The sequence below is a fragment of the Takifugu flavidus genome, chromosome 12 (genome assembly GCF_003711565.1).
Source record: "Takifugu flavidus isolate HTHZ2018 chromosome 12, ASM371156v2, whole genome shotgun sequence".
Lineage (NCBI taxonomy): Eukaryota > Metazoa > Chordata > Actinopteri > Tetraodontiformes > Tetraodontidae > Takifugu > Takifugu flavidus.
Window position 1 is genome coordinate 10,253,628 of NC_079531.1, and position 115,684 is coordinate 10,369,311.

Below are 115,684 nucleotides of genomic sequence, written 5' to 3' on the forward strand. Positions count from 1 at the left end.
CCAGGACGACGCTAAGTAGATGAAGAACGCCTTTTTTTACCAGACCAAAGAATTCAGATGCCCAGCCGTCAAGCTGGTCAGCACCGTTACATACAGCCCCGGGGAGATCCGATGCGTCGTCGGGCAAAGGCAGATCAGGGGTTGTTGAGCGTGAAAGACTCTCCACACCGCTCACAGAGATTGGAGAACCTGGACGTGAAGAAGCCGGAGACGGCGCAGGATCTCTGCCTTGGAGAAGAGACTCGGACAGCTCTGGAAGTGATGCTGAGTCTCTGACGGGTGGTGTCAGTGAGGGTGAGTGAGCACTGGACACCCCAGGATCCGATGCCGAGCGTCCGAGGGGTGGGGTTGGTGGAGGGCTTAGCCAAGGAGTGAGAGACTCCTTAGAATCCGTGGGATCCGAGCGTTGGATGAGTGAGTCAAAGTCCAGCCTGCGAGGCCGAAGCCGACGTTGAGGGCGTTCCGCTTGTGTCTCATCCTCATCCCACAGATAGGAATTGCTCGTGTCAGATCCGCTCTTGACGCTTCTGTTGGTAGACATGCTCTCCTTAGTGTTTCACTCCGTAGTGGGTAACGTATGGTTCAGACGAACGTCTTTTATACATTTGAGATATGGGTGTGGGCTTACACGAGGGTGGACTCTTTTTTTCGTCACCACAGTGTTGTTCCAAAGACGACAATGGTGAAAAAATTTTGTGATTTTATCATCCATTTCATGCATCTTTTCGATCCATGCTGCAAGAGGTAGAGTCAACACGTTGCTGAAAACCCCACAGTCTGAGCTAAAAAGATCCAAGACAAAATACTGTCTCGGTTCCCTGACATCTCTTCCATCTGCATCTTGTAGCTAGCACGATAGAACCATCTTCCCGTACCCGAGGTTTTCGTCAACCAAATGCTCACAAATGTTTGTTCTGTGGAAGGTTTCTGTTCTGTGTTGTTTCTTTCTTCACAGCCTTCTTCAGTCACACACACCATTCTCGGTTTGATCAGTTCAACACACCCCAGTCATTGGAAGACATCGTAGCCGACAACATAGGCCCCTCACTGGAAGATTCTTCCCGCTGATAGAGAATCAGCTCCCCCGTCTTGTAACGGAACACATACCCAAAACTCCCTGTTTGACTATAAGGCTCCAAAGACCATTCTTGCTGCAAAGGCTCACAAGGTGACGTCTGAGAACGCTGTACAAACACCGTGGATTTTTCAACTACTTTTCCACACAATTCTCTTATAACGGTCACAGCCGTCTCACCAATCAAGGATGTAGAACTACTCATGTTGTCCACGGATGGCTATGCCAGGACTATGGCAAAATTGTTTTGTCACTGTGTTGTAACTATTGCCCTTATTAAAAACAGATGAGCAAGCGAGAAAGGCGGGGGGGGGGGGATCCACCCTCCTCGGGAGGAGGGTGGAGGTGGGGGCGGGTGGGGGATCCACCCTTTTAAAAAATGGCGGGAGGCGGGGAGGAGGGAGGTGGGGGGGGGGGGGGGGGGATAGATGTGGGCGGGTTCAGGGAAAGGTCAACCTGTCACTTTGACAAGAAGTGGTCCATTTCTTCTCTCTGATGGCACTGAACGCCAAGCTGCTCCAGAGCAGATTGGACAGCTGTTGACATGCCGTCCTCCGTAGATCTGTTGGCTGTTTAAGCGGGTGGGGGTCAAGTCCTGCTGAGAGATTTGAAAGAATTTGTGTCCTGACCATCTTCTCAACTCACTTGGTAGTCGTACAGGTAGTTACTCACCAGTCAGAGTTGCCTTTTCCAGGATAGAAAGGTAATAGTCAGGGCCTCTGAGCATTTAAAGGTTTGGTGCCTTGCTGAACAGTACCTTAGCAGTGCTTTAAAATCTCCTAACTCCTCTCCTGCTACCAGCCCAGTTTTCAAGTATGGTTTGTTTTGAAACCAGGTCTCAAAGCCTCTAACTCCCAGGCTAGTCCATTCTAGACTAACTACTACAGCCCTACGTGCTCCAAGATGGGTACAACATGAAGGAATTTGCTGTAAAAGTACATTGTAAAAAATGCTTCCATGTTGACAGGTTTCCACCATGTAGTGATAGTAGTGATCAGTTTTCTCTCAAAATGAGAAAAAAAACATTTTATAGACAAATCTAGCAGAAGAGTGACATGCATATTTTATGAGTTTAATCTGGAATTTATGGAATAAAGTTTTTTAATCTTCAAATATAGAACAAAAAGTCAAGTTTATGACATTAGTAATTTGAGTGATTTACTTTAAAAGAACATAGTGAGTCTATTTGTTCAAAACTGAGAGGCAGACTTTAAGAGTTTGAATTATTCAGAAATCTGTGTACAATTGAAAAACCTTTTTATTTTACCAACTCCAACAGTCAGAACTGCTTATATTTGTTATTTATTCATATTTAAATTTTCGTTTAACTTCAAAGTAAAAGAGCAATTAGATCGAAGCACAATAATTAGCCAAGACAAAAAATCCAGGATAACTCCAGACCTTTCACAGCCCAATCTCATTATTATAGGATGCTTTGATTTCTGGCCAGGATGACAAATGTCTGACTCCGAAAAGATGGCAAAGACAACAGAACAAACAAATTAGGGAAAGGAAATCTTTATGCCATGTTGCAAGGTTTATCCATTCAGTGGTACCTACCATACTGTGTACACCTCCAAACATCAAAAAGCTTCTGTACAAGATGTGTAGAAAAATACTTTACAACCGTCTTTTGGACACCAAGACTTTGAGTTAAAGTTAAGCTACTGTGTTAGATCTGAAAACTAGGAAAGAAAAACAAGCTTGAGAAGAAAGAAAGCTTGAATTTTCTACAGCTGAATTTAACAGTCTGTGATTCAAACAAAAAACAAACATTCATTCTTAACTTTTTTATCAAAGTCCCATAAATCAGTACATCAACAACAAAAGACTGCGATCCTGCAACATGTTTATCTTTGAAGCCCTTAGTGCTAGTTAGAACATGAGGACCATGATAGTTTGATCAAAGGTTAGCCGGAGGAAGAAATCGCAGTAGTGATGCAGAGGGAGCAAGATGGGAGTAGAAATGAAGCTCCCAGGAGAGGAATCAGGGAATGGCGAACTGGACCACCAGTTCTTCCTTCGCATCCACTTTAATTTGAGAAATTGCACTGTAAGCATAAGCAGCTATCTTGGACACCTGTGAAGATAACGAGTAAAAATGTATAAGATTTGTAGAAAAAAGTGAAAACACTCACTATTTAAAGACATCCCCACCACACAAATAACGAAACAGACTTGACCTAAATATAGCCAACAATGCCAATGCGTACCTGCTGAATATCTGAATATGGCACCAGGTCACTAGCAAGCACTTGATGGGGCTGGGTGGTGAGGGATGGAAGAGTCATGGCCTTCTTATGGGGAAGACTGTTGCTCAGTACAGCCAACTTTGTACTGAAATTAAAACCACAGTGCTTCCTAATATGCAATTTTAAGAATTAAAAAGCTTCCACAACAAATGCTATGCAATGTTGGCCACATATACCTGTACTGCCGAGCTTTGTCCATATATTCATGCTGCTCCATCATGACTGAGTCAGCTGCTGACACATCAATAATAATTCTGATTGAGAAGAAAAAAATAATCAGTTTAGTAAAAGCCCAAAAGCCTTGTACAGCGGGAGGTCCATGCTGAGCTGGCCACATCTATGGACGTGTGAAGAGGTGCCTTACTGGGCAGTCTTAGTAAGAATGGATGTGAGGAGTGCCTGTTCATCAGTCCGTGCTGACGGGACACTTGTGTTTATCCAGTCAGCCCCACTTGGGGGTTTGCTGATGGGGTTGGGATGGGGAAGCAGTGGCTTACGTTCATCAGAACCCTGGAACAGATGAGAACACACCAGCTCAAAACTAGTCAGAACTTTAAGTTCTGATGAACGCCTGACTGAATGTCTTTTGTAATGGAAAATTAGTTTCATGCCTAGGACAATGACTACATACAAGAATTCATAAGAAACACCTTTAAAGTTCATAATTCACCTATTGCTAATCTGACTCATCAAATTTAAAAATACATATTTAACAGCCTTAATTGCAATAGAATTAATCAGGGTTTCAGTCACACAAACAGCTGGAAAAACACAAACCTCATCATGTATTTAGGTACTAACCTTTTAATACATGAACGGATTCTTATGGTCAATTACATTTAGTTTTTCTTATCTAACACAATTAACATGTATTTCTACAACCAACTGAGCAAATGATTTATTTGATCTTAGAAATAAAAAAATTGCAACAACTCCACCAAATCTATTACACTGTAGATGTATGTATGTATGTATGTAAAATATATGTATACCCGACATATTACTTCAAACTAACTAACTGAGCAATTATATCTTAAAACTAGGTAACTGGACGATTAATCATGTGACACCATCTTAAATCTATATAGATCAATAATCAGTCGCACTGATGAACATTTTAAGTAGCTAATGACATTACATTGAATATACATGTATTTGTAATCTTTTTTGGAGTCTGAAATATACAAAAAATGATTAAATTACTTAATTTTGTTGTCTCGAAAACTCCTGGATCGGGCCTATTGTGGTAGCTAAAGGTGCCCTTTTCTCTGCTCTATTCAAATTAATTAGTGACTTATCCACACATGCGCACTACGTGTAAGACGGATAAAGATGAATCAACAACCCCTAATTATTTTACACAAGTCAAAAACAGCTTGAACCTTAGGAACCGTTAGCCTTTAGCCGCTAACTACCTGCTCTGTGGTCTCGTTGTCGCTGCTGTAACAGCAACCCATGACGCCGTCGGAGGGGTGAAACTACACAACCCCGATCTCCCTTTTGTCGGTCAGAATATAGCCACGGTTCTTTTCTTTCAATAAGCATTAAATGTATCGCCACTGTCTCGAAATGAGCTTCGGAAAAATGGAAACAAGTGTCAACAATGATCGATCACATGACAGCAAGCTAGCGCTTCACACTTCCGCTGTGACAGGAAGCGACTGTGTGAGGGGGGGCACGTGACGGGAGAAGTTTCCTCATCTAACAGACTGACAGATTCACACAAAGAGAGATATTCTCTCATGTCCATGCAGAGACCGTCTGTTAGACGATTATCAACTATCTGTTACAAGAGTGTACACACTAACGTCACAGAATAAAGGTGCCTCAAAGGCGTACGAATGTGTCCACATTGCGACACCTTCTGGTCATTTCGGAACTACATTTTCACCTGTGTGTTTCGGCTAGAAATGAAACTTCGGTAAAGGTGGTTTGCCAGTCAAATCAAATCAAATGAGCAGTTTTGTGGATCATCCATACAGAATGAAAACATATTTTGTTTGCAAGCCACCACTTCATTACACATATATGAAGAGATTTTGAAAGGTCATCGGTGGGATTTTATTTTGAATGAGTGTTTTGCAGAAAAAAAGTAATGCTGCTTTCTGTAAAGTTTCCTTTGTTTGAATAATTTTAATGTATTGTATAATTTTATGTAATGTATGTATAATGTATAATCTCTTGTTCTGATATTTATTGTTTTTCTAAGTCTCATACAATGTCAATCACAAGAATCTCAGAAAAGAGGAGTAAATTAGAACTGGGGAATTCTCTCCCCAACAGTCCAGTTGACTCCACTACATGTCAAAAAAGATTACATAAGAGCATTGAAGCGATAGAACTGCATCAGTGTGTGGCAGCAGCATGCTAATGTCAGCTGATCTGATGAACAGACACAATATGCAAATCAAAGAAATTTGACTCCACATTGATTCACACCCATTGAGGTTAACTGAAGGTGTCAAATGTCTTTCTATGCAATTATTGTTTCTATGAAATCTTTTAATATATTACTTTACACCCCACAGCAAGCAATGACAAAAACCTCAACTCTATTTTTTAGTTATCCCCATGAAAATAATTTCAGGACAATAGTTGCTGTGCATGTGATGAATAAATTATTCATCACCTTGATTCTGTTACACACATTGTCCACATGTATACACAGAGAGACACACATTCAGCTCGGCTGTTGTGCAGCTTCCATTGCTTCTCAACCCATTGTGTGTGTGTTGTTGTTTTTTTAAAAAAAACAGGTAAGCTCATTTTTGCATCAATATCTTTGTGTAATTTTATGTTAACATTTCCCATCAATAGCGATATTAGAAGAGAATCTATAAAGTCTGTAGCAAGTTTGTTGCTACAAATTGTATGCTTGTGAAGTTTCTTTCTTGCTGCAAATAGAAAAATATTTTCAGCCCTCAGGCCCATCTGCCAGTAATGAGTAAATATACTGTTGTTCCAACATACCTGTGTGTTTAATGTTTGTCAGTTACTCAAATGATCGTCATTGTTTCAGTGGTATTTGGACTCGGCAAATGTACTTTTTCGTATATAGTTTCGATGCATTATATGAATGTGGCAGATCAGTTGAACAAATACATGTGGTCACTAAAGAGCAATGGAAATGATGACAACTGATTATTATTTTCATGTTTTTACTTTTTCCCTTTTGAGGTAAATGCTTACCTAAACATTGAACGTCATCACTTCTTACACATTATCAGTAATTCTATATTTGTGAGTGCATTGAAGTATACATTTTTGATTTTCCACATTAGGATGGTATCTCCTGCTGTTGCCCTGGCTTTCCTTCCCCTGCTGCTGACGCTACTTATCAAGTACCGCTTCTTCTTTATGTTGTTCTATCGGGCGGTCCTGGTCAGAATATGGAAGGACTTGGTGAGTGGTCTGAGTCGAGAGCAACGCGCCTACCAGTATGTTCTCACGCACGCTATCCCCGGTGATCCTGACAGCATTCTGGATGCCTTTGATATCTGGTGCAGCAAGATTGAGTTCATCAGTAATATAGGGCCCAAAAAAGGTGAGAAGATCTGTTGTTTTACAACAGTTTGTCATTTGCATGTGGAAATAACTATTATAGGTGCAGGATTGCTGTGTGCAGGGAAGATCCTTGACCGGCTATTGCTAGAACACAGCCCCCTGACTGTGCTGGAGCTGGGTGCCCATTGTGGGTACAGCACAGTGAGGATTGCGCGGGCTCTGCCGCTGGGTGCCAGACTCTACAGCATTGAAATGGACCAGAATAATGCTGCCATTGCTGAAAAAATCATCCGCCTGGCAGGATTTGATGACAACACTGTAAGAAGGCAGGAAGAGCAGTGTACTCACATGCTGTTGAGCTTCAGTTACATCTGACAGCATTATATTTGTTCTGCAGGTAGAGCTTATTGTGAATCCATCAGATGAAGTTATCCCTAAACTGCACTCAGAATATGGTTTGGAAAGGCTGGATTTTGTCTTTATGGACCACTGGAAGAAATGTTATGCCCCCGATTTGCAGGTGACAATAGTTTAAAAAAAAGTTTATGTTACATTCTGAATAAAACCCTCACCTTGCTCAGAAGCCTAATTTATAGTTGAAAAAATATATCTGGGCTCATTGTCCATGCTCTTTTATAGATGCTGGAGGGTTCTGGTATGCTGTGTAAAGGATCCATGATCGTGGCTGACAACGTGTTGTTCCCTGGAGCTCCTAGGTTTCTCAGACATGTTCGAAAAAGCGGTTTGTACGACTGGAAGGTCCATAGAGCAACCTTGGAGTACAGTAAAGGCATCAGGGATGGGATGGCTGAGCTGGTGTACAAGGGACACAACTGATTTACGCTGCCTGGGAAATTCAAAGAATCATAAAATGAATCAAATAAGTAATAAAGTATACTGAAACTGAATTCTTTCAGTTTTAATCAAAATTGTTTAATAAAACAACACTTTCAGGCAAAGATGAGAGTCAACTGAAGATGGTTTTAAAAAAACATGCGACAAATCTATGCTTTTACAGCTAACAGGATAGTTTAATTTAAGAAAGATAAGCGGCACAAATGCTGCTATAAAATGTCATTATTTTTTCCGTTTCCTTTATAGGAAACGAATTGTTTGTGCAAAGTCAGTAGTTTCACAACTGTGGTGTCAGAAAATGAAGCCAGAGTTCACACAAGTCCTTACGAGGAAGATAGCTACAGCTCTCACCATGGGAGGGCCTATAAAACAGAAGGATCATGTGTTTGTGACATAGCCACACATCAGTACTACCAGAAACCAGTCAAGACACCTAAAAGGGGTTTAAAATACAAGCTGACCAATGTTTTATGTGATGCGTGAAAGATAAGAAGCCTTTCAGGTCTCACTCACTCAACTCTCCAGAGTCCAGAGTCAATGTACGACAACCTAACGCAAACTAACACTTTATTTTTCTCTTAAATCATCCATTGATCTTGATCTTGATCAGGACCCTCCATGTCCACCTGTCAGAGACAAACACAAACTGTTTATGTAAAGAGGAATTTAAGATTTAATTTTTTATAATTTCAATAGTTTTGATTTGCTGTCATGGCACAGATGAGATTTTTGCATGCAGATTCTACAATAAAGCACCTCATTAATCTCCCCATCATCAGGCGACTCATTGTAATCATTCATCTCATCCATGTCCTGCATGTCTTCTTCATCTTCTGAGTCTTCTTCACTGTCCTCTTCATCCTCATCATCTTCCTCTTCCTCTTCTTCATATCCTGGCTAGAAGCCAGTTAGGAAACATAAAGTGAACTGAGGCAACACACAGGCTTTCTAATTTTGAAAAGGCCATCACAAATGCAGCATTCTATAAATAGTGGCCCCCAGCAGGTCATCTACAGTAAAGGTGAGTTCACAACAGCATAGTTCGAGAGACTGGGTGTGATTGGGCAGAGACATGAGATAAGACGTGGGAACAGTGGACTATGAAAGGAATGAGACATTATTTTACCTGTAATACAAGCACTGTTAGTGAAGGTTCACAGAGCTAAGCAAATATCCAGAAAAGAACACCTCATTTTGAAAACAGCCATAAAGTGACCATTTAAATAGGAAACCTACATAATATAAGGGCTGATGGGAAACATACAGAAGGAAGATTTACTACTATGTTGTGAAGGCTGTTTTATTTATCAGATGGTGGTAGGCTACACTGGTAAATTTGGAAGGATTCAAAGGCCCAGACAGTAATTCATACCTATTTATGACCAACAATGTGGAAATCAAATCATTATCCCATTCGGAACAGGGACATGATCATGGTCAAAGGGAAAAGGAAAAAAATGGGATCACAGGCTGATCCAATTTCTGTGAATTGTTAACTCTGAATGAGGCTAAGTATAATTTGTGGCACTGAGTGACTACAGGCCAAGAGCACTGACCTCCCACATTATGAAGGTCATGGAGCGGCTGGTGCTGTCACACCTCAGACCCCTGGTGAGCCCCTTTCAAGACCCTCTGCAGTTTGCCTATCAGCCTAAGGTGGGGGTTGATGATGCAGTGATATACTTGCTATACTATACTTGCCCAAGGAACTGTGCTCTCCCCCCCTTTCTGTTCACCACCTACACAGCTGACTTCCAGTACCACTCTGAGACATGTCATCTCCAGAAGTACTCTGATGACACAGTCATAGTCGGTTGTGTGGAGAATGGACAAGAGGATGAATACAGGGACCTTGTGGAGAGTTTTGTTAGCTGGAGCAGGGAGAACCTTCTGCAGCTCAATGTGACCAAGACGAAGGAGATGGTGGTGGATTTCAGTAAAAGCAAGTCCCCACCCTCCCCAGTCTGCATTAGTGGGAAAGAAGTGGAAATAGTCACATCTTACAGGTTCCTGGGTGTTCAGCTGGACAATAAACTGGAGTGGTCCATAAACACCGATGCTGTTTACAAGAAGGCCATGAGCAGACTCTATTTCCTCAGGAGACTCAGGTCCTTCAGTGTTTGCAGCAGGATGCTCCACATGTTCTACCAGTGTGTCATGGCTAGCACCATCTTCTTTGCTGTAGTGTGCTGGGGAGCAGGCATTACAGCAAAGGATGCCAACAGACTTAACAAACTCATTAAAAAGGCAGGGTCTGTTGTTGGCTGTAGACTTGCAAACTTAGACGAGGTGGTGAGGGACAGGATGGTGTTGAAATTGCGGACAATCATGGACAATCCCTCCCACCCCCTCCATAACACAGTGGACAAACTGAGAAGCAGCTTCAGCAGCAGACTCCTGCAGCCTCGCTGCTCTAAGGAACGGTACAGGAAGTCATTCCTGCCATCCGCCATCAGACTCTATAATTCATCCAAACCCAGCCAATAACAATAATTGTGTAATGTTTATGTTGTAATTTTATTTCTATTTTATTCTATATTTATGTATATATGCTTATAATGCTTATAATATGTATATATTATATTACGTACATATTATATATATGCTTATAATATATGCTGTATATATGCTTATAACATTCTAATCTTATCTGTATTTATTTATTCTGTTTCTATACTTTGTATAGGTTGCTACTACAATTCAATTTCCCTACGGGAATGAATAAAGTACATCTTAATCTTCTTAATTTCTACATGTCCAAGCTCCTAACACCATGCTGGAAGACACAGCCAGTCTTCTGGCCATCATGAAGAAGCTGCAGTACTTGAAAATCCTCTACAGCTTTGTGCAGGTGTACCCACAGAAAATAATAGAAGAAATAACAAAGGAGACTTGTCTTCGGAAACTACCTGTAAGCACCATTCCATGAGGTGTCTTGATAATTGATTTTCTTTCCTACCTTACTGGCTATCCCATTTCTTTACACCAGCAGGTGAAATTGATTACCTCAAAAATGGCCTTCCCGATTGGTATGAGGTTGTTGTCTTTCTCTGCAATGCTCTGAAGCTGGGGTACAGAAAGCACAATGTTAGTTGGGCACATGAAACCGGACAGGACTTTATTTCGAAGAGCTGCTTACCCAGGATTGGTGTTGTTGTTCCTGCTGATGCAGTTCAGTCTCATCCACGCAGGGTCGATCCAAGTTGAACCACAGGGACTCCGTTATCCGAGGAAAGAGAGAGGGAAAAAGTGTGGACATGACTGCATGACGAGGGGACAACAGAATCAGTCTTATGCCAACTCTGACGGGTAAAAGGGTCGGCGGGGGAGGGGGAATATATATATTTTGAAGTGTGTGTGTATATATATACATACATACATACAACATTCAATTGTATCACAAGATGTTGTACCTGAAAAATATGTCAGATATCCAAGTTCTCGTTGATTTCTAATTAAAACTACCGGAACTATCTTGTGTTCATCTGGAAATTGTACGGAGAACTTCCGGGAGAAATTCCGTACACAAAGGTTCCGCGTCTCCGAGTTTTAATGTTTATGTCATCCGGACAGTTGTTAAGAGATTTAACTATCCTAATTAATCAAAACACCCATTAACTATATTACGCAACAGTGGAAGCGTATGGGAATGGACCGTTAAGTGACATGCGTCTCTTTCTGAGCTGCGCAGTATGGCAGACAGTAACGCAGTCGGAGCACGTCTTCTTCTTCCTTCCTGTTTAATGGCGGTTGGCAAATGTTCGAGTGCATTACCGCTACCGACTGATTAGAATAGCCACCCTGGATGAATACACATCTGAACAATGTACTCGTTAAAAAAAGACCCACAAACCCTATATTCTGAAAGACAAAGACCCACAAACCCTATATTCTCTTTATCAACTTAGTCATAAACTTCACAAATTTAACGCCCTCAATCTCTGACCTGCTCCGCAGAATATCTCTCACATCCAACTGTACTCTAGAGTGTGCTAAGACATGCTCCACTGATTCTTCCCGACCACACCCACCCCTTGTATTTCCCTATTTTATATGTGCGTTATTTAATCCTGTGTGTCCAAATCTGAGTCGTGTCATCCCACCTTCCTCTGGTGGTTGAGCTACTCCCATTAAATGAAACGAGAAAAACACAGGGTGTGTTTTAGACGGCTAAATAGATATGTCAAGAATTTAGTTCAAGCACTGTGCAGTAAAATGTCACGTGACCAAACAACATTTCTTGTGACTGTTTTATGTAGCATAATAAAAGTATACACTTTGTAACAGTCGCAGTGTATGGGATGGGCCTTTGGGCGACCTGCGTTGCTGTCTTGTGATGTCACCTACCTGCCCGCTACTCTCCGGTTCCCAGCAGCGCACGTCCTACAGCAGAATATGCTGATACTCCTTTTCTTTTGCTCAAGTTAATTAGTGACAATTTTCGTGTTGTGTGCTTGTATATGAATGAAAGACTGCGTTCCATAGTCCATGGTTGAGTTACTCCCATTAAACGGAACTTAAGAAGACCCCAGCATAATTGTGGGTGTGTTTTTGGATCTTTTTGACCCATCCATATACACGACTAAGAACTGTTACTGTTAAGGATTGGGTTTTTACAGGACCCGAAAGCAGGCAAGAACGCAGTGATTAAAAAGTCCAAAAATAGGTTTTATTTAATAAACTCTAAACGGCAGTCCTCCTGGACTGCAGGGAAGCACTCGTCTGGTCTTCCGGGGCACACCGAGAGCTCCAGAGCGGAGCAAACACGGTAGTCAAGTCCTGCGCGTTCTCTAGACCAGCAAAGCGGCGTGGAGACCTTGAATGAGCAAGGGAACACACCAAAAACACTCCGACACTGGTAGGCAGGCGCTCCCTCCTTAAAGAAGTGGCCTGATGGAAATTGCCGACAGGTGCGCCTGCCTGCAGCGCCAGCTGTTGCCAATATTGACCCCTTCACGTTCCCTGCAGGAAAAACCAAACACAACCCGGAACCCTGGACCCCAAAAGTTACAACTTGTTTTAAATTGCCGAGTCATTATAAAAACTGAGTCCTGTGACAGGGAGCAAAAGACAGAGTAATTTATATCTCTAGATAAGATAGAAAAAAGCCTACCCTGCAACAATAAATTCATCACACCGCACACTACCCACACTCGCGCACACACACTACAGGGGTTAACCTTGGACTGAGGAGACACTTAATTACATTACAGTCACATTTAGGTAGTGCTGTGCTGTGTCTTCCCAGAGTTGCTTGTGCTGAGAGAGTGGTACAGTCATTTCTCAAAGAAATATTTGCAGAACTGTCAGAAAGGTAAATCTTTTTGTTTTCTATAGATATTTTCATTTAACTTTACCTGTATTTACATTGTCATTGCTTTATTGCATGATATAATTTTAAATGATCTGGCATAAAGTCAAAGGGCAGAAGGAAGGAGTAAATCATGGTAGCTGTAAATCATCAGGATTTTAAAGAGTGTATTTGGTCAAATTATTATTGCTGTATTCTGTCAGTAGGGGTGGTGGTCACTTAGTCTGTTGAGGACTGGGCTAAGAAGTGGAGGGTTCTCGGTTCAAGACCTGGTGAGACCAAAACACGGAGGGTGTTCTGGTAGTAGGGGAAGGTGCCAGAACACCTTCAGAGCAATTCCGAGGTGCTCTTGACCAAGGCACCGGACTCATAATTGCTCACAAGGGCCCTGCGATGAACTGGCGACTCATCCAGGGGTGGACCTCCTTTCAGCCATATGCAGCTGGGATAGGCTGGAGCACCCTCCACATGACCCCGAAAGGGACGAATTGGTCTAGAAAATGAAATGAAATAAAATATTCTATCTTTAATCCAAGGGCCAGTAGGCACTAGCTCAGAAATTGAAAAACTCTGGCATAAAAGGTAAAGCTCACTGAACTAGTCTAACACCAGCATTTATAATGTCTGTGTTACTTTTTTAATTATGTATTTGCTTCTGGATAATTAAAAAGGGAAAGTAAAAAGTAGAAAACCTGAACACATGAATACAAACACAAAACGCCACCAATTTCAACTCACTTATGTGGAAATAGAGATAGGGTATTCTGTTAAAATGTTCCGTTATCTCCTCTTTTTTTTTAAAAAAAAAAAAATCCCTTTTCACTTGCTGAAAACACATTTTCTGTGTAAAGAAACAGCTGGAATGGAACAGAACTGTACCATTTCTCACTCAAAGCCTCGGTCTTTGTGCATAGGTCTCAGTCAAACTGGCACACCTTGACACTGCACATTTCTTCTATTCTTCCTTGCACAGCTCACCAACAGCTCAATCTCTGTCAGCTTACTTGGGGAACCAGCGAAAGCTGCTCTTTTCAACCATGAATTCTGAACTGGACTAAGATCTGGGCTTTGACTTTGCCACTCAGGAACCTTCACTTTGCTGTCCTTAAACAGCTTTTGTGTAGCTTCAGCTGTATGCTTGGTCTTGTTCGTCTCTCATGGTTCTCTTGCAGACTGACACGTTACCCCCAGAATTTAATCATTTCTTTTCCCATTTATGTTCTCTTACAGAAGGATGTGGGATATGATGATATTGCTGTTAGCCCTCTCCAGTAGCTCCTTCTCTGAGGACAAACTCAATATGTGTATGGATGCCAAGCACCACAAAAAAGTGCCTGGCCCAGAAGGACAACTTTACCTTCAGGTAAGGAATGCAGTTGTCTACAACATATAACAAAGGTATAATAATTTGTTTACAGCTTCATGAAAAAGTCATGTTAAAAATTGTAAGGTGACATAATTGCTTATAATTTACTGCTTGCAGTGTGCTCCATGGCGGGACAATGCATGTTGCACAGCCAACACAAGTACTGAAGCCCATGAGGATAACTCTTATCTGTATAACTTCAACTGGAATCACTGCGGTGCTATGAGTGATGAGTGCAAGAAACATTTTATCCAAGACACTTGCTTCTATGAGTGCTCACCACACCTAGGGCCCTGGATACAAGAAGTGTGTAATGGCTTAAAAAAAAGTATAATATGCAATATGAGCCCGTAACATAAGAATGAAAACAGTAGAAATAAACCCCCAAATACTTTAAACATAACTTTTATTGAGACCTTGCAAAGGGTTAAATGTGTATAAGCCTTTGTAACTCTGCTGTGAGCCCATGGCATTGAAAGGTCAGAATTTTATAAAGAAATCACTTTCTACTGATCCTATAAGATGTTTGATTAGCTATATAAGCTAGTAGATATGTTGCCTGTGTGTAGGTGGATCAGAGCTGGAGGAAGGAACGAATCTTTAATGTACCTCTGTGTAAAGAAGATTGCCATGAGTGGTGGGAAGACTGCAAGAATGAATTCACCTGCAAGAGTAACTGGCACACGGGATGGGATTGGAGTTCAGGCATGTACTCAAGCACACAGATATCCATGTGAACCACTGGTACAAGATGTACTAAGTGCACGTGTGCACTTATTTTCATTTAGATGCATCTCTGCAATGCACTTCCAATGAGATTTGTCTTACCCCACAGAGCATTTAGACATATCTGTTCAAGAACATATTCACACTCATTAACATGAACTTTCTTATTACATTAATATTTAACAATGTCTCTGCTATCCCACAGGCATCAACAAATGTCCTGCTGACAGGAAGTGTAGAAAGTGGACAGAGGTTTACCCCACCCCCAAATATATGTGTGAACAAATCTGGTCTAACTCCTACCTTTATACCACCTACTCAAAAACATCAGGTCGCTGCATGCAGCTCTGGTTCAATGGGTTGAACCCAAACAAGAAGGTAGCTGAGTACTATATTAACAGCGCACAGCAAGACCAAAGCTTTGCCTTCATCATGCTAGTTTTCTTGGCATTTGTACAAGTTGTTGTATAATGTACTGACAAAAATGTAAAAAAGCATCCTGTTTTCCTGTAGTAGTATGAATAAAATAGATCTTGTAACAGACTGCTCTACTTTTACACCCCATGTTTGAAACGTTTGACAAAAAGAAAAAACAGATTAAAGCACCATCTTAGTGGAAATATGATGCTTCAGGATTTGGTGTAATGCACGACATGAACGCATAAACTGCCTGGCCAACAATGGAACCTTCGTGCTGTGAGGCAACAGTGCAAAATGGTAACAGCCTCTGAATGAGAGTCAGCTCATTGATCTTTTAATTTTTAAATATATTTACACTAAATAAACTCGAAAATGATTAAAACCCAGAAATTGTAGGATAGCCATCATATATTGTTGACTTGATAGTTTGGAGAACAATTCTGTTTTCAGTGATCATTATTATTATTATTACAACACTGGAATCATACATATATATGACTGTGTAGTATTATTATTAAGTTTTATGTAATTTAAAAACAACATTCTAAAGGGCTTTTCACTGCTTATTAATATTTAGACAATCAAAAGTGAACTGTAAAATGCATCTTCCTGAGTTTTCATGTAGTTCACACAATTGAAGCAGTGAAACAGAAATGAGGCCTCAGTCTGACTCGTCAGCACAGATTAGTTTGAGCGCAGCACAGTCGCCTAAAGCAACTTTATCGTGGCCACTGCACTGGGAAGAGGATAAATAGGTTACGTACTTAACAGTTTGGCCTCTTTTGTTGCCACTGTTAATTCATGCTTTTTTTTAGATTGATGAAAATACAGCGTGTTGTGGAATGTGTTAAATTCAAAATAATACAGACATTTAAGATTAATACACTGAAATATATTAATGCACTAGAAAAAAATGGTGGCATTTTATGGTTACAAGAAATTTTAGGACACTTGATTCATCTCTGTACTGTTGGGCCTACATTAAGATGGACAAACACAGATATGTATGAACCAGAAATAGCGCTGTATTGTTCATCCCTGTGGCTATTAATATTTTACTACTAATACTTTTGTGAGGTCATTGCAATTCAAAGTGCAAAATGTCATGCCTCATTGCACCATTTCTTTGTCTATGGCTCTGTGAATGGGAGTAACCATAAAATATTTCAGGTGTGAAGATGCAATATTTCATTTCTGAATTGTCAAAGGAGCACTAGATTGAGATAGAGTAGGTTGAGATGAGTAATATTTAAATTTAATAGTGGCAGATGACTGTCAAAAAATGTGTTCTTGTAAAATGTAAAGTGATTATATAATTATATATATATTTACATATAATTATATAATCACTTTACATTTTACATTGTGTGTACATTTTATTTGCAGTGAGCCCATGAAATGTAATTTTTGTTGCAAATAATTAATCCGAAGCTTGAATTCAAACTGAATATGCAATTTAATACATTTAATGTGAAAACGAGATAAATGTGCAACTGTAAAAGTAGTTTGTATTTTTTTCAAACGCAGCTAGGCAACGTCGAAGTATGCAATGACACGAAATTTCACTACCGCTTTCATCCGTGCGAACACAGTTCTCTCGGCAACTCTTCTCTAATTTACTGACTTCACTTCGTTTATCCTTGTTTTTGTTCATCACACACACACACACACACACACACACACACACACACACACACACACACACACACACACACACACACACACACACACACACACACACAACACACACACACACACATATAGACAGGCAACGGTCTTGCTTTGAAAATGTCAAACGGAAGTAAGTTGTAGCTGCACAGTCGTGCTTGACATATTTTGTGTGTTTGCCCACCCCCACAGTTCCCTGAGTGGATTAACGTACCCTGATTTCCGTGGGACGGGGAAGCGAAAGGAAGGCGGTTAGCCTTCCAGGAGAAACGAATTTGAACTAATCTACATCTTGAGCTCCGTCGCAATCATCAACTGCCTGCTTAAGAATACGTTTTACGCTTCTTTGTACTTTTGGATCTATTTTTAGGGGGTGTTCTTCAGCAACGCTGTGAGTTTTTCGGAAAAGTCTGGAGGAAGTTGGAAGCTGGTTGTAAGGGCTGTGGCTATGGCCGGGGGAGGTTATGTAGTTGGGGTTTCACCACTGGGCCCCGCTCCGCCGCTGTGGTATCACCGGGACCTGAGTCGCGCAGCAGCGGAGGAGCTGCTAGCGCGGGCCGGCAGAGATGGCAGTTTTCTGGTGCGCGATAGCGAGAGCGTCAACGGGGCTTACGCTTTGTGTGTCTTGTAAGTACATTTACATCTGCATTTGTTAGAACACCGGTCAAATGATCTGGACACTCTTTCTCATTCACTGTTGCCCCCTTCTCTCTAATGCTGGATGGAAGAAAGGCACCAGTCAGAGGACCCCACCCCCTCCCCAATTTCCCCACTGCTTTAATGTCCATTTCTTGTGTTTTTTTTGGCCAAACCTTTCTCCTCTTGTTCTCCTCCCTCAGTACTGGCTTCCTTGCTGCACTTTGTGGCCTGATTTACAGTGTCCTCTCCACAGTTGATTTTGAAGTGTCTCTCCTTCTTGACCTCTGGTACCTTCATCTGCGCTCTAATCTGTAATCTCTGTGTTGTAAATGTGCCTTTTGGGAGGCTGCTAACTTGTCTCCTGTAGCAGAGGTAGTCTTCCTCTCCTCAGTGCCACTTTTTTTCCACACATTTCATGTTTTTGTAACTATGCTTGAGGATACAGTTGACCTGAAAGTTTCCAGACTCGTTGACATTCCTGTCTTCAACTAAAGATGACAGTTTGTCTGCTTAATTGTTTCTTGCATTATAGGGATAATATATGCCAACCCTTCCTCTGCATAATGTAGCTAAGGGACCTTTTAAGAAAACAAACACACACACACATCCACATCCACATCCACTGTTAACACGCATCTGTTAACTTCTGTTCCCTACATAATTTTAGCACTTTTATGTCATCGGTATTAATATAAAATGTTGGGATCAATAGGTATAAAAAGCACTGAATGAGAAGGTGTGTCCAAAGTTTCAACTTGCTTTGTCTATTGATCCTGTTGGACTTTTACATTTCTAGTTGAGAGAGAGAGACAGAGAGAGACAGAGAGACCTTGTCCTTTCCCAGACTGGGCATCACAGTCACCAGTGGCACCACTATCTTCTGTCTTCACATCTCGGCCAGCTCTTCAGGTGTTTTTCTCTTTGTTGTTGCTGTTGCCTGGGATGGTCACATTTATTTCTGAAACCTTCTATCCAATACACCATCATGCCTGGCTGAATAGGTTCCATGGTTTTCTGTAGTTCTGGAATACTGCTAATTTATTTTCCACACTTTTGTCAGAGTCAAAAGGAATGTTGACCTGGGGGCTTCTTGTCTCTGCCTGTGACAGATATGAATGTACACAAAGTCAGCTAAGTGGTTTATTCAGCAGGTCCACAGCTGGTTTGAGATTTTTGACTGTCACAATGACAACTCTCACATGCTCTCTTGTGACATTAGTTATTATACCTGCTGAGTATCTGTTGGGTGGTGAACTCAGGTGTTAGCGCTGGTGACATCTGAGCTGGCAGGTTGCTGCTGTGTGCACTGACAAAAGAATACCAATAGGAGAAATGCTGAGACTTAAGTCAATTCGATCACCTAATGTGCTGCATTGGCTCCCCCAAATACATTTTATATGCAGGAAAATGTTTTCATTCTGCTATTGTTATAGAATAGACTAGTCGGGTGATTTTACAGAAGCTCCAGTAGTCATGACCTGTCCAGGAAACTGTTTGTTTATTTTAACACTTCCTCCTTGTCTGCATATTTTGTTTTGTGCTGCATACGATCTGCATGCTATCAAGATTTTGTTCAGTGAGTTCAAATAAGCTAACGTAAGTAATGCAGCGTTTAACTCGGGGCTGTTAACTGATTAAACATTTAAGCCAGGTTAATCACAGGCCTAATTCACCTAAATCAATTGTAATTCATTTCCATTCATTGTGCAGTCGCAAAAAATAATGATAGAAGATGATACACGTTAAACATGTTTGAATTTCTCTATAAACCTGAAGAAAATACTATTTAAAATCATTTATTGTCTTTTCCTACTGTGAGTCTCCTTTGTAATTGTTAGAAGACATCAAGTAAGACAAATAAAGATTAGCATTACAATTCCCAACAAATGATTGTTGCACATATATAAAGATTTGTGGCCATCTCCTAATAATAAAGAGTTGCTAAAGAGCCAATACTATGAAGTAGACAGATCCACACTGAGTCTCATAATTACACACATACACACCATGATGGGCATTTGTGCCTCTTTATCTACAACACAGTTTAATAACAAATTTAGTGTAATAATTTAATAGTGTAATAATAAAGTTAAATTTGGAAGAATGAAACTACTGTCTTACTTAATCATTTTTTAATGATTATGGGGCCAACTATTGAAGAGATCTGAAACAAACTGAAAAATACAAGTGACCTCAAGAAAGACACTCTAATGATTAATTTCCAGCAACATTAGATGCACAGCTCAAGAGCACTGTGAGGTGCTGCTGATGCCTTTGTATTTGTGTGCTTTTGATGGACACTATAAGCTCTTTTCCACATTTCAAGGAACTTTTATGACCAGGAATTTATTTCTAACATATCCTGGTAAACTGAGTGATCTGCATTTCCATCACACCTCCAAGTCCTAGAAAGTGTATCAAATAAGTGTGATGGCGTTTAGGAGAGCTGTTATGGTGTGTGCCCTTCGTTTTGCTCACCTTAATTAAACTTGGTCATCTCGAGTCATTGACTGAGAGTCCTGCTGAAGTTCTTTCCTGGCAGTTACACTCAAAGTAGCAATAGAAGTAGCAGCCTGGACGTCTAGCCCATCCAGCTCTCATTTCTTATCATCTTTTACTCTATGCCCCAAGTGATGAAAACACAACCATATCTGGTGCGCAGTCATGGTGGAACAGAACGGGGCCATCCCTGAGCGGGTCCCACAAAATTGGTTTTATGAAATTGTCCAAAATGTCTATGCATACTGAAGGAAGAGTTTCTTTTATTAGAATTAAGGGCCCAAAGCCAACCCATGAAAAATAACCCAGAATAGAATTCCCCCTCAGTCAAATGTTGACAGTGGCAGTTGATCTTAAAGCTACATCCAACTTGGATGTCTATAGAAAGTGACTTTTCAGAGATTTGGTTATTTCTGCACACTGTCCATCTCCGTACCTGTTGACCCCACTAAATGGTCATTTTGAACAGATCATGACCCTGTTGCTGTTGGAGCCTATTACTTTATCTTTGTTATAATACTATTTTTGTTATTAGAATTACAATAAATCACAAATGGATTAATACCACACCTGGCTTCCGATCACAGATGTGAGAGTGCTGTATGAGTGCGGCAACGTGTGCTGTAGGTACTGTATAAGGATCAGCTCAGAGCCCCTCGTTTGATATAACAGTGAACAAACTGACAGATAAGCTAGGACAGGCTTTCTTGTCCTTTGTGTTCCTTTGCGCTCTCGTGTTTCCCAAAAGTGCACTTGTTCCAGTCATTTTGTCAAGTATACTTCAGATGTGACTTGTGTGGACTTGGTACAGCTAAATATCCCACAATGAACTTCACCTCGACCAGCAGGAGCAGTAGCAATGGTGGCAAGTGTGTACGTCAAAGAATGGACATCCATGTATGACACCTTTGCACTGTGGATTAAGAAGCAGCCTCTGTCTTGGCAAGTTCATTAATGCAACTTCATAGATTGCAATTTTATTGTGTTTAAACACTCTGAAGAATAATTACTGTGAGTTACGAGGAAAGTTGTAGTATTTTACACAGTATAAACAGTATATATACTAACAATCTGTAGTAATTTTAAAAGTACAGGATATCAACAGTTGCAGTATACAAAAACAATTAAACCATAATGAATCCAACCTATGTATACAGCATATATATAGTGTTTGTATGGTGTATGTATATGACAATATAAATAATAGAAAAAGCATAAAAAGCACTCGAGGATGCAGACATTTTTTTTTTTCGAACCCTGAGCTAAAAGTCAGTGAGGATGTGGGGTTTCAAAGTACCCTCCTACATCCTCTGCATTTACCCTCTCTCGCTGGGGTTACTCCCGTAGTAACACTCCATCAGTACCACGTTCTCTGCCCTGCTCCATGAATGCCTTGTTCCAGTAGCCAATTTGACATCAGGGGGCCCTGGTTCCCTGACCCCTGACGCGGACCTTGTTGACCCGGGCGTCGTCCGAGCCAGTATGACTCTATCAGTTAACGTTCCGCTCATACCACTGACCTATCCAGTCACATAAGAGGCTCTACTCATGGCTGCACAAGAACAGGCCCTGAGCACCAGAGCAATAGAGGCCAGGGTCTACCATTCCAGACAAGACCCCAGGTACAGACTGTATGGAGATGCCCCTGAGACAGACCAGCACATCACAGCAGATTGCAAGATGCTAGCAGGCAAGGCATACATAGAGCGGCATAACCAGTTGGCTGGCATAGTGTACAGGAACATCTGCACTATGGACTGGAGTATGGACTGGAGGTCCCAGGGTCCAGGTGGGAGACACCCCTGAAAGTGCTGGAGAACAAGCAGGCCAAGATCCTGTGGGACTTCCAGATCCAGACTGACAAGATGGTGGTGGCCAACCAGCCTGACATAGTGGTGGTGGATAAACACCGGAAGACAGTGGTGGTGATAGATGTAGCAATCCCGAGTGATAGAAACATCAGGAAGAAGGAACACGAGAAGCTGGAGAAGTACCAAGGGCTGAAGGAGGAGATAGAGAGAATGTGGGGCATGAAGGCAACAGTGGGCCCAGTAGTGATTGGGACACTAGGGGCAGTAACACCCAACCTGAGTAGATGGCTCCAACAGATACCAGGAACCACATCAGAGATCTCTGTCCAGAAGAGCGCAGTCCTAGGAACAGCTAAGATCCTGCGCAGAACACTCAGACTCCCAGGCCTCTAGTAGAGGACCCGAGCCTGAAGGAAGGAGGCACCGCCCAGGAGGGCGAGGAAGGGATTTTTTATATATATACAAACAAAACTAGTCTGCTGGTTTCAAACAAAAAAAGCTATGCAGCTGAAGAACTGGGTTTACCTAAAATCTTTAAAATCCACTAAAATGAATGAGCCACTACAGCTCACGCCAGCTCACGGAGACCATGCAACTCCCAGGCAGCAGTACAGTGGACCCCCTCACTGGCTCCCTGATCACATGTAGGAGACAGCTGCTGGGTGATCACCAAGAGGAGGAGAAAAGACCCCCTCCAACAAATGACCCATTGGCAATAAGGCAATTACATGACACTGGAAAAAACAAATAGGTGCCTTGTCCTAACTCTAACTGGAGCACTAAAGTGCTAAAATCAGATTAAGACATCGAGATAATCTGATTGGAAATTGAAGGTGCACCACCACATGCTCCACAGCCCCCATGCGAGCATATGACCCCAGAACAAAAACACTCAAGAAAATGTTACCTCCAGTAAATAAAACCACCATTATGCACGAGATGAACAAAGCTGTCCGATTTTCCATCTTCCTACTGGTCGAAATGCCACTGTGCCACCTGACTCCAGTTGTTTGTTTTGTGGCGTAGGGGCCGTATTAACCTGCAGAAAAGAAACGATTCATATCTCCAACAATTGTTGAGGACACATTCCTGTGAGTTATTTAATCTAGTTATTAGTGGTTCAGTGAGGACAGACTCAGAGGATTTTAATCATACTTTTGCTTAGTCTTCATGTTTGATCCACTTTATCGCATCAGTCATGTTTTAATGCACAATTGGCATTAAATATAACATCCTTTTGATGGTACCCAATGACTCAATACCCAATACTGATCCCCAATGACTGTTACTACATTGACCCTGCAAAAAGCAGAGCCCAGTTGTTGTTGTTGTTGTTGTTGTTGTTGTTGTTGTTGTTGTTGTTGTTGTTGTTGTTGTTGTTGTTGTTGTTGTTGTTGTTGTTGTTGTTGTTGTTTGTTTTGTTGTTTGTGTTGTGTTGTTGTTGTTGTTGTTGTGTTGTTGTTGTTGTTGTTGATGATGATGATGATGATGATGATAATAACAACAATAATACATCCAAGGTAGTTTTCTCTGTCAACTGGACTGGGTTCTTCTCTTGAAGACGTTTCGCCTTCTATCCAGAAGGCTTCTTCAGTTCTGAAATCGCTTGGGAGAGAGCTTGAAAATATATAGCCCCTGTGGACCATTTGCATGCTAATGATCCGGGTGGTCACCTGAGAGTCGTTAGCAGGGTCGTTGGTCGGGTCGTTCACCTAGTTTCTGTTGAGGTGTCTCCCCTTTGTCTGCTGGGTCACATGGTGATGAGTCACTGGGTCTCCTGGAATGGTGTGAATGTTTGTTTTGCTGTTGGAAGGAGTGGAGGACTGCATTGTATGTGGGTGATAGGAAGTGCCTCAGGCCACCACCTCTGTTCAAGGATGGTTTCTCCAATTTAACATGGATAGCTTCCTTAACCCCCCTTTCAAACCAGCGGTCTTCTCTGGCCAGTATCCTTACTTGGCTGTCCTCGAAGGAGTGCCCACTCTCCTTTAAGTGTAAGTGGACTGCTGAATCCTGACCCGAAGAGGTGGCACGTCTGTGTTGTGCCATTCTTCTGTGGAGAGGTTGTTTGGTTTCCCCAATGTACAGTTCCTTGCATTCCTCCTGGCACTGTACAGCATAGACAACATTACTTTGTTTGGGTCTTGGTCTTGTCCTTTGGGTGTACTAACCTCTGTCTGAGAGTGTTGCTGGGTTTGAAATGAACCGGTATGTCGTGTTTCTGGAGGATCCTCCTAAACTTCTCCGAGACTCCAGACAGGTAGGGGATGGAAACGCTGCGACGTTTGTTTCTCTCCTCCTCTCCTTCGCTGAGGTCTCGCTTTCTTGAGGTCCTGGTGAAGGCCCAGTCTGGGTAGCCACATGTTTTGAGAGCTGTCTTAATGTGGTCCTGTTCCTTCTTTCTGCCTTGGGATGTGGTGGGTATTTCTCTGGCCCGGTGTTGGAGGTTCTGATCACTCCCAACTTGTGTTCCAGTGGATGGTGAGAGTCAAACTGGAGGTACTGGTCAGTATGTGTAGGTTTTCTGTAGACTTCGATGGTGAGATTTCTGTCCTCAGTGATCTTGACCGCGCAGTCCAGAAAGGCCAGACTGTTTCCTTTTACATCTTCCCGGGTGAATTTTACATGTTCGTCTGTTTCGTTGAGGTGATCGGAGAAAGCTTCCAATTCTTGTGTTTTTGACCGCGCAGTCCAGAAAGGCCAGACTGTTTCCTTTTACATCTTCCCAGGAATTTTACATGTTCGTCTGTTTCGTTGAGGTGATCGGAGAAAGCTTCAATTCTCTTGTGTTGAATTTTGACCCAGGTGTCATCAACATACCTGAACCAGTGGCTTGGCGCAGTTCCTGTGAAGGATGTCAGGGCCTGGGATTCCACCTTCTCCATGTATAGGTTGGCAACTATAGGGGATACTGGTGAGCCCATGGCACAGCCATGTTTCTGCCTGTAGAAGCCTTCTCTGTACTGGAAATAAGTGGTGTTCAAACACAGGTCCAGCATGGTGCAGATTTGGGCCGGTGTTAAGGTGGTTCTTTCTGTAAGGTTCTTGTCCAATAGAAGGTGCTTGTGGATGGTGTCTATGGCGTCATTGCTGGTGTCTTCTTCACTGAAGAAGCCTTCTGGATAGAAGGCGAAACGTCTTCAAGAGAAGAAACCCAGTCCAGTTGACAGAGAAAACTACCTTGGATACAATGACCTGGATGACTGAGAATTTACACAGACAACAATAATACATCAATTTATTGAAAAGTTCTCCCAACTTTTCTCTTTCTTTTCTTCAGGTTTCAGAAGCATGTTCATACATACAGAATCCTCCCAGATGAAGAAGGATTTTTGGCTGTACAGGTAAAAGTCAACTTAAGTAATATAGCAAACAGGGAATAGTTGCAGGGAAAACTCCCTTTTGAAACCTTGAACATAACCAGGCTCATATGGGGGGGCTCCTGCTGTTGGCTGGCTGTGTGAAGAAGGGAGATAAGGCAGTTGGGGGGGGAACAGATGCGTCATACATTCAACTCATTTGTTAGAATGGAAAGATACCGAGCTAAAACGTGTTGGTTGACAGTGCCACCAGCAGAACACAGAATGAAAGAGAAGGGGGGGCAGAGAGTGAGAGAAAAGACAATAAGATAGAGACAAATAACCACCATCATGAATGAATAAACATTGTTCCTTGTAGCTAAGGAATTTTATGTAGAAAATGGCTCTGCTTCTTTTTTCAAGACATCTCAGGGTGTGCAGCCAAAGCGGTTTAAAAAACTCCCAGAGTTGGTGTCATTGTACCTGCAGCCCAACCAAGGTCTGGTCACCACCCTGCTCTATGCTGTCGACAGAGAAGAAGCAGCTGTCACAGATGAGAGGGACTATTCAGGTATAAATCAAGCTTAAACCAACACATTCTCAACAAACTCTTTTTGTCTCATGTTGGCTTTCGTTTTTTTGACATGTTTAGATGGGGAGGATGAAAAACCACCCCTCCCCCCTCGTTCAGTCTCCACTTCAACGCCTCCTGCATCAGAATCACCCACAGACAGGTACAAAGTCAGTGGATCTCATTCATGAAACATCATTAAATTTGTGAACAGATTTACACATAAAAGCCTACCCCACTCAAAGCTTACTCTGGATTCAGGAACACTTGAAACTATGTTCAGGAAACTCAAATCTGATCGTAAACACATGCGTAGACCATGAATGCCAAACAATCGTAAATTGACAGCGTTCTCCCGATAATTGACTATTTGCATAAATCTCCACCCATGAATTGGCAATGAGCACCATAAAAGGAGGTGTTCATTGACGCATCCGGGTTACCTGTCAAAAGAAAGTGGTTTAATATAAAAACGGAGGTTAAAAACATATTTGTGCACACAGAAAAAATATATCTGCCACAGGAGGAGGAGGAAGCTAACTGACTAAATTGTCAAATACTGAAATAGCAGTAATTATTGGGGCTTTGTCAGGAATCATCCCTGACGGAGACAGCGACCCCAGCTGGTAAGGTAATAAATGTTGTAGTGTACTGACAAAAATCACAGATACCTTGGTATCTGTGATTTTTCAGAATGTAGACTACTGTGACCCTGCGATTTAGTTTAATTTTTTAATTTTAATTTAGTCTAGGTCATACAGTGCCAAACATTTTGACAATTTTCTCTCCAGATTGACGTAGAAATGTGAAACCAGCAATGTTAAATTGTAAGTAATTGATATAGCCTAACCTAAATCTGTGATAGCTGTTGGAATGTAGAGCCATCTAACATTTTTAAAAAGTGATAAGGATAACAGCCCCCAGCAGTTTTATATGAAGAATTCACATTCATCAACCTAATCTGTCTAATCACTTGTCATGTTTAGGATATGCCTATATCACATTTTTCAAATGCATCTGCTTATTATTTATATAACAGAGCACAATATGAATTAAAATTGTAATTTACAATAGTGACAAGCATTATTTATGCGCTTATACATTTACACAAACGCTACACACAGTCAAAAGCATTTGTAGGTTTTGCTCGTAGCTACGAACAGATCTGAGCTGCTAAAATGTTGATGAATTTCCGTCTACGAATAGTTTATACAAAAATTCGCTCTGCTCACGTTTCATGAATGAGACCCAGTGTGTTTTCATTATATGATAAGCTGTACAGACTTTCTACAGGGCTCAATGATCATGACTTTCACCCACAAAATAAAGATGTCGGTCAGTAAATACGACACAAATGAGTCCTGTTCAATAGTACAACAGCAGCGTCAGTATTTGATATACAGTGAGGGCTAATTAGTCTTTTCTTTGGATTTGTGCAAGTGCTCCAGCAACGAACGGGCTGAGCACAATCTCTCACGACTACCTGAAGGGCAGCTATGCCTTGGATCTTGAGGCAGTCAAACAGGGGGCCTGTTCCTTGCCTCACCTCAACAAAACTCTGGTGACCTCCTGCAAACGCCTCAATGGGTAGGAAAGAGCTCAAAGCTCGTCTATTTACACACCTATGACACATAAATGAGTTAGAAAATAAACCTGTGTTCTCCCCAATGACTCTTACTGGTGACTCTCTCTTCATTTCACAATAAAGGGAAGTTGATAAAGTACTGTCTGGACTGGAGGTTCTGTCAAAAGTCTTTGATCAACAGAGTGCCTTTATGGTCTCAAAGATGATCCAACAGGTATAAATAAATGTTTTTTTAAGGTTATTTTATTAAAGATGCATCAGCCTGTGTCATGAGGGAGAACCCTTTTTAGTTTTTCTGGGGTTTATTTACAGTCCACACATTTTCCTAACTCCAAACAGTGAGTTGAATCCAGAGTCTACTAAAACGGATGTGTTAGTTAAAATAAGATGATGTTTGTCCAATAACTTTTTCATTGTTTTTTATTTTTTAATTTTGATTTTTTTTTATTAGAGTGTAAATCAGGGTGGAGACCAGGAGTTGGAGAACCTTGTGACCAAGTTGGCAATCCTTAAAGATCTGCTGTCCTCGATAGAGAAGAAGGTTCTCTCTCTCTCTCTATCACTCACTCACTCTCACTCTCACTCTCTCACTCACTCACTCTCACACTCACTCACTCACTCTCACACTCATTAATTCTCTGTTCAGGATCAATTATTCTGACAATTACAGTAGGCCAAAACAACTAATCGAACTCCATCCGAGAAATCTAAACAACAACAACAAAGAAATCTTTTATGGAGCGACATCGTACAGGTGTCCAGTTAATCGCTGCCGAACACAAAGAAGTAAAAACAAGATGCAGAACATCTGTGTAGATTCTCAGTCATCCAGGTCATAGTTTTCCAAGGTAGTTTTTTGTGTCAACTGGACTGTTTTTCTTCTCTTTTGAAGAAGATGCAGAACAAAAGAAACACCTCTAGACAGCAAGCTGTTGGCAGATTTAAAAACCCAATTTGCAGCCCTCCATCACGCCCTCTCCATTTCCTGGGAGGTGCGAGCAGACTCCAATATGGCTCCAGGACCACGTCTGGTACAGTTAAGGTTCCATGTACTCTTCGGGGGCCATGAGACCAGATCAAAACTGTTTTGGGGTCCTTCAGCACTTCTTGCGTGGATGGAACTTTTCTGTTCCTGCTCATTCTTTGTATCATAGCCTTTAATCCACCTGAGAGCTCTGCAGCTTCAGGATGGCTAATGGGGACATATGTCTCAATCATTCTTCTCTCAAATATTTGAGAACCAAAAAAATTGGTTATCTGCATGTCCTCCTGCTTAAAAAGACATTAGAGCCATTCCTTTTAACCTACTATATTTAGACACAAATGCATGCTGTGTCTGCTAATATTTCTAATCTGCCTTCTCCTCCCAGTGTTTAGCTCAGAAACACACCAAATTCCATATTCACTAAGGCCAAGCTGCTAAATGATGTCACCTGTCTGCTCACCACTCAGTGGACATGTTAGTAGATCAGCTTGCACCATTTTTTTTTGGGGGGGGGGGTGACTTCAAGTTTGCACATGTTCTAGTAGTACAAGCAAGTCTTTAGTAAATCAGGCCCTTAGACTCTTAAAGTCTGATGAGACTCAGCTAAGGCTAGGTGTGTCCAGATGAATTAAAGGTCTGAGAAGCCTTTTTTAGGGACATTTGCATTGTATTTGAAGTCTGTACCTTTGAATTTGGCGTACATGTTGAACTGTACTGTACATTGATTTGCATAATGAAACTCATAAAAAGCACCACACATGCAGCACTTGCCCTCTACTGTTGAGGATTGGTGTTGCAACACTATTTGTTGGTAGAACCTGTTCGAGCAAAATTAACTTAATGGAGAGTTTGAGTATCAAAAACACCCAAGCTGGAATAATTTGATATTAAGTAGTTAGCTGATGCCACTGAAGAACAGCTGGCTTAAAGTACCACATCATTGTGAATCAGAATTAGTCGATCGCTCCTCTTCAACTGTTGGGGACTCTGCCTTGCACCAAACTGCCCTTATGGAAGATTGGATCCTTGGTAAATCTCCATCTGGCAAAATGACTGACATGATTGGCAAGTGAATCCTAAAACACTGGTATTGTCAAGGACACAGGCTTTACAAAGATTTTGCAAGTTGCATGAGGATATTTTGATATATGGATATTAAGATTAAGATTAACAATGTACTTTATTCATCCCCGTGGGGAAATTGAATTATAGTAGCAACATATACAAAGTATAGAAACAAAATAAATAAATACAGATAAGATTAGAACGTTATAAGCATATATACAGCATATATTATAAGCATATATATATATATATATATATATACATAATATAATATATACGCATTATAAGCATATATAATTAAATATAGAATAAATAGAAATAAAATTACAACATGAACATTGCACAGTTATTGTTATTGGCTGGGTTAGGATGAGTTATATAGTCTGATAGTGGACGGCAGGAAGGACTTCCTGTACCGTTCCTTAGAGCAGCGAGGCTGCAGGAGTCTGCTGCTGAAGCTGCTTCTCAGTTTGTCCACTGTGTTATGGAGGGGGTGGGAGGGATTTTCCATGATTGTCCGCCGTTTCAACACCATCCTGTCCCTCACCACCTCGTCCAAGTTTGCCAGTCTACAGCCAACAACAGACCCTGCCTTTTTAATGAGTTTGTTAAGTCTGTTGGCATCCTTTGCTTTAATGCCTGCACCCCAGCACACCGCAGCAAAGAAGATGGTACTAGCCATGACAGACTGGTAGAACATGTGGAGCATCCTGCTGCAAACACTGAAGGACCTGAGTCTCCTGAGGAAATAGAGTCTGCTCATGGCCTTCTTGTAAACAGCATCGGTGTTTGTGGACCACTCCAGTTTATTGTCCAGCTGGACACCCAGGAACCTGTAAGATGAGACTATTTCCACATCCTTCCCACTAATGCAGACTGGGGAGGGAGGGGACTTGCTTTTTCTGAAATCCACCACCATCTACTTCGTCTTGGTCACGTTGAGCTGCAGAAGGTTCTCCCTGCTCCAGCTAACAAAACTCTCCACAAGGTCCCTGTATTCATCCTCCTGTCCATTCTCCACACACCCGACTATGACTGTGTCATCCGAGTACTTCTGGAGATGACATGTCTCAGAGTGGTACTGGAAGTCAGCTTTGTAGGTGGTGAACAGAAATGGGGAGAGCACACACATATCTCTTTCATAGTTTAAATAAAACATGTTAAGTGTATATATCCTCTTCTGTCCTGAGCTAAATAAAACACAATAAAAAATGGGAATTAATTGTAATTAATATATATAGATTAAGAGTGTCCTTGTTATTAACCTAATTCCAAAATTGAATTGTTTGACAGAAATATTTTTGACTTGATTCCAACACTCAGACACAGCTATGTATATATATTGTTTCTGTAATTTCTTTGTCTTTGTTTGTTATCTCAGGCTCTCAAAGCTCTCCAGGACATGAGTTTATCCTCTCTGTGTTCCCCACCACTTTCCTCGTGTCATAGCAAAGTCATCCCTATTCAGGCGTTTGAGGTATTCATGCACACACTCACGTATGCTCTTTTGATTATATTATGAATTCATTGTGGACTTTATTTTTTTTAATCTCTTTGACTATGGCCTCAACTATGGCCTCAACTTCTAGTCCAAGACAATTTTCCCATTAAAGTGATTGATTGTGATTTTCTTCAATGACTAATTGGCCTGCTGGCTGGCCCACTGGCTCACCCACCCACTGGCCCACTGGCCCACTGGCTGGCCCACTCACCCCACTGGCATCTGTATGGAATGACTCATTCAGAATTGCTTTTTTTGTTTGCTGTCTTACTTTCTTGCAATTTAGGAACTTTTACCCAATAGCTGTCCTTAATGACTAGAACTCCCTTTACAGAACCCATTTTATTGTTGCACTTTGTTAATACTGCATAATCAACTTTTTTGTTGTGTTTACGTCAAAGTCTTATCCTTGTCCAGATGAATCATTATTGAGACCCCTGGTGCAGTTGGCATTTTATTTGGCAAAACCATTAAAAAGTCACCTTTTTAGATGTTCTGTGCTTGTTAACCTCACATTTCTGCTTATTTTAAGGTTAAGTTGGATGTTTACCTGGCAGAGCTTACAAAGATAGGAAAAAGTCAGAAGTACACACTGTCTGTGGATGTGGAGAGAGGACGACTGGTAGTGATGAAGAAGGTTAAGGACAGCCAGGAGGACTGGACCACCTTCACACATGACAAAAGTGAGGAGCATTGAGCATAAATTCTATATACAGTACATCCACCCATCCATTCTTTACAGCTTCTCGCTTAACAGGGTTTTCCATGATTAGAGTTAAAACTCTAATCTCATTTTGGTCAGTTCCGTTGGGCGATGCAGCCTAACTTGTTTTTTTTTCTATAATCAATCAGGCCAGGCCAGGCCAGTGGGGTCCCAGTGGGGTGACAAAGGCCTGTCAGGTGATCATGTTTCTGGACCCTGGCAGCCTTGGCCTATAGCAGCATAACTAAGTTATGATGTTGACCTAATGATTAGACGACTCTCTAAGTATGATAATTTGTCTGTCTATGATAGTTACTGGAACTACAGAATTAGTGACAATAAGCTTTTTCAAAGAGGAAGGTTTTAAGCCTAATCTTAAAAGTAGAGATGGAGTCAGCCTCCCGTACCTGGACAGGGAGCTGGTTCCACAGCAGGGGGACCTGGTAGCTAAATGCTCAGCCCCCCATTCTACCCCTAGAGACTCTGGGAACCACAAGTAGACCAGCATTCTGAGAGCGGAGCGGTCTATTGGGCTGGTAAGTTGTCACTAGCTCCTCCAGGTAGGATGGAGCTAGGCCTCTGAGGACCTTGTAGGTCAGAAGAAGGATTTTAAAAGTTATTCTAAATTAACGGGCAGCCAATGAAGAGACGACAATACAGGAGTAATGTGATCTCTTTTGTCAATACCTGTCAGAACTCTGGCTGCAGCATTTTGGATCAACTGGAGGCTTCTTAAAGAGGTGTTTGGACACCCTGATAATAAAGAATTACAATAGTCCAGCCTGGAAGTAACAAATGCATGGACTAACTTTTCAGCATCATGCCGCATTAGTAGCTTCCTGATCTTTGCAATGTTTCTCAGGTAAAAAAAGGCACTTCTATAGACTATTTTAATGTGTGAGTTGAAGGAGAGATTTTGATCAAAAATTACTCCTAGATTCCTCACAGAGAGATGTTAATGAGATACTATCTAGAGTGATCATGTGATCTAATCTATCCCTGAGAGGTTCAGGACCAAACACCATGACCTCAGTTTTTCCTGAGTTAAGGAGGAGGAAATTTGAAGACATCCAAGACTTAATGTCTTTAAGACAGGTCTGGAGCTTCACTAACTGCTCTGTCTCCTCTGGTTTCATGGATAGATATAGTTGAGTGTCGTCAGCATAACATTGAAAATTTATCCCATGCTGCCGAATAATGTTTCCTAAGGGAAGCATGTACAAGGTGAAAAAGATTGGTCCAAGTATGGAACCTTGTGGAACTCCATGGCTAACCCTACTGTATGAGGAGGGAACACCATGGACATGAGCAAACTGGTATCTATCAGATAAGTATGATCTAAACCAGTCTAGTGCTGTCCCTTTAATCCCAATCATATGTTCCAATCTATGTAACAGGATTTTGTGATCAATTGTATCAAAAGCAGCACTAAGGTCCAGGAGAACCAGCATAGAAACCAGTCCATGAGCTGAAGCTATAAGAAGATCATTAGTAACTTTAATAAGCGCTGTTTCTGTACTATGATGAGCTCTAAAGCCTGACTGAAACATCTCAAACAGGCTGTTTCTCTGCAGGTGCTCCAGTAACTGAGTCACCACAACCTTCTCTAGAGATACCGGTAAAAGGAAGGTTGGATATCAGCCTATAATTTGCTAGTACGTCCGGATCCAGTGATGGTTTTTTAAGCAACGGCTTAATCATTGCCACCTTGTAGGACCGGGGTACATAACCTGTCACTAAAGAACAATTGATCTGATCCAGGATAGATCTGCCTATCATTGGTAAAACATCCTTCAACAGGTGTGTTGGAATAGGATCTAAAAGACGTGGTGGTCTTGGATTTCTGAATTAGCAACGACGCCTCAGAAAAATATATAGGAGTGAAGGAGTTTAAGGGCTCGTTGGAGACCCTGTATGTTCCCACAGTCAGTACATCTGGTGATGGTCCAGTTGTTGGCCTGGCCTGGCCTGACTAGCTTTTTCTCTGATAGCTAGAACTTTATCAGTGAAGAAGCTCATGAAGTCTTCACTACTAAGGGAAACACTGAGACTCTTGGTTAATTTGGCCACAGTGCTAAAAGAAACCTGGGGTTGTCTGTGTAAATTCTCAGTCATCCAGGTCATTGTATCCAAGGTAGTTTTCTCTGTCAACTGGACTGGGTTTCTTCTCTTGAAGACGTTTCGCCTTCTATCCAGAAGGCTTCTTCAGTTCTGAAATCGCTGGGGAGAGAGCTTGAAAATATATAGCCCCTGTGGACCATTAGCATGCTAATGATCTGGGTGGTCACCTGAGAGTCGTTAGCAGGGTCGTTCGTCGGGTCGTTCACCTAGTTTCTGTTGAGGTGTCTCCCCTTTGTCTGCTGGATCACATGGTGGTGAGTCACTGGGTCTCCTGGAATGGTGTGAATGTTTGTTTTGTTGTTGGAAGGAGTGGAGGACTGCATTGTATGTGGGTGACAGGAAGTGCCTCAGGCCACCACCTCTGTTTAAGGATGGTTTTTCCAATTTAACATGGATAGCTTCCTTGACCCCCCTTTCAAACCAGCGGTATCCTTACTTGGCTGTCCTCGAAGGAGTGCCCACTCTCCTTTAGGTGTAAGTGGACTGCTGAATCCTGACCCGAAGAGGTGGCACGTCTGTGTTGTGCCATTCTTCTGTGGAGAGGTTGTTTGGTTTCCCCAATGTACAGTTCCTTGCATTTCTCCTGGCATTGTACAGCAGGTGACCACCCAGATCATTAGCATGCTAATGGTCCACAGGGGCTATATATTTTCAAGCTCTCTCCCCAGCGATTTCAGAACTGAAGAAGCCTTCTGGATAGAAGGCGAAACGTCTTCAAGAGAAGAAACCCAGTCCAGTTGACAGAGAAAACTACCTTGGAAACCTGGGGTTGTTCTTGTTTTCTTCAATTAAAGAACAATAAGCTGTTCTAGCTTTACGGAGGGCCTTTTTGTAAACTACTAGACAGTCTTTCTAGGCTACATGATAGCTATCTATTTTACAGGAATATCACTTTCTTTCTAGTCTTCGCACTTTCTGCTTGAGGGTCCTAATATGTGAATTATACCAGGGGGCACACCTCTGATTTATTATTTTCTTTTTCAGGGGGGCAACAGAATCAAGTGTGATTCTCAGTGAGGTTGCTGCACCTTCAGCAACAGAGTCAACCTCAGCAGGAATAAGATTATAATGATTGATCCCTGGGGAAACACACGGTGGTCCTGGGATTAGCCCAGGAATCACTTCCTTAAACTTGGCTACAGCATTATCTGAAAGACATCTGCTATAGTAAGACTGAGCTCTGAGCATAGAAGAATCCTTAATCATAAATGTAAAAGTGATCAAAGAATGGTCTGACAGGAGTGGGTTCTGAGGGAACACTGACACATGTTCTACCTCAACACCATAAATCAGAACTACTGTAGATCTAAGGTGTGGTTGAAGCTATGAGTTAGTTGGTTTATCTGCTGGAGAAAACCAACTGACTCAAGTAATGAAATGAAGCCATTTCTGAAGCTGTCATTTATAACGTCTATATGTATATTAAAGTCTCCAATAATAATGACTTTGTCCGTTCTAAGGACCAAGTCAGATAAGAAATCAGAGAACTCAGAAAGGAACTCTGAATTTCGCCCAGCAGGGGGCTGATATACAACTACAAACAAAAGTGGCTTTTCTGCCTTCCAGTTCAGGGTGATGCCAAGAGTCAGGCTTTCAAATGAACTGAACCTATGTTTTGGTCTAGTATTAACTAATAACTTGGAGTGATAGATTGCTGCCACTCCCCCTCCTCGACCAGTAGCACGAGGAATATGATAATTAAGATGGGTAGGAGGAGTAGATTGTTTAAGCCAGGTCTCAGATAGACAAAATAAATCAATGTGATAATCCACTATCAGGTCGTGGACTAACAGGGATTTACACAAAAGAGATCTAATATTTAATAGTTCACATTTAATTGTGATGTTAGTTTCTCCAATTTGTGCTTTGGTATTAATTTTAGTAAGCTTATGGTGATTGACCACTCCCCTGCTCTGTGCTTGGAACAGAGACTAACTCTATAGTGTTAAATATGTTATTGTTGGCAGATGAGGGTTCTATGGAAGCAGCAGAGGTGTGTAAGACTACAACTCTGCATCCTGGTATGGACCCTGGTTTGTCAGGTCACTTTGGGTCTAATAAAATTAACCAAGTTACTAGAAATGAGAGAGGCATCATCCCGTGTGGGATGGACACCGTTGTGATGTCTCTCCTAATCAGACCAGGCTTTCCCTAAAAACTGCTCCAAATGTCTACAAAGGACACCTGGTTTTCGGGGCACCACCGTGACAACCAGCGACGAAGCGATGACATGCGACTAAACATTTCATCGCTGGCCAGATTGGGGAGAGGACCAGAGAATGCTACGGAGTCCGACGTCGTTTTTGCGTAATTGCACACCGACTCTAGGTTAATTTTGGTGACCTCCGACTGACGAAGCCGGGTGTCGTTTGCTTTGACGTGAATAATAACTTTACTAAATTTACGTTTACTTCTCGCCAGCAGCTTTAGATTGGCTTCTATGTCGCCCGCTCTCACCGGGTGAAACAGACGGTGAGGCCATGCTAGTGCTAATAATCGGCGGAGTCCTGTATTTGTTTAATATGGATTATTTCTCCTTGTTGTTATCGAGTGATTAGAATTTCCCGAGTATTCAATTTTAAATACATTTAAATAAAGTGAAACCAACACACACCGTGCACGGTGCACCAACGAACTATTGAGAAGACGGGAAGTGACGCAATACCCGTTACTCGATAACTGAGCTGATCTGACATTTATTGAGCAGGATTTATACAGGATAAATGATTACGAGTTCAACGAATTTCTTTTGGTCGGTCTTGTGTTTCTGACCTTCTGTTCTTTCTGGTCTGTCTTAGTCCGTCAACTGATCAAGTCTCAGCGTGTACAGAATAAACTGGGCATTGTTTTTGAGAAGGAGAAGGACAAAAGCCAGAGGAAGGATTTCATCTTCGCCAGTGCCAAGGTACATGCAAACACAATAATTCAGAATCCTACTTTGATGTTTCTCTTGAAATTAAGAAAGCACCATATTGTGTGTGTGTGCGCACGTGCGTGCCTGCGTGAAACAGAAACGTGAAGCTTTTTGCCAGCTGCTACAGCTGATGAAGAACAAACATTCCAATCAAGATGAGCCAGACATGATCTCCATCTTCATAGGAACCTGGAATATGGGTCAGACTCATGTTTCTTTTGTTGTTCTTTTTGTTGTTTTGTTGTTCTTATCAATACAAATGTAATTCTTAGCTCATATTGAACTTTTTGTGTGCCTTCTTTTGGCAAAGATTGGATGTTTGGCTTCTTGCCTGCAGGCTCTGTTCCTTTGCCCAAGACTGTGGCCTCGTGGGTTTTGTGTCGGGGCCTTGGGAAATCTTTGGATGAGATGACAGTCACCATCCCTCATGACCTTTACGTGTTTGGAAGCCAGGAAAACTCTGTGTGTGATCGGGAGTGGGTGGAGTCGCTTCGCACTGTCTTGAAAGAACAGACAGAACTGGATTATAAACCCGTGAGGACAACTTTCAGGACCCGAAAAGTTGAAACAGTAGATTTTATTATGGTTGTTCTTTTAACCATTCAGTATTCCAAAATATATCATTTTGAATTAATTATGCAACGGAAGGATGTTATCAGCCGTCAGTGCTGATGGATGAATTGTGTCATTTCTTTTTTGGCTAATTTCTTATTCAGTTTGCATTAAGACTTGTTTTTGCTATACTTGCAACTTCTTGACTGTTGGGACACTTGTCATTTGAGCCAAATGCTTAATATTTAATTGATATTACCGTCTCACATCTCACAGTGTCAAGTTACTTTATCATCTCGACTTATGCAACCTCTATTATAGTTTAAATTCTGTTCATTTAAAGTTATGAGAATTTAAAGATATGCCCAGTAATTTGAATTTTCTTAATCTATTTTCCCCACAATGTCATTAAACACTGACCTAGATTGCAGTACAGACCCTGTGGAACATCAAACTCGCTGTGCTTGTAAAACCTGAACACGAGAACCGGATCAGCCATGTGGGGATGTCTAGTGTCAAGACAGGCATTGCCAATACTCTGGGTAACAGCAATCTTTATTCTTTCTGAACCTGCTGAACTGCCCGGCTCTAACCGGATGGAGTTTAACTATAGATGCTACCAATGGATTAACAGCAGGGATGAATAAAATTCTTTATTATTTTGTTATAGTAGTCAGCACTTTGTTTTCTTTGTGATTCTAATGCTAAAACAATCAATCTCAAGGGATCTTGATGGGTTTTTTTATTCCTTTCATTCATTTTCATGTTTTTGTAGCCTTTTTTCGAGAATGTTTTGAGAACTGTCTTGTATTGTGCTCGTACAATGTGCTTGTGTAATGTTTTTTGCTCGTACCAACAATATGTTTGTATTGAAAGGCAACAAAGGAGCAGTAGGTGTTTCCTTCATGTTCAATGGGACATCTTTTGGCTTTGTGAATTGTCACTTGACATCAGGGAATGAGAAGATTACAAGGTATTCTTCCTTAAACCTACACAATACCTAATCACTGGATTTGCTTGTTTTCTGGCCTTTCTAGCTTGTCAAAACATCTTTTACTGGGTTCTAACTGATGCTCATGACCTCTGCAGGAGGAATCAGAACTACCTGGATATCCTTCGCTTGCTGTCGCTTGGAGACAAACAGTTAAGCTCTTTTGATATCTCTCTGCGTTTCACACACCTCTTCTGGTTGGGAGATCTCAACTACAGGCTGGATATGGACATACAGGTCAGGCTAAGCACACACATCCAAAGTGCCTTCAAAATTTGAAGATATTAGGATAACAGTACTATGTGATTGTTCTTTTTGGCTGGGTGTAGGAGATTTTAAACTACATTAACCGGAAGGAATTTGAACCCCTTCTGAAAGTGGACCAGCTCAACCTGGAGAGGGAGAAGAATAAAGTGTTTTTGCGCTTTGGTCAGTGTCTCTCTGTGGTGCACGTGTAGCATGTCCTCAATGGGATCAGCTTGAATCTTTTTTCCAAAACAAATACTCAAGTGTAATTAAAGCCATCTTTAGGTGTTGGTTGAATGATTATTATTGAGTTGAGATTTTCCTCATCCATCTGCTACAAATGTGAACGTTTATCTCGGTGCTTGCAGCAGAGGAAGAGATCTCGTTTCCACCTACATACCGTTATGAGCGTGGCTCCAGGGATACATATGTGTGGCAGAAGCAAAAGGCCACGGGGGTACATTTTCCAAACTCTTCACCATCTCTTCCCATGTTCTTTACACCAGGCTTCTCAATAATTCTGTTGTGTCTGAACACAGATGAGAACTAATGTTCCGTCCTGGTGTGACAGGATTTTGTGGAAGTCTTACCCGGAAACACACATTGTCTGCAACTCTTATGGTGAGCAGGTCATTCATTATTTTGTTTTTTTGGTTTTCATTTTAACTAATCGGGTTATAGCAAGTGGATAAACCCATATTTCTATCCTTTACCAGTAGTTTCAGATTTGAATGTACAGTTTTGTCTTTTTCAGGTTGTACAGATGACATAGTGACAAGTGATCATTCCCCTGTGTTTGCTACCTTTGAGGTGGGGGTGACCTCCCAATTTGTGTCCAAGAAAGGTACAAATAATAAGCGTCACTTTTTTAAGTGTTTAGTGTAAAGCTCTGAATAACACATCTTTTAGACAGTGTGGAGCTATATTTTCATCAATGAATGACTAATTGGAATGCAGCATTCATGTTTTAGAACAAGTTGAAGGGAAGTACTAACCCTTCTACATCACATGTTTTGCTGAAGGTCTGCCTAAGTGTTCTGAGCAGGCATACATTGAATTTGAAAGCATTGAAGCCATCGTGAAGACAGCAAGCCGAACCAAGTTCTTCATTGAATTCTACTCCACTTGTCTTGAAGGTGAGAAGAACATCCCCGAAAATCTGCTCAGCACTCTCTGAGTGGGGGGATGCAGTGGATAATTAATATTGCTTTTTAATCTTATTTTTACTATCTTCCCCCCTCTCTCCTTCCTGTCTCAGGCAGTTAGTATATCTTTATGCTAGATTCTCCCATCAACTGGTGCTGAATCCTTACCCTACTTTTCTTGGTGTGTTTGTATGAAGGCTAGAGAAACAGCATCCTGCTCATCTTCCCAGCTCTGCTCAACACCCTTTTTGTTTTTCCCTCACCCACTACACCTTATTTTTCTCTATTTCATATATGTAGAGTTTAAGAAGAGCTATGACAATGACAGTCAGAGCAGCGACAACATAAACTTCTTGCGTGTGGGCTGGTCTAACAAGCAGCTGACACCTCTCAAACCTCTTCTCTCGGAGATTGAATACCTGCAGGACCAGCATTTGCTTCTAACGGTGAAATCAGTGGATGGCTATGAGTCATATGGTAGGAGTGAGTGTCCTTGTGTTTGTATTCTGGCTGTGAGAATATTTGACCGTGTGTGCTTTCGTTTGCTAGGAGAGTGTGTGTTAGCTCTCAAGTCTATGATTGGCAGCACTCCACAGCAGTTCCACACTTACCTGTCCCATCGCGGTGAGGAAACAGGAAACATCAGGGGATCCATGAGGGTTAGGGTCCCCTCTGAAAGAATAGGAACCAGGGAGAGGCTCTATGGTAACTGTGGAGTGAAGGTTTGATGTTTTCTACGACCATCAGTGTGCATTCCTGAAAGAGATTCCAACCTATGTGTTTCAGAGTGGATCAGCGTAGATAAGGATGAGACAGGAGGACCTAAAGGAAAATCCACCATTGTGTCCAGATTGGGACATGAATATGTCAAGTCTGTAATCTTTTAATGAGTAAAACAGTAAACATCTTTTAAACAGTAAACATGTTTTACAATGTTCAAAAGGTTAATATTGTGTGGGTGTCATTGATTTTGCAGGTCAGCGTTGGTTTGCAAACAGCTTGGAGAGCTGGGAAAGGTCAGCGAGGATGGAGAAAGGCTTAGCAAGGAGGACACATGTGCAAGGTGGAGACATACTCATCAGCAGTGTCACTTTAAAACTTACCCAATTTTACAAATGTGCATGTAGCTAGATAAACCCCTTTTAAATGAAATGGTGAGCAGAGCATTTTTGTGTCAACTGCAGACGACACCCGCCAACACAGTCTGTGTGTTTTGTCTAAGACCCAAACAGGATGGATCAGAAGTGGATCTGTCCATGAGTAAAAACAGCTACAACAACCCTGCCTACTATATCCTGGAGGGTGTTCCTAACCAGTCAGCAGCTGCTATTTTGCCGGAGCTCCTCCCATCTCCCACCTCTGGTAACCCTCCTGCAGCGAAAGCACCTCCTCACTCGGTACGCTCTAAACCTTCATCTGTCACCTTGGGACACTGTCCGCGCAGACCCATGACAGGGCACCAAGTTTGTGCCATTAACGAGGAAGGGTCCTCAGAGGATGATGGAGGAGCTCAAGGGGGTGTTGGAAATACACTCAATCGACTACCTCCTGATTTTCCACCTCCTCCTCTCCCTAAAGGAGCCTTGGAGATGGTCACAGACCCTCCTTTCTGCAAAACTCGACATATTTACCCAGAATTGGCAGACATCAGGGTCCCTGCAGCCAGTCCAACTGCTCCACCAGCAACTGTAGAAAGTTTTAGAAGAGGAGGAACTGGAGCACTGGACGATCAGTCGTGTTCCGTGCTCCAGATGGCAAAGTCTCTAAGCGAGAGTGAGTTCCAAGGGCAGCCTCCACGTGCTTCCTCTGCCCTACCACCCATTAGAGGGCAGCCCGTCAGTCTCGGTTTAGATGCCTCCTGCTCCTTCCCACCAAGACACACCATCACAGAGAGTATTGCAGAGGATCTGCCTGAAGAGGTAAGCAAACAGGTCAATTGTAGATTTTTCAAGAGGATAATTTCCATACATACAGTACATGTGCTATACTGCACTCTATATAGAGAATAGTATCCATCATATTGATCCATTGATATGTTCATCTATCATCTGGGCTGCACACAAACATAAAATGTGAGCTTACAATATCTTCACTTTTATTATTGTTATTTACAACATAAGTCCCAAAACAGGCTTGATGACATAAGCATGCACACATAAACCTGCACATTTGTCATCTGCAGTGGACAAGACCATATCAGTGGGGGCCGACTTTATTATATCAGACAGACAGGAGTGGCACTGCACAAGCTCCTGGCTGATCCTGGGTTTGTGGTCACCATTAAGCTCATTCAGCTTCCTCTGAAAGACAACGTCGATCCCAAAGTTACTAATTCTGGAGATACAAAATGCTGTTTTTACAGCAAGTGAACTCCAAATCTCAATGTACATTTATGACTGGATTGAGCGTGGGATCCGTCAAAAGGGTGATTTAACATCAAGTGTTACAAAGAGGCAGTTTTGATGGGAAACGTTCATCTAGCTATTTTCTTCCTTGATCATGATCAATTACAAAGATGTTCCTAAGGGGACATCTAAAGGTTGTGTAGATGCAACAGCAATCTGTCTTCACTGGAAGGAGATGGCATTTGTGTTGGCACATGACTTGAGTGTGTGGGTTTAAGTTTACTGCAGTGTGCTGATTCAGGACTTCACTGGCAGCAAAAGTGATCCAATTTAATAATTCCTGGCACCAAGATGTTGGCAGCAGGTCCTGTATGTTGGGAGGTGGGCCTTCATGGATGTGACAGTATTGTCCAACACATCCCACAGATGCTCCATTGAATTTAGATCTTGGGAGTTTGGAGGCCGTGTCAGCACATGCTCCTCAAAACTATTTGTGCAACATTTTTGTGGCACGAGACATTATCCTGCTGAAGGAGGCCATGTTTCCATGAGGGGGGGGTAAAGACCATCCGTGTCAAGTAGCATTCTCATGGATGGCACGACCCAGGTTCTCCAGCAGAAAAACATTGTAATCATATTGTTGTGGCAGAAGCCAGACAGGACGCTGAACCTACAATGCAGACCACTACCAGAAAAGTCTTTTCCCAAAAGGAGATTTATTTCGAACAAAAAAGCACCAAGCAAATCTTTCTAGTGTAGTCCAAATGAGAGCAGGCTGGATTCAAAAAATGAGACTGAGCGTGGCAGGCGAGGCTGGAAGCAAAAGCAAACGATCTGAAAAACAAAAACCAAACAACTAACGTCTTTCAGTAAGAACTAACACAAGAGCCGGTACACAATTACCAGTGGATGTTTTAACGACAAACTGGCACAGCATCGGAGGAAGAGCCCGGTAAATACTGCTGGACCTGATGAGCTGACAAGCAGCAGGTGAGAGACTCCGGAGGGGGGGTCGGAGAAATCTGCCTGCCACCCCCAGCCTGCCCAGATGAGGGGAATCGAGCATAAAATACAGGGCAGGGGAACAAATATATAAATGTACAAAAATAAATATGACCTCCACATCCTAACACATACAGCTTCACTGCATTGCCTTCTTTCTGTCACCTGGATGGCCAATTGCTTGTGCACTTGTATTACTGTGCTAAAAAATGGTCATGTGTTTCATTTCTGCTTTGTAGGCCCCGTGGGGTGGCAGCAGTTCATCTTTATCTGTTGGAGAGTCATCAGTGGGGGAGTGGCTCCAAAGACTGGGACTGGAGAGGTACGAGCATGGTCTTCTACACAATGGCTGGGATGACCTGGAGTTCCTCAGGTACAGCTATGCACTGACACACATGCTTTATTGGGTCAAATCAGTTTTCTGTCAGAGCTTGTTGTGATTTGTCTTTTTACCAGTGACATCACAGAGGAGGACCTGGAGGAGGCTGGAGTACTTGATCCTGTCCACAAACAGATATTACTGCAGAGTCTTAAGCAGCAACATGAGCAGCAACAAAAAATAATTTGATTTTATGACTGATCCAAACAAAAACCTCAGCTGGGTTGCAGAGTGCCAAACGATGACCGACTGTGCCTTTTGTGCGACTTGCATGTGTCCATTTGTGCTCAAGAATACAAGAAGAAGTATTTAGTGTTCAAATGTACTGTATGCATGTTGCTTTAAATGAATAACCAACATTTACATCATTCACATCATAGCAAAAAGTTTGGGAAGTCGCAGGAGGCAGGTGTTCATTCTGAGCTGCTGAGCAGCTGCTTTTCTTTCTTCCCCTGAGGAATCATAACCACCACATGGCAAATTGTAGACTAAAGAAGACTGAAGAGGACTTTTGAAAGAAGCCTGAGCCTTGAAAACCTGCTGTATGTTTAGCTTTATTAATATATTGAGAGAGCTGTTTGTTTTTGTGTTCAGACTGGAGTCATTTGTCATTTTATACTCATGTGATGTTCAGGCCATTTTTGATAGGGTGACCATAACTGGTGTAGTGTCTGCATAATTTTGATGTGTTTAATTTTGAGATAAAGGGAATATCTGAAGGCATTTTGCATTAACAAATTAGACGGTAAAATAACTACACAAATATGTAATTGTTTTTTCCAAACACTTGAGAATTCTCTATAGCACATTTCTAATGCTTTAATAATTTAATTGTGAAAGCCATTAACAGATTTCTTACCTTAAGGTTTTTCATTCTTTAGTTTTATCTGTAGAAACAAAGCTTAAAAGGACATTGTAGTGTTGTGGCAGAGCTGTAGTTCTCTGACTGACCTATAGGTGGTGCAAGGACACCATCAACCTCATCTTTGAAATATGGGAACTAACTAAGCACTCCTGTTTAACAGTTAATTATTAAAAGGCCCCAAAACTTCGTTATTCAAACGGACTGTGCCTGTTTGCAAAACATGACTTTCCCCTTCTGTGCTTTATTTAACATCGTGTTCCCACTTATGCTCATTCCCAAATCCACTTGTCAGTTCTGGTTCTGACGGGTATTTGAAAACATTTATACTCTGTCCATGTCGTAAAGTGTACTTAAAAAGTTTAGGGATTTATTATTATTATTATTTGTTTTGCATTGGAAAAATATTCGTACAGTCGATATTCTATTTGTTAATTGTAATCACTGTCCATAATTGTATCCAAAATTGTGTAACATAGACTTCTGGAGGTCCTTCAATTTCACGTCTGAAAAAATTTGGCTGCCCTGAGTGCCTTGTATATTGTGTCTAACCTTTTCAGCTATGATGCTAATGTAAATGTGCTATTCCGATGCTTAAATCTTTTGTTCTACAGTAGTGTGTATTCCCAAGTTTATTGATGCTGTACATTCAACCTTTTTTTTAATCATATTGCGCAATAACACACTAATTGTAACCATATACTATAAAATAAACGAAATAATTATAATAAAAAACCTGGTTAAAGTTGAAGTTCATGTTACAAGTTACAAACACAAGAAACCAGACCACTGAATTCATCAGGTAGTGCTTTCATTATGTATATTTATTAGAATATTGATAGTGCTATAAATTTTAATTCACAAGAATGTCTGTCAATTCAAATGTTGGATGGAATTGCTGCTGTGTAATATGATGTGATGAAATAAAAGCGTGAGAAAAAAAACTAATGTAACACTAATTGTGGTCCAATCGGAAGTAGATTAACATGTTTTTCCCCTTTATGAGTAGATTACAGACTGAACCCTTTCCATCCCACCCAACTATTGGTTCAAATTAAGTCTTGATTGTGGATGAAATAAATGTTTAGTAGCCAGAATTTTAACCTGGTTGAGAGCCATCAATCTATGATGGAAGAGCTTTTCCTCCTCCGCTTAGCTCTAATGAAACTGAAAAATTAGTAGGTTTTGCTCCTCACTTCCAGTCTACCTAAAGCTTCATGTCAACAAGCTGTCTTGTTTCAATAATGAAGGTGGGACCTTGGAGGGGTGAGAGGCCTCCTGCACAGTTAAATGATTGATGTGTGGAAAGAACCTCAGGACGCTGACTCCGGTAAGATCTAAGGAGATCGCTCTTCAGCTTCTTTGAGAAAGTTGTGCTTGAGGCTAAAATATTGTTGGGTTTGTACCCTCAATGGGGCATTGATGTTTAATTCCATGTTGGGAGCTCATAGGTAACCGCTACTCTCTAAAAGGTTTGTCTCCTAAATTTGCATGTGAATTCAGTAAGAAAGGGTCATAGGAAGGAAAGTTACGGTGTGGAGTTACAAGTCCTGCCATTTGAAGACACATTTTAAGATGACATAATGATACCAGACCTTTTATCTAATCTATGTTGTGAGTTTAAAATCACAAGAAGAGATGGGTCGAGTTGCACTTCGACTGAATTTGGTGTCCTGACTGAACCAAAGCTGCATCTTTTTTGATCCCCAACCGACAATAGAATGCTTTCCTTCCTCTGTGCTTCAGAACAGGTTTGTCTTGATGGCAGTGTTAGGTTTTCTATGGAAAGTGGACAAAACCCCAGCAAACGGTCCAGTCATACTGTCTGCTGGCTGCCAGGCCTTCAGAATCTCCTGAGTCTGGACAGCAGGTTGGGCCACAGCTGGGTTGGATGGCCCCAGAGTGGGCCAGCTGGATGGCTTTAGCCCCTGGAGAACTGGAGAGCTAGAGCTATTAGTGTAGCTACTGCTGGCAGGAGCTGGACTGGGACTCAGGCTTGTGGGGCTTCCCAGGTTGCCGTTGGCTGAGCCAGGAAGAGAAGCTGTGCTGTCAGGCGTGGGGCTGCAGGTAGAGTCTTTGGACTCGTCATCTGAAGAAGTTCTCAGTTCACCATGCTTTTTTCCCACAGCGGTGCTGTTACTATTGCTTCCCGAGGGGCCGGAGCTTGTGGCTTTGGCATTGGCTGCACGCTCCTGCTTACGAAACTTTGCACGCCTGTTTTGAAACCACACCTGAGAGAAGGACAGACGGAGGGCTGATGGATGGATGGAGCTAGGGTTCTATGTAGATAGATATTACAAACACACACACATATAGATAGATAGATATAGATATGTGTGTGTATACAACATGTATACACACATACACAGTAAGATCAATTGTAAGGTTGGTCCAAGATAATGTAACAATTAAGTAAACCTGATTCCTGCAACCATGATATTCTAAATAATTATGAGTAGTCCGCCAAAATGGGAAAGTTTTGAACAAATGAACCTATTCACATGGTGTGATGGCAAAGAGGAGTGTTGGTAAAGTAGTGTAGGCACAGAAAGCGTTCACATGTCCTCTCACCTGGACCCGGGCCTCGGTCAGGTCGATCTTCAGTGCAAGCTCTTCTCGGGTGTAGATGTCTGGATAATGTGTTTCTGCAAAGACCCTCTCCAGTTCTTTGAGCTGTGAACTGGTGAAGGTGGTCCTGATGCGCCTCTGTTTCCGCTTTTCATTGAGACCGGAGGGATCCGAGAAAAACTTGTAGGGAACTGAAATTTAAAGCACCGACATTTAAATGTTTTGTGTGGGTTTTTTTAAGCTCTGTGAATTTGAACCTGTAAAATATTTCGTTTCAAATGTTGATAAAATTATATTCAAACTGATTGCGCCCTAAATATTATATTAAACATTATTATATTCAAAATTATATATCTGATATGTTCAGATTTATTATGTTGATTGAAGTTTTGAGATCGCACAGAAGGTCGTTGTTTCTAGGACAAAACGAAAATGTAAAAAAAATTTAAGTCGAATTTTGAGTGTGAAAGTTTGAATGCGGAAATCAAATTCTTAGCTACATTTATATAGCAACGAGATTTGTAACACACAACTATAGTCATCTTAAGAATGTTATTATAATAAGAACAAGAACAACAACAACAACAACAACAATAATAATAAATGTTTTCGCTATTCAGGACATGATCAAATATTAGCAATCTTTTCCCACACACATTTGTATAATGTAGCCCATATTTTGTATTCTTTGAGAAATTAATCTAACATCTATACTATCAGAATTCTAGAATGAAGAAGGAGCCGTAGGCCTACCTGAGGAATAAGAAGTGGGTTGGTGCTCTCGCAGGGCCCCCAGTGTGCAGCTGGCCGTGCTGAGCGGAGTACAGCCCGGATTGGAGAACGGACCGCTCCGGATCGGGTTGTACTGAAAGGAGCTGGATTGGCTGCAAGAGCTGAAATCTGCGTAGGCCGATGCTTCCATTGCTGCCATGCAGGAGTCGTATGAGTTCAGGTAGGAGTAATCCATCTTATACATGGAGATAAACCGGTGTGATCACCGGTGTTCTGCAGAGGTGGAGCAGTGGTGGAGCAGTAGTTTGAGTTGTTGCGGTGGTTTCTACCCCAGCTGGATCGCTGTAGAAGTCCGATGGCGATGATGAAAATGAGGTAAATGATGTTCAAGATCTCTCACTCTTATCTGAATCGCTGCTCCAGGCGTGAGCCCTTCTCTCATCCGTGTTCTCTGTCGGTCCTTCAGTCTGTCAGTCTCTGCTGGACCGGTGTCCTCCCTCCCTCGCTCTGCGTTTGACAGCGCGCTGAGACATATGCGCCGCTTCTAATAAACTTGGTAGAGCGCAGGACAATTGTAAGGCGGTGGTCTGGTTTCCATGACAATGCTCCCACTGAATGAGACGCCACACCCGCCTCCCTCCTCTTTTTCTCCGCACCGCCCACGCTGCAGCGCATCTCAGGAGCCGTGCCCAAACCTGACAGCTTCTTCTCTACAAATTATTCCAAAAAACCTCGCTTGGATCCTTTTGATTCTGTTGAGTTGACTCGAAGTGAATCAATCCGAACGTTCTCCAAGTACAGTCACCAAACACTGTTTTAATTCGTTGTAAATGCGTTATTAGAATATGATTCCAAAATGGGGCTTAAATTGGTCCTGTATTGTGTAAACATGTAAAATACACTAAATGTGGAAATGGGGACTTCTTTTATTTGTTTCGACCTACCGAATTTTTTAATTGTCACAAACAAAATACCCTTTTCCCCAGAAAGTCTACTCATAATGCCTGCGAGTTATATTTTCAACCCCATGACATTTGTGCAAGATGAGAAGAAAAATATTTGCAATGAGGCTAAAAGAAACAATAAGCCAAAACACATTTACAACTCTTGTCTATTCTATAATGATCGGTTGCGTTAAAAAAATAGATAAAGTGAATAAAAGTGAAGACACAAAAGTCCGAAGAAATGAAGGCCCAAATAGGCTTCAAAAGCAGACGAACCAGAAACACTCTAAAGCCTCACGCGCGCGCACAGGAACCCATTTTTCAATAGCCATTAGTCCAAGAGGTGCGTCCGACAGGACATTTTTTCTCATTCGTGATGGTTTCCCTGATGTTCAACTGACCACCGTCAAATTTAGAAATCCAAACTACGTCACACATGTCAGATTCTGAATTTTATTAAATTTGCATAATCTGAATGCATTTGGTTTATTTTCTTTCTGTCAGTTTTGCTACCTCGTCCTTCTGGTGTTTCCAGAAATAAGGAACCAACGTTAAAGTGTCCAGTCATGGCTGTATTTCAGCTTTAACAGTGATCCTGGTTCTTTAAATTATTTCAACTCTAATCCCTTCAAAGCCTTCAGCGTTTTTTTTCCTGGTCGCTAATCCGACCACAGCTCCAGCGCTCAGGGAGACTTCTGCTCTCCTCTGCGGAGGCTTTAACTTTGGACTTTTACATTCATGGGCCCAGTGGACGGAAACAGTAACGGACTTCTTTGGTATTCATTAAGTGTGAGTCAACAGAGGGCCGTCCAAAGGTCTCCTGTGGACCCCGGAGAGGAGCCTCGACTATAGGGATTATAGGGCACTGGCTCAATAGGGGGCATCTCAGAGACACAACATACGTAGCTTCTGATCACTGGAAACTGTTATTTCTTATTTCTGAAGTCAGAAATTTCTTAAAGCCAAAAAAGAAATGTCAGACTAGATTAAGAACATTACGTAAAATAGCAGCAAAAACTTCGACGGATTGAAACCTCGACGGACTGAAAAAAAGGAAAAGTTTAGGAATTTTGTCTTTGGTCATCTGCCCCCTCCAGCCTGCAGACAATATTTGGAGAGATTCAGGCTGAAAAACAGATCGAGCCACGTGCACGTCACCAACAGAGGTTGATGGATAGATTTACAACGACGGAGGGATGGAAAAGTGCTGCTAGCAGCTGGAAGTAGAGCCTCGCAGGAGGTCGCTGCGGTGGTCCGGGGCCCCGTGAAGATGCCAGTCACTCTGTGTGTGTGTGTGTGTGTGTGTGTGTGTGCGCGCGCGCGCGCGCGGGGTGGTGGTTACAGACAGACAGACGGACGGACGGACGGACGGACCTTATTGTGTCCAGTCATTATAGAGCCACAAACTCGAATATTTCCTGCTGGAGACTACTGATCGTTATCGCTTCTCATTGTCCTTTTTTATAGTTGCATTTGTTGTCGACGGTTTACACGTTATTTTTAATTAAACATTTGTTGCTACCAAAACAAAATAAAAATGAAATAAAGAAGACAAAACGTTATCAAAGTATTATGTCTTATTTGCAAACATAGGAAAAACAATTAGGAAAAACATATAGGAAAAACAATTGGAGAAATTTCAGAGAGCGTCTGTCAAATTTGAGCTTTAAAATGTATCCGATATGATGAGTAATAGATTACTTTACACAACTATTATTACCATAATAATTAATTATTTACTAAAGTGCTTTTACTTTTTGTAATAAATATGAAAATGATCATGTCTGTTGAGTCCCCACAGGTTTCTGTAAATAAAATAAAATAAAATAAACTGCGGAGTCGTAAATGAATTAAGAAATAAATAAAAGAGACTCAACTGAAAGCGCTTTTAAATGTAGGCTATTTATTGTATTTCTGTTCTTTAGCGTGTTCATTTAGTTTATTATTTTAAAGTTCCTTACCACCAATAATGAATGTGAAAAATATAAATGGTGTCATTTAAAGAAAAATGCATCGATACAGTTAATCCGTTCAATTCATTTTTAAGATTTTCTTACCTTGGTACCTTGTTAATTGGTTGATAATTGATTTGGTACCTTGTTAATTGACAGGAAGAGAAAAAACCCTCACAATATATGAAAATTGAAATGTTGTGATCAAACTTTCACAAAATGCATTTAGCCTGAAAAACGTGGTATATTTACTTAAGAATGAATCCGAAATCATGAGGATGTATAGCGTGTTAATTGTAAGACAATTATTTCAATTATTTATTTAAGTACTTTGAGCCTTAAACTATAGAATGGGGAAGGTACAACATAATCAGTCGTAGCTTCAAAAGCGTATTCAAAAACTGCGTAGTGACAATTCATTATATTATTATTATTATTGTTGTTGTTGTTATTATTATTAGTAGTAATATATGTCGATGTAGGGACATCAAAAGGATGTTTCATTTAATGCCCAATTGCGCATTAAAACACGACTGACGCGATAAAGTGGATCAAACATGAAGCCTGAGCTTTAGTATGACTAAAATCCTCGTAAGAAAAAGGGCCACTCGCCCAAAGGGAGGATTGTTTAAAACAATCATATTAGCCTAATTGAATTTCACTTGAATTCCAGAATTTAGCCTGCGTTCAGCTGTCAGACTATGACGCAGCGAAACCGCGTCCGTCTCTCCATCCAGCACAGCTGTAATCACCCTAATGGAGAACGGCCTGTTCCTTTAAAAAGAAGCATTTTCGGATAAAAAAAAAAAAAAAAGCAGGCCCCGGGAGACCGCGGCGCACACGCACACTCCAGCTGGAGCGGCGGCGCGGTTTGGGCGCGCGCATGGAGAGCCTCTCCAAACACACTAATTAGATCTGCAGCTCTGGCCTCGCGCTCTGAAAGCAGCCCAGCGGCGGGGCGCGCGGAGCTGTGGAAAGTTAATTGAATTATATTCCCTCTAAACTAATTAGGTTGCAATCTGCCACGCGAGCTGTCCCTGAGCAAGGTTCGAATTAGGCGGAATGGATTTGTTCCCTTTCTTGAAAATGAATGACTACAGGCTGGCCTGTTTTTGGGGGGTTTCTTTTTTGTCTTTTATGCTAATTGTCCCAGGGGATTTCACGTGAATACCGGATGGCATCCGGTGTAGGCATCCCCTTCCACCATCACTTCCACCGTCTGCAGCCCAAACCAGTATAAGGTCCATGTGTCCCTGCATGTGATACCTGGAGCTGCATGAATGAGGGGAGAAAAGAGACCAAGGTGGACTAATGGGCTGAAATCGATTGCTTTCCTGAGGGAGCTCAATTAAAGGAGGGATGGGAGAAATGCAGAAGAATGAAAATGGAGCATTAAAAGCATGGGCAGATATGATAATGAGATGGTCTCATATAGTCGTTTATCATTCAGCACCTCCACCTCTCTGATGAGCTGTCTTATCTCTTTTCCAGCTTCAGTTCCCTGAACAAACTGGGCAAAAACACCAGTTCTGTTATTACAGCTTGTTTCGGCAGCAGAAGCAGAAGATGCTGAGTATCAAAGGATGGAAAATAGATGAAAGCCAAATAAGGAGGGAAAGAAAGAGAGAGAGAGAGAGACTGGCAGTCCAGGATGAGAGAGTGAGAAAAAATAAGAAGAGGTAAACTAGGACAACAGACGGTCAGGTTTCTGTTTCTCCATAATCTAATCAGAGAAATGGCAGCAGTCAGAAATAGCCTGACAGATCGCCTAACAGCCCCTTCTTCTCCCCCTCCTTGTATTCTGCTGTAGTTCAGTTGCTAAAATGATCTTGTACCATGTGGCTGATGCAATAACCTTGAAGAGACCACTGCTATGGATCCAATCGGAACGTGGTACCACAGAGAGCAGATCAGAGGTGTAATTTCAAAGGTTTTCTCTATATTTGCAGCATTCAATTGATCTTCTAGTTTTATAAACATTGTAAAATTTACGATCAAAAGGAAGTCCAGTGGACAAAAATCCAAGTGGAAAAGGCAGGCAGAAGTCAGATCAAAGTTCTGTTTTATTCCAGCTATGGAACAGCGTCAGGGCCCTGACTACAAGAGGTACACAAGAGAAGTAGAGGCAAAGAGAATAAACAATGTTTTCTCCACCAATCCAGCTAAGGTCTACTCTCAATGGCAGGGCAACAAGATAACAGACCCCCCAGGGCTGAAACAGCAATACTGGAAGAGTATCTGGGAGAAAGAGGCAACGCACAACAGTAATGCCCAATGGCTGCAAGACCTACAGACAGAGCACAGCCAACTTCCAGAACAAGACCCAGTAGTAAACACCTTAACAGAAATCCAAGCAAGATTGTCCAAAATGAAGAGCTGGACAGCACCAGGGCCCAATAAGATTCACGCCTACTAGCTTCAGAAGCTTATTGCACTCCATGAATGCCTGGCAGCACAGGGGAACCATCAACTAACATCAGGGAACCACCCAGAGTGGCTAACCCAGGGCCGGACCGTCCTCATAATAAAGGACCCTTGGAAGGGCACAATACCATCCAACTACTGGCCCATAACTTGCCTCACCACAACATGGAAGTTCCTATCAGGCATCATAGCGGCTAAGATTATGGATCAATACATGAGCACATGGATCAATACATTTTAGTATTTCACTTCGTCAAGAAGTTACTTTTTATGCATCCCATGGAAACATCGACCGCACAGAGAAGAACCAGACCTCTCACTTACTCCAGAGAGGAGTTACTGGAACTCGCAAAAAATAAACACGGACTGAGACACCGGGTCCCAGCTGAGCTGCAGCTGCGCTACAGGGGCTGCAAAGCCGGGGCTAAGGTACAGGCGCGGCGAACAGAAAACCGGCGGAGGCAGAAACCATCGCTCCCCTCCGTGATTATGGGCAATGTCAACTCCTTAGCGAACAAGATAGACGAGCTGGCAGCCCTGGGAAACCAGCGGATTTACCGTGAGTGCAGCTTGTTTATTCTCACAGAGACGTGGCTAACCGCTACCATACCCGACGGTAACGTGGACCTGCGAGGATTCACCGCGGTGAGAGCGGACAGGGACACAAAGGTATGCGGGAAAAGCAAAGGAGGGGGACTAATCATCTACACCAACAACCGTTGGTGTAACCCTGGCCATGTCTCTGTGAAGGCGGTTTTGTGTTGCCCAAATCTGGAACTGTTAGCCGTTAGTATGCGGCCATATTACCTGCCCAGGGAGTTCAGTCACGTGATCGCCCTGTGTGTGTACATCGCCCCCACGGCCAACGGAGCAACTGCGTGTGAGAAGATCCACAGTGTCGCTGCACGGCTGCAGACCAAGCACCCTGAGGCCCTCCTGATCATCTCTGGAGACTTCAATCATGTGACCCTGGACTCCACACTGGCTGCTCTCCACCAGGTTATTGACTGCCCCACAAGAAACAACAGGACGATCGACCTACTGTACACCAACATAAAGGAGGTATATGGAGTCATTGCTCTCCCCCCACTGGGCAAGTCGGACCACAACCTGGTGTACGTGCAGCCCCAGTACACCCCACTGGTCCAAAGGCAGGCAGCCTCCACAGGTTCCATCAGGAGATGGACTCCTGAAGCAGAGGAGGCTCTGAAGGACTGCTTCAACATCACAGACTGGGATGTACTGCTGGTGGAACATGAAGAGGACATAGATGGGATGACCGACCGTCTCACAGACTACCTCAACTTCTGTGTAGATGTGGTTGTCCCCACCAAGACTGTACAGTGTTATCCTAACAATAAGCCATGGGTAACACAGGAAGTCAAGGATGTCCTCAATAAGAAGAAAAAGGCCTTCAGAAATAAAGACAGGGAGAAGATGAAAGAAGCGCAGAGGGAGGTGAAACGCTGCTTGAAGGAGGCGAAGAACACCTACAGGAAGAAGGTGGAGAAGAAGCTGGCTGATAACAACATGCGGGACGTCTGGGAAGGTGTCAGGACCATCACTGGTCACAAAGCCAAGACAAGCACGGAAGAGGGAGGAGTGGAGAGGGCAAACGACCTGAACCAATTCTTCAACAGGTTCAGTCAGCCCACTCCGCTCCAATCCTCTGCCCCCCACCTCAGCAGCCCAGCTCCCCTCCACCCCCCCCCCCCTCCCCAGCAGCCGAGCTCCCCTCTACCCCCCCTCCCTCCAACCAGCCACCCACCACAACTTCCCCCAACCCGCCTCCCCTCCTCCCTCCTCCACCTCCCCTCCCTCTGCTGACCTCCTCCTCCCACCCTTCCACCTCTACAACCCCATCTTCCTGCTCTCACCATCTCCACATCCTCCCTGCATCCCCCTGCTCTCACCATCCCCACATCCTCCCTGCTTCACAGCTGACCAGGTGAGGGGAGAACTGAGGAAGCTCCGGCCCCGAAAAGCAGCTGGACCGGATAGAGTCTGTCCCCGGCTCCTCAAGACCTGCGCTGCTGAACTCGGGGAGCCGCTACAACGGGTCTTCAACCTCTGCCTGGAGCTGGGGAAAGTGCCCACCTTATGGAAGACGTCCTGCATCATTCCAGTCCCCAAGAAGAACAGACCGAGTGAGCTGAACGACTTCCGGCCGGTGGCACTCACCTCACATCTGATGAAGACTCTGGAGCGGCTCTTCCTCAACCTCCTCAGGCCCCAGGTGCAGCACGCTGAGGACTCCTTACAGTTCGCCTACCGGGACAAGGTCGGTGTAGAGGACGCCATCATCTACCTGCTGCACCGAGTCCACTCGCATCTGGACAAGGGGGAGGGCACAGCGAGAATCCTCTTTTTGGATTTCTCGAGTGCCTTCAACACGATCCAGCCCCTTGTCCTACAGGACAAGCTTCTACAGATGCGAGTGGACCCCTGCCTGGTTGCTTGGATCTCCAGCTACCTCACCGACAGGCCGCAGTTCGTCAGGATGAAGGACATCACGTCTGACACTGTGGTCAGCAGCATCGGTGCTCCACAGGGGACTGTGCTGTCCCCCATCCTCTTCACTCTGTACACCTCGGACTTCTGTTACAACTCTGAAATGTGTCACATTCAGAAGTTCGCTGATGACACAGCCATCGTTGGATGTATCAGAGACGACGAAGAGGAGGAGTACCGGTGCCTGGTGAGGGACTTTGTTGCCTGGTGCCACAACAACGGTCTGCAGCTCAACACCTCCAAAACTAAGAACTGGTCATTGACTTTGGGAGGGACTGACCGAGACCAAGACCAGTTCAGATAGGAACGGAGGAGGTGGAGGGCGTGCAGACCTTCAAATATCTTGGGCTGTGGCTGGACAACAGGCTGGACTGGACAAGCAACACGAGGCAGCTGTACAAAAAGACCCAGAGCAGGATATACTTCCTGAGGAGACTCAGATCCTTCAACATCTGCAGGAAACTCCTCTGGATGTTCTACCAGTCTGTGGTCGCCAGCGTCCTGTCCTACGCTGTGGTGTGCTGGGGGGGGAGTGCGACAAAAGCGGACCTCTCCCGGCTGGAGAAGCTGATCAGGCGGGCCAGCTCGGTGGTGGGGATGAAGCTGAAACCTCTGGCGACAGTGACAGAGAGGAGAACTATTGACAAACTGCGGAGCATCATGGACAATGACCGCCACCCTCTGCACACTGTCATCCACAGCCAGAGAAGCCTGATCAGCCAGAGGCTGCGCCTCCCCAAGTTCAGGACCAACAGACTGGGGAACTCATTCATCCCCCGAGCCATCAGACTGTTCAACTCCTCACTGGGGGGGAGGAGGTTCAACAGAAGGACTGGAACATTTTTATAGTTTTATATTTATATTCATATTCTATTTTTAATTTATTCTATTTTATTTCTTATTTTATTATATTTTTATTATCTTTAATAGGTTTAATGGGGTGTAATGGTGGTGGGAAATTTTGTACAGTGCTGTACGTTTCTTTGGAGATGCTAATTTCCCTGATGGACACCCCCTAAAGGGATCAATAAAGTACTCTTGAATCTTGAATGAGCAGAGCACAGAAATGCCTAGGCAACAACACCAGAGGTGCCAAGCACCAGCTACTGGTCGACAGGGCAATCGCCCAGGACTGTAGAATGCAGCACACCAACCTGTGCACTGCCTGGATTGATTACAAGAAAGCCTATGACTCAATGCCACACCATGGATACTGGAGTGCCTAAAGCTGTATAACATCAACAGAACACTAGTTCATCCAGTTCATCCAGAACTCCATGAAGCTGTGGAACATGACTCTGGAGGCCAATTCAATCCAATTGCGCGGGTGAGCATCAGATGCGGCATATATCAAGGAGATGCCCTGTCCCCCCTGCTGTTCTGCATAGGTCTAAACCCCTTCAGTCAGATAATCACAACGAGTAGCTATGAGTACCAGTTCTGAAGTGGAACAACCATCAGCCACCTCCTATACATGGATGACATCAAGCTGTATGCCAAGAATGAGCGTGGCATTGACTCCCTGATTCACCTCACTAGGATCTATAGCAAAGACATTGGGATGTCATTCGGACTAGATAAATGTGGACGGATGATATCTAGAAGAGGAAAGGTGATTGCAACTGGTGGGGTTGAACTATCTGAAGGGAACATTACAGGTGTGCAGGACAGTTACAAATACCTGGGAAGCCTGCAGGCAAATGGTAACCATGAGGAGGCAGCTAGGAGGTCAGCTACAGCTAAATACCTACAGAGGTTAAGGCAGGTCCTGAAAAGTCATCTAAATGGTAAGAATAAGATCCAGACCATTAACATCCATACCCTGCCAGTAATCAGATACCCCACTGGCATAATACCCTGGCCACTGGAAGAGATACAAGCCACTGACATCAGACAAGGAAGCTCCTCACCATGCATGGAGGGTTTCACCCTAAGTTCAGCATCCTGAGGCTGTACATAAAGCAAAAGGAATGGGTCCGAGGACTAGTAAGTGTCTGAACTACTGTCCTGGAGGAAACAACAAGCCTCCGAGAATACATCAAGAAGAAGGCCCCTACTGATTGACTGCTGAGTGAATGCCTCAGGCAACAAAAGCCCAGCAAGGAGGAGGAGCCCAAGGGGCTATCATGGAAGGACAAGCCCCTGCATGGTATGTACCACCAACAAATTGAGGAAGTGGCTCATATCAAGAAAACATACCAGTGGCTGGAAAAGGCCGGACTGAAAAGACAGCACAAAGGCACTACTCATGGCTGCACAAGAACAGGCCCTGAACACCAGAGCAATAGAGGCCCATGTCTATCATACAGACAAGACCCCAGGTACAGACTGTATGGAGATGCCCCTGAGACAGTCCAGCACATCACAGCAGATTGCAAGATGCTAGCAGGCAAGGCATACATGGAACGGCATAGCCAGGTGGCTGGAGAACAAGCAGACCAATATTCTGTGGGACTTCCAGATGGAGACTGACAAGATGGTAGTGGCAATCAGCCTAACATAGTGGTGGTAGATAAACACCAGAAGACAGTGGTGGTGATAGATGTAGCTATCCTAGTGATAGCAACATCAGGAAGAAAGAATACGAGAAGCTGAAGAAATACCAAGGGCTGAAAGAGGAGATAGAGAGAATCCAAGGTAGTTTTCTATGTCAACTGGACTGGGTTTCTTCTCTTGAAGACGTTTCGCCTTCTATCCAGAAGGCTTCTTCAGTTCTGAAGTTCTGAGATAGAGAGAATGTGGGGTGATAATAGTGGTCCAGGAGAGCAAGGAAGATATTTTTATATTAAATAAATAAAATAAAAATCGCTTCCTCACCCTCTTGGGCGGTGCCTCCTTCCTTCAGACTCGGGTCCTCTACCAGAGGCCTGGGAGTCTGAGGGTTCTGCACAGGATCTTAGCTGTTCCTCGGACTGCGCTCCTCTGGACAGAGATCTCTGATGTGGTTCCTTGTATCTGTTGGAGCTATCTACTAAGCTTGGGGGTTACTGCCCCTAGTGTCCCAATCACTACTGGGACCACTGTTGCCTTCACACCCCACATTATCTCTATCTCCTAATGTACCATTCATTTAGAGGCGCAATATTGACCTGATATGAATTCACTGCACTCTTCCAAGTACTGAGAATTGGTTGCATTATGAATAAGTATGCAATCCCCTATTTTACATCTTATATTTAGAATTTGATTAAATTAGTATTTCAAGGTGAAATATCAAGGTGGTGACTATTGTCAATGGTAGTTGAATCACTTAGAGTAACAAACAACATATTGTCAGGACTGTAGGCACAAAAAAATTTATTTGATGAAGCTGCAACACATTTCAGTTGATATTTGTGCTTTTCAATCATCATATGACCCTCATGCAGAAACATGTGTTTGATGCTCAGCATCTTTAAACATGCTGAATATGCTTGTAGTGGTGGTGAAATGTATTTTTGTTTCCTTGCATGTTACTTCATCCCTCCAGGGGAACCCATTCTCATATGGAGTTGTCCTCTACATTCCCTACATTGTTTGACACAGATCCCCAAGCAGAAAGGAATTTCAAGAAAATTCCTCAGTCATGTTGTCACAAGGTAGACAAGTGTTATTGTCCCAGGCCCAGATTTTTATTGTTCATCCGGGAGTGTCACTGGGACACAAAGAGAGCAATAAGACAGAACAATTCTCATTTAATTATTCACTTTATTTACTCAGTGTAGATTGAATTATAAGCATGAAATGACAAGATTACATTTGGCACCTTGTCAACATGTTGAATTATTTATGGAATCACACTTTGATTATTATGTCTTTATGACCTTGAATTCCTCTTTTTGCCAGATATGACAAATGAGAATGTTTTACAAGAACATGCATCACAAATAGACATCATGTGACAGTTGTACAGCCCATAATAAAAACTTTATTACTGTATTACTGTATCTTACTGTAAAGTTAGATAATTGTTTTATCTTACAGTAGGTTAATTATCTGGCTTAATTTTTATTTAAAACTAAACTAAACTAACTGCCATTGTGTGAGTCTTTCACACCAATGGAGAGAGATTTAGGCCCACTCTTCTACGCACTATTGTTCTAACATGGCTACATAGGAGGGGTTTTCAGCATGATGTAGCCGTTTAAATTCACATCATAGCATCTCAATTGGATTGAAGGCCCAACTTTTACTCGGCTGGTCCATAAGTTTGTGTTAGGCCATTCAGATATGGACTTGCTAGTGTTGTCTGGGTCATTGCCCTGCCTGATATCAAATGTTGTATTATTTTTCACCAGATGTAATGGGGCTCACACCTCCCAAAAAGTTCTGTTTTTGACTTGTCAGAGCACAGAATATTTTAAGGATGATCAGTTGATTTCTTGGCAAATCTGAGATGAACCTTTGAGTTCTTTGTCAGCAGTGGTTGGAGTCATGCATTCTGACTGAACTGAGGCAAAAGAGACCTGCAGTTCTTCAGATGTTCTACATTCTCCGGTGACCTCCTGGATGAGTGCATGTGGGGATCTAGGAGTAGTTAGTTAGTAGTTTAATTTCTTGGATCTTGGAAGGACATTTCATTACTATTTAAGATGCTTGCAGTGATCATGCAGAAATTCTGCATTTGGCTGAATAGTCTGATAGTTGTCTGTGTAGATTCTCAGTCATCCAGGTCATTGTTATCCAAGGAAGTTTTCTCTGTCAACTTGAGTGTTTTTCTACTCTGTGAAGACGATTCGCCTTCTATCCAGAAGGCTTCTTCAGTTCTGAACTCGCTGGGGACTGAGCTTGAAAATATAGCCCCTGGGACCATTGCCATGTTAATGATCTGAGTGGTCACCTGAGAGTTGTCGGCAGGGTCGTTGGTAGGGTCGTTCACCTAGTTTCGGTTGAGGCGTCTCTCCTTTGTCTGCTAGCTCATATGGTGGTGAGTCACCGGGTCTCCTGGAATGGTGTGAATGTTTGTTTTGTTGGTGGAAGGAGTGGAGGACTGCATTGTACGTGGGTGATAGGAAGTGCCTCAGTCCACCACCTCTGTTTAAGGATGGCTTTTCCAATTTGACATGGATGGTTTCCTTGACACCCCTCTCAAACCAACCTCCTGGATGAGTGCATGTAGGGATCTAGGAGTAGTATCCGTACTTGGCTGTCCTCAAAGGAGTGACCGCTCCCCTTTAGGTGTAGGTGGACTGCTGAGTCCTGGCCTGAAGAGGTGGCACGTCTGTGTTGTGTCATTCTTCTGTGGAGAGGTTGCTTGGTTTCACCAATGTACAGTTCCTTGGATTCCTCCTGGCACCGCATAAATAACATTACTTTGTTTGTGACTTGGTGTCTTGTCCTTCGGGTGTACCAGTCTCTGTCTGAGAGTGTTGCTAGGTTTGAACTGAACCGGTATGTTGTGTTTCTGGAGGATCCTCCTAAACTTCTCAGAGACCACGGCCAGATAGGGGATCGAAACGCTGTGGCATTTGTTTCTCTCCTCCTCTTCTTTGCTGGGGTCTCGTTTTCTTGAGGTCTTGGTGAAGGCCCAGTCTGGGTTGCCACATGTTTTGAGAGCTGTCTTAATGTGGTCCTGTTCCTTCTTCCTGCCTTGGGATGTAGTGGGTATTTCTTTGGCCCGGTGTTGGAGGGTTTTGATCACTCCCAACTTGTGTTCCAGTGGGTGGTGAGAGTCAAACTGGAGGTACTGGTCGGTATGTGTAGGTTTCCTGTAGACTTCAATGGTGAGGTTTCTGTCCTCAGTGATCTTGACTGCGCAGTCCAGAAAGGCCAGACTGTTACCGTTGACATCTTCCTGGGTGAATTTTACATGCTCGTCTGTTTTGTTGAGGTGGTCTGATAGTACCCGTTTCTCATACCAAAATCTGCAGCACCAGTTAAATTACTAGTAAATGGCAAATTAAATAAAATTTACTGTTATAGTCCCTAAGCTGACGAACATTATTTATTACATTAATCATATATTTAATGTGACTTTTAAGGAAAATGAAATGAAAAATAAAAGACATTTCTTAGAGGGAAAACTACTAATATTATAAAAACCTGGTTGCATAAATATGCGTGGCCATAAGATGAAGCTGTGTTTAAGCACCTTCTGCTTTTATTACCACACTTGGTCTAAAGCAGGAGTACATCAACATGGCATATCTTGAATTGGAATTATTTTCCATCTCCTCACAGGAAAGTCATAGCAAATGTGTCAGATTGCAAAGGGATCTCCTTTGCAAAGCCCTCTTCAGATAATGGCTTTTGCTGTAATGTAACTAACAAATGTAACTAAGAAAATCCTACAAGAACCACTAACCTTTAAAATATGGTAGATGTGCAACTACAAGGGTTCAGTTTGTTATTCAAGCAAATTCGCATTATAGTCGACTTTGAAGAGGGATCTGTCCTATTATTGATGTGTTCATCAAAAGTGATATTTTTAACAACCACTACAAACCATTAGCTCCTTTTGAGGCTGAGAAATTGTCTTTATTCAGAAATTATTAAGTGTGTGAGGCTTTTCCTTCCTAGTGTTCAGGACTGATTGATGGATTGATTTCCAGAGTTCTTGAAGAGCTGTCTTCTACCAAGTTCAGACGAAGGCTCTGATGCCCCTGGTCTTCTGATTGAACTGACAGGCGGAGGGTGCAGCCTTTGGGTAGAAGATCCTGCTCGTATGCTGCAGCTAGCTGGTTAACTACACGGCGTTCCACCTACCAAGAAAAGGTAAATAGCAAATAAACACAACTAATTTAAAAGCAAACAAACACTGTAATATATTCAGTATACAGTTGAGATAAATGTTTGGTTTTATCGAGTTAATTATCATATTACAGTTCTTTTGGATTTTAGCATTATGTTGCAATACAACAATGTTTAATCAAAATGAAGTAGAAAGGCTCTGAAAACCTTTTGACTGCACGGCAGTACATTTTTGTGTGTTACCTCATGTTTGATGGAGCGTGCTCCGTAATGCATATTATACCCGCATGCCAACAAGTCCAGAACTGGTCGATCCCACTGTAGAGTGATGTCATGACGTTGCTTTGCCTTGTGCCCGAGAAGAAGGAATAAAATGGAAAATAATACAGAACTTTCGTATGGTGTTTGTGTAAAAAAAAAAAAAAAGCAGCCTGAACTGGGTGAACTGGAACAGGTCCAGAAGCCCGAACTAACACACAATAACAATTACACACACAGGGGCACTAATTGTTAATTTGGACACTTCAAACATTAATTGAAAAAAAATCATGCATACAATTTTTTTTGCCTCTTTCACTTAATTTGGAAACATTTGACCCACCCAAAAGAACAATGTGGATTACATCTCTTTTTCTGTTTTTCTACCTGCACAGCTGATGATCATCATGTAATTCAAAGTCGCTCTCTGCCTCTTTAATCAGATCACCTTACCTCTTTTTTCTTTTCAGAATCTGAAGGACATCACTGTAGACACTCTCTGCACCAACATGGACAGTGGTATCGTGACAAACTACCCTTCCACCTCTGAAGAGTTTGTGGCTCACTATAAGCATGGCTTAAATACAATTCTTTATTCCCTTGCCTCAGTCTGTTTCCTCTTCCTCAACAAAAGACAACAACTTGAGTGGCTCTAAAAATGAAGGATGGGAATGCACCAAACTTACATGCTACATGTCAAGGACTCAATTACTTAAAGCAAATCCAACTATACTCTGTCTTAATCCCATCTACTGAAGGAAACAACATGACTGTTCTCATGTCTTAATGACATTCTCCAGCCACCTGATTTTCTACCCCCACATCTGTACTCAACTGACACCCATCAATCCATATTGCTGTCTTTATCCATACTATTCACCAGCACTTGTGCTTCAACACCCCCCCCACCCCCCCCCCCCCCCCCCCCCCACACACACACACACTGTCAGCACTCTTCCAGTTCAACTCTGACACCCTGGAAATTTCTGACCTCATCCAGACATCCAAGCTGTCCACATGTCCCTCCCCACTGTGCCACGGTGTTAAATCCTGTCTTCTCTCTCTGCTTCCCCTCATTTCTGCAATTATCTCCTCCTCATGCTCCTCTGGAATTGTTCCATCATCCTTCATACTAAGGAAAACCTGGCTCGGATCCCAATGACTACAATAACCACAACCATCTCTTACTTACCCTTCCTCTCCAAATTCTTGAAATAAAACAGTTACGTGTCTACTCCCCTCACATTTGACTGACAATAGCCTTTATGAACTTTTCCGGGCTGGTTTCCGCTCCCTACACAGTCCATCATTAAAATCACCAATGATCTCCTCACTGCAGCTGACTCCCGTCTACATTCCCTTCACATCCTCCTTGACCTGACTGCAGCCTTTGACATCATCTTACCCCCCATCGTCAGTGGAATTTCCTCTGTTGGCATCATTCACGTTCCCCTTAACGGGTTCCACTCTTATCTCTTAGGGCACACTCAGGTCAGACAGCTCGTCCTACAAGTCCCACCCCTCCCCATCAACGATGACAGGTGTATTCCAGAGCTCTGTCCTGGGGTACTTTGCACTCCATGAATTTGACAGCTCCTCAGCTTCTCCCTCCCTTCCTAGTTAAAGAGTCTTGGTGTCGTCCTCGATAGCACAATGTCATTTAAAATCCCACAAACCCTAACCCAATATGACCTCATCCTTATCCACAGCCTCATTGCCTCCTGTCCCCGTCCGTCAGCTCTGGAACACTCCACCAGCAGTGATTTCAAACACTGACCTTCTTTAAGATCACCTTCTCAGTCCAACCACACTGCCTTTTAATGCCTGCTGATTTACCGTAACCGTTGTTCATTGAGTGATTCTTTGTTGGGCATTGCCCTTGAGTATCCAGAAGGGCACTTATAACACTGGGGAACCAAGGTAGTTTTCTATGTCAACTGGACTGGGTTTCTTCTCCTTACACTTAAAGGAGAGTGGGCACTCCTTCGAGGACAGCCAAGTAAGGATACTGGCCAGAGAAGACCGCTGGTTTGAAAGGGGTGTCAAGGAAGCTATCCATGTCAAATTGGAAAAACCATCCTCAAACAGAGGTGGTGGCCTGAGGCACTTCCTATCACCCACATACAATGCAGTCCTCCACTCCTTCCATCAGCAAAACAAACATTCACACCATTCCAGGAGACCACCCAGACCACCCACCACCTAGTGACTCACCACCATGTGATCCAGCAGACAAAGGGGAGACACCTCAACAGAAACTAGGTGAACGACCCGACCAACGACCCTGCTAACGACTCTCAGGTGACCACCCAGATCATTAGCATGCAAATGGTCCACAGGGGCTATATATTTTCAAGCTCTCTCCCCAGCGATTTCAGAACTGAAGAAGCCTTCTGGATAGAAGGCGAAACGTCTTCAAGAGAAGAAACCCAGTCCAGTTGACATAGAAACCTACCTTGGATACAATGACCTGGATGATTGAGAATCTACACAGACAACACTGGGGAACACAATTGAGTTCGATCTGACAGTTGTTTTTAGCTAATTTTGGGGTGTGGAATCCAAAACTGATCTCATTTTTCTCTATCGCATCAAGTTTTTGAACTATAGTTCAACGTATCCCCAATAGGATATTGATAATACTGAGCTGCACACACACTTCTCATCGCACTGTCTCAATTGTGACTGCACAAACAAGTTCCCATGTAGCTAGAGATGAGTCCAGTTGTAATCAGCTGGCAAGTCTTACTACAGCTAATCAGTGTAATTTTGCTTATCTGAAGAGGAAGCTGTGGAGAAAAACCTTGATGTGCTAGAACAAAATTGACTGCAATTTTGGAATCAGCATGCCAATTTTAGTTCGACAGAATTTATTTTTTTCAAATTGATCCCCAGTGTCTTTAACTGCATTCTTACTGTTACTAGAGTGCATATTTGGTTAATGATCATAAAGCAGCATTGTCAGATGGATGTTCCATACCTTCTTAGCCCAGAAGCTGAGCTCTTTACTGACCAACTGCATCAACTCTGAATGGCCGAATGGCAGAAAATACACAATTTCAGTGATTCGACCAAGAAACTCGTCCCTACGAAAATGAGCCTGGGAAGGAACACAAGAACCAGACAATTTTTTCAAAGTACTGAAGAAAAACCATCACATCAACTGCCACAAATACCTCTGCTTAAAGTAAATCTTTAGGGTAAAATTGCTTTTTTCTATAGAGCAAGTTATCAGAAAATACAAAAAGAGTGAATCAAAAAGTATTGACAAATCAAGTCCCTAATGCAAAATCAAGTTCTTAAAAATCACATCAAAAATTTGTTACCTTCAGGATTGGTTGAATTACAGATTCTTTAAACTGCTTTGAGATTGCGATGCCTTCACTTTTCTGAATTTCTTCTGAGAAAACACATGATATTATCAATAATGTAACATTTATTTTGTCTATTACCTGCTGAAACTGTAGCAAACACATTTTAAATGACAGAAAATTCACATTTAAAGTTTTTTACTATTCATTTACTGTCTGTTTGATTAATGCATTTGCTTTGCATTACTCAAGTTTCTTTTTTGTAAATGAAACTTACCAATTATACCACCAATAACAACAATAATAATATCAGCAACAACAAGAATTGCCTCAATTATTGCACCAGGGCCCGATAAGATTCACGCCTACTGGCTTAAGAAGCTGACTGCACTCCATGAACGCCTTGCAGCACAGATGAACTAGCTGCTAACATCAGAGATCTCTGTCCAGAAGAGCGCAGTCCTAGGAACAGCTAAGTTCCTGCGCAGAACCCTCAGACTCCCAGGCCTCTGGTGGAGGACCCAAGTCTGAAGGAAGGAGGCACCGCCATAAGGGCGAGGAAGAGATTTTTTTTTAGAAATATTTTAAACAGTCTAACAAAGGCTTTAATAATGGTCATTATATTTAATAAAACATGTTTGAACATTTATAGATTTTACAGTAAAGCCACTATTTAACAACATTAACAAACTACTCATAAACCATTTATAAATGTCAATTGACCATTTTTAACTGATGGTTATTGTAAAGTTTTACCATATTTTTCTTTTCTTTGAAAGATGTGCCTGTTCATTTTGCTCACTACCAGAGTAGATTAAAATAACTAACATTGAATTTCAATCATTTGATTTAAATCTGTGCCCTCTAATTTAGGTTGTTATGTCCTTGCAAAGTCCAGTTCACATTTCATACATATATACACACATGTTCATCCTCACCAAGATTGTCAGCCAGCTTTCTGTGGCTGACCTGCTCAGTTTCCTGTCGAAGATGCAGTGCATGCTGGGCAATTTCATCACTTGCGACATTAGATGTCATGATAAAGACAGCATCTTTACATTCGATGGTCTTCCCCTTACCATCTGTGAGGCGACCCTGTCACATATTATGAATGTCAGTAAATGTTTTTTACAAAAGGCAACACACAATAAATCTCACTCAATGATTAAAGTTTGTGTGGGAGCAAAAACCTCATCAAACAACTGCAGCATGATCGTGAGAACATCAGGATGGGCTTTGTCCACTTCATCAAACAGTACCACAGCATTGGGACACTCCTTTAACAGCTTGGTCAAGTGGCCCCCCTCTTCATGTCCTACATAACCTGGAGGGGAGCCGATAAACTTGGCCACCTAAGAAACAATTGAGTCAAAAATTATCCAAAAAAAATGAAAACAAGATCATAATTTAAGGAGCACAATAGTTGGCTCAGCACTGGTTAGTGCAAATTAATTTTCTAGAAACAGAGTGAAGAGATTATAAAAAATCAAAGGTTTATATATAAAAAACAACAACCCACAAATACAGATTGAGATCAATAGGGGCAATAATTAGTTAATAAGTAGAAGAGTATGAACTCACTCCGCAAAAAAAGCCAAAAAGATCATTTATAGTGCAGGATACAGGTATCACAAATTCAATAGTCTTATAAGAAAATTTTAATTTAATTTTTTTTTCAAATTTAAAGAAAAAGCAATCTACTACCTAAATATTCACTGGAAAGAAACAGGGCTACAATTCAAGAGGGAGATTTAATTTCAAAATGAGGGCAGTTAGCATGAAAGGTTTGATTGTTGGGTTCTGGTATATGCAGTTAAACTATGGACCCCAATGAAGGTCCAAACATAAACCAGATATTGGAATAAAGGTGATCTTTATTATTTTATTTATTTTGCTATTTATTATAATCAGCGACGATCTCTACGATCAATTTGTGCCGAGTCAATAAATAGTATAAATTGGACATTTTGAAGAAGGGTTTTTACAGGATTGCATAATTCACTAAGATAGATATTGATCGTGTGTGTGTGTGTGTGTGTGTGTGTGTGTGTGTGTGTGTGTGTGTGAGAGAGAGAGACAGAGAGAGAGAGACAGAGAGTGTGCACTGGTTACCATAATTAATATAGCAGCAAAAGACGTTCAGTCTAATAATTAATTTGCAGATATGCAATCACGCAAGAAGTGAAAAAAGATGGTTTGCATGATTCCCGCTGCCCCCAAGAGAAAGATCTCCAGTTGAATGTTTCCATGCTTTTGCCATCAGAAAGCCAAATGTATGTGGCTCTCATGAAAGTGGTGACAATACTAAAGAGAGCCTTTCATATTCCACCTTTTACACCAGTTAAGAGCGAGGGCCAACGCTCAGTCATTAGTCGTAAGACCTGCGTAAGCTGTGAATGAACTATTGACATCTCCTCAGTCAAGACTAAAGATCAGGATTTTCCATTTTTCTGTTGTAATATCATGATTCGAGTACTCTAACCATGTATAGAAATCCTGCATCTACCATACTGTAAATGCTTAAACTCCCCATGAATCAACCAAGCAGCCGAGCAAACATATTTGGGAGGTAAATTTACCTCATGTTTTTCCTGAAACTCAGACATGTCCATCCGGATGAAACCCTGCAAAAGACGCCATATTAATAGTGTGATTCTACTGAAAATATTCTCCCATGAAGAATATCACCACATTCAAGTCTTTTTAGCCTCACATCTACAAGAAGCAACGCATTGAATCTGTGTGTGCCTTTGTGCGTGTGAGTTTTTCCAAACCTTCTTAATGTCCTTGTGCATGTAACGAGCCACCTGTTTGGCCAACTCCGTTTTGCCTGAGATGCCGAGCATCAACAATTCAGACAAAGTTAGTAGCATGAATCCCTAAATCATTCTGAAACATTTCAAATCAACATCAGTAAATCTGGTCAAACACCCAACTAATTTCACAGGTAAAGCAAATCTAATTTCTTGGTGCCATGCACTAAAGCTTTCACTCATCTTGCATTCTCCTGATGAACGGGCCTGTCAGTAAAATACTCTGCATATAAATGCTGCTTTATAATATTGATGACTTGAGTCTGATATGCAGATGTTCTGGATTTGTTGCTGCTGCATGGAATATAGATGTCTCATCGCTGAAGGCAATGGAGAATGTGAGTACAGTCTTTTCATACATCTCTCTGCAGGAAATCATTTTCATCCATCTATCTGTCACTCAAACACATCTTTATGGTTATTGAATATGATACTTTTAACTATTACTCAAAAACATTATGAGTTGGTTTGTTGTCAGGTGAATACCAGACATGTTTGCAAGTCTTTTCATGTGTACAAACGTATGAGCTTTTTGTTGTTCCTGAAAGGTTCATTCACAACTGGGTTACTAAAGCAAAGACTTCAATTTCTACAGATTTGGATATCCACACTGACAAACTAGGTGTGTAATCAGAAGGTAAGACGGTAAGAGAAATAAGAACACAGGGGAAAGAAAGGGAACGTTAATATGAGCCCGACGCAAATATGGGGAAGGTATATATACAGTAAACATATATACAGCCACATCTCTGACCAGGGGCCCAGATCACATTAGAAATGAAAGAGAAGACCATGATTTACCAATTCCTGATGAGCCAAGGAAGAGGAATACAAGAGGATGCTCTTCATCATACCAGCCATTCTGCTTCCTTCTGATGGCTACAGAAAAGAGATGGAGGAAGAAAGAATTGTGAGGCTGTTATTTCCCTCATTTGCATTTGTTAACATTACTTGGCTTTGACAGTTGACCTAAGGCCAGTTGGGATACCAGAAATTATGATAAAGAACCAAGTGTGGGTATAAGAAAAGGGTTAGAAAGATTTGGTGGGGAAATTTAAAAAAAAGAGAAACAAGAGAACTACAGCCAGATGAGAGACCTCCTGAAAGCGCCCCACAGTGGGCGTCTTCTCCCTTACTCAGAGGAACCATTAGCCAGCAGTAATTGTATTACCCTCCCTGGCGCAGCCATGGTGAAATCAGTTTAGCATGGATCTCAGCATCTCACACACACTTGCTTAAAGAGGAGTGTGTACTCAGCTCGACCAACACGCGAGTACCGACTCACACACGACGATGAGGTAGATTGGAGTATAGAATAAGAGTACCGGTATATTTAGCCACTCACCTAAAAACCAGACATTACAAACTCATTCATATCTATGCCTTTTAGGAAATTGGAGGCCAAAAATCACAACCATAGATGAGCTACAGTTTTATTGTGTGGCTTCCTGGTTGGTATTGTTGCTTTTCTGTTTACACTGTGGTGATTTTTGAAGTTGACAAGATGGTCTTGTTTTATCTGAGACTGAGGTACAAAGTATGAAGGTGCAGTCACATTTGAGCCTGTGCTTCTGTACCTAATCGCCATGCTTTTCCTGCATGGTCTAGGTAATTGTGCTTGTGCACATTTGTGAATAACTGGACCAGTCACACACAGTTCTCAGTCACACCTCTCCCTACTGGGGAATGGTTGGTTAGCATGAGTGCGTCCAAAGACTTCCATTACAAAAAAACATGTCAGCTTGGCTAACTAGGTGAACATAACACAAAAACATATAGTAATTGCTAAAAAAAATAAAAAAAAAAAATCAGTTGAGGTGTTGTAACCTCATATTTTCATGTCCACATCCATAATAAAATATTAGAACAATGAACAACCCGTCCATGTACTGGCATGAATAATAAATAAATAAACAAATATACACACACACACACATATATACACACACACACACACACACACACACACACACATATATATATACACACACATGAACAAAAAACACTTTCTATTCATCACTGGATCATCAAAGACACATGTTCAGGAGAAATAGCTTCACTACTGATCACAGTCAGGAAATTACAATAACGTAACATCAGAGACAACAAAATGCAACATAAGAGGCTTAACAATTGCTATTCATGCACCATGCTCAGTGTATTTCAGGACACAACATCAGAATTTTGATAGAAAGCTGTAAAATGTGCATTAAACTTTTAGAAATTGGCAAATTTGTTATTTCTGTCAGTGTTGACATAAACAACAAACAGGGCACCAAGGTCACAGTTCAAATGGCAACATTAAATCCTATTAATGGTGCACCCTTTAGTTTCCATGATACAGTCATCAAGGAAGCAGCAGACGGAACAATAATAAAAAAACAATGCAGATAAAGAGGGGAAATAGAAGGGTGATAGAGATATGCAGATGAACTAGATAAATTAGAAACAAAGGAGTATCAGAGCAGAGCAGCATAACATCCACAACAAGTGTGACAGAAGGACACATGAACAAGGACCAAAATAAGAAAAAACCTTGATCTCTCCTGCCAACTCACTCACTCACTCACTCACTCACTCACTCACTCACTCACTCACTCACTCACTCACTCACTCACTCACTCACTCACTCACTCACTCACTCACTCACTCACACACTCACACACTCACACACACACACTCACACACACACACACACACACACACACTGGGCTGTGTGTATTGGGCAGGTCTGTTTCACTCTAATACAATTACAGAGGAAAGATTCTTCAATAACTCTTAGCCCTCAGAGCTAAACCTGGATCAATCTAACCTTCTATCCCCGTGTGTCTTGCCGGAGGCCAGCTGTTAGTCAAGATGCTTTTCAGTTTAACCATTTTGAAAGTGTGGTAAAGTATACCAAGCAAAATAATATATTTAAATCTAGACTGGGGAAAAAAAATCAGATGTTCCTCTCCTGTTTTGATTGGTGCTATATTCCATAAGCAATCAGGTCAACCACTGTTGTACACATTTTCTATTTTTAGTAACTGATAGGCTTGTAGAAATAACTGAAAAGTAGCTTTATTCAATCCAAGTTGGTCAGTAAGTGCTTTGAAATGTTGGAAGAATTTCTATAAATGAGGGTAGCTCTATACAATCCACTCTGCTATTACTGTCAGCAATCAATCCTTTCATGCAGAAATCATTTGGTCTTTGTTTCTTCGGTCAAATGCACTATTTTAGAAATTCCTTCTGTAAACTGTCTTTGCTCTTGTCTTGGCAAAGTATTCTAGATAGAATTTAAATAATTACCAACATTAAATTAACAATAATAAATAATAAACAGAGACCTATTTTCATCGAATAAAATCCATCCTTTGAGTATTTGCTCTCAAAAAAACACCACAAAATAAATCTAATTCTAATATTCACTCCTGTCTTCAAATTCATTATGTTCACAAATTTGTTGAAGATCATGAAAATAACATATCTTCTCTTTTTCCTGAATAAACATACACCTGCAGATCAATACATGGCCTCCATGGATGCCTGCTGTAATTTCAGCTCTTTATTGTCTGCTGTGTTATTGTGCTCTAACTCATCCTCCCTCCTCTTCTCTAGCCCTCCTAATGGTCTTTCACTTCACGCTTGAAGCGTTCAGGTTGTTCTTGTTCATCTCTACTCATCAGTGTTCTCTCTCTCTGTTTTTTTCTTACTTTGTTGTACTTGTTTTTACTGCTGCCTTTCTGCTTTGACACAACTAATTTCCTGGGTTTCAATGAGAAAGTAAAAGATATTACAGATGAAGAAAATACTTTACAAATTAACCAGTTAATTATAGTGCTTTGAATCTCATCAAATAGATTAAAAAATGTTTTATGTATTTTTCTGATTAATTAATTACTCTGTTCTGTTTGGTCTGTAAAAAAATTAAATCCTTATATCACCTCAAAAGGCCATGAGATATTTATTTTGCTTGGTGAAATCAGTAGAGAACAGCCTCTCATTTAAAAAGATGCCCTGGCAAGAGGCCCCATCAAAAGTGTTAAAGAAGCACAGAAAATTTTAAAATGAAATAAAACCAAATGCCATACTCTACAAAACATAGATATTTACATGGAGACAGATAGCCGCTATGGTCTGCTGCAGCTTCTGCAGATCTGTGGTAGAGTCTGAAGTCTAGCTGAACAGGTAAATGCACAGAAGCACGGGTACTGTAAATGCATAGAAGCACCGGTGCACACCATAGCACTCCTTTATCATAATTAACTGATTCCAGTCTCCGCTGCTCTTTCTGAATATGCCCACTTTAGGAAGAACAGTAGGAGAGTGATGGAGAAAAGACAAAAGTACCAGCATAAAAGCAATGCAAGGTACATGAATTTATTTATGTACATGTGTGCACATGAATAAATTATAAATGGGAAAGGGAAAGTGAGGGGGCAATATAAAGAAATTCACCCAAATGTCAAATACAGTAAAAGCCGATAACATTTCCACCACAATCCAGAAAAACAACCAGCATCTAATGTATTTCACAAATCAAGATTGTGTTCCTGAGTGGTGTGTCTTTACCTGAGGCTACAGTATTGATGGCCCCTTCCTGTCCAACGATGTGCTCCTTCAGCCTCCTCTCCAGAGGGAATCTCCGCCTCTCTTCTGTCTCCCGCTGCGCTTGTGCCTCCTGAAACTATTTAAATGAAGGGAAAGAGGTTTCAAGACTAAACTTCAAACATTTCTCAAGATCAACTTCTTCATAAACACATTTCAAGATTTATCACTTAGTTTTATCACCGTCCTATTCCTCCATCGGGGTCTACTGCTTCGGCACGCCTTGTTACTTTGGCTAATTTGGGTATGTTTACTTTTTTCCAACTCTCTCCCCTAAGTTCTTATCCTCCTATTTGTGGATACACTTGGTAGGACAAGAAGGCAGTTTATTAGCCCTCCATGCTAATTAGTTCTGGCCTCAAGCTACATCACAACTACAGGTGGATCATATTTTATTAAAAAAAAAAAAAGACATCTTAATATAATTCACACACAAACAAGCAAAAGAAACATAAAATGAAGTGAAATTACATATCAAATAAGAACAAAGTTGTTTGTCATAAGCATTATGGACTTTGATTTAACATCCAAATCTACCTTCTAATTCCAAGATGATTATTAATGGTAAGTGGATTAGGTACTTTGAAGTATTCTATAATTTACAAAGTTAATGTAAAACTTCTTCACTGCAATAGACGGACACAAACTTATGCATGTGCATATTTGTGAGTGATGATGAGTAAATAACCTATATGCTTATTTAGTAGACTGTGATCCAGTTCTGGCGCCACGAAATATAAGGATCAAAACTGGCTGTTTGTATGAAAATGAAAGATCTATTAATGGCTTCTACTTTCATTGCAGTTTGTTAGCATCTAAATATAAGCAGTCAGGCCAACCTTAACCTCCCACTCTTCTAGCATTGTCTTCACATCTCCCTCCTTAGCATAGGCTCGGGCTGTGTGTCCCAAACCATTAGTCAGCATGGGGTTGGCACCTGTATGCAACACACACACATGACCCAATAAAAACAAAACCATCATCGTCCTTTTTTCAGCACAATGACTACCTCAGCAGGGGGCTGAGAGAGGGGTGGCCAACATGTCGACTAATAAAGTCGATCTCGGGGTGAGCGGTCACATGAGTTCAGGGGTCGCTAAGACTAACTGCAGTGAACAAGAATGGACATGCAGGAAAGCAGGAGACATGGTTTCATAACTGGGACATGTGCCTACAACAAACATATTGACACTTATGCTCAAACACCACCACGGAGCATTGTTCTAAAATGTATACACACAGCAGGCTGCTGCCACATACTTCGAGAAGGAGGAGCCCAAAGGAGGTTTAAAAGGTTACCATCTCATTTAGTGAAAACATTGCATCACAGCATGTAGGAAGCATGACACTGTGGGTGTCTCCCAGACTGGTTAGCAGTGCTTTCTGCTTCAGGTCCACTGTTAGTTCCATTATCTCAATAAATGCTTCCGGCTACATTTTACCATCACATTGTGATTTGTGCATATAGAGTAATATGCTGATCATAGCCACACCCAACACGACACAAGTGTCAACACTTTATTCTCTCATCAGGTACAAAGAAGAGACAAAGAAGAAAGACTGACTGATGTGACTTATTTTCAAAAGCCATATTATTTCAATCACATCACAAGAACAAATTCTTTGTCAGCTTTTTAAAGCAACCTTAAAAAGTCTAGTAAATTGAATAGAAACTATCAATTGAGCTGAACTGGTCTGCATACCAGGAGAAAACTACCAAATATCTGGTAAAATTTTTTCACACAGATAAATAATCTCGACATTGTAATTGATGTATAAGAGCAAGAAAAATTGAGTTTTGTGGTGGTTTTGCAGCAGATTTTGTTGTTTCATTGGTGTGGTTATTAACCACAAAGACCAATAATCAGGTTTATAATTATCAATAAATCCTTAAATTGTGGGTCCTGCTAACCAAGTTATTGATCGTGACAATAATATATCATAATCCTCGGCCACCAACACAAACACTTGGGGAAAAAAAAAAAGCAATAAGGCGCCCACGAGCCATACACGTCATAATAAATAGTATCATTTAGGCCTTAATATCAAGGACCGGAGTAATTTATAACAGGAGAAGCTCCTGCAACGCACACACATGCACACACACACACACACACACACACACACACATACATGTCATCCTGTCATTATAAGTGCTTTAGTTATACCTATTAGGAAATTCCTATTTCATCCTCCCTCTCTTATATTGTTGCTGGTGGGAGAGTGCACCTGCCTCTGTGTGTGTAGGTGTGGAGGGGATTGTGTGTGTTTGCCACAGGGGCTATTAGCACGGGTGTCTCCTCTTTCCTAAGACCATCAATTGTTCATTAGTGACTGCAGCTCATCATATGCCTGCTGCACAGTCTTGAGAGCAGGGATTGTGTGCTGCCTAGGTGAGGCTCAAGGGTGGGATTTTGATGGATTGAGTTCTGAACTGAGGGTTAGTTGAGGCTGAATGAAGAATGTTCTTCTGTAGTTATGGTAGTTTACAATCATGCATGCCATAGAAATATGCAGTATATTAAAAGGGAATAAGTATAAAAACTATCTTTGTAAAACAAACATCAAAATGCAAGGGTGTGTTCTGACAGTAATTAATCTGACTCTGAAGGCGGTAGAGTCTGCAGTGCTATAATTGTTATTGACTGAGATGGTGGCGTCAACCTTCCAAATGCTCAGTCAGACAAAAAAACTGTCTGTTTTAATGGGATTGCCCAAAAATATTCTGCTTTGTGAAATTTCTTACCTTTTAATGCAAAACTCCTGCAGAACATTTGATTCAGTTACAGCAAGTGATTTATCTAAGAGTACTGAAGTGCTTACAGACACACGGGTGAGGCAGAGAGACTGGTGCACCAGAGCTGTGGTGGCACCATCCATCATAAATAGAAAGACAATAATGTGTCAGTGTGTGTTTTTCAGTATGTGCATCGTGATAGAGCGGTTGATTTAATAAATCTAGTGTTTTTGGATTCTGGAGACTAAAATGAAACCACTACTAAGTGTGTGATTTGTGATAAAAAAAACATTCAGAAAAAACAGAGAAGGCACATTAGGAAGTGATTATGATTTTTTTAAAATATTTATTAGAGAAATGCACACCAAGAGTGATTTTGTAGTTACCCCAAGGGCATTTTCTGTAGTGAGGTCACAGTTCAACTAGCTCTGGCTTATTTAATAGTTGCTTGCCAAGAGGGGGTGTTGAGGGGGGCTCAGGCCCTCAGGGGCTATACGTGCTTGAGCGTGTGCAGCAAAAGACAATGACAGGTGCAAATTTGGGGGGGTGGTAAATCTGGTATATGAACAAATATGATCAATTGCAGGTGGGCTTTGACATTTTATTCATTTTATGAGTATTTCTATTAAGGTATTTATTAATGGTCATTTTTTTCAGGCTGATGGAGACTGCACACAAGCCAGGTTAAAAAGCACACGGCAAAATAATTAAAGGGTACGTAATACTATTAAACTGATATTTAAGATATTGTCCCCAGTATTCCTTAATGTGGTTGAAACAGCTTGTACGGTTTGTGAAATCATGTCCTCTTTACCAGATGAGCAAACAATCTAATGGTTAAAAAAAAGACAAAACAAGAATGAAATATATTACTATCATGAGATTTAAGCTTGTCTCATACCAGCTTCCAGCAGCATGGAGACAGTGTGTTGGTCATCAGCGAGTGTGGCATAGTGAAGCGCCGTGCATCCACGGAATCCAGCCCTGCTGCTGAGCCTGCTGCTGAATTCATCCTCTCTGGACACCAGGACTAGAGTTGGAGACAGAAAGCAACACAGAAATACATGAGTGTAGAACACAAATACAATTCCCTCTTGTTACCAGTGTATGCTGGTATACTGCTAGAAGCGCACGCGTGCACGCACACACACGCACAGACACACACACACTGGTGAGCCACAATAACAATAACGTGGTATAAAACCAATAAAACCAAATATTGGAGCCTTAAATTGAAGAAATGTCTGATATATTCACATTCAAGGCAGCTGATTGTAGGAAGGTGAGACTTTTTTGGTCAGTCATGATAGGAATGATGCAGCCATATTTTCATTATTCTGTGTTCATTATTATAAATAGGTGTCGCGTCTGATCCCAATTATTAAAAACCAAACTCATTTTATACCGCACCCTTTTCTGCCATTCTGAGTCTTTACCTCCTTTCTCACTGTTTTCATCAGCAGCTTTCATCAGTCTGTCTCTCTCTCTTGTTCCCTGTGCCTCTTCCTTTTCTACTCCCCTTCATCCCACCCTTATTCTTTCAAACCCACACTTCACTCTTCTTAACATTTGTCCGCAATGCCTCTTTCTTTCTTTGCCAGTGAATGTTTATTTTTCTTCATAAGTCTTTTCCTTCTTCCATCTATTCAACTCTTTGTCTTCACATCTGTGACAAATCCCCTTGCACTGTATGTATGTGTGATGGGGGAGGGGGGAGACAGTGGGTTAATCATAGCTAACTCAATAAAGTGCCACACAGCCCCCCAGCCCATCCATCACTGTGTGCCTGGAAAACCCTTCACCATGCAATGCTGGCCCCACATGGGTCCAAAGTTGACAGCCATATAAATGTCTGCAATATACATATCCCATATAAATATGTCTGCAGAAAGCCAACACAGACAATGAAGGTGAAGTATGTGTGTGAGATTGTGCCATCTTGTCTCACTCACACACAACACACAGCGTGAGCAAGAGAGCTGAAGTGAAACACACTGTTTAATGCATATGAAAATCAAGTCTCACAATAAATTGGTTCAATGCCCAATAGATATGTGTAAAATAGTAAATATACCAACCTCAAAGAAGCAGAGACAGTGAACTTGTTTCAATTTACCTTCCAGTGAATGAATGCCCCTCTCCCGCGATGTCTCATAAACATTGTTGAACTCATCTCCTGCGTTTGGGTCAGCACCTTTTTTAAGTAGAACTTTCACCACACTGGAACACACACAATAAAATTACATATAAAGCCATTCCATACATGTATTAATATTATGTTTCTAATATTAATATTATTCTGAATAATAGAAATTCAAGACCAGGTTACTTTGGCACCTACTGTACCTATAAGATAGTGGAATATCAAAGAGTTTATTAAAATGAAGAGACATCCCAAATCTATAAACGATTAGACAATTACATCATTGAAAATACAATATACATGTGCAAATAAAATCTAAACAAGTTATTAATATAGTTGGCACATGCAAACTTATTTACTTTCATCTCTGACCAGCTTTATTTAATTTGGTAGATTTTCTTCACTGGACACATTTCAAATGTAAGTGCACATTTCGTACTTATGCAGGTGTCAAAGGTCAACTGTGTCTAACGCTGCTGGAGGTGGAGGGTGTTTGTGTACAGGCTGTCACTGAAGCGTACCGTCGTATAGAACAAACAAGACTGCCTCGGCAACACCACAGACTGTGACCTGGAGGACATTCCAGGTACTGTCTCTCTGTCTACAGAACACACTTCACATGTTCCATCAAGAACATGAGCAATGGCTTTGACATTGAGACAGACAAAACCAAGTCACCTATTCTGTATTCCCTGTGAAAAAGACACAGGGTGATAGCTACCCTATGAGCCTGCAACCAGCAGAGTGAGAGGTATTTTTGAATATAATAGCTTAAAAGAAAAAGAGCCCTAAAAAGAAGAGCATAATGAGGATTCACATGGTAACCATGGCCTTGAGTCAGGACATCAAGAATAATCACTTCTAAATGTTTAATGTGGGGTGTAGAACCCCCCTCCCCCCAATTTTGTGGTTCTTAAGTAATTTCAGCATAGAGTTAGGAGATGCCTTTTCTCCAACTAAAAGTTAAAAGTTAGAATGTACCAATTGGAAAATGATTTGCGTTTCTGATGCTTTTTCCTATATTTTTTACAATGAGGAGTTTAACAGTAAGGTTGAGGTTAATTGTGTTAGTGGCATTTAATCACTCATGTTTTAATTCAGTCAGCGTTAAATTAACTGTAAAAACATGTACAACAAAGTTGTTTTTTGAAGTAACTAACGTATATTTGTGGTACAGTATATTGTCCCCTCTGAACCTATTTATTGAACAATTCAGGAAAAAGAAGTCATCCCCTTTCATTTGTGTTAAAACACAATCTGAGCTGAATCTTAATATTGCAGTTTGTGTTACCCTGGAGCCTGTTGGAGAGTGAGGCTGGGAATAACCTGGCCGAGTCTTTGTGTTTGACCTTGCTGTGGGAGGTATAAAGGCCTATCCGGGGGTCCCCTTTTGTTACTGTATCAATGTGGTTGGGGGCAGAGAGGGCTGTGACCCGCGGAGGGCTCCCATCTCACCCTTGCAAGCACTTCTACAAACACCTCAGGGCATCTTCTGAGACACACACAGGGACATAGGGACTCCAATCAGAGTCAGTCACACAAGGGTGGGCAGGGCTGTGCAAAGACTTGAAACAGCACTGAAACTGTGTTAAAAGCATCAGAAAGATAAACATTTAGGGATTAACCGAGGGAAAAAAGACTGGCAGAGGAAAGCGAGCACGAGTAGATAAAATAACTTGAAAAAACTCAAAAGAAAAGGAAATTCTATCACACGTTATTTTTTTCCGAAGCAGCGTTAGGAGTAGTGTTGAAGAAATCATTTGGGGCTTAAATCAAAGCATGCTAATTGAATTTTCATTATATTTTAAACAACTTACAATCACATATTAGGCATCTTAATAAGGTGTTTACCCATCTAATAATTTAATTTGTGAAATTAAGAATATTCTACCTCCATACCTAAATTACAAGGGAATGTGCATTCAATAATAATGGTGATTGTTGTTACTAAGTGATTTGACCTTTCATCCAAGCAGCCCATTTGTGGTTACTCCTGGCTTAGTTTCCCAGATTTGGCCTGAAGGTAAGAAGGAAACGGACTTTTCCGTGACTTCTGGGCTACAGTAGACATTTGAGCCAAACTGACGATCCATATCTCTCACCACCCGGCCAGACAGCTCTCACTTGACCACATTTGACCCACTGAGCACCTCCTATAACCAAGATGCACTTATACATGTACATGAAGGTTAGTCTCCTGACCTAAGCATGAAAAAGAGCAGTGCATACAAGATGGATTTTTGTAAATCCCTCAAAAAAGGACAAAAAGCTTCTTGCCTGCTACAAAACACGATTCCAAGCTGCTACAGAGAATCCTACTAGGTACCAACTATGCAGGGTGCACAAACTTTTGTTGTCAGCTCTGTCCCATTTTGTTATTTGCAAATATAAAACCAAAATGTTTTTTTTTTTTTTTTTAAAGATTTTTTGAGTTCTATTAGGTCTAACCATTGGTTCCCCTAGAATTTAAATCATTCACCTTTATGAAGAGTGTAAGGTGGTGATATTTCCACTCACTCTCATTCCTTCAGTTACTCAGCGGGCTGGTCCAATTGTCAACCAGAGTTTTAGTTGGCTGAGCATTCATTGTGCAAGTGAATGTAGTGTGGGTGGGATGTATGAAGAAAAAGAAAGATGGAGATGACTATTGTGGGTTAAAGAATGCAAACAGCAGGCCAGGCACTGCGCCTCCAGTATTTAGCAGCCATCAAAGCTCCACAAACGTACATTTTGCGCACACACACACTTTATACACTTGACAGATCGGAAAATATAATGCTTTTTTGCCACAAAATAATAAATAAAACACGTCCAACTGTTTTTATCCACACTCAACTTCAATATTTAGCAACTGAATATTCTATTAGTTTGCATCAATTAAAGGGGTCCCTCTCTCTTGCATTGTCACAATATATGATGATAATCAACAATAATGTCATTCCATGCCTTCTAGAGCCAAAAGCTTTCATTTGAGTGTCAGGTCTGGACTTTTGAAGCTGTCAGTCCATCTTTTTCAGGGTTTCAGTAGATTTCTTGTGTGGCAGATTGACCAAGGCTGCAGCAGGATATGAGCCTAATACACATGTGGGCACATATGAAAATATAAACATTATTCTTGATGGAAGTTTAGCTTGAAGATAGAATACAAGCATAGATCTAATTGTTGAAATACTTTAATTGCTCTCAGTCTGTTCATACGGGTTAGGGTTATGTATACACAAACTGGATAAATACACAAACGCATATACATGTGTGTGTGTTTGTGTGTGTACACACATGATATGAAAGACGGAAAGAAAGACCAAAAAGAGAAAGAAAAAAGGGAGCAATTCAACAATTAGAGCAATGCTGACATCTTAAGTCTAAACTTTCGTTGTGAATAATGTTGGCTGTGTTTTCACTTAACTGCTACAAATAAAGTTGTGTGACTGAGTAATAGGCACTTGCCTGGAAGATATTTGGAATAAACTCCCCCTCTTCTGTCGCCTGTGTGCACATCCATGTGTATGTACATGTACAAAAGGCATTTGTGACTGATGTGTGTGAATTGATATGCTGTCTTCCCTGCAGCAGTTAGTGCTCACTGGGGGTTTTAAGATGGAATTAAACTCAGGAGTGTCACTGGCCCATTGAGTTATAGCACTCATAAGGCATGCACTCACATTCACACAAAATGCATTGCAAACACACAGTTTGGAGTTCCACCAAAAGGCATGTACACGTTATTTGTATCTTTAAAATAAAATAAGCATTATTATTAATATTTTGAAAATAGATTGTGAGGAGCAAAGAATTCAAACAAAATGACAAACCTAAATGCCAAGACTGTGCAAATCAGAAAATACTAAACACTTAGAAATGAGCGATCTGGATTTATATTTAAATGTATACAACAGTTTTGTAACCTACACAAAAATTCAGAGATAAATAATTTAAACTGTACATTTAAGTACTTCTACTATAAAATAACTTGAATTTTAAAATGAAGGCATTTGGAATAAAATAAAACAAGTATTGCTTATGCACTCTGTAAACTGACTGTAAACTTTAATTTGAAAAAACATCCATCTTAGTTGCATTTGTTGAAAATATATTTTCAAATTTAAGATTGTAGAAGTAAGCTCATTTGAATCTATTTTACTTTATGCATCTAACGTGCACCAGGCCCTTTAAATAAAAGGTGACCACACAGTCCTGATGGTGGAGGAAAAAAGGCTTTGTAAAATTGGATTTGCCCTGGTCTTAACCTCGGCCCCTCTCTGTGTTGTGTGGATTTTAGGAGCCAGGAGGCTAATTGAATTTGTTGGTAAGAGAAAGGAGAAAAGGGGAAAAGTGTAAAGACCTTCTGACAGTCTGAAGTTGCATTTTGTCCTTCCTAAAATCTATAGTAACAACAAGATCAGAGATTCAGATGACATATAGCCAGACTCAAAGCCACACAGACAGCTGCGTGATAGTACAATACCACATTATTGTTATGGAGGCTCACCAGTGTATGTGTGTGTGTGTGTGTTTCATCAGAGACAAATGCATACAGACCCATGCTGCTGGTTCATGGCTGCCACCATCAGAGCAGTCCAACCGAGGCGATGGCGGTGATTTGGGTCGGCACCCTCCTTTAACAGCCTGATGAGTAAAACAAAACTATAGTTTTTCCAATATATTTCCTGGATTCGATTTAAATACATTTTTTTTTTTTAGCTCTTCTTAGAGTTGATTTTTAACAGGGTTGCTCCAAACTCCTTTGCACCTTATACAGAGAATATGCAGGACTTCTGCACCTTTGCAGACATTTATGTTGTAGTTAATGTCCTGTGTTACAGAAGCTGTTAACAATCCAACACTTTGACTGCTTTCACCATCCATGAGCTCATTTGGTGTCTTCACATCATGAATAAAAAGAATGTGGTTAAAAAGAATGTGGTTGCTCGATCCACCCCATAAAAATAATGATGCAAGCGTGACCTGCGATAGCATGACCTGTGATAGCATATTAAGAACTACCAATGGCAGAAGGGTTAAGTCACAATTTGACAAATTTAAAATGAGTCAATCTAAATGGTTAAATTGTGTTGGGGGGAAAAAAGACATTTGAACAAAGTGCACAAATCTAGGTCACATCTCCAGTTTCCTTTATCATTTATTTAAATATGTAGTTCTGTTGAACTAACCCTAACCTTCTAAGGGTTATATGTCCTGAAATTCTGTCCATGTTATCTGCTGAGTTGGCTGACAAAGAAAAATGCTGCTAAATTGACACAGATCAACTCAAAGATAAGATTTTTGACTGTTGAAGCTGAACATTCAGAAAGTATACTAAATAAAAAATGAACTTAAATTTATCTCAAAAACAAATCAAAGAAGTGAAATTTAAGAATACCACCTACATACAACAGTGCAAATGGGATTTATTGCACATTAGATACCAAGTGCACTGGCAAAGGAAATAACAGACTAACAGCTTAACTGTTAAGTTGTACAGTCTTACAGGGGTGGGAATGAAATATCTGTGGTAGTGTTGCCTTTTCCACTGAGGGTTTATCAGTGGGCTGCTGGAGGGGCTTCTCACAGCCTAAACTGTCTGATGCAGCAGGTGAGCGGTGGTGTCCATGATAGAGCTTAGTTTGGGCAACACCCTTCTTTCACACCTCCTCCACAGGGACTGCCCTCCTGACCAGCTTATTTAGCTTCTTCTTGTCATGATGAGAGCTGCCTCCTCACTAGCTAAGTGGATGGCTGAGGCAACCACAGAATTATAGAACATCATTATCATAGGGCTACAAAAGTCCAAAGGACTCCCTCAGAAGGTGGAGCTTTGCCCCCTTTTGCATCAGCGTGTGACCAGGCCAGTTGATTGTTAATAAAAAAAAAAAACAGTTACTTAAAAACATCCACCATTTCAATGTCCAAGCCCTGGAAGTTCACTGTAGTGTGAGGTAGTGTCCTTCAACTGAATACAGTCACCATCTCCTTTGTTTTAATAGTGTTTAAGCGCAGGCAGTTGCTCACACCACTCCACCACCACCACGATGAACTGATCCTAACCCATCTGGTCTCATCTTCTCCTGCTTTATCTGGAACTGGGTTGCAGCGGCAGCAGCCTAAGCAGAGATGCCCGGACTTCACTCTCCCCAGGCACTTCCTCCAGCACTTCGGAGAGTATTCCGAGGCACTTCCAGGCCAGCTGAAAGACAATCTTTCCAGAATGTCCTGGGTCTGCCTTGGGGCCACCTACGGGGGGACATACCTGGAATACCTCACTAGGGAGGTGTCCTCCGAAATGACTGAGCTTCTCACTCTCTCTATGGAAGCACGCAGCCACCCTGTGGAGGAAACTCATTTCAGTCACTTGTATCCGCCATCTTGTCCTTTTGGTCATTACCCAAAGTTCATGACCATAGGTGAGAGTAGGACCGCAGACTGACTGGCAAATCGAGAGCTCCACCTTTCGACTTTCTTTACCATAAAGGTCTGGTACACCGACTGCATAAGTGCAGAGACTTCAGAGACATCCAGAAATTTAAGGAACTCAGGGTGGAGCTCCTCCACCCCTGGTGCCTTGCCACTGAAGAGCTGGCTAACTACATTGGTGACTTTGGCAGAGTCCTCCTCACAGCCCCCAGGCTCTACTTCCTCAGTGGATGGTGTGACAACGGGATTGAGGAGCTCTTCAAAGTAATCCTTACGCCATCTGACAGTATCCCCAGTTGAGGTCAGAAGGTCCCCTCCCACACTATGAAGAGTGTTGGCGGAGCACTGCTTCCCCCTCCTAAGGCGTCGGACGGTTTGCCTGAATTCTTTTGAGGCTGACCAATAGTCCTTCCCCATGGCCTTCCCGAACTCCTCCCAGACTCAAGTTTTTGCCTCCTGGACAGCCTGCTTGGCTTGTGGGAGTTGAAGACCTCCATGGCAGACCCTCATAACATGTTTGGATCTGCCAGGCTTTTCCAGCCTTCTCCCCTGCCAGCGAATCCAACTCACCACCAGGTGGTGATCGGTTGACAGCTCAGCCCCTCTCTTTACCCGAGTGTCCAAAACACACGAGTGGAGGTCAGTTGAAACGACAACAAAGTTGATCAAGTTGATTGCCTGTGGCCCAGGGTGTTCTGGTGTCATGTGCACTCTTATGGTGTTTGTGGTGTTGGTGTTTGTTATGAACAAACTGTGAAGTCCAAACACAGAAGTCCAATAACAAAACACCACTCAGGTTCACCACCCTAATCCGGCTGTGCAGTTTTTGGAATTGGAAAGAAACAGGAGGTTTTCCACAGGACAGGATTTTTAATAGTTCATAAGTATGCTTGTGTGCATGTAAGTCAGGTGTGTTAGGATTTCTGCTCGAGGGTCTCAAATTAACTGACGCTTTTTCAAGGAGAGAGGTTTTGGAAATAGATTTTTCGGCAGAAAATGGCAGAATTTTTTTTAGAAAAATCATTCAGGAATTTGGTTTGCTTCATCAGTGTTTGTTCTGTGGCTGTAAAGAACCACTTCACTGCACTCTCACCTTGATCATCTGCTACAGACAAAGCTTACACAGTCAAAAAATAGTGACGCACAAGAACAAATATGTGCACTGCGTCAAGTGGGCCAATTAAGAAATCCCTCAAATGACAGACTGTAGATATACAATAGAGCATTAATAATGTACTAAGTGTGACAGATAGTGGGAAATAAGGTCTTGCAATAAACGTCTTTCATATACATTGTCTTGTGCAGCCACATCTGTAATTTTGACTGAAAATGGAACAACTTGTGGTGTGGGCATCATCCTGCACAGCCCCTCTTCTCAAGCTGTTTTCATACGTACACACAAGGACTCTTCCTCCATCTAGTGATTGTTTTTTGTATTACATAATCTGAAATAATATTTTAGACCAAAAGAAGGTGGCCAAACTCGATGATTTGAATGTGTTCAGCAAATACTTGCATATATACACATAACTTTAAAGAAAAAAATGGTAAATATCATTTTTAAGTATAATAAACAAAAAGTCACTCTATTCTTTCATCTACTTTGAATTCATATATGACAAGGTCATTATGACATATTTAGGTGGACAATGATGACAAAAAAACAAGACCCTAACTGATCTTCTGGTATATGGAGGCACACCTTATATAGAGTGTATGCATGTTACATGTTGAATATTTGCGTAGAATTAACATAAATAATCTTTTTTTCTGATAAATAGAGACATACAAGTACCTTTCTACATCTTCAGAGTTACTGGTCTTTGCGGCTTCCAGGAGAGCATCACCTTTTTGATGTAAAGGCAGAAACAACACATTACGTTAATTATCTACCATGTGTACAAGTACTCAAAAATTAAAAAGAACCCTTACCTCACTGACTACTTATCAGTAACAGACAATCTAAAAATCTAAAAAATACTTATAGATAAAAGCAATTGAACTTGTCAAGAACTTTTTTAGTGACCATAGGTAACTACCGTGCGACTTATACTCCGGAGAAACTTATACATGAAAAAAATTTTTTAAAGAAATAATTCACAGACAGCCACGAGGGGCACTCTAAACTTAAGCAGTGATATCTCCTACTCCGTAATGATTTAATATTTAAAAATGAAACATTAGCTTACAAGGACAACTGAGAACGACTGAACACAAATTCCCCCCAAAAGAAAATCATATTCTACAGACTGCAAGCTGCAAATAGTGAAATATGCAGCTGAAACAGTAATCAAGCAGCAGAGAGAAGGTTTGGAGTAAATGAGAAACTTGTTTAGGTTTGGAGAAAAGCAGAGGCTACTCTTACTATGATGAAAAAAACAAAAAAAAAAGTTAATTGCAGGCAGAAAGCTAGATGGCCACAGCTATTATGTTACATTAACACTGGACACCTTTTCTGCTCATGTTTATTTTTCATGTAGCTAAAAAACCTTCATTGTGTTAGCATATCTTACACCTATTCAGCCTGTTCTCTATTCTTTTATTAATGTTATAACTTGCCTACCAAGATGAAATGTCTGTTTTTGATCTAGTATTTTGTAAAATAATTTACCCACAAAATATGCGACTTATACTCCAGTGTGACTTATGTATATTTTTTTCTACCTCATTATGCACTTTTGGGCTGGTGTGACTTATACTCTGGAGCGACTATAGTCCGGAAAATACGGTCCTCACTTTCAACAAGGCATTTTAGTTGTGGTGTTCTGCAAGGTTCCATTAAAGGGCCTATTTTATTTTCTATTTATATGCTTTAAATTGGTGAACTTTTTCAGAGACACGACACATCTTCCCATTGTTAGTCGGATGGCCTGGTGACCTAAAAAGCCTTGCTCTTAAGTGCCTTAAGAATGTGAACTGTTGTGTGACTGAGAGGTTTTTCCAACCTAACAATTTAGCGACCCCTGGTCAGCTCATCAATGGACCTGCTTTCACCTATCAGGCAGGCATCAGTATTAATGACGCCGTTGTGGATGACGTTATTCTACATGGATGCCTCGCGCCTGGAGAAGACGAGAAGCTCTGCAAGAGTCATGTTTTTTTATTTCTCCAGTGCTTTCAACAACAACAAGCTTATGATGGACAAACTGGATCAGACAGGACTGGGTCATTGCCTCACAATGTGGCTGCTAGATTACCTCACCAACCAGCCACTGCCAACACTGGGGTCTACAGTACAGAGGCCCTGCAGGGGACTGTTCTTGCCTTCTTTCTTTTCAATCTCTATACTGCAGACTTCTCTCACCACACAGCAAACTGCCATCTACAGAACAAGGGCCCCAGCCACAGTACTTGATAATACTAAGAAAATGCCAAACGACAATGATCCAAATAAACATTTATTTTCAGGGGACAAAACCCCAGACTAGCCTTCACAACATTTCAACAAAGAAAGTTCTGAAAAGAAGATAAAAGAAGCGAAGGGAGGTTCACTGGGCCAACCATGCAGTGGGCCGTCAGACCTGGGGAAACCTTGCAAACCAACAGAAGCCACCAAAAGACAGGACACCATCAGATTGCCCTGTAGATGTCTTTGACAGGAGAGTCACCACAGCTCTTACCTCCACTGTCATCTGCAGAAAAGAGAGAGCGAGTGAGAGAGAGAAACCTCCTCCCCTCTCCCTTTATAGTGCAGCTGCTATTTAGGTAACTTGTTGTCCCTCAGTGTAAAGGGAGGAGGGCGCAACACCACCATTGTTGGCATCATCACTGACTGGGACAAAAGTACAGAGAACTCAACCAGGACTTTGTGGACTGGTGCCTGCTGAATTGCCTGAAAATCAGGTAACTGGTGGTGGATTTTAGGCTAACTCTAACTTTAAGGCAAACTCAAACTGGCAGGCAAACTCCACCCCAAGTGGTAACATCGAGATAACAGACATTGAGAACATGGACTCTTAGAAGTACCTGGATGTTCATCTGAATAATAAACTGGACTGGATTGTTAACACAAATACACTCTATAAGAAAGGTCAGAGCAGATTCAACCTGCTCAGAAAACTTGGGTTGTTCAGGAGCACTTCTGAGGACCCTCTATGACTCTGTTCTAGCATCAGAGCATTTTAATGGAGTGATCTGCTGGAGCAGCAGCATAATGACTGCAGGCAGAAAGAGCTATACCAAGCTGCTAAAGACAGCCAGCTGTTCTGGGATGCCCCCTCAATCCTCTGGAGGTGGTGGGAGAGAAGGAGGATGATGGCAAAGATCTTGTCCATCTTGGAGAACACTTCCCACCCCCTGCAGGAGACTGCAACATCATTGCTAGCTCCTTCAGCAGCAAGCTTCTTCACCTCCACTGTCTTAAGGAGAGATACATCAGGGCCTTCTCCAGTCAGAGTATTTCACCTGCTTACTATGCAATAAGAAATGCAGATAAATTAAACAATATGTGCAATATCACATACAATACCTCCATTGAGTTTATTAACTTCCTATGTGCAATAATGTCTAGATTTGCCTTTTAGTTTTTTGAATGTTGCCTTTTTATTTTTTAACTTCTGTTCTTATTCTCATCTCATCTCCTTAAATTCCCTTTTTAAACTTCTTGATATTATGTAATATTTAATTGTGTATAAAAATGTGTATAATTACATTGCTTCTTGATTGCTTGCTTGATTGATTGATGTCTGCTCTCTCCATTCTTTTTGTGGCTCAATACAGTGTAACTTATCTTATCATAACCCCTCAGGTCCCTGTCCAATAATCTAGAACTCTGCCACAAATGTGTGCACAATATTTGACTAAAATCTCTCCAGACACCAGGTTGGAGGACTGCAACTCAATTCTATCTGGCATCTTCAAAAAGTATCTTGCCTACTCAAATTCGAACACAGCGATTCTTTTTTTTAACAGCTTTTAACAAGCCATCATGTACTGAATTTTTAAAATGATAGCTCGTGAATTTCAGCTTTCAAATTATATTAACTACATTGATTATTATTTATAGTAGTATGTCAGACATGATAAAAACTGTCTACCTTTGTTGTCCGAATCTTTCCTTAGGCAGAATGCAACAGCTGCAGCAGTCAGGAAACCAACGGGGGCCAATACAGCCCTGCATGTTTCATGGCTCTCTTCCCAATACTGGTTCTTGTTGCGCCCTCGGACGGCCAGAGCTGCCCAGGAACGTCGTCGGTTGTCTAGGTTTGACAGCCATCTATGGGTAAATTTCTGGTACTGCACGAAAGAGTTCCCATTTGCTTTTTTATCATCCAGAATTCCCCCTTTCGAGTCTCGGTAAGTCGACACGACAGTGTTGCGATGGGTGTCCACCTGTGTATTACGGATGCCCTGGCAGGTGGCAGCGTTTACATTGGTCTGGAAGACACGGTTGCTTGGTGACAAGCTACGTGTCCTTCGCACAATTAGCCTAGCAGGTACAGATGATAACATGGCCATAAACTTACTAAAACGTTGCGGAAGACAAAACCCTTAGTAATTTTCTTAAATAGCAAATATTTCCAAGAAAATCTGGCTGCAGACCTGTCACCCAGCACTGCTTCCGGTGCAGACCCCAGTCAGTACCCGATCTGCCCCTGAAATCCCCATCGGCTCTGTATCGCTTCTGTGCATGCGTCAAACAACTTCTGCTTTACGGCAGACGCCAAACACAGAACAAGGCTGCACTAGACAGCTTTGCCAGAAGTTAGTTCGGTACCTTAAAATTGATCTTAATTTTTGGACTTTCGTTTTCTAAGATTGCCAAGATTGTATAATATTCAGGGAAGCGTAAAATAAATTTCTGGGCATCATTCTGTCTTATTTCTGGCGTCTCGTACATGCCGGATGACATCCATACTTATTTTAATCAGTCGTTTCTTCAAAAAAAGAATTATGTATAAATTATAATGTATTCTTTATATTATAAATTATATTTCATTTTAATTTCTATTATAATATAAATCATTCTTTTTATAATTATGTAAACATATCTCTTGTGATAATAATGTGAACTGTTGTTCTTAGGGTCATTGTAGATGTCACCAGAACATTCAGAAGATGCATTGTGGGAAGTACGATAAAATAAACCTTTAATAGTCTAATAATGAGAAATCGGTGGCTTACAGCAGCATAAAGAGTTAGTATCGCCACACACATGCAAAGTACCGAATGTGAAAATTCTAGGGGGAGGGGGGAAGGGGGGTGTACATGTGGAGCCGGGAAGGGATGGGTGAAAAAATAGAAAAGAAAATAACTGCACAAATTAGGAATATATATATATATATATATATATATATATATATATATATATATATATATATATATATATATGCCAGAAATATATGCCAGAAATACGACAGAAATATATGCCAGAAATACGACATATATATATATATATATATACACACACACACACACACAACATACATACACACTTATCATACTTTACACTATTTGTAGGCATACATTCATACACAAACACATCTACAGTACAGAGGCCCTGCAGGGGACTGTTCTTGCCTTCTTTCTTTTCAATCTCTATACTGCAGACTTCTCTCACCACACAGCAAACTGCCATCTACAGAACAAGGGCCCCAGCCACAGTACTTGATAATACTAAGAAAATGCCAAACGACAATGATCCAAATAAACATTTATTTTCAGGGGACAAAACCCCAGACTAGCCTTCACAACATTTCAACAAAGAAAGTTCTGAAAAGAAGATAAAAGAAGCGAAGGGAGGTTCACTGGGCCAACCATGCAGTGGGCCGTCAGACCTGGGGAAACCTTGCAAACCAACAGAAGCCACCAAAAGACAGGACACCATCAGATTGCCCTGTAGATGTCTTTGACAGGAGAGTCACCACAGCTCTTACCTCCACTGTCATCTGCAGAAAAGAGAGAGCGAGTGAGAGAGAGAAACCTCCTCCCCTCTCCCTTTATAGTGCAGCTGCTATTTAGGTAACTTGTTGTCCCTCAGTGTAAGGGAGGAGGGCGCAACACCACCATTGTTGGCATCATCACTGACTGGGACAAAAGTACAGAGAACTCAACCAGGACTTTGTGGACTGGTGCCTGCTGAATTGCCTGAAAATCAGGTAACTGGTGGTGGATTTTAGGCTAACTCTAACTTTAAGGCAAACTCAAACTGGCAGGCAAACTCCACCCCAAGTGGTAACATCGAGATAACAGACATTGAGAACATGGACTCTTAGAAGTACCTGGATGTTCATCTGAATAATAAACTGGACTGGATTGTTAACACAAATACACTCTATAAGAAAGGTCAGAGCAGATTCAACCTGCTCAGAAAACTTGGGTTGTTCAGGAGCACTTCTGAGGACCCTCTATGACTCTGTTCTAGCATCAGAGCATTTTAATGGAGTGATCTGCTGGAGCAGCAGCATAATGACTGCAGGCAGAAAGAGCTATACCAAGCTGCTAAAGACAGCCAGCTGTTCTGGGATGCCCCCTCAATCCTCTGGAGGTGGTGGGAGAGAAGGAGGATGATGGCAAAGATCTTGTCCATCTTGGAGAACACTTCCCACCCCCTGCAGGAGACTGCAACATCATTGCTAGCTCCTTCAGCAGCAAGCTTCTTCACCTCCACTGTCTTAAGGAGAGATACATCAGGGCCTTCTCCAGTCAGAGTATTTCACCTGCTTACTATGCAATAAGAAATGCAGATAAATTAAACAATATGTGCAATATCACATACAATACCTCCATTGAGTTTATTAACTTCCTATGTGCAATAATGTCTAGATTTGCCTTTTAGTTTTTTGAATGTTGCCTTTTTATTTTTTAACTTCTGTTCTTATTCTCATCTCATCTCCTTAAATTCCCTTTTTAAACTTCTTGATATTATGTAATATTTAATTGTGTATAAAAATGTGTATAATTACATTGCTTCTTGATTGCTTGCTTGATTGATTGATGTCTGCTCTCTCCATTCTTTTTGTGGCTCAATACAGTGTAACTTATCTTATCATAACCCCTCAGGTCCCTGTCCAATAATCTAGAACTCTGCCACAAATGTGTGCACAATATTTGACTAAAATCTCTCCAGACACCAGGTTGGAGGACTGCAACTCAATTCTATCTGGCATCTTCAAAAAGTATCTTGCCTACTCAAATTCGAACACAGCGATTCTTTTTTTTAACAGCTTTTAACAAGCCATCATGTACTGAATTTTTAAAATGATAGCTCGTGAATTTCAGCTTTCAAATTATATTAACTACATTGATTATTATTTATAGTAGTATGTCAGACATGATAAAAACTGTCTACCTTTGTTGTCCGAATCTTTCCTTAGGCAGAATGCAACAGCTGCAGCAGTCAGGAAACCAACGGGGGCCAATACAGCCCTGCATGTTTCATGGCTCTCTTCCCAATACTGGTTCTTGTTGCGCCCTCGGACGGCCAGAGCTGCCCAGGAACGTCGTCGGTTGTCTAGGTTTGACAGCCATCTATGGGTAAATTTCTGGTACTGCACGAAAGAGTTCCCATTTGCTTTTTTATCATCCAGAATTCCCCCTTTCGAGTCTCGGTAAGTCGACACGACAGTGTTGCGATGGGTGTCCACCTGTGTATTACGGATGCCCTGGCAGGTGGCAGCGTTTACATTGGTCTGGAAGACACGGTTGCTTGGTGACAAGCTACGTGTCCTTCGCACAATTAGCCTAGCAGGTACAGATGATAACATGGCCATAAACTTACTAAAACGTTGCGGAAGACAAAACCCTTAGTAATTTTCTTAAATAGCAAATATTTCCAAGAAAATCTGGCTGCAGACCTGTCACCCAGCACTGCTTCCGGTGCAGACCCCAGTCAGTACCCGATCTGCCCCTGAAATCCCCATCGGCTCTGTATCGCTTCTGTGCATGCGTCAAACAACTTCTGCTTTACGGCAGACGCCAAACACAGAACAAGGCTGCACTAGACAGCTTTGCCAGAAGTTAGTTCGGTACCTTTAAAATTGATCTTAATTTTTGGACTTTCGTTTTCTAAGATTGCCAAGATTGTATAATATTCAGGGAAGCGTAAAATAAATTTCTGGGCATCATTCTGTCTTATTTCTGGCGTCTCGTACATGCCGGATGACATCCATACTTATTTTAATCAGTCGTTTCTTCAAAAAAAGAATTATGTATAAATTATAATGTATTCTTTATATTATAAATTATATTTCATTTTAATTTCTATTATAATATAAATCATTCTTTTTATAATTATGTAAACATATCTCTTGTGATAATAATGTGAACTGTTGTTCTTAGGGTCATTGTAGATGTCACCAGAACATTCAGAAGATGCATTGTGGGAAGTACGATAAAATAAACCTTTAATAGTCTAATAATGAGAAATCGGTGGCTTACAGCAGCATAAAGAGTTAGTATCGCCACACACATGCAAAGTACCGAATGTGAAAATTCTAGGGGGGCGGGGGGAAGGGGGGGTGTACATGTGGAGCCGGGAAGGGATGGGTGAAAAAATAGAAAAGAAAATAACTGCACAAATTAGGAATATATATATATATATATATATATATATATATATATATATATATATATTATATATATATATATATATATATATATATGTACACACACACACACACACACACATACATACATACACACTTATCAATACTTTTGCATATAGGCATACATTCATACACAAACACATATACAGACCCTACAGACACACATCACTGTAATCAACAGTGATCAATGCATCTCCTCTAGTTCAAGCGGAAATATGAGTATTGGTGGCTGGCCAATAGAGGGCAATAGGGCACCTCAAGCCACAGTAAGTAGGATATGTGGTGACGTTGTCACGCGGCAGTTTCAATGCTGTAAAAATATGTAAACCTGAAAATTATTTTTCTTCTTCTAAACTTGCGCTTGGGTAATATGCTGTTTATGTTTCGTATAAGAGTGCCTAAATTTATGCCACAAGTTACTGGCCTTTAACATATGCCACAAATTAGTTATAAAATTCACGGGGAGGTGGGATTCAGTTATGCCTGCAATAATTTTATTAAAATGAATACAACTACTAGCACGAGTAGTGGAAACTAATAGCACCATTATATGTGTTCTGATAAGTAGATCTCTTATATAAATCCCTGTAAATGCACGACCTGATCAATCATCACAGTGACTTATTTTGTCTTACTGAGACCTGGCTGCAGGAGGAGGAGTATGCTAGCTTAAATGAATCTACTCCTCCTACCTGTTCTGATTATCATATTCCTCATGGTACTAGTCAAGGAAGAGGAGAGGCAGCAATCTGTCACAGCTGTGGGTGACCCCGCCCTTGAGTCCTCTTTCGCCCCGCGCACCTGTGGCGAATCAGCGCCATCACGAGCTCCTTTTAGTTCCCTGCGCTACGCTACCTCCTTGCCAGATTGTCCTCTGTGGTTCACATGACTCTCCAGCATTTTTCCTGCCTGCCTGTCCGCCTGGTCTCGACCCTTCCTGTCCCGACGATTCTATCCTGCCTGCTCCCCGGTAAATCCTGCCTGTCTTCTGTTCCTGATAATAAAGCTGTGTTGAACCGAACTCTGGTTTCGCTCTTGGGTTCTCGTCTGGTCCTTGACAGTACAATCTGGCCAGCAATGAACCCAGCGCACAACCCGTCCCCGCTGGACCATCTGGAATGGATCGAGGGGATTCTACAGCAGCCTGAGGAGGCCACGGAGGCGAACGAGCAGGCGTTCGCGGCGCACTCCGAACAGCTCTGCCGGCTGTCAGCGTGCCTGAACCCTCCCGCTCCTCTCGTAACGACCTCAGTTCCTGTGTTACTGCAACAGGGTCCTGAACCTCGGGTTGCCGAACCCGAACGCTACAAAGGCAATCCGGAGACCTGCAACGCCTTCGTGGTAACCTGCTGCCTGCTGTTCTCCCTGCAGCCCCACACGTTCTCGACGAAGGCCGCCAAGGTAGTGTACACCATCACGCACCTCACCGAACAGGCGTGGCTCTGGGGAACGGCCGAGTGGGAACACCAGTTGGAGGCCTGCTCCACCTTCTCCGCTTTCGCTGCCGAGCTCCGCAAGGTGTTCGGGCTGGGGAATTCCCGGTCCTCAGCAGCACGTAAAGAGACTACAGGTGGTATTCGGACCAGTACCAGAATGTCAAGAATTCACTCATGGAGCCCAGGAGGGATTATCAATATCACAGTGGCTGCAATCCAACCCTACAGCTGCAACACACATTAAAATTAAAGCATCAAAAATAACCTGATACAATTGTAATATTATTGTGGCAAGTCAGGGTTTTAGGTTGTGGAAGCACTCAGACACAGACTTCTGCCAACCTATTCTGCAGTACTGCAGAATAGAGTCACTTAATTAAACACTGAAGACACTGAACGAAGGGAGGTCTTCAATCACACACATAACCTGGCTTATGGTGTGCAAGTGCAAACAGCAATTAAAACAGTAATTAAATACATCAACAACCAGAACTCAATAAATAGAACACTAACATTGAAAGTTGCAAAAGATAACATTTACAACGAACAAAAACAGGGTTAACACCAACCTGAACCCACAGACACACTGCCACAAAGCATGCTGGGAAATTCCCACACTGACCCTCCCCAACACGCTAAATTATTTAGGAATATAGCAACATTTTAGTATAATAATCAGGATTTTTGATTTTACTCACCAAAAATCCTGATTATTTGTACACAAAATCCATCCTCCTTTCTTTCCTCAAGAAGATTTCAATTACTCTGTTGTGCAGATTATCCATGCGTTTCAGTTCCATCAAGAAGTCCTTTTCTATCGCCATCGACGCTAATGCTGAAAATCGAGCCTGCCCTGTCGTATTTCTGGCATAAGTTTTAATTCGCTTTAGGGCTGAGAATGTCCGTTCAACAGAAGCAGTAGACACGGGGATGGTCACCGCCAAACACAGTCTATCAGTCTTTTTAAGATTTCCCTATTTTTCTTCACCTTTTCGCTGTGGAGCTCCGTTTCCCTGCGCACTTGCTCGCTCAGCTGTAGATCCACTCTGGTTTCCCCAGAAGTTTTGGAAAGCACCCTCGCTTGTAAGTGTCCGGCAGTGCTTTGATGCCTCGTTGCTGCCTTGGTTAGGCAAGCCAAGTTTACAAATCCAGTGTGGCTCCAAACACCATGTCGATCAGTGGCAAATAACAAGCACTCCCAGCAAGACAATTTGCAGCGTTCCTCGGAGCCTGTGAGCCAGGAGTACCACTCGTAGTTAGTGGACTGAAAGTGGCTGACAAATCCTTTTCCCGTTTGTAACAGGCTTGCTAGCTTCGGAGTTGCCCGACCTTGCTTAACAATGTCCAGCTTTTCTTGAAAAGTCCGTCTTGAAAATGGCTTTGACAGTAAATCTTTTCAGTCCACTAACAGTTACCATTTTACACGGAACACAGATCACTTTGAAGAGCAGACATCGGTGCGGAGGATCTTAAAATTTTAAGTTTTATCGATCTCGCGGAGTCACCTGCCCGCTGCTAGCGCCGGCTTGTTTTTAGCCACGGTGCTAACCTGGACTCACCTCCGTGTGCTGGCACGGTGCCTAGTGTGGCTGTCCCCCGGCTCAGGCTGCAGGCATGATGGCGGTGTGTGAGTCCTGCCTCCCCACGTTCTCCAAACTGAGGGAGAGCATCTCCGGGCTCCAGTCCGAACTCAAGGAGAGGGACAAAATCATACTCGAGTCATCTGCTGTCGCCTCAACCCAGGAGAAACATATCGCCCGTTTGAGGTCCGAGGGACAGGGTCTGCGGGTCGACCTGCTGGACCTCTCCACTGTTGCTATGTCCCAGGCGAAACATATCGCCCTCCTGAAGGCATCCGGCGCTGGTGACCGGAGCACGACGGCCACGAATGACACCACCCTGCCATGGACCGGGTCCATCAACGCTGAAATTCTAGCTACAGCACCGGGGGAGTCCCGCCGGCACCGCCAGGGAGCCATGCACAAAGGAGCGGCTCATTCCACCTCCTTCCTCCACCCCACGGCGTCGCAGGGTTTCATCGCCAGGGACGGAGCAGGAGCCCTAGTGAGCTCAACACCGCTCAAACCAAGGGAAGCCTGGTCGGTGGTGGCCAGGGGCGCTGGGGCTTGTCCATCTCCTCCTCCTCCGCCCCTGTATCTGCCACTGGATAACAGGTACGATATCCTAAGCCTGCAGAACTTCCCTCCCGTGGGCGCTTGGTCCAGCTCGCCTCCTGGTTCTGTCCATCCAGCTGGCTCTTACCAGACGAGGAACCAGGGTCAGCTCGCTCGACCTGGCCCTCCGCTACCATCCTGGTCAGGAGCAGCCACGACCCGGCGCCACCATCCCCAGGCTCCTCGCCACCACCGCCGCACCTCCAGACGATCAGAGGCGGCCACTCAGGTGCAGCGCACCCCCGCGGTGCTGGTGGTCGGGACCTCAATGGTCAGGCATGTGGCGGTGCACGATGGCCAGACCTTCTGTCACCCCGGTGCCCGTGTTGCGGAGGTTACATCCTCGGCCCTGTAGCTGAGTGCACAGCACCCCTCGGCCTCCACGCTGGTTCTGGAAGCCGGCATCAACGACCTCAAATTTCAGCAGTCGGAGGTTCTGAAGCAGGACTTCATCTCCCTGGTGGACCGTCTGCTGGACACAGGGAAGCGGCTAATTATCTCCGGCCCGCTTCCCCCACCTCGCTACGGTGATGTCATCACCAGCCGCCTTCGCCAGCTGCACCTGTGGCTGAAGGGGTACTGCTTGGGCAACAGTATCCCCTTCGTTGACAATTTTGCTGCCTTTTTAAATAGACCCCATCTTTTTAAATGGGACGGCCTTCACCCAAACCATGAGGGGTCCCGGCTTCTATCTTTGAACATTGACTTGACTGTCCGTTCCTGCACAACATCCACCTCCTGACTATTGGTTAAAACACATGCACACCAACACTCCGCCCCCCACTCGCACTCACATATACGCTCACCCCCCGCACGCTGCACCATACATGCCCCTCCACCACTACTCCCATGTCTGCCATCAACATCACAGATCTTTGATACAGTAGACCACCATATTTTATTGAATAGACTGAAGAACCTGGTCGGCCTCTCTGGTACTGTTCTTAACTGGTTCACCTCCTACCTTACTGATCGAAGCTTCTTTGTAAGTATGGATACATGCTCCTCGAGAATCCATGAGACAAAATGTGGGGTTCCCCAAGGGTCAATCTTAGGTCCAACCCTTTTTAATCTTGACATGTTTCCTCTTGGGGACGTCATCAGGAGTCACGGCATCAGCTTCCACAGCTATGCTGACGATACGCAGCTGTACATCGCCGTGGCTCCTGATGACACAGGGCCAGTTGATGCCCTTTTTAACTGTATTCTAGATATCCAATCATGGATGGCAGAAAACTTCCTACAGCTCAACCAGGACAAAACAGAAGTCTTAGTCATTGGTCCTGAAGGTCAGAGAGAGAAACTTGTACCAAAATTAAAGGATTTTAAGCCATCTCAATATGTAAAAAATCTGGGTGTGATCTTTGACTCTGAGCTTAGTTTTATTCCACACATCAAAAACATAACAAAGGTAGGTTTTTACCACCTGAAGAATATAGCCAGAGTCCGCCCGTTTCTCTCTCAGGCCAGCACGGAGGTGCTGATGCACGCTTTTATCTCTTGTCGTTTAGATTATTGTAATGCCCTGCTCTCTGGTCTTCCAAAAAAGAGCGTTATTAACCTACAATTATTACAAAACTCAGCTGCACGAGTGCTGACGAGGACCAGAGGGCGGGAGCACATCACACCGGTTTTAGAATCGCTGCATTGGCTACCCGTGCGTTTCAGGATCGATTTTAAGGTTCTTTTATTAGTTTTTAAATGTCTTAATGGTCTTGGCCCGACTTATTTATCAGACATGCTTTTACTCTATCAACCCTCGCGGACTCTGAGGTCCTCCGGCACCGGCCTTTTAACCATTCCACATGTAAGCTCTAAAACGCACGGGGAAGCGGCCTTCAGTTATTATGGTCCCCGACTGTGGAACAGCCTGCCGGAGAACCTCAGGGCCGCAGAGACTGTTGAGATTTTTAAAAAGAGGCTCAAGACACACCTTTTTAATCAGGCCTTTAACTGATTTTCTGATTATTTTTAATTTCTTTTATGTCCTCATGCTTTTTTATGTCTTATCCTTATTTTACTTGATAGTTTTACTGTTTTACTCCCTCAGTTCTTAGTTTCTCAGTTTTTAGTCTTTACACCTTTTATCCTATTTACTGTTTTAGTCTGTTTTAGTCTTAGTACTGCTTTACTCCTTCAATTCTTAGTTCCTCAGTTTTTAGCTTTTATACCTTTTATCCCATTTACTGTTTCAGTCCTTCAGTTTTTAGCTCCAGTGTTTCCTCATGGTGTTTCCTCATGGGGGCCTGCCAGACTGGGAGATGTTTCCGGTCTACCGCTGGGGGTGCTGTCCCATTGTCGACTCTGGCCTGGGTGGTTAGGGGGCTCTGTGCTTTGGTGTGGAGCCTCCGGTCTGTCCGGGTCGGGGTGGTCTTTGTGGCGGTACCACCTGTGGTCACGGACCGTGACCTCCCTCGGCCTGGTGGGCCTCCAAAGGTGGCGTCTCCTTCGCCTCAGGTCTCGGTGCCCAGCCATGTCTCAGCTTGTTTGTGTGTGTGGGTGTAAGTGTGTTGTATGCATGTGTGTGTGTGTGTCCTTTTCTTGATTCTCTTGTTCTCTTTGCTGTTTTTATCCTTTGTGAGGCACTTTGTGCTACCTAGTGTATGAAAAGTGCCATATAAATAAAGATTGAATTGAATTGAATTGAAACGCACGGATAATCTGCACAACAGAGTAATTGAAATCTTCTTGAGGAAAGAAAGGAGGATGGATTTTGTGTACAAATAATCAGGATTTTTGGTGACGATTCGATCCTGCCTGCTCCCTGGTAAATCCTGCCTACCTTCTGTTCCTGATAATAAAGCTGTGTTCAACCGAACTCTGGTGTCACTCTTGGGTTCTCGTCTGGTCCCTGACAGCAATCTATCACTCCAAGTTATTAATTAATCCTAGACCCAAACAAGGCCCCCTGTTAATTTGAAAGCCTGACTCTTGGCATCACCCATCTGAACTGGAGGGCAGAAATCCACCTTTCCATGTAGCTCCTCTTCAATCAGCGGAGAAGACTTTATGAGCTTCTTCACTGATAAAGTTATAACAATTAAAGGAAAATCTAATCATGCCATCCCAACAGCTACAACAGCAACAGCCCCTGAAACCGTAACAGCTAGACCATGACCAGATGTGCTGACTGTGGGAACATACCTCCACCCAGCCCTTAAACTCCTTTACCCCTTTTTTCTCAAAGATCTAAGTCATTTAGATCCCATCCCAACACACTTGATGGTTATTGAATACACCTCTAGGTGCTACTTGGACGCATCATCAGTGATGAACCCGAGGTCATAGGGTGTTTCGGGTCATTAATCATCAAACACCCTCGCTCGGGTGACCCAACCAGGGGTGATCAGCCCCCGACTTGCGTCTAAGTGGCCCACTACTCCACGGATCGCCCCTCCGGATCCATAGCCACCTTGAAGCTTTCTCCGCAGCCTCTATGATGGTTTTGATGGCTCTTCTGCACAGCTGGCCTTTTACGCCAAGGAGTTTTAGAGTGCGGGGTAATGATTGGCCAGCAAAACCCCGGCACCCCACCTCGACTTGTTCGCAGCGGGCTTTCCAGCTGTTGTTCTGGTACTCGATTACCAGATTGGCATATTTGGCCCTCTTGTGCTCATTGGCCTCCTCTGTCTTCCCAGGGGACAGTAAGCTCAACCAGGGCCACTTGCTTCGTTGACTCTGATGTTAGCACCATATCTGGGCGGAGTGAAGTGGCCAAAATATGCTCTGGGAACTTGAGCTGTCTTCCCAGGTCGACTTGCAGTTTCCAGTCCCGTGCCGTGGTGAGAAGCCCTCCAGAGGAACTTGGCTGTTGTTGTGCCTTCTCACCCAGCTCTGACAAAGGTGATGGACTGCTTGGGAGTGTTCTGGTACTTACAGTTGTTGATTGCTGCACTGACTGTGTCTGCCAGAGTCCTAAGCACCTGGTCGTGACGCCAGCAATACCGTCCGTCCCCCAAGGCCTTCGGGCAGCAACTGAGGATGTGTTCAAGGGTGGCTCTCTTTTTTCATGGCATGCCGCAGTGGCTGCTAAGGCCCAGCACTGCAGATTGGTTGGGCTTGGGAGAATGTCGTATACTGACTGGATGAGGAACTTGATGTGCTGGGGTTCGAGTCTCCAGAGCTCCGGCAAGGTGAGTTTTCGCTGTTCGGCGTGCTCCCACCTTGTCCAGGCGCCTTGTTGGTACATAGCCACCATCTTGACCCTCTGATCTTCCTCCACCTCTGCTCTGATCTCATCCTGTACCATACTCCGCTTCTCCCTCCCTCTGGCTTTGTCGTAGCGGGGTATGGAGAAGCTGCCCAGTCCCGCCCGGCCCACTGCTGTATTATATCATCCATAAACGCTCTTATGGGGGGCTGCTGAGTGCCAGATCTTGACAAGGGGCCTCTACATTCCACCTCAGCCGACTTAACGATCATGTTAATGTCCAAGGAGAAGAGTGGCACCGAAATAGTGCAGCCTGTTATAATACCTTTCTCCAGGCGTTGCCAGGCGGATGTTAATGATCCTGACGTTACCCCCAGATGGAAGTTGTTGTAATAGTCCAGAATGAGGTTGGTGATGGTTCCTGGCACATGGTGTCTTGTCAATGCTGTTTCGACGAGCTTATGGGGGATGGATCCATAGGCGTTTGATAGGTCTAGCCAGAGTATTGCCAAGTCGCCTTTGTTTTCCCTTGCCTCCCGCATCAGTTGGGAAACCACACCCGTGTGCTCTAGGCATCCCGGAACACCTGGGACTCCCCCCTTCTGTACTGAGGTGTCTATGTAACCATTCTTCAAGAGGAAATCTGTAAGCCGTTGGGACACTATCTTGAAGAAGATTTTCCCTTCGACACATAGCAGCGAGATGATTTGGAACTGCTCGATGTTACTTGCATCCTCCTCTTTTGGAATCCAGACTCCTTCTGCAGACCACCATTGAGTGGTGACCCTTCCCCTGCGCCAGATCACCTTCATGATCTTCCAGAGTCGTACAAGGAGTTTGGGGCACTGCTTGTATACTCTGTATGGGACTCTGCTGGGGCCTGGGGAGGAGCTTGATCTTGCCGCCATCACTGCTTCTTTGACCTCTTTTAGGGTGAAGAATGATTTACAATTAATTGGCAGTTCTCTTCCTGCTAGATCAATTGTTCTACAAGGTTGCAATAATCAAACTGTTGCTTAAAAAAACATCACTGGATCCTGCAAATTATTGGCCTGTATCCAACCCTCCTGGTGACAGTTACTGGCGCACCTGCAGAGGAACAGTCTGAGTTTTTAGAGAGTTTTAGAGCTCATCACAGCAACCACACATATTAAAGTTAATAACGAGCTTCTCATAGCTTCATGTCAGTGACTGGTTTCTATGCTGGTTCTGCTGTACCTCAATGCTGCTTTTGCTACTGTTGATCATAGCATCCTGTTACAGAGACTGGAACATGTGATTGGGATTATAGGGGCAGCACTAGGCTGGCTTATATCATATTTATCAGATAGATACCAGTTTGTTGAATGTTAATGATGCTACCTTCTCATATAGAAGGTTTAATAATGAAGTTTCATAAGGTACCGTACTTAGACCAATCATTTCACTCTGTAGATGTGTCCATTAGGAAACATTTTTTGGCCACATTCCTATGCTGACACTCTATATTTATTCATGAAACCAGAGGAGACAGAGAAGTTACTGGAGTTCCAGGCTTGTCTTAAAGACATAAGGCCTTGGATGACCTCTTTAGATCACATTAGGCTATGATATGATGGGATGAGATGATATCCCTTTAGCCTTTAACGTTCCTGAGATGAATCTTGGAGTAATGTTTGACCAAGATCTATCTCTTAACTCATGTATAAAAATGTTCTCTAGAAGCCTCTTTTTTCATTTGCTAAACATTATAAGGATTAGAAAAATATTGACCCAGCATGATGCTGACAAGCATTTGTTATTTCCAGGCTGGACTATTTCAATTTGTTATTATTAGGATACCCAAACAATTCTTTAAAAAGCCTCCAGCTGATCCAATATGCTGTAACATAAGTATATGAGATGAGCGGATTGGTGTGTCAGAGGTCGGCAGATCAGTGCATAGGTCAGTAATGAGGTTGGTCAATACCTGTGCTGGCTTCTTTTCTTGAGCTGCTCATTAAATTATTGTTTATAAAATTCTTCTTCTGACCTACAAGATCATCAGATGCCAAGCTGCTATAGGCCAAGGCTGCCGGGTAACAGAAACATGATCATCTGACAGGCTTCTGTCACCCATTCATGGCTTCCTCTCCTCTCCTCTCCTCTCCTCTCCTCTCCTCTCCTCTCCTCTCCTCTCCTCTCCTCTCCTCGTGTGAGACGTGTGTGAGCGGAGGAGCGAGCGAGCAATTGAGCGAGCTAAAACTGTGCGAAAGTGCTTTTTTCTATCCTTTCTTGTGTGTGAGTGAATGCTGAACAATATAGTTTAATTTATTGTGGTGTTTTTCGGGTTTTTATTTGGTTCAACGAGTGCTTGTGCGAGTGTGTGGGGTGGCCGACCACGTGCGGCCGTCATGGCTGCCAAAGCCGGCTTAACCGGCTTGAGCAGGAAGCACGGAGTCAAGGTGGGAGCTGGCTCCGTGCTTAGTGTGGAGGAGGTGGCAATGGCTGTGGACCAAAAAATTGGCCACAGCTCGGTTAAATCCGCAGCCCAAATGAACAGGGCGGTCGTATTGTTCTTGGAAAAGGTGGAACAAGTTAACAAGTTGGTGGAGACGGGGATCACTGTGAGCAGACTGTTTGTCCAAGTGACTCTGCTGACACAACCGGCGGCACGGATTACTCTGTCCAATGTGCCGCCGTTTATTGGCGACGAGTTCCTGGTGAGGGATCTGGCAGCGAGGCGGCGGTGGTTCAGTGTGGAGGGAGGCCCCGCTGTCCCGGACGGAGCGATGGCGGAGTCGCACGCGGAGGAGAAACGGGGCGAGTGCGTGAGTGAGACTGAGGTAAGTGGACGGAGTGAGAATGTAGAGATAGTCGTGGAAATGAATGGCTAGAGTGGTGAAGCGGGGGGAAGGTGGATTTAACTGGGGTGGTGTGTGATTTGGGTGGTGGGGTGATTGATATGGTTGTGTGATTCAAATGAACTGGGGAAAAATGGTGAGATAATGGGCGAAACAGTCAAACTGGGTGAGGCAGGAGAGACTGGGGACATGATCCATACAGGTGAGCTGGGTAGAGTGAGTCAGGTGATAGGTGAACTTGGGGTGCCAGGGATAGTGGCTGGCGAGCTGGGTGAGCACAGGGGAGTGAGGTGAGGGGGCAGTGAGCACAGGGGAGCTAGGTGAGGGAGCAGTGGGCACAGGGGAGCGAGGTTGGGGGGCAGTGGACACAGGTGAGGGAGCAGCGAGCGCAGGTGAGGGCACTAGTGGTGCGTCCGAGTGGTGGCTTGTTCCCGCAAAGCGGTGGAACAAGCAGAAAAGCGCTATGAAGGACAAGGGGGGTAAAACTGGAAGGCTGGAGGATGTAGCCGCAGGCACAGACACCAGCGACTGCGAGTCCATGTCAAACTGCAACGAACTGTCCGGCACAATGCCAGACGGGCAGGATTTTGACTTGTACCCTCCAAGCCTGTTTAAAAAGTTCCTTGCACAGATTAAGGGCATGAAAGGCCTTGATCTGGGAACATATTTCCCTGACAGGCTCCTTTTTTAATCCGGTCAGCGAGCTTCCTAATTAGGAAAAAGGCAACGTTGGATCTCACCGACCCAGAAATTTATAGGCTGAAGAAGCACATGGACAAGGTGAGGAAAGAGCTGAATTGAAAAAAAACTTTACCATGTTTCCTTGTATTTATTTTTTAACTGTCTTTGATTTTTTTCCCTCGCCATGAATACATTCAAAATTGGAACATTGAATGTCAACGGAGCCAGGGATGCAAAAAAATGGGCACTTGTGTTCGACACAGCAAGAAGAAAACGCATTGATGTCGTGTTCCTCCAGGAGACCCACAGCGACAGAGGCATCGAAGCGGACTGGGAGAAGGAGTGGGAAGGGCAGGCGCTGCTGAGCCACAACACCACCCTCAGTGGTGGAGTGGGCCTCCTTTTTTCAAGGGGCTTCACTGCATCATCCCTGGAGGTGGAGCATGTGGTGAGGGGTCGGTGTTTGCTGAAGACGCGCCTCCAGAACCACTCCTTGGTTTTTATTAATATTTATGCTCCCATCATTGGTACAGAGAGAAGAGCTTTTTAGAAAAAGTCAGCATTGCTTTAAATTGTTGTGGGGATGAAGAGTTTTTATTCCTGGGTGGGGATTTTAACTGCACAGAGTCTTTTTTAGACTGTGACCATGCAGAGCCTCATCCAGCCTCACAACATTGTCTGAGACAGCTGGCCTATTCTCATGGCCTGGTGGATGGGTGGAGGAGGATGCACGCAAACAGCAGGCAATACACTTGGTCCCGCCTAGGTGACGGTAGGATCTCCTCGGCCAGACTTGACTTGTAACATCATGCCAGTTGGTTTTACCGATCACTTGTTGGTTTTAGGTGAAGTCACTATAAAGAACATTATGCCCAGGAGTGCATACTGGCATTTTAACTCCAGCCTAGCACAGGACAATAGTTTTAGAGAGGTTTTATGTCATTTCTGGTCAGAGTTTCGAAAGAAAAAATTGGATTTTACATGCTTAGGATAGTGGTGGGACCGTGGTAAATTAGAGATACAGCTCCTGTGCCAGTGGTATACTCTCAATGCCACGCACGACACACGCAGGTCAATAAAAGACCTAGAGACAGGGATAGTGGAGCTAGAGGCGATTGGCAGCTCCACAGGAGATCGAGGGTGTATTGAAATCCTCCAATCCAAAAAAATGGCCTTAGCCAGCCTGCTGGACAATCAGGTACAGGGCGCACTGGTCAGGTCCCGGATACACGACCTCACTGAGATGGATGCTCCCTCTATCTTCTTTTTTGGGCGCTAGAAAAAACGTGGACAGAAACTAATAATCCATTCACTGTTTTCGAGCACAGGGCAGGAACTCGTGGAGCCGGGCCAGATAAGGAAGCGGGCAGTGGAGTTCTTTTCCTCCTTCTACGAGAGTGAATACTGCAGGGATGATGGCCTGTTCAATGAGTTCTGCGGGGACCTTCCTCGGGTCTCTGAGGAGGCAAACTTGCGGCTGGACAGGCCGTTGCAACTCGACGAGCTCCACGCCGCCCTCCTCAGCATGAAAGGAAGGAAAGCTCCAGGTGTCAATGGGCTCACGGTAGAGTTCTTCAAAGCCTTCTGGGATATTGTGGCCCATGACATGCTGGAGGTATTCAACGAGAGCCTGGCCTCTGGTTCCCTGCCGTTGTCCTGTAGGAGAGCGGTGGTCACCCTCCTGCCAAAAAAGGGCAACCTGCAGGAGATTAAGAACTGGCACCCTTTGTCTCTGCTGTGTATGGATTATAGGATTCTGTCCAAGACTTTGGCCTCCAGGCTCAGGGAAGCTATGGAGCAGGTCATCCACCGGGACCAGACTTACTGTGTGCCAAGCAGGTCCATAGTAGATAACGTCCACCTAATTCGGGATATTTTGGAAGTCTCGAGGTCATTGGACGTTGATACCGGTCTCATTTTATTAGACCAGGAAAAGGCTGGTGGATGTGTGGAGGAGGACGTGAGTTCCTCTGGAAGGTGATGGAGAGGTTCGGGTTCAGCCCTGGCTTCATAGCGATGATCCGCGTCCTGTACTGTGATACTGCGAATATGCTGAAGTTCAATGGCAGTCTGTGTGCCCCCTTCATGGTGCGTAGAGGCGTCCGGCAGGGCTGTGTCCTCTCTGGAATGCTCTACGCTCTCTCTCTCGAACCCCTCCTCTCTAAGATCTGTACAAATTTGGACGGCATGGTTTTACTGTCCTTTTACAAAAAAATTGTTTTATCTGCCTACGCGGACGATATAATAATAGTGGTACGTAGGCAGAGTGAGGCAGTGGGTTCCCTGTTGGGCATCTGCTCTACCCAGGCAGCCGAGGGGCTGCTTCGGCTGTGGAAGAACAGACTCAGCACGAGAGAGAGTCATCTCCTTGAGGACTATGGCCAGGGGACCAAACCTGACAGCGAGGACATCTTCCCAGAGATCAGGCTGGCCGCCCATCTCGGGAATCTAGACGGTCCTCTCCTCAGACCAGCAAAGACCTTCTCCCTGGTAGCGGTCGATAAGAAGACAACTGCGTGAGGGTACTAAACAGGAGAGGACTGTCAAACAGGAGCACCAGCGTGTGGGCTGATCAGCTGGGAAGGGATGGAGCACGCCCCGGCTGGAGGGTCCTCCAGTGGAGGATCCTACATGAGGCCGTTGCCCTGAATGCTCTTCTTTCAGTGTTCTATGAACACTGCTGTGTTCACTGTGTTGGACCAGCACCTGTTTTGCTCCGGGCAAGAGACTGTGTTCCATGCGTACAGTGAGTGTGAGAGGCTCACTGTACTTTTTAATGTCATAAAAGGTGTTTTTAATGGTTTTAATGAAACTTTTTCTATTAGAACTTTTATTTTCAGTGCAGGGTACAACAAAGTGGCTTGCAACAAGTGGCAACTCCTAAATTTTATCTGTGGTGAGGCCAAAATGGCAATTTACATCTCTAGGAAAAACAAAATTTCAAAAACTGGAGATAGTGAGGCCGCCTCTGTGTGGCGCTGCAATGTCCGGTGTGGGCTGACGTTGGAGTTTGGTTTTATAAAATGATAAACGACCTTGGCAAATTCTGCGATATATGGTGTCACAGAAAGGCCCCGGGTTCGATCCCCGGTTGGGACTGAGGCTGGGGACTTTCTGTGTGGAGTTTGCATGTTCTCCCTGTGCCTGCGTGGGTTCTCTCCGGGTACTCCGGCTTCCTCCCACAGTCCAAAGACATGCATGATTGGGGATTAGGCTAATTGGAAACTCTAAATTGCCCGTAGGTGTGAGTGTGAGAGAGAATGGTTGTTTGTCTTTGTGTTAGCCCTGCGATTGACTGGTGTCCAGTCCAGGGTGTACCCTGCCTCCGCCCATTGTGCTGGGATAGGCTCCAGTCCCCCCGCGACCCTCAGTGGAGGAACAAGCGGTAGAAAGTGAGTGAGTATGGTGTCACAGAAATGTATTATGAACTGTTATGGAGGATCATTTGCACTTTGCACACCCCCTAGTGGGATAAATTGTATTGTTGTTTTCTTAATATTTATTTATTTATCTATTTTTTATTGTGGTTATTATTATTATTATTATTATTATTATTATTATTATTATTATTATTATTGTTACTCTGTGTGTTTCTAAACAGGGTGTTTTGTGTCCCTGTGTAAATTGTAAATAAAGTGTTTTTGTAAAAAAAAAAAAATCTCCTCTCCTCTTGAGTCAACTCCAGAACCATTTACGTAACACTGTAATGTGGGCCGACATCACACTGAGATTGGCTGGACCTTGAAGAAGTAACTGGAAATCTCTGGAGCCCATTATTTGGTCCAGCCTCACTCTAAGGAAAGAGTCACTTTCAGGCAGGAAAGAAACTGAGCTCTAGAAAGTCAAAGGACTTTTGCTGTGCCCCTTGCCCAGGACAGCATTCATCTCATTCTTGGCTGGTCCAAGACCATTACGCTGTACTGTATCAACTCAATGACACTGAATTATACAGAATGCAATAAGAGCTTTGTGGCACTCCCTGATGTGTGGAAATGAGACTTTGAATTATTAGATTGCAATACCCCCCTCAAATTGTGGTTTAGTTTCAATCAATTAGCATAGAATGATGATGTCCTACATAGCACCAATGGGCTTACATTACCAAGTTAATCAAATGATTGCTTATGTAATGCAGTCCAAAGTCTATAAGAGAAATTAAAATGAAATTAAAATGAAATTTTTAAGTCTCGTGTTCGGTGTTCCAAGATGGAGGCAAATGTAATTCAAGGCTGAACATGAGGGTGTCTGCAGATACTGGTCCTACCACATTGTAAACTGAAGCGGAACTTCAATAAATCTAACAATAAATCCAGATATTATAAAACCTAACTTGTCATTGAACACGTTCAGAGAAATCAGTTATCAATTAAATTTACAGTTTGTTTGACACATTAAGTTTAAATCACTGTAATGTGAATATGAAAATAGCATACTAGCACAAAAGACAATAAGAAAAATAACATTTTCCAGTGGTTGTGCATTAATTAATTCAGGATAATGTAATGATTGAAATGATTCAAATAACATCAAAGTAAGTTGAAATCCATCAATGAAAGGAATGCCCACCAAACTATGTTCGACATGACACAGTCCCAAAAAGGCTCTCTCACCCATTAATCTAGTCATTGATAGGGGGAGCGGGATTCTTTCAGGCCATGCCCTCCAGCACATTGAGCTGTTTGCATGTTTCAGATTATCCCGAAGACACAAATGTACTTTTATTTGAAATTATTCTCCACCCACATCATCTCCATCGAAGCTCCCAGGAAGTCTTGATGTTGGGGTTCTAACCAATGTATTCCGTGACAAATTAGTTGCCAGTGTTTGTCCATGTTTGCGGTACAACTGTTTGTGATTGCATCTCCTGAACTGTGTTGTAATTCTACTAACCTCCTGAAACTGTATTCAAGTTGTTTCAGATTTAATTTTCAGATATCTGTCAGTAGTGGTGACATGGATATACTGTATTTCTGCCATCCCAGTCTTAGTTCAATTATTCTTAATACCTTTTCTCACCTATAAAGAAGCTTCCCACTTGAGCCTGTCATCTTCATATCCTCACATCTTTGCTAAGGTCTTGATGGCCTTTCCTCAGGATACTGGAGCAGAACTGGTCTTTTCTTTGTGTCCAGATACCTTTATCTCATCCTTCAAGATTTCCTTCCCAACATTCTTTGCAATTATTCTACCGTTGTACACAGGCCATTTTAATGACATGGTGACAAATGTGACAAAGCTCAGCAGTGAACTCATTATGCTAGTTATTGTGTTCTTTAACTTTGATAATGCTTCTCTACTTGCAGGAGTGTTTTTGCAAATGAGAGCTGTGCAGAATCCAGCGAATAAAATTAAAGGTGTAAAGAGAGGTTTTCAATGAAGTTGGGTTATGTTTTTTAAATATTTGCCTCAACTCAGGGTCTTAAAAAAGCTTGACCCTTTAGTTTAATGTCATTTAAGACCTGTTGGTTTTTTAATCAAACATTTAGAAAAAGATTCAGTTCTATTCTTTAGAAAGTAATAATATCTTTGAAAGACTATTCTAGAGTTAAATTTAGAACTGAGTCAGGTTTAATTATTTTTGATTAAGTTTGGCACTAGATGGGAAATGCATCATGTCAGCGGGAGCCAGTTCTCTCTCCTTGTTTATGCGTGTGTGTGTGTGTACGTGTGTCTGTGTATTTCTATCTGTTTTGACTAACAGATTAAATTAATTTTACATCAGTTTTCCACAGATTGTTCTGGTTGCCCTGTTGTTGCTAAGCATGCTGGGATTTCCTGATGTCACTGGTTTGTGTTGTATGCTTGTTTGTTCTCAGTAAATGTTGAGTTTGTGTCAGCTGTTGCTTTAGTCAGTGAGGCTAATTAGCTCTGCTAATCTGCTGATGCCTCGTTAGTTCTGCTTGCGCTTAGACAGACATCTGGATGCCATCTTTGTTCTGCTAGAACCGTTTTATTGTTTTATCTCCAGTTCTGTTAAAAGGCAATAAACTCCAATGAACTCTTATTGAACGGCAGCATTCCTCCATCACTAGCAGCCAGTAAGACACTGCCTGTCACATGACTCAAAGGGGGTGGGGTACAATGATTCAAAACTGTCGCAGGACAAGAGAAAAGCCTAGACCAAACTCAAGACCAGGATCAGCAGCAGGCCCAGACCAGCCATCAGTATGAATATTCTCTTTTTGTCTTTCATGTTTTATTCTTTATTCAAGAGTTTGTGATTAAACATTTTATTCTGTTTTTCATATTTCTGCAGGTATGCAACGTATCCATAGTTCCACCATCTTGATGCTCACAACGTTGGTTCTATGCATTCAGGGTGTGTCCTCTCAACCTGACAGAGACCTAAACCAGAACCAAGACCTGGAGATGGAGGTACGTCACCACCGGTTGCTGCAGCATGTTCATGGTGCAGGACTACTCTCACAGGTGAGACAGCCAAAAAAATGGGAATAGAGTGTTTTTACAGTGTTCCAGTTTAATCTCTTATTTGTTCAAGTCAAATGAAAAAAATTGAGTTTAATTTTAGACATTTTCCATAAATTTCCCCATTCTGTGAAATTTTGCACTTTTGCTTCAGTTGGCTGTTTTGATCTAGATGTTTATCAATCAGGTGGACCAGCTCTACACCTTCAGCAGGGTCTTCGAGGGTGCATGGGAGTTTGCCCAACCAGTTCACATATGTTTTGTGGACTTGGAGAAGGCATTCGACCGTGTCCCTCGGGGGATCCTGTGGGGAGTCCTCCGAGAGTTTGGGGTGTCAGGCCCCCTGATGTGGGCCGTCCACACCCTGTACAATCGGTGTCAGAGTTTGGTCCGCATTGCTGGCAGTGAGTCGAACTCGTTTCCGGTGAGGGTTGGTCTCCGCCAGGGCTGCCCTTTGTCACCAATTCTGTTCGTGACTTTTATGGACAGAATTTCTAGGTGCAGTCATGGTGTTGAGGGGGTCCGGTGTGGTGACCTCAGGATCGGGTCTCTGCTATTTGCAGATGATGTGGTCCTGTTGGCGTCATCGGCCCGTGACCTCCAACGATCACTGGATCGGTTCGCCGCCGCGTGTGAAGCGGCTGGGATGAGAATCAGCACCTCCAAATCCGAGGCCATGGTTCTCAACTGGAAAAAGGTGGAGTGCCTTCTCCAGGTCAAGGAGGAGATCCTGCCCCAAGTGGAGGAGTTCAAGTACCTCGGGGTCTTGTTCACAAGTGAGGGAAGAATGGAGCGGGAGATCGACAGACAGATCGGTGCGGCATCCGCAGTAATGCGAATTCTGCACCGGTCCGTCGATTTACCAGTCGATCTTCGTTCCTACCCTCACCTGTGGTCATGAGCTTTGGGTAATGACCGAAAGAACAAGATCACGGGTACAAACGGCCGAAAAGAGCTTCCTCCTTAGGCTGGCTGGGCTTTACCTTAGAGATAGGGTGAGAAGCTCTGCCATCCGGGAGGAGCTCGGAGTAGAGCCGCTGCTCCTCCACCTTGAGAGGAGCCAGATGAGGTGGCTTGGGCATCTAGTAAGGATGGCCCCTGGACGCCTCCCTGGTGAGGTGTTCCGGTAGGAGGCCCCCAGGAAGACCCAGGACACATTGGAGAGACTATGTCTCTCGACTGGTCTGGGAACGCCTGGGGATCCCCCCCGGACAAGCTGGAAGAAGTAGCTGGGGAGAGGGAAGTCTGGGCTTCTCTTCTTAGGCTGCTGCCCCTGCGACCTGACCTCAGATAAGCGGTAGAGGATGGATGGATGGATGGATGTTTATCAGTCAGCTAAAAGTGATCATATTATTAATCAATTCATCAACTGATTTAATCAATTAATTCAGTGTTATGGCGACATATTGTGTTGGGAGATACCAGAAGAAACAGCGCTGAAGCATTCATAGGTGAGTTGCAGGATTTTATAAGAGGAGTTGACAGGAATGGAGTGAGGGTTGATGCATTGCATTGGGTTTGTTCAAGTGAGAACTGTAGCTACAGAGTTCAGGACATACTGGAGCCTTCCTAGGGTTCACTGAAGTCACAGGGAGGATTTTATCTGGGTTGGGACTTGAACAGAATTTGGAAATGTTCTTGAGGTGAAAGCAGGCCAATTTGGTCATGTACTTGTTAATGGAGGAATTGAGGATGACATCAAGTTCCAGACTTCAGATGATTTGACCAAAAAAGAGCATATAAATGATATAAAGGAGAGAACAAGGCCAGAGCATAGTGCCAATAGTGTTTTTGATTGCAAAGGCAGGAGTGGAGCCATTAAAAAGCCTAGGTGAGATAAGCAGTGGAAATGGATGATGTTAGGGGTGGTGTTGAAAACCACAAAACCAAATTGCTGGTGCAGAGGGGTGGTACTGTGCTGGTACTGTGCTGGTACCAGCTGGTTTCCAGAAGTTAGTCAACAGGGCAAAGTAGGGGATTCGTGGTTGAAAACAAGTATATGGTTGGTTTTGTTTGTTGGGGAAATGCTGCTGTCTGGTTGTAGAGACTTCTGGTAAGATGTTCTGATCTATTCTCAAGGCAGTCATCATTTTATAGGAATGGAGTAAACGTGCTGTGGAGGACCTGATTGCTCAGATGTCTATGCCAGAGGGTACTGGCCAGCGAGACACAGAGGTGGTTTCTATGGCTACCGGAGGCAGGATGAACCTGGAGCGGTCCGCTGACACAACCAACAACCTGTCCCCTCCAGAGCGCAAAGCAGGCTGTAAGAATTTCTACTGGAAGGGCCCCACTTCCTGTTAAAGCTCTGCCCAGGTACCAAGTTTGTTTCTAACCTCTCCTTTATCTGCATTTGTGTAATTACTTACGCACTTATAATGGCTTTCACCTGTCCATCATTCTCTTTAGGGCTAGAAGGACCAAAGAACAGGCTTCTAGCTGCTTTTGTCTGAGTATTTAATGCAATTAGTGATTAAAAAAATAATCAAATGTGTGGCTCCATCTTCTTTCTGTATGCAACTAAAACACTCAGAATTCTTATTTTTTGTAGACAACATCTTCAGACATAAACATTTAAATTTCATGTAGTGCAATTTATTCATTGGTTACAAAACATAATGAAAAATCTATTGTTCCATTCTGAAGTGTTGTAAACGTAAACAGATTAATAGATTTTTAAGGAAAAAGCCAGAAGAAAAAACATGTTCAGATGAGAATCATTAATTTTCCCCCATAACCTCAAATCTTTTTAATCACATTGGTGTGGACCAATCACAACGATTTGAGGTAAAAGCAGAATAACTGCTTTTCACCAGACTCGGACCACATGTGTTGTGGTCCGAGTCTGGACTTGTCTGGATTGATCTAGTCTGGTTCATGAGACTGAAAAATGTGTGTCAACTGCTGTAGGTATCAATGTTTGAACAGATGGTTTAGTCTAATGAACCTTTAATGGAAATTAGAGAGAGCGAGTGAGAGAGAGAGAGAGAGAGAGCAAACATAATCTTAACACTTAACAGACAGGCAAACAGCCTGAAAGACAGACAGGCAGTTGCTGCTGATTTGATGCCTAACATACATTATCATAAACAGGAAATAAGCTGACATAGTGGAATAATGGAAAATATATTGAAAGTATTATCAGGTGGAATGCTCTGTGTGTGTGTGTGTGGGGGGGGGGGGGGGGGGGGGGGGGTTGCTGCAACCTGTTAGATGTTTATCAGCCAGAGACACTAATTGAAAACAGCTCCAGTACCAATTAAGTTGAACAAAACTACAATAAGCTCTGTCTCACACTCGAAAATACACAAAATAAAACTTTACTAAACTGAAACTAAAATCCAGGCTGCGACTTCTCATACACTTCACTAGCATTGCTGGCACTTTAGGCTTTGATTTTATATTATGTTTTTAATGAATCAACAAGGGATGGAAACATAGAAAACATAGAGAGGTTAGAAAGAGATAAAATGAGAAGAAAAATTGACAGAAGCAAGAGCAACTGGTATTCCATTTACAGATGGTGTTTAAGCTTACTTGGCTCCATGGCACTGTCGGGCAACTTTTCTCCGCCCATGAACAGCAATGGAGTCTGTGTTTTCGCGTCTCGGTGAAAGTAAATCCAAATGAAAACTAGCTTTCACTGTATTGCTCATACTGGGGCCCTCATCAGGCTCCGAATATTGTCAGAGTTTGGACTTTTTCTTTTCAAAAACATCTCCAGAATTGTCACAAGTACATTGTCACACACATGGCTACCTCTGCATCGTGTAGATAATGAGTTACCTGCTGCCACCTACTGAGATATAAGGAAATAAATTATTTTTACAGCACAGATATTCGACAATGGTGTAATATTAGTTTCTTTAGAAAAATTAAATGAAATTGGATCATTTGGCACACCTCACAATCTCTCATGGCATAGTACGGTTGTTGAACAATACTTCTCTATAGCAGATTCCACATTGTGAGCTGAACAACTGGATTTGAAT

General features: G+C 42.6%; 7 protein-coding genes and 1 pseudogene across 25 annotated transcripts; 3 read left to right on the forward strand and 5 right to left on the reverse strand.

Annotated features, from left to right (window-relative positions):
- Positions 1-2,577: 2,577 nt before the first annotated feature.
- On the reverse strand, positions 2,578-4,992 carry lamtor1 (late endosomal/lysosomal adaptor, MAPK and MTOR activator 1). Of its 2 annotated transcripts, none has more exons than XM_057050374.1 (5): positions 4,743-4,992; positions 3,692-3,837; positions 3,504-3,581; positions 3,289-3,412; positions 2,578-3,155 (listed from the first exon to the last, which is right to left on the reverse strand). In XM_057050374.1, exons 1-5 carry the CDS (start codon positions 4,782-4,784, stop codon positions 3,063-3,065), a joined length of 483 nt encoding a protein of 160 aa, XP_056906354.1. In that variant the 5' UTR covers positions 4,785-4,992; the 3' UTR covers positions 2,578-3,062. The 2 variants fall into 2 exon arrangements, with proteins under 2 accessions (XP_056906354.1, XP_056906353.1); XM_057050373.1 differs by having other exon boundaries at positions 3,289-3,436.
- Positions 4,993-6,564: 1,572 nt separating this feature from the next.
- On the forward strand, positions 6,565-8,461 carry tomt (transmembrane O-methyltransferase). Of its 2 annotated transcripts, XM_057050372.1 has the most exons (4): positions 6,566-6,871; positions 6,953-7,149; positions 7,229-7,351; positions 7,471-8,461. In XM_057050372.1, the coding sequence occupies exons 1-4, from the start codon at positions 6,610-6,612 to the stop codon at positions 7,666-7,668; spliced, it is 780 nt and encodes a 259-aa protein (XP_056906352.1). In that variant the 5' UTR covers positions 6,566-6,609; the 3' UTR covers positions 7,669-8,461. The 2 variants fall into 2 exon arrangements, with proteins under 2 accessions (XP_056906351.1, XP_056906352.1); XM_057050371.1 differs by having other exon boundaries at positions 6,565-7,149.
- On the reverse strand, positions 7,740-11,650 carry anapc15 (anaphase promoting complex subunit 15). Of its 2 annotated transcripts, XM_057050376.1 has the most exons (5): positions 11,100-11,650; positions 10,826-10,947; positions 10,693-10,752; positions 8,443-8,583; positions 7,740-8,312 (listed from the first exon to the last, which is right to left on the reverse strand). In XM_057050376.1, exons 2-5 carry the CDS (start codon positions 10,943-10,945, stop codon positions 8,265-8,267), a joined length of 369 nt encoding a protein of 122 aa, XP_056906356.1. In that variant the 5' UTR covers positions 10,946-10,947; positions 11,100-11,650; the 3' UTR covers positions 7,740-8,264. The 2 variants fall into 2 exon arrangements, with proteins under 2 accessions (XP_056906356.1, XP_056906355.1); XM_057050375.1 differs by lacking the exon at positions 11,100-11,650 and having other exon boundaries at positions 10,826-11,092.
- A 5,656-nt stretch (positions 11,651-17,306) lies between these two features.
- Positions 17,307-45,143, forward strand: inppl1a (inositol polyphosphate phosphatase-like 1a). 13 transcript variants are annotated; one of them, XM_057050360.1, is made up of 28 exons: positions 17,310-17,804; positions 25,407-25,470; positions 25,849-25,996; positions 26,078-26,159; positions 27,437-27,583; positions 27,705-27,795; positions 28,033-28,122; positions 31,013-31,108; positions 31,665-31,815; positions 36,755-36,861; positions 36,968-37,070; positions 37,208-37,440; positions 37,847-37,964; positions 38,299-38,395; positions 38,512-38,650; positions 38,743-38,842; positions 39,028-39,116; positions 39,199-39,280; positions 39,414-39,503; positions 39,682-39,795; positions 40,105-40,281; positions 40,354-40,509; positions 40,591-40,675; positions 40,781-40,867; positions 41,027-41,166; positions 41,383-41,723; positions 43,391-43,524; positions 43,608-45,143. In XM_057050360.1, the coding sequence occupies exons 1-28, from the start codon at positions 17,626-17,628 to the stop codon at positions 43,717-43,719; spliced, it is 3,552 nt and encodes a 1,183-aa protein (XP_056906340.1). In that variant the 5' UTR covers positions 17,310-17,625; the 3' UTR covers positions 43,720-45,143. The 13 variants fall into 13 exon arrangements, 12 of the variants coding, with proteins under 12 accessions (XP_056906342.1, XP_056906345.1, XP_056906341.1 ...); XM_057050362.1 differs by lacking the exon at positions 41,383-41,723 and having other exon boundaries at positions 17,307-17,804; XR_008953097.1 differs by lacking the exon at positions 43,608-45,143 and having other exon boundaries at positions 17,308-17,804; positions 41,027-41,201.
- A 55-nt stretch (positions 45,144-45,198) lies between these two features.
- On the reverse strand, positions 45,199-53,433 carry phox2a (paired like homeobox 2A). Its single transcript, XM_057050370.1, has 3 exons — positions 47,714-53,433; positions 46,964-47,151; positions 45,199-46,623 (listed from the first exon to the last, which is right to left on the reverse strand). Exons 1-3 carry the CDS (start codon positions 47,934-47,936, stop codon positions 46,135-46,137), a joined length of 900 nt encoding a protein of 299 aa, XP_056906350.1. The 5' UTR covers positions 47,937-53,433; the 3' UTR covers positions 45,199-46,134.
- A 5,757-nt stretch (positions 53,434-59,190) lies between these two features.
- clpb (ClpB family mitochondrial disaggregase) lies at positions 59,191-90,090 on the reverse strand. Of its 4 annotated transcripts, none has more exons than XM_057050366.1 (16): positions 89,495-90,086; positions 86,254-86,305; positions 82,587-82,673; positions 78,021-78,124; positions 76,806-76,934; positions 74,007-74,104; positions 73,132-73,246; positions 69,376-69,453; positions 68,536-68,591; positions 68,341-68,385; positions 66,952-67,113; positions 66,700-66,856; positions 65,777-65,850; positions 65,431-65,550; positions 62,421-62,540; positions 59,191-62,203 (listed from the first exon to the last, which is right to left on the reverse strand). In XM_057050366.1, exons 1-16 carry the CDS (start codon positions 89,913-89,915, stop codon positions 62,018-62,020), a joined length of 2,004 nt encoding a protein of 667 aa, XP_056906346.1. In that variant the 5' UTR covers positions 89,916-90,086; the 3' UTR covers positions 59,191-62,017. The 4 variants fall into 4 exon arrangements, with proteins under 4 accessions (XP_056906346.1, XP_056906347.1, XP_056906348.1 ...); XM_057050367.1 differs by having other exon boundaries at positions 62,436-62,540; positions 89,495-90,084; XM_057050368.1 differs by lacking the exons at positions 74,007-74,104; positions 78,021-78,124 and adding an exon at positions 84,295-84,370 and having other exon boundaries at positions 89,495-90,090.
- Positions 90,091-100,873: 10,783 nt separating this feature from the next.
- LOC130535345 (uncharacterized) lies at positions 100,874-103,011 on the reverse strand (annotated as a pseudogene).
- Positions 103,012-111,277: 8,266 nt separating this feature from the next.
- On the forward strand, positions 111,278-114,182 carry sst1.2 (somatostatin 1, tandem duplicate 2). The gene is made up of 4 exons (XM_057050424.1): positions 111,278-111,431; positions 111,523-111,695; positions 113,790-114,008; positions 114,102-114,182. The coding sequence occupies exons 2-3, from the start codon at positions 111,525-111,527 to the stop codon at positions 113,994-113,996; spliced, it is 378 nt and encodes a 125-aa protein (XP_056906404.1). The 5' UTR covers positions 111,278-111,431; positions 111,523-111,524; the 3' UTR covers positions 113,997-114,008; positions 114,102-114,182.
- The last annotated feature ends 1,502 nt before the right edge of the window (positions 114,183-115,684 follow it).

Excerpts from the sequence above, each read along its gene's own strand:
- lamtor1 (XM_057050373.1), bottom strand. The coding sequence starts at position 4,784 with ATGGGTTGCTGTTACAGCAGCGACAACGAGACCACAGAGCAG. Across the intron at positions 3,838-4,742 it reads ACAACGAGACCACAGAGCAG|GGTTCTGATGAACGTAAGCC; the intron begins GTAGTTAGCGGC and ends CATCTGTTCCAG. Across the intron at positions 3,437-3,503 it reads GACAAAGCTCGGCAGTACAG|GAAGCACTGTGGTTTTAATT; the intron begins GTATATGTGGCC and ends ATTGCATATTAG.
- tomt (XM_057050371.1), top strand. The coding sequence starts at position 6,610 with ATGGTATCTCCTGCTGTTGCCCTGGCTTTCCTTCCCCTGCTGCTGACG. Across the intron at positions 7,150-7,228 it reads CAGGATTTGATGACAACACT|GTAGAGCTTATTGTGAATCC; the intron begins GTAAGAAGGCAG and ends TTTGTTCTGCAG. Across the intron at positions 7,352-7,470 it reads GTTATGCCCCCGATTTGCAG|ATGCTGGAGGGTTCTGGTAT; the intron begins GTGACAATAGTT and ends GCTCTTTTATAG.
- anapc15 (XM_057050375.1), bottom strand. The coding sequence starts at position 11,074 with ATGTTGTATGTATGTATGTATATATATACACACACACTTCAAAATATA. Across the intron at positions 10,753-10,825 it reads AACAACAACACCAATCCTGG|CTTCAGAGCATTGCAGAGAA; the intron begins GTAAGCAGCTCT and ends TCTGTACCCCAG. Across the intron at positions 8,313-8,442 it reads ATGATGGGGAGATTAATGAG|GTGGACATGGAGGGTCCTGA; the intron begins GTGCTTTATTGT and ends TGTCTCTGACAG.
- inppl1a (XM_057050354.1), top strand. The coding sequence starts at position 17,626 with ATGGCCGGGGGAGGTTATGTAGTTGGGGTTTCACCACTGGGCCCCGCT. Across the intron at positions 39,117-39,198 it reads AGAAGCAAAAGGCCACGGGG|ATGAGAACTAATGTTCCGTC; the intron begins GTACATTTTCCA and ends GTCTGAACACAG. Across the intron at positions 39,504-39,681 it reads CCAATTTGTGTCCAAGAAAG|GTCTGCCTAAGTGTTCTGAG; the intron begins GTACAAATAATA and ends GTTTTGCTGAAG.
- phox2a (XM_057050370.1), bottom strand. The coding sequence starts at position 47,936 with ATGTATAAGATGGATTACTCCTACCTGAACTCATACGACTCCTGCATG. Across the intron at positions 47,152-47,713 it reads ACCCACTTCTTATTCCTCAG|TTCCCTACAAGTTTTTCTCG; the intron begins GTAGGCCTACGG and ends TTTAAATTTCAG. Across the intron at positions 46,624-46,963 it reads TGACCGAGGCCCGGGTCCAG|GTGTGGTTTCAAAACAGGCG; the intron begins GTGAGAGGACAT and ends TCCTTCTCTCAG.
- clpb (XM_057050366.1), bottom strand. The coding sequence starts at position 89,915 with ATGGCCATGTTATCATCTGTACCTGCTAGGCTAATTGTGCGAAGGACA. Across the intron at positions 78,125-82,586 it reads GCCATGAACCAGCAGCATGG|TGTGGTGAAAGTTCTACTTA; the intron begins GTCTGTATGCAT and ends TGTGTGTTCCAG. Across the intron at positions 74,105-76,805 it reads CTCCATGCTGCTGGAAGCTG|GTGCCAACCCCATGCTGACT; the intron begins GTATGAGACAAG and ends TGTTGCATACAG.
- sst1.2 (XM_057050424.1), top strand. The coding sequence starts at position 111,525 with ATGCAACGTATCCATAGTTCCACCATCTTGATGCTCACAACGTTGGTT. Across the intron at positions 111,696-113,789 it reads GTGCAGGACTACTCTCACAG|GAATGGAGTAAACGTGCTGT; the intron begins GTGAGACAGCCA and ends ATCATTTTATAG.